The sequence below is a fragment of the Mobula birostris genome, chromosome 25 (assembly GCF_030028105.1).
Source record: "Mobula birostris isolate sMobBir1 chromosome 25, sMobBir1.hap1, whole genome shotgun sequence".
Lineage (NCBI taxonomy): Eukaryota > Metazoa > Chordata > Chondrichthyes > Myliobatiformes > Myliobatidae > Mobula > Mobula birostris.
Genome location: NC_092394.1, coordinates 46,726,392 through 46,865,241, shown reverse-complemented (window position 1 = coordinate 46,865,241; position 138,850 = coordinate 46,726,392). Strand labels below are relative to the sequence as shown.

The window sequence follows — 138,850 nt, the reverse complement described above, 5'->3', positions numbered from 1 at the left end:
GGGGTGTCAGAGGTACAGAGGTGTTTTACACAGAGAGTGGTAGGCAATGGAATGCACTGTCAGATGGACTGGGAGAGGCAGATACATTAGGGATGTTTAACAGACTGTTACATACCTCAAGGAGATCTGTGATTATTTTTTGTGAGAATGATGTAATGGTCTTTTGGAGGTCACCTGATGTAATTTTCCCGCCGATGTGAGGTCATGTGATGACATGTGTACCACGGGTATATAAGGGAAGACCTCAGATGACGCAGTTAGTTTTTAGTTTTCCAGCTAGACCGTTGATGTGTCTCCATTTCTGTTGCGTATTTGTTTTTATGACGCAATTTCATTTTTAAAATGGAGCATTGCATTCTGTTGCAAGGTACAATAGTGCTAGACTGCAAATTTTTGCTTGATGTGTTGATGTACCTTATTCCAGCAGTAGTACGGGAGAGTGAAGACTTTATCGAAGTACAGGACCCGAAGGATTGAGAGGAGTCAGTATCGTGCAGCAGTTTAACAAAGGATCGACCTTATTGAGTCTTCGTTGAAGGAGTAGTGATCTGCATTGAAATAACTCTTGCCAAAAGAGCAAAGAGTTCATGCAAGGTGCTCTCTAGAATTTAAGGTCAGTTGTTTTAAACTGTTTATTTCCTGCATTGTGAATCCTTTGGACAGAACCAGCAGGAAAGTCGTGTCTATGAAGAAATCCTTCTCTAGAGAAGTCTCTCCCAATTGAACGTATAAATCTGTTGGACTTTCGAATTTACCATTTTAAGAACTATGTATGACTTTACCTCTTTAAGAACTGTTTTCGCATTTAACACTTTAGGAACCAGTGCCGAGTGACAATTTGTTGAACGGCTGCATAGCGGTTAACTTCCGGTTAAGGTTATCATTTGGTTTTTTTTTTATTGTTTATCCGTGTTTAGTAAATGTTTGGTTGGTTTTATATAACCTGTCTTGATTGATATTCATTGTTGCTGGTTAAGTAACATAATCTGTAGGGGTTCGTCCGAGATATGTTCTGATTTTGAGTTTTAAGTGCTGGTAATTGCCATTTTGATTTGGAAAAGGGAAATGCCCAAATTTTTTTAGTTTGATTGGTGTGTGAGTGGTATTTGGCAACAATGAATATTGACGAGTTTATGGACACGCCTGACTCGGGGTCTTTAGTGAATGCGAGAAAACCTGAGGTATTGGAGATTGCTAGGAGGTTGGATATTAAAGGAATTATGAAGAGTTCCACCAAGGCTTTCATACAAAGAAAAATCGCTGAGCGTTATATTACTTTGAAAATGTTTGATGATGAGGTGTTAGATAGGTTTCCAATGAGTAACCTGGAAATGCAGTTACATCTTGAACAAATAAAGCAATTAGAAGCTGATTTGGAAAGAAGTCGGTTAGAAGCTGTAAATTAACAGAAGGAATTTGAGGCTAGAGAGGCTAATAAAAAAAGGGAATTTGAAGAAAGAGAGCAAAATAAAATAAGGGAATTTAAAGAAAGCGAAGCTGAAAACCAGAGGAAATTTGAGCTAGAGATGGAGAAATTAAAGTCCGGGAATCAGACTTCTGGTTCTATGAAACAGTTTATTGCTAGTCGTGAGGTTATTTTGGTTCCTCCATTTAATGAGGCTGAAGTGGACAAATATTTCCAGCATTTTGAAACAATTGCTCTGAGTTTAAAGTGGCCGAAAGAGCAATGGCCAGTGATGTTACAAAGAGTAATTAAAGGCAAGGCACAACAAGTTTATACAGTTTTAAATGCTGAGCGAACACTGGATTATGATATTGGTTAAACAGCATATATTAAAGGCATATGAGTTGGTTCCAGAAGTGTATAGAGAAAGGTTCAGAAATTTGAAGAAATCAGTGGAAAAACCTTATGTGGAATTTGCCTATGAGAAATCTGTGTGTTTTGAGAGATGGGTTTCCTCTGAAAATGTGAATGGGGAGTATAACAAATTAAAAGAGTTGATTTTGAAGGAGGAATTTAAAAGAAGCATTCATGTTGAAGTGAGAACATATTTAAACGAACGGGACACTCCTACATCGTAGGAGATTGCTAAATTAGCCGATGAGTATGTTTTAATTCACAAGGATAAATTTTCTCCAGGTAGAATTTTTAAAAGGAAAAATAGTAGAGAGTCAAGGTAAACCAGAAATTAAATCTGAAGTTAGTGAGAAGAGTAAGGGTGAAGGGAGACATGTGAAGAAAAGACATTTTGGTGTTATTTGTAATTATTGTAAGAAACCTGGACATGTAGTAGCTAATTGCTTTTGATTGAAAGAGAAAGAAGCTGTCCCAGATGCTTGTGTGCAGCATATTGAAAAACCTGTAAAACCACAGGGTTCAGAAAATATTAATGAAGATGTGTCAGAGTCTGACCAAGTTAAAAGGGGATATGAAAATTTTATAACAGAACGATTTGTATCCTTGAAAGAAGGATCTAATTCAGTACCAATAAGAATACTTAGAGATACTGGAGCTTCTCAATCACTAATGTTAGACAGTGTGCTAAAGTTTAGTCAACAGACTGACATTGGTGAGGTAAATTATATAAGAGGAGTTGGGAGTGCCCTTATGCCAGTATATTTACATAGAGTAAATTTAAGGTCAGGATTAGTTACAGGGCTTGTTAAAGTAGGACTACAATCCAGTTTACCTGTGAATGATGTTGCTCTTTTGTTAGGGAATGATTTAGCAGGTGGACAAGTTTTTCCTGAAGTGCATTTGACAATAGATTCAAGTTCTGAGAACCACAGAGCGATTCTAACACAGATTCTTCCTGTGTTGTAACAAGAGCTATGGCTAAAAAAGACTGATGTAAAGGATGAGATTGTTACCCATGACAGTTCAAATCAAGATTCGTATTTTGAGGATGTATCAGAAACTTTCTTACCGACTTTATTTGATCAGGATTTTGGTGGTAAGTCTGACCAGGAGGATTTGTCTTTATCCCGGAAGGAGATGATAGCAGAACAGGGTAAAGATCCTGAGATAGATAAATTAAAAGAACAAGCTGTTAAGGATCCGGCTTGAACACTGGGTTGAAGGGCCTCTGCTGGTAGCTCTGGATCATGACAGTCTTTAATTTCTGTTTTCTTTCACCAGGCCATGTGGGATTTGGCCCAGCCCCTTTCCTTTTTTTGGACTTCCTCCAATTACCTGCTTGTCTCTTCATTTGCACCTACCTGTTTCTAATTTTCACTCATTACCCTGTACATTTAAACCCTGCCTTGACTAGAATTCTCTGCCAGTTCGTCCCAGTTCTGACCTGTGTTGTTCTAACCTGTCATTGCGATTAGTGCCAACCGATTTTGCCTGATTCCGTGTTTTGGACTTTGCTTGCTCTTGGACCTGATTTTTGCCCGTGCTCTCTGGATTGTCTGCCCTCGCCTGACTGCCTTTCCTGGTAAGACCTTCGCCTGCAATTTTGGATTCGTGCCTGCCTTCTGTTTTTGAAAGACTGTTGCCTTTGTGCTCCCTAATAAATCCTGGTCAATAATATTCATTGGTCTGCACTTGAGTCCCGCCGAAACCCAACAGAACGAACTGGCCAAGATGGACTCAGCAGACCCCAACCAGGTACGTGAGGCCCTCTCCTGATAGGGAGTGTTGTTGAAACGCAGTTCGCCTCTATCAACCAGTTGATGGAAGCCTTCTCCACCATTCTGACCAGCATAGCCTCCCAGCTACAGCAGATTCAGCTGGCGCTGAGCTCTAACCCGCCTTCTCTTGCTGCACCATCAGCCCCACAGACTCCAACCCAACCAGCCCAAGAGCCCCGTTTACCTCCACGTGGACTTTACAATGGTGAACCAAGCACCTGCAGATCCTTCCTGTCTTAATGCTCGCTGATTTTTGAGCTGCAGCCCTCTACCTTCCCCACTGATCGATCCCGTATTGCTTATGTTATCACTGTGCTGTCAGGAAGAGCAAGAGAGTGGGGTACGGCTGTGTGGGACAGCAGAGCCCCTTTTTGCCACAGATTTAAGGACTTTTGTGAGGAGATGAGAAGAGTCTTTGACCGTTCCCAGCAGGGGCGAGAGGCAGCAAGGGAGATGTTGTGAGTTCGTCAGGGTAACCGTTCTGTTTTGGACTACGCCATTCAGTTCCGCACACTAGCCGCCACTACCAACTGGAATTCAGCGGCCCAATCCGACGTGTTCGTCTATGGGCTTAGCGAAGAGGTTAAGGATGAACTAGCCACCTGCAACCTGCCTGCTGGCTTCCAAGAGCTGGTCGATTTGGCCATTAAGATTGACTCTGCATAAAACAGCGTCAGCAGGAGCCTGATGTCTGGGGGTCGCGAAGCACCACCAGGGGACGTCTGACCTCTTCCCAGCTAGAAACCAGATCTCCTTCCCCGAGTCCTCAGTCAACCCCATCCAGCCCAACAGAGCTGAGGCAGATTGATCGTACCTGTCTGTCTCCTTCGGAAAGAAGGAGGAGAATCAGTACCAATGCCTGTCTGTATTGTGGTCAGGCTGGTCACTATGTATCTACCTGTCCCATAAAAGCCAACGCTCGCTTGTAAAGAGGGGACTACGGGCGAGCAGTACTTCCTTCCCCCGGTTCCCTGTCACTTGAACCCTGCTACCTGCTTTTATACTGGCTGAATGGAGGAGATGCACCGTTTCAGTTTTTATCGACTCTGGGGCTGAGGGAATCTTTATCAGTTCCAGTGTTGCAGCCAATCTCGGGATGCCACTCTCCTGTCTGAAGCAACCTCTGGAGGCCAGCGGCTTAACCGGATTGAAACTCGCCATGGTTACCCACTTTACAGCTCCGGTGATTCTCCTAATTTCTGGCAATCACGAGGGGAGCATTGCTTTCCATGTAATGGATTCCTCCAAAGCTAAAGTTGTGTTAGGCCACCCATGGCTAGCTCAGCACGGTCCACACATTGATTGGTCTAATAACAGACTGTTAAACTGGAGTCCTTTCTGCCTAAATCATTGTCTGCGTGTTGCTCATGCTACTCAAAGTCCGGTTCCTCTGCCTACAGAAGAGTTTCCTGATCTGTCCTCTGTACCCCCGGAATATCTGGACTTAAGGCTGGTACTCAGCAAGACTCGGGCCACCACCTTACCCCCACATCGCCCCTATGACTGTGCTATAGATTTCCTTCCAGGAATCTCGCCACCTAGGGCCGTCTGTATTCCCTGTCTCCACCTGAAAGGGAAGTGATGGACGAGTATATCCAGGAGGCCTTGGCTGCAGGAGTTATCCGTCCCCCTTCCTCCCCAGCAGGCACAGGGTTCTTCTTTGTAGCCAAGAAGGACGGGTCCCTGCGTCCTTGCGTGAACTATAGAGGTCTCAATGAGGTCACCGTTAAGAACCGCTATCCCCTTCCTCTTATGTCATCTGCATTTGAATTGCTCCAGGGTGCTTCTATCTTCTCGAAGCTGGACCTCCGCAACGCTTACCATCTGGTCCGCATAAGAGAGGGGGATGAGTGGAAGACCGAGTTCAATACGCCCTCTGGGCACTACGGATATTTGTTAATGCCTTTTGGACTTTCTGATGGTCCTGCTGTGTTCCAGTCCCTGTTGAATGACATCCTCAGAGACATGTTGAATCAATTTGTATTTGTGTACATAGATGACATTCTGATCTTTTCTTGGTCCCTCTCTGAACACATCCAGCACATCCGTCGGGTGCTCCAACGACTCCTGGCGAATCAGTTATTTGTGAAGGTGGAAAAGTGTGAATTTCACCGGAGTTCAACTTCGTTTCTGGGATACGTGGTCAGCGCTGGAGGAATCCAGATGGACCCTCAGAAGATCAAGGCGGTAGAGGAGTGGCCACAACCCGCCTCTCGACGAGATGTCCAACGCTTTCTTGGGTTTGCCAACTTCTACTGCCGATTCATTCGAAATTCCAGCATCCTGGCTGCCCCGCTGACTGCTCTGACCTCCTCCAAGTCAAAGTTCGCCTGGAATCCAGCAGCTGAGAAAGCCTTTTCTGATCTAAGGACTCATTTCACCAGGGCACCTACCCTCCTTCAGCTCGATCCTACAAGGCAGTTTATTGTAGAGACTGACGCCTCCGATGTAGGAGTAGGGGCTCCACTGTCACAGCGTTCAGCAGAGGACGACAAGCTACACCCGTGAGCCTTTTTCCCCACAAGTTCTCACCCGCAGAACGCAACTATGACATCGGCAATCGGGAGTTATTGGCTGTTAAACTTGCTCTTGAGGAATGGCGTCATTTGCTTGAGGGAACGACGACTCCTTTTCTCATCTGGACGGATCACAAGAACCTGGAATATATCCGTTCAGCCAAACGCCTCAACTCCTGCCAGGCTCTGTGGTCCCTGTTTTTTGCCCGTTTTAGATTCAACGTGGCCTACCGTCCTGGCTCTAAGAACAGCAAGTCTGACACACTCTCCAGGCAGTTTCCACCAACCGACGAGGCGCCCGAGGTTACGACCATTCTCCCCGAGCAATGTCTGGTCGCCACAGTACAGTGGGAGATTGAATCTGTGGTCCAGTCTGCCCAGCAGGATGAGTCTGTTCCCAGTGCTTGCCCTGCTAATCTATTGTATGTTCCCCAGTCTGTCCACTCCCAGGTTCTCCAGTGGGGACACACCTCCAGACTGGCATGTCACCCTGGCATCAGACGCACAAAGGCTTTCATCAGTCAAAGATTTCGTTGGTCATCCCCGAGAAAGGATGTTGAGAGCTTCATTTCTGCCTGCCCAGTCTGTGCACAGAACAAGACCTCCAGCCAGCCACCAACTGGTCTCCTGCAACCCCTGCCTGTACCTCGAAGGCCCTGGTCACATATCGCACTGGACTTTGTCACCGGACTCCCTCCGTCCGATGGTAACACTACTGTTCTTACCATAGTGGATCGTTTTTCCAAATCGGTCCACTTAGTTCCCCTTCCCAAGCTGCCCTCTGCCAAGGAGACTTGCAGCATGTTTTTCGTATTCATGGTCTCCCCGTTGAAGTAGTATCTGATAGAGGTTCGCAATTTACCTCCCACATTTGGAGGGCCGTTTACAAACTACTCGGCATCAGTGTTAACCTCTCATCTGGGTTTCATCCACAGAGTAATGGCCAGACCGAGCAGGCTAATCAGCAGATGGAGGTGACGCTCCGTTGTGTGACGTCTCAGGAATCTTCCTCTTGGAGTCAGCAACTTCCCTGGGTCGAGTACGCCATTAATTCTTTGTCTTCTGCTTCATCAGGTTTATCACCATTCCAGTGCTGTCTTGGCTATCAACCCCCCCTTATTCGCATCTCAGGAGGAGGAAGTGGGCGTTCCCTCAGCCAAAGGGTTTGTCTAGAGGAGTTCACGGATCTAGAGACGAGCCCGAAAGGCGCTGCTTCAATCTACAGCCAGAATGAAGCAGCAAGCAGACCGTCACCGCATCAAGGCCCCCCGTTACCGCCAGGGTCAGAAGGTGTGGTTATCTTCGCGTGACATCCCTTTGAAGGTGGACTCCCGCAAGCTAGTGCCACACTACATTGGACCTTTCCCCATCACCAAGGTGATCAGCCCTTCGGCGGTACCTCTAAAACTACCCCCTACCCTTCGCAGAATCCATCCTACATTCCATCTTTCAAGGATTAAGCCCTTTCTCTGTAGCCCTCTCTGTCCCACGCCCCAAGCTTCCTCCCCCTCCCCGTCTCACCGACAGCTCAGAGACCTTCACTGTGCGCTGATTACTGGACGTTCGACGCAGAGGTCGTGGACTGCAATACCTCGTTGATTGGGAGGGCTATGGCCCCGAAGAGAGGTGTTGGGTTCCCGCTGGAGATATCCTAGATCCCTCTCTCATTAAGGACTTTCATAGGAGCCATCCCGTACCAGCAAGAAGGGCGTCTACTGACGCCCGTTTGGGGGGATGTACTGCTAAGGATCCGGCCTGAACACATGGTCGAAGGGCCTCTGCTGGTAGCTCTGAATCATGACAGTCTATAATTTCTGTTTTCTTTCACCTGGCCATGTGGGTTTTGGCCCAGTCCCTTTCCTTTTTTGGACTTCCTCCAATACCTGCTTGTCTCCTCATTTGCACCTACCTGTTCCTAATTTTCACTCATTACCCTGTCCATTTAAACCCTGCCTTGACTAGCATTCTCTGCCAGTTTGTCCCAGTTCTGACCTGTGTCGTTCTAGCCTGTCATTGCGACTTCTGCCAACCGATTTTGCCTGGTTGTGTGTTTTGGATTTTGCCCATTCTTGGACCTGATTTTTCCCTGTGCGCTCTGGTTTGTCTGCCCTCGCCTGACTGCCTTTCCTGGTAAGATCCCTGCCTGCCATTTTGGATTCGTGCCTGCCTTTCGTTTTTGAAAGGCAGTTGCCTTTGTGCTCCCTAATAAATCCTGGTGAATAAGTATTCATTGGTCTGCACTTGAGTCCCACCGAAACCCGACACAAGCTCTTCCAGATCGTGAAATTGAAAAAGTGCCAGTAGGATATTATTTTGAACAGGGAGTAGTAATGAGAAAGTCCTGCTAGTGAGGAATGGGAAGTTAATCTTAAGGTAGTAGTTCCTAAAGTTTATGGAAATGAGATTTTAACTATGGATCATAGTATTCCTTTGTGTGGTCATTTAGGTGTAAAGAAGACTATGAACAAAGTTTCCAAACATTTTTATTGGCCTAGTTTAAGACAAGATGTGGCAACATTTTGTAGAACGTGTCATACCTGTCAAATTGTGGGTAAACCTAATCAGGTTACTCCAGTGGCCCCACTGCAACCAATTCCAGCATTTGGTGAGCCGTTCTCAAAAATCATTGGAGACTGTGTAGGTCCTTCGCCAGAAACTAAAACTGGGCAGCAATATTTATTAACTATTATGTGCACAGCATCTAGGTTTCCAGAGGCATTACCTCTTAGGAATATAACAGCCAAAACTGTGAAAAAGGTTCTTATGAAATTCTTTACTTATTTTGGGTTGCCTAACGAAATACAATCGGATGAAGGTAGTAATTTTATGTCTGGATTGTTTCAGCAGATAGTTTATAAACTGGGAGCAAAACAGATCATTTCATCAGCCTATCATCCAGAATTACAAGGAGCCTTGGAGAGATTTCATTCTACATTAAAAACTATGATTAGGACATATTGTGTGGAAAATGAAAAGGACTGGGATGAAGGTATACATTTACTACTTTTTGCAGTAAGGGAGGCAGTACAGGAATCATTAGGTTTTAGTCCTTTTGAACTTGTGTTTGGGCATAGAGTTCGAGGACCTTTGGCCTTGTTGAAGGAACAGTGGATTAATAAAGTAGTACACACTAATTTGCTGGATTATGTCTTAAAATTTAAAGAAAGATTATGTGAAGCTTGTAGCTTGGCCAAGGAAAATTTAAAGTTAGTTCAAGAGAAGAAGACTTGGTATGATAGGGAAGCTAGGATGAGATTATTTAAGCCTGGACATAAGGTGTTGGTTCTTTTCCCAGTGCAAACGAACCTATTACAAGCTAAATGTCATGGTCCTTATGATTGTAAATCTAAGGCAGGTGATGTAGATTACATGGTAAAATCCCCAGATTGGAGAAAGACAACACAGCTGTGTCATATAAATAGGATAAAACTGTATTATGAGAGAGAAGCTGCTACTATGACTGTTGTTATCAGTAATGAGTCTGATCTTGATAAAAACTTCATGGATGATTCATCTGAAACTCATTTGAAACCCAACATTTTTTCAGCCAGGTTACTAAATTCAAAAATTCTAGAAAATATTGATGAAAAATTAGTTCATTTACAGCCAGAGCAGGGAGTGCAGATGAACCAGTTAATTTTTAAATATAGAGATTTATTTCCAGACGTCCCTAGAAGAACCACCATAGCTACACATGATGTAGATGTTGCAGATGCAAACCCCATAAAACAGCATCCGTATCGAATGAACAGGGAAAAATGTGAACTTGCTGAACAAAAAATTAAGTATATCTTAGAGAATGATATTATTAGACATTCTAATTCAAATTGGAGTTCACCGTGTGTTATGGTGCCTAAGCCAGACAATAGTATTAGGTTTTGTACAGATTACAGGAAGGTAAATGCTGTGACAAAAACTGATACATATCCAATCCCTAGGGTAGATGATTGTGTGGATAAAGTTGGACAAGCCAAATTCCTTACAAAAATTGATTTGTTAAAAGGTTATTGGTGTGTTCCATTGACGGATAGAGTTAGAGAGATTTCAGCATTTGTAACCCCATCTGGGTTATATGAATATAATGTTCTTCCATTTGGGATGAAGAATGCACCAGATACTTTTCAGAGGATGATTAATAGCGTGATTCAGGGATTAAAAGATACAGATGCCTATATTGATGATTTAGTTACAGGAAATACTACGTGGAAAGCACATATTACTGCAGTGGAGAAACTATTTGAGAGACTTCCAAAAGCTAACTTAACTATTAATTTAACTAACAGTGAATTTGGTCATGCCACTGTGACCATTAAGGAAAAGGGTTAAAGAAATTAAACTCCAATTTAGTAATACAGTTTAATTTTACAGGAGTACAATATTTTGATCACTCATATTAAGGATAAAGATAATGTGATCGCTGATTGTCTATCTAGATGTTAAATGTACAATGAAAATTTGTTTTTATGGAGTGGTATTTTAACATTTATAACACTCCTACTGTATATTAGTTTGTAAAGTGCTGAAAGATAAGACTGTATATATTGTGTATGTTGTACATTTTATACCTTTGTGTAAATTGTTAATTGTTAAAATTTTATTCTTTAAGAGACCAAATTTTTTTTTTGGAGGGAGGTGTTACATATCTCAAGGAGATCTGTGATTTTTTTTTTGTGAGAATGATGTAATGGTCTTTTGGAGGTCACCTGATGTAATTTTCCCGCTGATATGAGGTCACGTGATGACGTGTACCACGGGTATATAAGGGAAGGCCTCAGATGACGCAGTTAGTTTTTTAGTTTTTAGTTTTCCAGCTAGAACGTTGATGTGTCTCCATTTCTGTTGCATATGTGTTTTTAAGATGCAGATTCATTTTTAAAAAGGAGTGTTACGTTCTGTTGCAAGGTACAATAGTGCTGAACTGGAAATTTTTGCTAGATGTGTTGATGTACCTTACTCCAGCAGTAGCACGGGAGAGTGAAGACTTTATCGAAGTACAGGGCCCGAAGGATTGAGAGGAGTCGGTATTGTTCGGCTGTTTAACAAAGGATTGACCTTATTGAGTCTTCGTTGAAGGAGTAGTGACCTGCATGGAGGATAACTCTTGCCAAAAGAGCAAAGCGTTCATGCAAGGTGCTCTGTAGAATTTAAGGTCAGTTGTTTTAAACTGTTTATTTCCTGCATCGTGAATCCTTTGGACAGAACCAGCAGGAAAGTGGCGTCTATGAAGAAATCCTTCTCCAGAGAAGTCTCTCCCAATTGAACGTATAAATCTGTTGGACTTTTGAATTTACCATTTTAAGAACTATATATGACTTTACCTCTTTAAGAACTGTTTTCGCATTTAACACTTTAGGAACCAGTGCCGAGTGACAATTTGTTAAACGGCTGCATAGTGGTTAACTTCCGGTTAAGGTTTATGTTTGTTTTTTTTTATTGTTTATCCGTGTTTAATAAATGTTTGGTTGTTTTTATATAACCTGTCACAATTGATATTCATTGTTGCCGGTTACGTAACAGAGACTCTTAGATATATAAAAGGAAATGGAGGGCTATGTGGGAGTGAAGGGTTAGAAATGTCGACACAACATCATGGGCTGAAAGGGCTGTACTGTTCTCTGATCTATCTTTCCAATGGAGTAGAGCTAAATTATGTCATCAGCTCCTGGAGAGCAGTATATCCGCAGAGAGAGGAACCTGCACACAAATGGCATCTCTCTGCTCAATTAAGACAGCAACCTGCTCCCTGGTGACTTAGAGCTTCAGGTTGCTCCAGTGTGGCAGAGGCAAGACCTGTAGCTGGGGCAGGGTAAGACTGAGTGGAGCCTCTGTCTGTCCCTCCACATCAATGTCACTGAGCCAAACGGATGTGCAGGAATGTATAAAGCTATCAAAAGTACCTGCAGTGGACTCAGTCCAATACATCTTGGGCACATTCTTCCTGACATCAGTAATATCTACAGGAGGCGCTGCCTGAGGAAGCTAACTTCCATCATCAAAGATCCCCACCATCTGGGGCATGCCATCTTCTCACAGCTACCATCAGGCAGGAGGTACTGAAGCCTGGATTCCCACACCATCAGGTTCAAAAATGTCTACTTCAACTATTCGGTTCTTGAACCAACAAGCACCACACTATTCATGAAAGTTTGGCCACACTGACCACTTCGATCACTTTGCACTAAAATGGACTTTGTTTCATTTTGTTTTACTTGTGCCTTTTCTTGTAAAATTTTAGTAAACTTAAGTTTAATTTACGTTTTTCTTGTGAATGCAGTGTCTATGATGCTATGTGCCGATGATGCTACTGCAAGTAGGGTTTTCATTGCACCTGTACATACAAATGTACTTGTGCATTTGACAATAAACTTGACTTTGAGATACCATTCGTCCATAGAAGCGGAGTTAGGCCATTCAGTCCATTGAGTCTTATCTGCCATTCAACCTTGGCTGATTTATTATCCCTCTCAACCCCATTCTCCTGAATTCTGCCCATAATCTTTGATGTCCTGATTAATCAAGAAACTATCAGCTTCTGCCTTAAATATAGGATGCATCACAACCTGGTATGGAAGTTGTTCTGTCCAAGACCAGAAGAAGCTGCAGAAGATCATGAACACAGTGCAACACACCACACAAATCAATCTTCCGTCTTTAGACCGTCTTTTTACACCGCAGCTGTCAGAGCAGTGCTGCCAGGGTAATCAAGGACATGACCCACCCAGCCAACACACTTTTCATCCCTCTTCCCTCCGGGGAAGGCTCAGGAGCTTGAAGACTTGTACGGCCAGATTTGGGAACAGCTTCTTTCCAACTCTGATAAGACTGCTGAACGGATCCTGACCCGGATCTGGGCTGTACCCTCCAAATATCCGGACCTGCCTCTCGGTTTTTTTGCACTACCTTACTTTCCCTTTTCTATTTGCTACTTAGGATTTATAATTTAAATTTTTAATATTTACTATCCATTTGTACTCCAGGGAGCACGAAGCACAGAATCAAATATCGCTGTGATGATTGTACGTTCTAGCATCAATTGTTTGGCGACAATAAAGTATACCCAATGACTTGGCCTACATAGCTGTCTGTAGCAATGAATTCCATATGTTCACCATAATCTGTAGAAATAAATTTCTCCTCATCTCTGTTCTAAATGGCTATCCTTTTTTTCTAAGTCTGTGTCCTCTGGTCCAAGACTTTCCCCACAATGGGAAACATCCTCTCCCCATCCACTCTATCTCTTTCAATATTTGATAGGCTTCAATGAGCTCCCCCCTCATTCTGATGAACTCCAGTGAGTACAGGCCCAGAGCCATCAAACACTTCTCATATGTTAACCCTTCCTGAGAGTATTCTTGCATACTTCCTCTGGATCCTCTCCAATATCAGTACATCTTTTCTTAGATAAGTGACCCAAAACTGCTCATAATATGCTACTTGTGGTCTGACCAATGCCTGATAAAGCATCAACATTACACCCTTGCTTAAATATTCGACTCCTCTCGAAATGAATGTTGACATTGCATTTGCCTTCTTTACCACCAGCTCAACCTGCAAGTTAACCTGCACGAGGTCTCCCAAATCTCTTTGCACCCTTGATTTTTGAATTTTCTCTCCATTTAGAAAGTAGTCTATGCCCTTATCTTTCTGCCAAAGTGTATGACTATACACTTTCGCACACAAATAGAGTAGTTTCACAGCGTGTTCTAGGCGATAAACGAAGTACCACTCAGTTTAAAAGTCACTCTGCCTGCTGTGTTAGGGCAGATTACGGAACAATGATTCTTGACGGAAACAAGTTCCCACTTCTTTCTCAAAGTACAAGCAAGCATGCGAGTCAGTTACTTGTAGCTAGGTACGGTTAGTTAGTTGGCAATTTACCAAGAACAGACAGTATTGCTGCCCTGGCAGAAATGGCTTGACCCTGAGGTCGCTAATCGGTAATAATACTTTTAAGTTTTCTTCCACAATTCCCTCCTTGTTGATCTTTTAAATCAACATTCCTCATATGGTATTCCCTCCTCTTCCTAGTAAGAAGGTGTCATGGTCCATTCCGAAGTGTGCATTCCCGTTCATTGTCTAGTCCACGGACTCTGGACTCTGGGTCTTCCGGCTGTCCCTGGTTTCGGTTGGACTTAACCATAAGCACCTGATGCTTGTCTTTAGGCTGGGAATGTAAGTGGCCCTGGGATCGAGTGTGGGGGCTGGTTTGTCTCGTCAGTCTCCCCTTGGAGCAACCCACCAGTGGAAGGCTAGTGTAGTCATCGAGATATGGATTTGGCTGTTCCGTAGCCCACCTTCCACTTCTTGCTCAGTCTCCAGTCTCCACCTTTTTAACTGATTTTCTATATAGGCTACTGGTTTCTCAGTATCCCCCAGCGGATCCCCTTTCAAAGCTTTGGGGTCCACTTTGGGTGGGTAAAGCTTCCTGAGGGCCTGCCATACCCTCTGCCTCACTTGGTCAAAACTGGTCCCGTCAGTCATTGGGCTGAAAGCATTTAGTAGTCCAGCCGTTCCCATCAGCTCTTTTAATTTGGAGGTTCCCATCAACCCTATCAGCGGTGCCTTCAAATTTCCCATAGCCAATAACCGTCCCGTAGTTTCTTCTTCAAAAGCTCTAATCCACTTCCCTGCTTCTTCATGTAAGCTAGGCGGGGTGTTTTTCAGCCCTTCCAGGTCCTGGGAGCCCCAAGGAACATACTGTACTTGTCCTGACCCTTTTACTAACAACGGCATCACTTTTTCCTTCTTTCCCCGTATTCTGATTTTCCTCTTCACCTGACTCCTCATATTTTCTTCTTTCCTCCTCGGTATCCCAGACTTTAAACTTGCCCTCCAGTTCTAGTTCTCCTGATAATACAGGGCACTGTTTAAGAGTTTCCTTCTCATAATAAGGGGAAGGGGTTTCTATATTTCTCAGGTCTGGGTATAGAGTCGGCTCCTTATTCTGTTTCTCCTATGGTTTACCAGACTGCTTTTCTTGTTTCTCAGTGTCTTCTTTATTTGCTACTGATATTCTTCCTTTCTTTCTCAATTTTTCTCCCTCCAGCCTAAAGCGTTTTAACACTTCTATCTCCTGTTTTCTTTTTTCTCTCTTTTCTTGGATTTATCTCTTGGTTTGCGATTTTTAATCGGCTCCTCCATTTCCTCACATAAACTTACATCAAATGTTTCTTCTTTTGGCCACTTCGTGACCAGATTTTTGGTCCTTTTTTCCTATTTTTCTGAAATTTCTGCGATCTTATCTTGACACACCAGGAATAGTTTACTCTATTTCTACTGCTGTTCCTTTCCCTGTCATATTGTTCTTCCCCTTTTCAAGGTATTCTTAACGTCTCACACCTCGGTAATACTATTTTCTGTAACCTATTTCTCTATCTAGCCTTATGGTTTCCTCTCACCCGCGTCTAAATTATCTACTTAAGCTATCCTTATCTTCTATTCTGTTCTGCCCGTGCAGACACCGTTCTCGGCTGGTATCCACAGAACTTTATTTTTGCACCTCGCCTATTCAGACCCTTACACTTCTTAAGGTGGTATTCACGAGGATGTTCTCTTATTTTCTTTCTTTCCCTGCCTGTTCAGATCTTCATCTCATACGAAGCGGTATCCACAGGGACTTACCAACACCATGTGGAATTTTTCTTACTTAACTTCTCGTTACCTTATTCATACTCACCCCCCTCACTGCAGTGTTCTTGATTAATCCTCCGAGCCTCCTTTTAACCTTCAATTCTGCCAGATTCTTTGAATCGGAGAGACCCTTCGGCAGTTGTTTCACACTTCTGAGTCCCTGAGATCTCCCTAAAAACCAACAGAATTCTTAGTCCAAATTGTGGCTAAAAAGCGCTTACCTTTGTTTGGGTGCACCCTGAATTCTGTTAGCTCTGTGGAGGTCCCCCAGGGACCGGGAGGTGCCCTCAATCTGCCGTTTCTCTTCTTCCATGGGTCTCTTCCCGATCCTGCCCGACTACACCAGTTTTGTCGTGGTTTTACAAATGACAAGGAAGCGCTGAAGATTCTTCAAGAAATGTTTCAACTTTAATTTGCAAAGTAAAGCTGAGACAGACATTGGGCTAGCCTTTGAATGTCCACCACTGAATGCCTGCCTATTTTTTCACACAGCATTCTTTATAGCACCCCTTCTGGGTTAACAGTATTAGCATATGCTGTAATTTTCACTCTAGCTAATAAATCAATTACTCTTATCTCTCTTACTTGGCTACATTCGTTTTTCTCGAGGGGTTAAAAGTACACAGGTTTCATTCAATGGTTACATAGTTGAAATACCATAGTAATCCCACGCACTCAGTAACAGACACTTAATGCATAGTAAACACCTGAATAAACACTAGATGCGCAATAAAAGCACACTAAAATAAACACTTAGTAAACAGAGTGCTACAATATTTTCCAATAAGAGAGAGCACATGTTACTGCGGTGGAGAAACTATTTGAGAGACTTTCAAAAGCTAACTTAGCTATTAACTTAGCTAAAAGTGAATTTGGTCATGCCACAGTGTCTTACCTTGGTTATGTTGTGGGTCAAGGAAAATTAGCTCCTGTTCAAGCAAAAGTTCAGGCAATTTTAGAAGTACCCACTCCAACTGATAAGAAAACTCTCAGAAGATTCTTGGGTATGGTAGGGTATTACCGAAAATTTTGTAAGAATGTTGCGAATATTGCTCTTCCATTAACTAATCACTTGAAGAAAAATGAAAGGTTTGTTTGGACAGAGTCTTGTCAGGAAGCATTTGATAAATTGAAAACTATAATATGTAGTCAATCTGTACTCAAATCTCCTGACTTTGAAAAACCATTTTCATTAGCTGTAGATGCTAGTGATGAAGCTGCAGGAGCAGTGTTACTTCAAAGGGATGATGGTGATGAAGTTGATTGTCCGGTAGCTTATTTTTCTAAGAAATTTAATGCTCATCAAAGAAAATTTTCAATAATAGAAAAGGAATTATTATCTCTTGTTTTGGCTTTACAACATTTTGAAGTGTATGTTAGTACTACTCATAAACCACTCACAGTTTATACCAATCATAATCCGTTAGTGTTTTTGAGTAAGGTGAAAAACAAAAATAGAAGATTATTAATTTGGAGTTTAATGTTACAGGAGTATAATATTTTGATCACTCATATTAAAGGTAAAGATAATGTGATCGCTGATTGTCTATCTAGATGTTAAATGTACAATGACATTTTTTTATGGAGTGGTATTTTAACATTTGTAACACTCCTACTGTATATTAGTTTTGTAAAGTGCTGAAAGATAATACTGTGTATATTGTGTATGTTGTAAACTTTATACCTTTGTATTTTTTGTGTAAGTTGTTATTTATAAAGATTTTGTTCCTTAAGAGACGGAAGTTTTTTTTGAAGGGAGATGTTACATACCTCAAGGAGATCTTGTGATTTTCTTATGAGAATGATGTAATGGTCTTTTGAGGTAACCTGATGTAATTTTCCCGCCGTTGTGAGGTCACGTGATGACATGTTCACCACGGGTATAAAAGGGAAGACCCATGGTGACGCAGTTAGTTTTCCAGCTAGAACATTAGTCAGAGTCTCCGTTCCATTGCGTATTTGTTTTTAAAAATGACGCAGTTTCATTTTTAAAACGGAGTGTTACATTCTATCGTAAGGTACAATAGTGCTGAGCTGGCAGTTTACCCATTTCTGCCAGACTTGTTGATGTACGTTTTTAGTAGTCTTGGAGAGTGAAGACTTTATCGAAGTACAGGATCTGAAGGATTAAGAGAAGTTGGTATCGTTTGGCAGTTTAACAAAGAATCGACCTTACTGAGTCTTCATTGAAGAAGTACCGACCTGCATCGTCGATAACTCCTGCCGAAAGAGAAAGGTAGTTCATGCAGGATTTGCTCCCCAGAAGAAAGGTCAGTTGGTTTTAAGCTGTTTATTTCCTTCGTCGTGAATCTTTTGGACAGAACCAGCAGGAAAGTGGCGTCTATGAAGAAATGCTTCTCCAGAGAAGTCTCTCCCAATTGAATGTATAAATCTGTTGGACTTTCTAATTCCCCATTTTAAGAACTGTGTTTGACTTTACTGCTTTAAGAACTGTTTTCACATTTATCGCTTTAAGAACCAGTACTGAGTGACGACTTGTTGAATGACCGCATTGCGGTTAACTTCCCGTTAAGGTTGTTGTTTGTTTTTTTATTGTTTATCCGTGTTTAATAAATGTTTGGTTGTTTTTATATAACCTGACTCAGTTGATATTCATTGCGGCCTGTTACGTAACAATGCGCAACACCCTAAAACACATATCATTACCACTATTATTATTCCGTGGGTAATCCAGCTTCCCCAGCCAGAAAACTATCCCTCTATTATTTCCCACCAATTTGTTCCCGAACCAAATTTCTTAAACTGTTTCCCTATCCTCCTAATCTCCTCAATCTTTCCCCTTATGTGTTGACTAAGGTCAGTGGCATTGGGAATATAAGTACTTCATCATAACTATCCTCTTTTTCCCCCGTCTCCTGTGATGTGTGATTGCACATAGCGCAATGCTACCGTCTCCCCTGACTTTGACTGTGTACGGGCGTAGACGCAGCGAATGCATAGTTGTATGGCATAGTGAGCTACCACCGCTAGGCAGACCAGGGCAATGAGGTCGTAAAAGAGGGGCTGTAGCCAGGAAAGTATCCCTCAATCCCACCCCCAATATGATTATTACCACTACTTCCTTCATATTAGTCCTCTATTGAATATATATTTTGTTAATAATCAGTCACTATGTATATAACATGAAGTGCCGGTTAGAATAGATTTCTTTTCCAGTCTCTCAATAACACTTTGTTCTTGGTCCTCAGTGCCGTTCCTCTGTCTCAGGGAAGATGTCACTTGTTCAGTGTTTTAGTTCATCCTTGCCGTGGTGCAAATTGCACCTGGTGCACTAGGCAGGGGCCTTTCCACCTGGGAGAGAAAGAATCTGTATTCATTGGTCTCACATATATTCTATCTACCGGCCTAAACGGATGCACGTTACCTTCAGTTAAAGGTGCCTGGGCTTGCCGGACCCCCCTCATACAATTTCCCTGCCTCCTGACACAATGCTTGTGCGCATTTCAGTGTCTTCTCATCACTTCATATTTGCGCTACCTTTTCTGAGGTCATGGGAGGCTTAGCTCCTGTTGTCGTAGGCCGCCCCATCAAAATTTCATGAGGGGTATATCCTGTATTTCTATTCTTCTGATTTCGCAGAGTGTACATTACTAAAGGCATTGCCTCTGGCCGTCCGAGGCCATTTTTCTGACAAACTTTTATCAAAGCCGCTTTTATTTCCCCGTTTGCTCTTTCCACCATACCTGAGGACTGAGGCTGGTAGGGGATATGCAATTTCCACTGGAACCCCAAGGCTTTCTTCAGTCCCTGTATTAACTTATTTGTAAAAAATCTGTCGCTATTTATCCCGAGGGGAATTCCAAACCTAGGTATAATTTTTTTCATCAATACGTTCACCACAACTTCTGCATCCTTCCTCCTAGTTGGATAGGCCTCCACCCATCTGAAAAACATGTAGAATGTTACCAATATATACTTAAACCTCCTTTCAACAGGCATATGTACAAAGTCAATTTGCAGACGCGTACTATTGTTGAGTGATGGCATGGTGCATCTCTCCTTTGCCCATGTGAGCCTGGCCATGTGCCAGGCTAGCCGGGGGCAAAAATAAACTATGCGGGCACATTATTCGGCTGTCTGGGTGACGCCATTGCCCGGTATTCTGGTAACATGCAGATTTGCTCCAGGCACATTGCTCTTTCTGTGAGGCAAGATTTGGGGCTTCCTGCAACTGCTGGACGTCAATACACACAGGGAGCTCCTTCCCTCCCGATTCAACCCAGGGGTCTGTAGCACAGGTTGTCGCTGAAGGGCCACCTGCTTTGCTACCATGTCTTCAAACCGATTTCTCTTGGAGACCTCATTCCCGGCTGAGGTTTGTGCCTCGCACTTAATTATTACTAAAGTCTGTGGCAACCTGTATAGCTTCTGAAGGGTTCAGTACGAAGGAGGCGTGTTTGATCGCTTTCCCCGAGGAGGTGATAAATCCTCCATTTTTCCACAATTGTCCAAAGTCATGTGCTATCCCAAATGCATAACGTGAATCGGAATAAACATCGGCAGCTTTTCCTTAGGCCAAAATGCAAGCAAGCTCGGCTAATGGCCCAGAGTTCTGCCGCCTGCACTGATGTTCCTCTTGTCAAGGCGTAAGCTTGTACTCCCTCGTTGGGAGTTACTATAGCATACCCTGCCAGCAACAGATCATCTCTTGGGCGGTGCAAAGAGCCATCTGTGAAAAGAATTAAATCAGGGCTATCAATAGGTTCGCTTCTCAGATTTGGTGGGGGAGTAGTAGTGGCTTCCACTGCGAGCGGACAGTCATGGTCATCCCCATCCTGCTGTGCAGATGGTAACGGAACAGAAGTAGCTGGATTAATAGCCGGAGATCTTTTGTACGTACAGTTGGATCGAGAGAGAAGAATCACCTCGTAACCTGGCCTTCTGGCCGTGGTAAAATGCTGAGTAGCCGCTGAATTCAACAGCAGCATTACGACATGGGATACTGTCACAGTACACGGGTGATCCAATACGATAGGAAAAGATTGTTCTAACATTACATTTAGATCATGGAAGGCTTTCTCCCTTTCGGGTGTCCATTCCACGATGAGGGTCTCCGTTTTCAATGTAACAGACTGCATTACTGCATCCCTCTCCCGGTATTTGGAAATCCACTGTCGACAGTGCCGTACCATGCCCAGGAAAGAAAGAATGTATTTTTTTGTTTGTTTTGGGGACTGGGATCTTCTTTATTGCTTTTATCCGATCCCTTTCCAAACTTCACCAGCCTTTACTGAGCTAGAGTCCAAGGTACTGGACAGTCTCTTGGCAAAACTGACTTTCTCTACGGGCACCCTGTGCCCTCTTCTGTCAGAATTTGTCAGACATTGTGGCCATGTTGCAGAAGCTATCAGGATATTGCCTGCATACTGAATCAGCGTGGAATATTCAGACAGCTGGCATTCGGCCAAATAATTTTTAACTGCTGCAGCATTAACTGCGGAGCTTTCGGTATATCCCTGGGGCAGACGTGTCCACGTATATCGCTCATTCTTATGTATGGAGTTTCTTCTTTGTTATGTTAAATTTAAAATGGCTTCTTTGTTATGTTAATCTTCTAAAATGCTGCGTATGTGGATTAAAATGGCTTCTATGTTACGTTAAATGCTGAGAAAGTCTCTGGCTAGAAATTTGCTTGGGTTAATACAGATCCCAGGGTGCTATTAGCCAGTGGGTGTCCATGTTATTCTTTCTTGGGATGATAATGCTGTCTCATATGACTGGGAACGAGGGGCTTTTGACGGGCAGTCGGACGAGAGACCGGGAGGACGACGGACGTGCGGGAAGGCTCCGGTTGATCGCTCCGGGTGGTCCCGAGCCGCGAGTTGACGGGGTCCGGGTGGTCCCGAAGAAATTCCTGAACTCCAACTTGTGCACGAAGAACTTTGATAAGTCTGGCGCCTTTTCCATTCCCCTTTCCTGTATTGAATATATTAATTTCATAGGCTTAGTAATATCTATAAAGTGTAGTGGTAAAACGTACTGTGTGTGCTGGCTGATGATTGATGTTTGAAACTGATTTTGGTGGCAGTGGTACAGCAACCGACACAACCGGACCTGGACGGGATTTCCCCTAGATATATACGAGCCAATATAGCTGAGCGTTACGCTTACAAGTAAGGCCAATAAATACTGGCTATCCTCGTGCATACGTATGGAGAGAAATGCTGAGCACCGATCGACTACAGTAAAGGTACGAGCTCCCGCAGGTGTAGAAGTAAGCATAATGTTGGTATCCGGCACCAGTGGAGCGATAGGGATGACTCTCTTATTAATGGCTCTTAGGTCCTGCACAGAACAGCACTCATTTCTCCGGCCCGCTTTTGGGATAGGTAATGTAGGGGTGTTACACAGGCGTTGTGTCTTCTCCAGCACCCCTTGCTGCAATGAGTCAATTACTGGAGCGATACCTTCTTCAGCTTCAGTAACCATACATGCATGAGAGAGAGGGTCAGTGTAGCCGTCTCTCCTCCCCCGCCCTTCATGGACGGTAGGCAGTTTGTTTACTGCCCGTTCGCTCTGGAGAACGTGGAGCTCTTAGCTCTCCCCAGCTTCTGCTCAGGCTCTTCGACAGGTTCATGGTGCTGGCCGTGTTCTGCACCGCTTTTTGACTTCACGAAGAGGCAGAAGGCATGCGAGCTACGCCACCCTCCCAATAAGAAGTAATTAAATAGTGCAAAAGAGGAATGGTGACGTAGTGTTCATTAAAAATCTGATGGCTTTGTTGGTTTAGCTTAGGGCTAAAAACCCAGACTGGTCAAAAAACAACTGTTACAGAAACAGCAATGAAGAATCCTGCTGCACTAAGATGGCAGGCCTTCATTGCTGCCCTAAAAGCCAGCGGTGTAACGGCCAGTAAGTAAGGAGGGGAAGGAGGACTAGCTGGAAGATGATAGGTGAAGCCAGGTGCGGGGGAAAGGGAAGGGCCTGGAGAAGAAGGGATCTGATAGGAGAAGGGGAAGAAGAAAGGGCATCGGGGAGGTTGATAAGCCGGTGAGGAGAAGAGGTAAGAGGCTACAGTGTGAACAAAAGAAGAAAGGAGGACGAGATCCTTCCTTCCCCCATCCCCAATTCTCCACTTTCCAAGGGATCCTTCCAACAAACATTTTTACCCCCCCCGCCTCCACTCCGCGATACCCTTGTATGTTCATCCATTCCCACTAATCTCTCTCCTGTCACATATCCCTGCAAGTGGCAGAAATGGGACAGCCATTCATTCACCTCCACTCAGGGCCCCAGACTGTCCTTCCAGATGAGGAAAGACTTCACTTGTTGAGGTCATCTATTGTAATCTAGTGCCCCTGATGCGGCCCCCTCTACATTGCTGAGACCCACCGTGAACTGGGGGACCACTTTTGTCAAGCACCTCCACTCCAGCTGCCCTAAGCAGAAATTTCTGGTGGCCAACCCTTTTAATTCCTATCCTGTTCTGACCATTTTGTGAAGCATCTCCACTCCGTCCGCCATAAGCGGAATTTTCTGAGGCTGACCATTTTAATTCCTATCCACATTCCTGTTCTGATATGTCAGTTCACAGCCTCCTCGTTTGCCACAATGAGGCCACTCTCAGGATGAAGGAGCAACAGTTTATATTCTGACTAAGTAGCCTCCAACTTGATGGCATGAACACCAATGTCTCCTTCAGGAATTTTTTTTCTTCCCACTTTCATCTTCTTCTATTCCCCTCTCTGGCTTCCAACCTCTTCTCTTCACCTGCCCATCACTTCCTTTTTCCCTTTCTCCCACTGTCCACTCTCCTCTCCTATCAGATTCTGTCTTCTCCTGCCCTTTACCTTTCACATCCACTTGGCTTCACCTATCACCTTACCCTCCCCTATCACTTACCCTCCCCCACCTTTTTATTCTGATGTCTTACTCCTTCCTTTCCTGTCCTGAAGAAGAGACTCGGCCCCAAACGTTGACTATTTATTGATTACCATAGATGCTGCCTGTAGCTGAATTCCTCCAGCAATTATTTGTGCGTTGCTCTAGATTTATTCTCCCCTTCAAAGACTGCGTACCAGACCCTGAGCTCACTAAGGAGTGACCCATCACACCCAGTTATGCAGTTGGGCTTCACACTACAGGAAATCATGACACACTCACCCTCCTAAAGCTGACATGCATTTGTAGCTTTGTTCCCAGATTCCCACTCCTGCCTTATTTTAATATTGTTAGAAAGAAATAGAAAGATCATCTATTTTTTAAGTGGTGACAAATTAGCAAACCTTAGCGTTCAAAGGACCCTTTGGCACCCCTGTATACGATCACTAAAAGTTAACATATAATGAAGCAAGTAATTAGAAAGGAACTGATTGTTAACCTGTAGTGACATACTGCTGCAGTTCTACAGAACTTTGCTGGGACCACCTCTGGGGTCCTATGTGTTTTTTGACAGCATAGGAGTTAGACCAGCAGGAAGGATTTAAAAGAAGAAAGCTGTATAGAGCGGGCACTTGAGGAGTGGGTGACGGAGTGGAGGGAGTCCAAGTAGGAGTGCTTTGGTTCAATGGATTGAGGCGAGGTAAGCTATTTGTGAGGAATAGGAAGTATGTTTGTGAAGCCAGTGTTCTGTACTGGGTGTCAGATGTGGGATGTCCGGGAGACTCCCTGCCTCCCGGACGGCCACATCTGCGCCAGGTGCGTCGAGCTGCAGCTCCTTAGGGACCGGATTAGGGAAGTGGAGATGCAGCTCGATGAGCTTCATCTGATCAGGGAAAGTGAGGAGGTGATAGAGAGGAGCTATAGGCAGGTTGTCACACCGGGGACTCAGATCACAGTTAAGTGGGTACAGTCAGGAGAGGGAAGGGCAACAGCAGATACTAGATAGTACCCCTGTGGTTGTCCCCCTTAACAGCAAGTACACCTGCTTGAGTACTGTTGGGGGGTGGGAGACAGCCTACCTGGGGGAAGCAACAGTGGCCGCGCCTCTGGCACAGAGTCTGGCCCTGCGGCTCAGAAGGGTAGGGAAAGGAAGTGGATGGCAGCTGTGATAGGGGACTCTATAGTTAGAGTGTCAGACAAGTGATTCTATGGATGCAAGAAAGAAACATGAGTGGTACATTGCCTCCCAGGTGCCAGGGTCTGGGATGTTTCTGATGGCGTCCACTATTTCCTGAAGTGGGGAGGTGAACAGCCAGAGGTTGTGGTATATATTGGTACCAATGACATAGGCAGGAAAGGGGAAGAGGTCCTGAGAACAGACTACAGGGAGTTAGGAAGGAAGTTGAGAAACAGGACCACAAAGGTAGCCATCTCAGGATTACTGCCTGTACCAGGCAACAGTGAGTATAGGAATACAGTAGAGTGAAGTGAAGGATAAATGCGTGGCTGAGGGATCGGATCAGAGGGCAGGGATTCAGATTTCTGGATCACTGGGACATCTTTTGGGGCAGGCGTGATCTGTAAAAAAAAGGATGGGTTGCACTTGAATCCAAAGGGGACCAATATACTGGCAGGGAGGTTTGCTAAGGCTATTGGATTAGATTATGAAGACACGTAGTCCTCTTTTATTGTCATTTAGTAATGCATGCATTAAGAAATGATACAATATTTCCTCCGGTGTGATATCACAAAACACAGGACAGACCAAGACTGAAAAAACTGACAAAACCACATAATTATAACATACAGTTACAACAGTGCAACAATACCATAACTTGATGTAGAAGTCCATGAGCACAGTAAAGTTCAAAGTCTCTCAAATATCCCACATCTCACGCAGACGGGAGAAGGAAGAAAAACTCTCCCTCTCATACCAACCACAATCCGACTCTGAGTCATCCGAAAAATTCGAGCTCTGATCAGCTCTCCGACACCGAGTACTGAGCGTCATCTCTGTCCGAACGATTCGACCTCCTCAGTCGCCAAAAGCAGGCAAGGGCAGGGATTTTGAGGCCTACCCTCCGAAAGATTCCCGACCACGCAGTAACGACAGCAGCGAACGAGCGTTTCAGAAATTTCTCCAGATGTTCCTCTGTACTTTCACGTCCATTCTCCTTCAAATCAGAATTGTCCATGGCCCCTATTTAACAGATACGATACCATTTTTCACCGGAGGGCTGCGCACGTGCAGGCGCACCACCATTTTCTCCTCCCACTGGGAGCGGGTTACTTACCTCGTGGAGTAACCTAAGTGCGCACGGATTCAAACAGTAAAGGTTTTCAACCAGACCCTGCTCGATTCGGAGTGTTTTTTTGCTCGTCATGTATTAGGGCGACTACAAGCTTACAAAAGGTTCAAAAAACTAAGTAATGATAGAGATCTAGATAATTGTAAGTAGTAGGAAGGAGCTTAGGAATGAAATTAGGAGAGCCAGAATGGGCCATGAGAAGGCCTTGGCGGACAGGATTAAGGAAAACCCCAAGGCATTGTACAAGTATGTGAAGAGCAAGCGGGTAAGACGTGAGAGAATAGAACCAACCAAGTGTGACAGTGGAAAAGTGTGTATGGAACTGGAGGAGATAACAGAAGTATTTAATGAATACCTTGCTTCAGTATTCACTATGGAAAAGGATCTTGGTGATTGTAGGGAGGACTTGCAGCAGACTGAAAAGCTTGAGCATGTAGATATTAAGGAAGAGGATATGCTGGAGCTTTTGGAAAGCATCAAGTTGGATAAGTCACTGTGACCGGACGAGATGTACCATGGGCTGCTGTGGGAAGGGACGGAGGAGATTGCTGATCGTGTGGCAAAGATTTTTGCATCATCAATGGGGACGGGAGAGGTTCCGGAGGATTGGAGGGTTGCAGATGTTGTTCCCTTATTCAAGAAAGGGAGCAGAGATAGCCTAGAAAATTATAGACCAGTGAGTTGCTTTAGTTGTTGGTAAGTTGATGGAGAAGATCCTGAGGGGCAGGATTTATGAATATTTCGAGAGGCATAATATCATTAGTAATAGTCAGCATGGTTTTGTCAAATGCAGGTTGTGCCTTATGAACCTGATTGAATTTTTTGAGGATGTGACTAAACACATTGATGAAGGTAGAGCAGTAAATGTAGCGTATATGGATTTCAGCAAGGCATTTGATAAGGTACCCCATGCAAGGCTTATTGTGCTGTAGGTTTTCTATGTTTCTAGCACAATACAGGCCCTTCGGCCCATAATGCTGTGCCGAAAATGTACTTACTTTAGAAATTGCTTCGGGTTACCCATAGCCCTATATTTTTCTAAGCTCCATGTACCTATCCAGGACTCTCTTAAAAAACCCTATCGTTGCTGCCTCCACCCCAGTCGCCAGCAGCCCATTCCAAGCACTTACCACCCTCTGTGTAAAAATTTGCCTCTGACATCTCCTCTGTGCCTACTTCCAAGCACCATAAAACTGTGCACTCTCGTGTTAGCCATTTCCGCTCTGGAAAAAGGCCACTCACTATCCACACGATATCATCTCATCATCTTATACACCTCTATCAGGTCATCTCTCATCCTCCATGGTTTCAAGGAGAAAAGCCTAAGTTCACTCAACCTATTCTCATAGGGCATGCTTCCCAATCCAGACAACATCCTTATAAATCTCTTCTGCACCCTTTCTATAGTTTCCACATCCTTCCTGTAGTGAGGTGACCAGAAATGAGCTCAGTACTCCAGGGTCTGATCAGTGTCCTATAAAGCTGTAACATTACCTCTCCGATCTCAAACTCAGTCCCACAGCTGATGAAGGCCAAAGCACTGTATGCCTTCTTAACCACAGAGTCAACTTGTGTGGCCTTGATAGGTCCTATTCTCTCTCGTCTTATCCTCTTGCTCCTCACATGCTTATAGAATGCCTTGGGGTTTTCCTTAATCCTGTCCACCAAGGCCTTCTCATGGCCCCTTCTGGCTCTCCTAATTTCATTCTTAAAACTGCTTCCTGCTAGCCTTGTAATTTTCTAGATCTCTATCATTACCTAGTTTTTTGAACCTTTCATAAGCTTCTCTTTCCTTTTGACTAAATTTTCAACAGCCATTGTACACCACGGTTCCTGTACCCTACCATCCTTTCCCTGTCTTAATAGACTGTACCTATACAGAATGCCATGCAAATATCCCCTGAACATTTGCCACATTTCTGCTGTGCATTTCCCTGAGAACATTTGTTCCCAATTTATACCTCCAAGTTCCTGCCTGATAGCTTCATATTTCCCCTTACTGCAATTAAATGTTCCTGTACCTCTCCAATGCTATGGTAAAGGAGATAGCATTATGATCACTATCTCCAAAATGCTCTCCCACTAAGAGACCTGACACCTGACCAGGTTCACTTCCCAATACCAGATCAAGTACAGCCTCTCATAGGCTTATCTACATATTGTGTCAGGAAGCCTTCCTGAACACACCTACCAAACTCTACCCCATCTAAACCACTTGCTCTAGGAAGATGCCAATCAATATTTAGGAAATTGAAATCTCCCACCACGACAACACTTATTATTACACCTTTCCAGAATCTGTCTCGCTGTCTGCTTCTCGATGTCCCTGTTACTATTGGGTGGTCTATAAAAATCACCCAGTAGAGTTATTGACCCCTTCCTGTTTTCAACTTCCACCCAGAGACTCAGTAGACAATCCCTCCATGACTTCCTCCTTTTCTGCAGCCATGACACTATTTCTGATCAACAGTGCCACACCCCCACCTCTTTTGTCTCTCTCCCTGTCCTTTCTGAAACATCTAAAGCCTGGCACTCTAAGTAACCATTCCTATCCTTGAGCCATCCAAGTCTCTGTAATGGCCACAACATCATAGCTCCAAGTACTGATCCAAGCTCTGAGCTCACCCGCTTTGCTCATGATGCTTCTTGTTGTAGGTTTTCTATGGTTCTAAGTAACATCCATTTGCAATAGTGTAAAGATAACTTCACAGGATGTCAAAAAGTTGGTTGCTGAGAAGTTGGATCAGAGAAAATCTATTAGTGCCTATATTTCAAGTGTTAACAGAGCATACAGCTTTGGAAAGGCGTTGCAGTGTCTACACAGTTTCTGATAAAATCCCTATGATATGGTGATATCTCTTACCCTGCAGTGTAGGATAGTTTCAGTGTGCGTTCACCAGAAGTGAGATCAGGGATGCCCACTTATCCTTACCATGCCAGGGGGTGCAGAGGAGGACAGAGATTGTAATGGCAAGACATTTGCAAATGAGTGGTCAGACAGTGTGGAAACTCCCTCACCAAATGCAGGGTTTAAAGGGGACGGAGGGGGAATCCATTGCCTCTGCTCACAGGAGGATGAGCAAGGCAAGGAGACTGAGAACCGTCTCTAAAGCTGATGCAGATCTCTCTGCTAGGACAGGGATACCCTACCTTTGATTAGTTCTGGTGACAGCTACTGGGTAGGCACAGATGGAGGCACATACATGATGCCAATGTCGGGGACAGGATGGTGAGAAATCAGAAGCACTGAGGTCGAAAGCCTCAGGAAAAGCCAAACCAGAAGTGATTGTGATTGAGGTCTTGATATCCAATATTGTAAAAAATAGAACATGGTTGTTAAGAATTACTCATTTCTGTTTTATGTTAGCAAATGGTATTTAGTGCAGGTAATTGAATATATTGGAGAAATATAATGTGAGACCAAATGTGTTTGAAACCAATTTGTAAAATAATCCTGGAGAAATAATAGTGAATAATTTGATATTAAGTACAGCTAAATGAAGGGTTTGGTAGACTATATTATTTCATTAATGTGAACAGCTCATGTTACGTAACCGGCAACAATGAATATCAATCAAGTCAGGTTATATAAAAACAACCAAACATTTATTAAACACAGATAAACAATAAAAAACAAACGAAAACCTTAACCAGAAGTTAACCGCTATGCGGCCGTTCAAAAAACCGTCACTCAATACTGGTTCTTAAAGCGATAAATGCGAAAACAGTTCTTAAAGTGGTAAAGTCAAACACAGTTCTTAAAATGGTAAATTCGAAGTCCAACAGATTTATACATTCAATTGGGAGAGACTTCTCTAGAGAAGGATTTCTTCATAGATGCGACTTTCCTGCTGGTTCTGTCCAAAGGATTCACGATGAAGGAAATAAGCGGCTTAAAACAACTGACCTGAATTTCTAGAGAGCAAATCCTACATGAACTACCTTGCTGTTTTGGCAGGAGTTATCTTCGATGCAGGTCGCTACTTCTTCAACGAAGACGCAATAAGGTCAATCCTTTATTAAACTGCTGAACATTACCGACTTCTCTTAGTCCTTCAGGTCCTGTACTTCGATAAAGTCTTCATTCTCCAATACTACTGAAAAGGTACATCAACAAATTTGGCAGAAATTGCCAGTCCAGCACTATTGTACCTTGCAGTAGAACATAACACTCCATTGTAAAAATGAAACTGTGTCATAAAACAAATAGGCAACAGAACGGAGACACTGACGAACGTTCTAACAGGAAAAACTAACTGCGTCACCAGAGGTCTTCCCTTTTATACCTGTGGTGAACATGTCGTCACGTGACCTCACATCGGCAGGAAAATTACATCAGGTGACCTCCAAAAGACCATTACATCATTCTCACAAGAAAGTCACAAGATCTCCTTGAGGTATGTAACACTAATTATATATATGTTTATTCTTTTCTTATTCCTGGCGCATATCCCAAGATAGAGTGAAGTGCTCGGTCGGTCATGGGCTGAACACGGGCAACTGGGACAAGCAGGGAGGGTGCTGTGGTCAGCCTGCACCATTTGGGCCAAGGAGCCCGTTTCCGTGCCGTGTTACTCAGTGTCAGTGAAAAGCTCAAAGTAAATAGTTCATGGAGCTTTACTGAAGTTGTATCTAACTCATAGCGCGGTGTCGCCATGTTCTGAAGCTCTTTGTCTCTCTTTGTACTTCAACATTTCTCTGTGTGCACCAAATACAATCTTAATGTGGACAAATTTGATATCTAACTTAAAAGATCTTTTGTTAAAATAGGAATGCTTTGTCTGTGTATGCACTACTATTCAGTTGGTTGGTGGAGGGGAGAGGGATGGGGGAGAGAGGGGTAGAGGGGGAATGATGATGACTGTTGCGGGGCGGCTGGGTTAAACAGTCAAAATGTAAATGGTAATCAGTTGTATTGAATGTAATTTGTTAGTGTTGCAATAAAAAATTAGTAAAAAAAATATTTCTCTGTGCGCCACTTCAGACTGCACAACAATCTTCATGTCATTCTGCTGTTTTGCGTTCAACGTCGTTATTTACTGTTTATTCATTATTTATTATTACCATGTACTTGCTTCTCACACGAGCAAAGATTTTTACTGCAGCCTGCTGTATAAAGTCAGTAAACTAATCTGAATGGCTGTGCCTGAATCGAAAGAGTTCAAAACATTTCGATTGTTGTTTCCTCCTGTCTCACCTCATCCCCACGACCTGTCCCCCGGTTTCAAAAAGCGAAAGACTTAGTCAACTGATATAGAAACATAGAAAATCTACAGCACAATACAGGCCCTTCGGCTCACAAATTTGTGCTGAACTTGTCCCTACCTTAGAGATTACTAGGGTTACCCATAGCCCTCTATTTTTCTAAGCTCCATGTACCTATCCAAAAGATCTTAAAAGACCCTATCGTATCCACCTCCACCACTGTTGCCGGCAGCTCATTCCATGCACTCACCACTCTCTGCATAAAAATCTTACCCCTGACATCTCCTCTGTACATACTCCCAAGCACCTTAAACCTGTGCCCTCTTGTGGCAGCCATTTCAGCCCTAGGAAAACGCTTCTGACTATCCACACGATCAAAGCCTCTCATCATCTTATACACCTTTATCAGGTCACCTCTCATCCTCCATTGCCCCAACGAGAAAAGCCCAAGTTCACTCAACCTGTTTTCATAAGGCATGCTTCCCAATCCAGGCAACATCCTTGTAAATCCCCTCTGCACCCCTTCTATGGTTTCCATATCCTTCCTGTAGTGAGGCGTCTAGAACTGAGCAAGGTCTGACCAGGATCCTATATAGCTGCAACATTACCTCTTGACTTCTAAACTCAATTCCATGATCGATGAAGGCCAATACACTGCATGCCTTGTTAACCACAGCGTCAACCTGTGCAGCTGCTTTGAGTATCCTATGGACTCGGGCCCCAAGATCCCTCTGATCCTCCACACTGCCAAGAGTCTTACCATTAATACTATATTCTGCCATCATATTTGACCTACCAAAATGAACCACTTCACACTTATCTGGGTTGAACTCCATCTGCCACTCCTCAGCCCAGTTTTGCATCCTATCAATATCCCTCTGTAACCTCTGACAGCCCTCCACACTATCTACAACACCCCCAACCTTTGTGTCATCAGCAAACTCACTAACCCATCCCTCCACTTCCTCATCCAGGTTATTTATAAAAAATCACGAAGAATAAGGGTCCCAGAACAGATCCATGAGGCATACTACTGGTCACCAACCTCCATGCAGAATATGACCCGTCTACAACCACTCTTTGCCTTCTGTGGGCAAGCCAGTTCTGGATCCATAAACCAATATCCCCTTGGATCCCATGCCTCCTTACTTTCTCAATAAGCCTTGCATGGGGTACCTTATCAAATGCCTTGCTGAAATCCATATACACTGCATCTACTGCTCTTCCTTCATCAATGTGTTCAGTCATATCCTCAAAAAATTCAATCAGGCTGGTAAGGCACAACCTGCCCTTGACAAAGCCATGCTGACTATTCCTAATCATATTATACCTCTCCAAATGTTCATAAATCCTGCCTCTCAGATCTTCTCCCATCAATTTATCAACCACTGAAGTAAGACGCACTGGTCTATAATTTCCTGGGCTGTCTCTACTCCTTTTGTTGAATAAGGGAACAACACCCGCAACCCTCCAGTCCTCCGGAACCTCTCCCATCCCCATTGATGATGCAAAGATCATTGCCAGAGGCTCAGCAATCTCCTCCCTCACCTCCCACAGTAGCCTGGGGTACATCTCATCCAGTCCCGGCAACTTATCTAACTTGATGATTTCCAAAAGTTCCAGCACATCCTCTTTCTTAATATCTACATGCTCATGCTTTTCAGTCCACTGCAAATCATCCCTACAATCAAAAAGATCCTTTTCCATGGTGAATACTGAAGTAAAGTATTCATTAAGTACCTCTGCTATTTCCTCCGGTTCCATACACACTTTCCCACTGTCACACTTGATAGGTCTTATTCTTTCACATCTTACCTTCTCGCTCTTCACATACTTGTAGAATGTCTTGGGTTTTCTTTAATCCTGCCCGCCAAGGCCTTCTCATGGCCCCTACTGGCTCTCCTAATTTACTTCTTAAGCTCCTTCCTATTAGCCTTATAATCTTCTAGATCTCTAACATTACCTAGCTCTCTGAACCTTTTTTAAGCTTTTCTTTTCTTCTTGACGAGATTTATTACAGACTTTGTACACCACAGTTCCTGTACCCTACCACAACTTCCCTGTCTCATTGGAACTTACCTATGCAGAACTCCACACAAATATCCCCTGAACATTTGCCACATTTCTTCCGTACCTTTCCCTGAGAACATCTGTTCCCAATTTAAGCTTCCAAGTTCTGCTAGATAGGCTCATAATTCCCCTTACTCCAATCAAACACTTTTCTAACTTGTCTGTTCCTACCTCTCTCTCCAGTGCTATTGTAAAGGATATAGAATTATGATCACTATCTCCAAAATGCTCTCCCACTGTGAGAGCTGACACCTGACCAGGTTCATTTCCCAATACCAGATCAAGTACAGTCTCTTCTCTTGTAGGTTTATCTACGTATTGTGTCAAGAAACCTTCCTGAACACACCTAACAAACTTCACCCCATCTAAACCCCTTGCTCTAGGGGGATGCCGATCGATATTTGGGAAATTAAAATCTCTATCACGTCAACGCTTTACACCTTTCTACGATCTGTTTCCCTATCTGCTCCTCGATATCCCTGTAACTGTTGGATGGTCTATAAAAAACACCTAGTCGAGTTATTGACCCCTTCCTGTTCCTAACCTCCACCCACAGAGACTCCGTATCTCTGTCTCCCATCGCCCCTCGATGGGACCGTCTTGTTGCCGGGAAACAAGCCCAGGGCTCCCACTGATTCAGCGATATTGGTGTGTGGCAATGATTTTATATGTTCATACGAGGAAAATATGTGCTGTGTGTATAATATACAAATGTTACTTAAAATGTTATGATGCTATTGTCTTGTAAGTGACTTATAATTGTCTTATCACTATTTTCCTCGTGTGAATATATGCGCTGTGTGTCTAATATTAAATTCATTAGATACACTCAATTTAATTTCTAAAAGTCACTTATAAGTGACTTATAGTGGACTTATCACCTATATTCCGTTCGTGATTATCACCACCCGCGCCCCCCCCACCCCCTGGTCGGCTGGTCCGCAAGAATATTGTCAATATTAAACCAGTCAGCGGTGCAAAAAAAAAGTTGGGGACCCCTGCTGTAGACAACCCCTGTATGGCGTCCACCTTCTCTGTGTCATACAGTGGGCGTTGAAGGCGGACCCAAATGCAAGACACAGACACTGAAGTACTGGGAACTGGACTGGACGCAGACTAGGAGCTGGGACAGGAACACAGACTTGGGCTAGGACTTTGGCTGGAGAAGCGGGACCAGGACAAGGAACTGGGAACTAGGAGTCTGGGTTTGGACTCCTAGCCAGAGACTGGACAAGGACCCAGAACCTGGGTCTTGACTCGGGCTCGGACCCCAGAACTAGGCAAGGACATAAGATAGCTACAGGACTAGGCGAGGCTCGGGTTCTTCAAGGCTTGGCTACAGGACTAGGTGAGGCTTGGGTTCTTCGACGCTTGGGTATGGACTCCGAGCCAGAGACTGGGCAAGGACCCAGAACCTCGGTCTTAACTCGGGCTCGGACTCCGGAACTAGACGAAGACATGACGTGGCTACAGGACTGGATGAGACTTGGGTTCTTTGAGGCTCGGCTGGGTTAGGCACTTGAGCACGGGGTCAGGACTCCTTCTTAGAGAACAGGGCCAGGACCATTCCCAGGACACAGGGCCGGGCCCCTTCCTTGGACACCGGGCCCGGATGCTTACTAGGATGCAGGGCCAGGATGACTGCTGAGGTAAACCACTGAGGAAACTGTCCAGGATTCACATGGAGAGGGGAAGGAAACAGTCCAGCCTCAGGGTAATGGCAAACAAGGCATGGCTTACCCAACGGAGGCTAGGACAGGAAGGGACAGATCGAACCGCAGGGTAATGGCAAAGACGGCCTGACATACCCCACACAGGCAAGGACAGGAAAGGAGCTCAATCCGGGGTGGCTCTGAGTCTCGGGGCAGCCAGCAACCTTGGCTGGCTACGGAAACAGCTGAATCCATCTCTAGCTCAGAGTGTCAGACAGCCACTCAGCTGGCCCCAGAAACGGCCAAATCCATACCATGATGACTGCTCCGACTAGAGACAACAAGGCTCCATGGAGCGGTGGTCCTCTAACCAGGCCTAGAGATCATGAATGGCTGCTCTAGCCTTCCACCAGAGGGTTGCTCCAAGGGGATACTGACAAGATGAACCAGCAACCACACTCAATCCCAGGCTACTTATATTCCCAGCCCCAAGACGAGCATCAGGTGCCTATGATTAAGCCCAACTAAGACAAAGGACAGCCGGAAGACCCGGAGTCCGGAGTACACGGACCGGACCCTGAACCGGAATGCGGACTTCACAGACCAGACCATGACACTCTGCAGCCGTGACACTATCTCTGATCAACAGGAGGACCAGGAGGAGTTGAATCAGTTCTTTGCTAACATAAAATTGCCTACATTATCTCCACAACAAGCTGAGTCCTTGGATGCCCCAATTACTGAGGATGAGGTCAGACGGACTATTGCGGCTATGAAAATGGGGAAATCTCCAGGTATGCATGGCTTTCCAGTTGAATATTATAAGAAATTTCTGGACATATTGGCTCCTATTCTAACAAAAATCTATTCCGAAGCATTTAATTTGGAATCTTTACCTAATACATTTAGTGAAGCATTAATATTGTTGATCCCAAAAAAAGACAGGGATGCAATATATCCTTCCAATTATAGGCCTATAAGTTTAATTAATGTGGACTGTAAGATACTGACTAAAGTACTGGCTTCGTGATTAGAGAAAGTATTGCCATCTATAATTAATACTGACCAGGTTGACTTCATTAAAGGCAGATGCCCAACTGACAATTTAAGGAGATTATTGCACTTAATATGGCTGAACTCCTCAAGTAGTATCCCAGCTACTGCCATCTCCCTGGATGCCGTAAAGGCCTTTGACAAGGTTGGGTGGGGAAAAATCCACCCAAATAACCACAGCCTTGTCATTCTTTGGATTTGGCTCTATCTTTAAATCATGGATTAGAACTTTGTATAAAAACCCTAAGGCTGCAGTTATTACAAATGGTATCATATCCCCATTTTTCAACATTTCAAGAGGTTCACACCAAGGCTGCCCCCTCTCTACACTGTTATTTATGATTTTTTGGAACTGTTGGCAATCATGATTAGAGCAGATTCAAATATTAGAGGGGTGAAGGGAGGCGGAAAGGAGCATAAGCTGATGCTATATGCTGATGATATTTTACTACTGATTAGTGACCCTCCTAATTCCTTACCCTCACTAATGAAAACAATTCAATTATATTCTGAGATATCTGGTTATAAAATCAACTGCAATAAATCTGAGGCTATGCCAATGTCAAAATTGTGTTATTCAAATTCAGTATCTCAGTTTAATTTCAGATCGGTACCAGTTGAAATGAAGTATCTAGGGGTCAAACTCAGTCAGAATTTGGATGAAATAATCACTTCAAATTATGATCCATTACTGAGAAGGATAAGAAATAATCTGGATAAGTGGGGGGCACTGAGACTGTCACTCTGGGGAAAACTCAATGTAGTTAAGATGGTCATAGCACCTCAGTTTAGCTACCTTTCTATGATGCTTCCTCTAAATAGATCAGATTTGATCTACAAGCAATACAACAAAATTATCAGTGATTTTCTATGGGATACGAAGAAACCCAGAATTAAAATGAGTAAGATGTGTATGTCCAGGGACATGGGTGGGCTCAGTATACCAGAAGTCAGGGCATATAAATTATCCTTTGAAATGACCAAATTAGCTAAACATTGGGACAGGGCTGATGTTGATTTAGATTGGTTAATTATAGAACAGAGTCTGGCTGCACCACATTCACCCCTTAACATCCTCTCACAACATGTGGAAAACAAGACTAATATAAATCCTATATTATTTCACTCAAGGAGTGTGTGGAGTACAATTCATTAAGCTTGTAGAATGTCACATTTAAACCAGTTATACTCCTCGCTCTGGAATAACCCCGAGCTACGCATTGGGAAAAGAATGGTGTACTGGAAAGAATGGAAGATGAAAGGTGTAAATACAATAGGTGATCTCTATGAGAATGGGATTTTTATGTCATATGTGGATTTGCAGAGGAAATATAACTTTGTAGATAAAGGGAAATTTTGGAAATATTTACAAATAAGACATTGCATTAGTAATATATTTGAGAATGGTGACCCCGACATCAAGGGAATGGCGGCGTAAGGAAAAGGTCTCTTGACGAAAAAGAAGGTAAACTGCCCCAAAATCGAATTTAGACAAGTACTTAATATTGCATAACTATATTAATAAAAGGGGCAAGGATGATGTCTAAGAACAAGATTAAAAAGTCCGCTCTGAAGGCTGATAAACACAAAAAGACGCAGCAAGGCGACAGGCCTAGCTCCCCCACGGCAAGCCAGGACGGAGAGAATGACGGGGAATCGGTGACTCTGTCTTTGATTCTCAAAGAGATTCGCGAGTTCCGACAAGATAACAGCAAACAGCTGGAAGATATTAAAGGAGAAATAGTAAAAACTAACTCGCGGATAGATGAAGCTGAAGTGAGGATTGTTGGAATTGAAAAGAAGCTACAAAACGCTGAGGAAATGATAGCAGAAATGCTGAAGCTACAAGACCAGCTCCAATGGAAACTAATAGATCAAGAAAGCCGCTCAAGAAGGGAAAATGTGAGGATTTACGAAGGAACTGAAGGTAAACCCAGGTTGATAATTCCCTTCGTGGAGAAGCTGCTTAGAGAGAACTTTGATATACCGGCCACAAAAGACCTACAGATAGAAAGGGCTCACCGCGTGTGGGCACCACAGCCTCCGGCAGGCGCCCAGCCCAGATCGATTCTGGTCAGATTTCTCAGTTACAGAACGAAGGAAGAGGTGCTTAAACGGGCATGGCAAAAGAAAGGTTTCATGTGGAACAACTGTAAAATCAGTTTAGACCACGACTACGCACCGGGGATTCTTGCCAGGCGGAAGGAATATGCATAAACAAGGAGGGTCTTGAAGGAAAAAAACATCAGATTTCAGACCCTGTATCCAGCTCAGCTGAGAGTCTTTTACGACGAAGGGACAAAAATTTACGCTACGGTGGAGGAGGCAACATTGGACCTGGCGGACCGGGGACTACCTATTAAAGTTGTCACCCAACCGGAGTCGCTACTGGAGAGGGTTCGGCAGAAGTCGTGGCAGTTAGTGGGGCGAGGACGCTCCACACGAACCAGAGTGTCAAACTACAAGGAAAAGCTGCAAATATTCAGACGCGAATGTACAGAGAATACAGACTAATTAAGAGAAATGACTGAAAAGAGCAATTCGGACTTAAAGGTAAAATGAAAGCTGGTATCTGAAAATAAACTAGACGGAATAACTTAAATGATAGCAATATGTTCGAGACATAAATAGGAGAAAATTCTCTATGATTATTCAAACTGCTGAGGGCCCTCTAACACAGGGTGAAGATAGAGGTTATCCCTCTGAACTGAGGTGGGTCGGTGCTCAGGCCTCACTGTGGGAAGTTGGGAAAAATTTTCAAATGTTATACGTTCAAAAATGTCTAGGGTGTGGTTATATGTCTTGGTTTACTGTTGAGAAGGGATTGCTTACTGTTTGGTTAGAAAGGGAGAGTTTTTTTCTACTAGAGAAAAATGCAAACTGAATTGGTAAAAATAATTTCCTATAATGTTAATGGGGTTTTGAATCCAATTAAAAGAAATAAGATTATGTCTAAATTGAAAAAAGAGAGGGCACAAATAGCTTTCCTCCAGGAAACACATATGAGCCAATCTGAACATGGAAAATTAAAAAGAATGGGCTTTAAGCACGTATTTTGTTCATCATATAAATTGAGTCACAAAAGAAGGGTAGCTACTTTAATATCAAGTACTCTTAATTATGTACATATTTCAGAGACTAAAGACAAAGATGGACGGTTTGTAAAAATTACAGGAAGAATAGAAGGTACAGAAATAACACTGCTGAATGTTTATGCTCCTCCAGGTTGTGAATGGTCATTTTATAGACACATTTTTGACCTAATGGTCAGTTCTCAAGGGGTAGTAATTTGTGGAGGGGATTTTAATATTAGATTAAATCCTGTATTAGATTCTTCAAGAATAGTTACTCAGAATAAACCTCTGACTTGGAAAATGAATTTATTGATGGAGGAGTTGGGAATTATAGATGTGTGGAGGGAATTACACCCCACTAGTAAAGATTATACACATTACTCTTTCCCTCATTCAGCCTATTCAAGGATAGACTATTTCTTTATCTTTAATACAGATAGACTCAGGATAAAAAACTGTAATATTGCAACAATTGATCTGTCGGATCATAGCCCAGTCTCTATGTCTCTAATCCTGGAAAGGAAAATGAGGAAAACACTATGGCGGCTAAACTCACATATACTCAATAACCCAAAAGTAATGGGGAGATTAAGGGGAGAAATCAAAGAATATCTAGACCTTAATGACACGGGAGAAACATCACCAGTGATCTTATGGATACATTGAAAACTGTACTGAGAGCGAAAATTATTTCCATTACCACTCACATGAAAAAAATCAATGCACAAAAATTAGCAGACCTTCAAGGAAAATTAAAACAACTTCAAGTTGTAGATAGCAACAAAAGTAATTCAAATCTAAAACAGGAAATTAGGAAATTGCAAAGTGAAATTGACGATATTTATATATTGGAAACTCAAAGAAATTTTCTTTACCTGAGACAAAAGAATTATGAAGTAAGAGGTAAACCAGCTAGATTATTAGCATATAAATTACAAAAACAACAAGCAGATGATACAATTCATAAGATAAAGAATCCAAAGACAAAGCTTGTGGAGAGTACAATAGGGAAAATTCAAGAGAGTTTTGAAACTTATTATCGAGAGCTGTACTCCCAACCCCGGGCCCCCAATGAGCCCTATATAGACAGTTTATTGAATTCTTTAGATCTACCTAAACTAACAGATTTACAAAATGAAAGTTTATTAGAACCAGTAACTGCCAAAGAACTGAACGTGGCCATCTCTAGGTTAAAGGCTGGAAAGTCCCCGGGTTCTGATGGGTTTACCTCAGAGTGGTAGCCCCATTACTACTTAACACCTTTAATTGGATCTTGCAGAGAGGAGAAACTCCACCTTCCTGGAGAGAAGTGATTATTTCAGTTATTCCTAAAGAGGGTAAAGATAAACTAGAATGTGGCAATTATCGGCCAATTAGTATTCTTAATTTAGATTACAAACTATTTACATCTATATTAGCGCGCAGATTGGAAAAGCTTTTACCTGGCCTAATCCATTTAGACCAGACTGGATTTATTCAACAAAGACAAACACAGGACAACATAAGGAGAACTCTACACATATTAGAACAGGTTAATAAGAATGAGACAGAGACAATGGTAGTAGGATTAGATGCTGAGAAAGCTTTTGATTCGGTTAGTTGGGCATTCCTATACAGAGTGTTAGGAAGATTCGGCTTTCAAGAAAAGTTTATTAAAGTAATTCAGGCTCTATATGACAGCCCTACAGCCCGAATTAAGATAAATGGGGACCTCTCTGACTCTTTCATCTTAGAGAGAGGCACTAGACAGGGATGCCCAATTTCTCCTCTCCTTTTTGCTCTATATATTGAACCGCTTGCCCAACTAATAAGACAGAGCGAAATCGTAAAAGGTATCAAGGTGGCAGGGATTGAACAGAAAGTGGCGTTATTCGCAGATGATGTTTCAGTCTATCTGAGTGAACCAGAAGAATCATTTATAGGATTGTTTACACTGTTGGATGACTTTGGGAAAATATCAGGTTATAAAATAAATGTAAAGAAAACGCAGGTTATGTCCCTAAATTATACACCATCCAAAAAATTGCAGGATACGTACGATCTTAAGTGGGAAGCTAAATCATTAAAATATTTAGGAATAACTCTGCCGAAGGATCTTTCAACACTGTCACAGGTAAATTATGGGCCATTAATCTCAGAGATAAAAGCAGATATGCATAGATGGAATCTTATCCCCTTTTTAAGTTTAAATTCAAGGATAAATACTATAAAAATGAATATTCTTCCTCGGTTACTGTATCTTTTCCGTACTTTACCTGTGGAGGTGGATGATAATCAATTCAGGGAATAGGACAAATGGATTTCCCGCTTCATTTGGCAAGGAAAGAAACCTAGAATTCGATATAACACCTTACAGTTAGGGAAGGAAGGAGGAGGTATGGTTCTTCCTTCCCTGAGAAATTATTTTTATGCCTCACAGATAACCTCTCTATTATATTGGTATAATAGGGAATATAAGGCTAGATGGAAGGAAATAGAATTTGGATTAGTTGACAGTTTTCCTCTACAGGCCTCAATAGCTGACAAAGGATTGATGGCCCAATTGGAAAAATTTAAAAACAGTTGGATAAATCTTACATTAAAAATATGGCAGAAGGTGATTAATTCGTGTGGAATTAATAACATGTTAAAACTCTTCAGATGGTGTGCATATGATACCGAATTCCTTCCCAACAGAGGAGATAAAAGATTTAAATTATGGATAAAGAAAGGTCTTACAACCTACCTCTCATTTATAGATAAAAGAGTATTACAAAGTATCCAAATCCTGCAGGACAAACATGGCCTAGAAGACAATGACTTTTTTAGGTACCTTCAAGTACGAAACTATGTTAACCAGAGTTGTAGATATACAGACCTATCAACAGTAGAATTAGAATTTTTCAAGATCCTGAATTCTGCTTGCAGTTCAATACCTAGTAAATCAGTTTCTCAATTGTATAATGCACTCTCCCATGCTAAAAATGTAAACACATTGTATATTAAAGAGAAGTGGGAGAAAGAAGCGGGGTTGGTACTTTCAGAGGAGGCTTGGGGGAAAATATGCAGCTTTCAGTGGTCCTCAACTAATTCTTTGACTTGGAGAGAACATTGTTGGAAAAAATATTATAAGATACTTCAAGACTCCGTATCAGGAAAAATATAGAGATACAAACGTGATGTGTTGGAGAAGGTGCGGCTCCAAAGAGGCAAATCATTTTCATATTTTCTGGGATTGCCCTAAATTAAGTATATATTGGGAAAGTATTCATAGAACATTAGTTAAGGTACTTAGGTCCCAGATACCTCTGAACTTTGAGACGCTCTATTTGGGGCATGTATTGTTTCTTGAACTGAAGGAAGATATAAGGTTGCTGCAGGCCCTCTTAGCGGCAAGTAAGAAATCAATCACTAGAAAGTGGCTAAATCCAATACCACCTACATTATAAGATTGGCACGAAATTACCTTGGAAATATTTAAAATGGAGAAGTTGACTTACTCCCTGAGAATTCAAAAAGAAAAATTTTATCAAATCTGGAATAAATGGATTGAATATATAACCCCAATGTGAGCAGACTTTAGATGACTCTCCTAATGATTTATACTGCTCTTCTCATCAACACAGTAATATTGCTAACGTAAGCACCCCTATTCTAAATGTTTACTGTTTTGGATTTCTTTTGGAAGATAGAGAATTAATACAAGTAAAGGAAAAGATCTGGGAAAGGGATAAAAAATGATAAAATTAAGTAAATAAGTACATAGGGATTGGATAATTATATCTGGGGGCAGGAGCAAGCATGAACAAGTTAGGATATAAACACCTACAATGGTTGTTACATAGGCTTACAAACAACATTCTGGACCAGAAGAAATGGTCCAGAAGAGATTTATGGAAACTATTGTTACTATGTTTCTTAACAACTAATACCATTACTTAGCCTAATAGATTAGAATTACCACTGTACATAATTATCTATTTAAGTGTCTAATTTCCTTTTATATCATCTCAATGTGTACTTAAGAATGTATAAATAATGATAGTTTTATACATATAAAAAATGGTAAAGTTTATAAGTGTGGAAAAAGTACATGATACTTGTGAATTCCTTATCCAAATAAAAATAAAATTTAAAAAAAAAGAGAATGGTGACCCACAAAGTAACTCTCTAACTGAATACTTTACATTACCACGGGAAGTTGATAAAGCATCTATGTTTTATAAAATGTTCAAGCACTCTGTGGGTGAACCATGTAACAATCTCACAGCAGTATGGCAGAAGGATCTTAGAAGCAATATTGAAGACATTGAGTGGACAAATATTTTATCAAATGTGGGTAGACATATTAGGGAAGCGAGAGGGAAATTTATTCGGTATAAGATATGTGACAACAAACCAAATTATCAGGAGATTGATGCCGATAAGAGGACAATGGGGGAACATTCAAAATGCTAATAAGAGAGAGACGAGAGAGATTACCGAAAGGAGACACACTCCGAGTATTGTCAGAGTCCAGTTGCTTTGAACCCGAACTGCTTGAAGTTTGATGGACAGGCGATACCCCAGCAGGGGGATAAAAGGAACAGGTTCACTAAGGCAAGACACACACGACACCACGAGGTAACGAGACCCTGGAAGCGGTGTGCCCCCACAAGTTGGTGGAAGTTTTGGAGGTCTGTTGGTGGGACCAGCCATAGACGCACAGGGTGGAAAGGTGCGGTCGGGCTGGAACCCAGTGCGTGTGTCCGCCCTTGCCTGGGTGCCGGGTTCACCACAGAAAAACGATCGTATCTGGAACGGAGGGGTCACAGTCGGTGACCTCAGAAGACATTACAAAGGGCTCGCCCGAAAGCTACCTGCGAGGAATATCGAAGGTGTGTTTGGAATCCGATTTGCATATTCATTCGTTCTCTCTCTCCCTCCCCAACGGCACAACAGCGATTACTGTAAACTGAACTGAATTGAACTGAACTCTGTGTCACTTGAGACTGATCATTTTACCCCTAGACTGCGATAGAGCTTGATTGATCCTATTATCATAGTTCCGTGTACATGTGTGTTTTATCATTGCTAACCCGTTGCATTTATATCCTTACATTTAGAGTACTGTGTTACTTATTTCTTTAATAAAACTTCCTTAGTTCCAGTAATCCAGACTCCCAACTAAGTGGTCCATTTTGGCAACCCAGTTACAGGGTACGTAACACAAGTGGGGTTCTCGTCCGCGATTTTGAACGCTAAATTTGGGACGGGGTAAATTGATTGGGTTAAAAATTCCCGAAAGAAAGAAAAGGCAAACCGCAGAAATGGAGATTGAGGAATTTCTAAAGGCGCCGACCTTGGAGGCATTGGAGGATGCCAGGAAAGCCGAATTGGCAGCTGTGGCCAAACAGTTGAATCTTGTTAAGGGGAAGTCGACAATGAGGAGAGAGGAGATACACAGAGCTATCATAGAGCATTATGTGCCTAAAGGTGTGTTTCCCCAAGGGGAGCTGGAGGTGATGTCTATTGGAAAACCTGGTGGAGACGCAGTACAGGTGCAGATTGAATAATTGAGACTCGAGCACGAGTTCCGGGTACGGCAGCTAAAACACGAAGAGAAACAGTTAGAACGGCAAGAGAAAGAGAGGCAGTTGGAACGGCAGGAGAGAGAGAGAGAGGCAGTTGGAGCGAGAAGAGAGGCAGTTCGGGAAACAGAGGGAAAGGGAATTTGAGCTGGAGAGGTTAAAGATGATGGCAGAGCAGGGGCCCATGCTCTGGTGTCGGTGAAGGAGGGGTTAAACCCAGTTCCAGTACGGATCTGGAGAGACACGGGAGCTTGTCAGTCATTGATATTAAAGAGTGTGTTAGACTTTAGTTCAGAGACCGAGACTGGGAAAGTCAGGGTCATAAAAGGCATTGGGAAAGGGACTGAGGCAGTGCCTTTGCACCAGATACACTTAAAAAGTGACTTGGTCTCCGGACCAGTCACGATCGGGGTGAGGCCCGAACTACCGATGAAAGACGTGGAGGTCTTACTCGGTAATGACCTCGCCGGCGGAAATGTGTTCTCAGCAGTAAAACTGACAAGTCAGCCTGCCAGCATTGAAGCCCCGCCCATGGACTCACAGGTTTATCCCGTTTGCGTAGTGACTCGGCGTAGGTCCAGAAAGGCTGCCGAAGCTGATATAGAGTTAGCTGAGACGTTTCTACCAGCTTTGTACCAGGGGGAGGTAGAAAGTGAAAATGATCACTTATGAGTAAATGATCAGTTTCAAATGACGCAAAGTTCAGTTCAATTTAGTTCAGTACAGTTCGCAGGAATCGCTGTTGTGCCATTGGGCGGGGAGAAGAGAGAGAGAGAACAAATGTATATGCAAATCGGATTCCAAACAGACCTTCGATATTCCTCGCAGTTAGCTTTCGGGCGAGCCCTTTGTAATGACTTCTGAGGTCACCGACTGTGATCCCTCCGTTCCAGATACGATCGTTTTTCTCCGGTGAACCCAGCACCCAGGCAAGGGCGGACACACACACCAGGTTCCCGCCCGACAGTATCTTTCCACCCTGTGCGTCTATGGCTGGTCCCGCGATCAGACCTGCAAAAACTCCCACCAACTTGTGCGGGGGGGCACACCGCTTCCAGAGTCTCGTTACCTCGTGGTGTTGTGTGTCTCTTGCCTTAGCGAACCTGTCCCCTTTTATCCCCCTGCTGGGGTATCGCCTGTCCATCAAACTTCAAACAGTTCAGAGTTCAAAGCCACCGGTCTCTGACAATACTCGGAACCGTGTCTCCTTTCGGTAATCTCTCTCGTCTCTCTCTTATTAGCACCTTGCATGTTCCCCCATTGTCCTCTTATCGGCATCAATCTTCTGATAACTGGTTCTTTTGTCACAAATAACACTTTCTTAGTTCCAGTAATCCAGACTCCAACTAAGTGGTCCATTTCTGCTTGTTTGGCAACCCAGTTACGGGGTACGTAACAGATAGTACACAGATATTATTGGACACCAACTAGACTGTACAAAATGGGGATTGTTGAAAATGATTTATGCTGGAAATGTAAAAATGAGGTGGGCATACATTTTCACATGATTTGGGAGTGTTCCATGGTTCGTCCATTTTAGTGTAAAGTTCTTGAGCTGTTGGGGAATTGGTCGGGTTCCACACTGCCCTTGTGCCGACGGCTTTGTCTCCTGGGTGATAGGACAATGATACCTAATGTAAACAATGACAAATTTACTATTTTGAAGGTGGGTCTCATCACTGTTGCAAAAATTATATTGCAAAACTGGAAAAAAAAACCCAAATGTCCCACTGAGAAGGAATGGACTGAGGAATTGATTAAGATTGCATCATATGAACAAATGTTGGGAAGAATTAACAGTGAGGGGAAAGTGCAAGAGGCGTGGGATCAACTTTGGTTGTATGTTAATTTAAACTTAAATCAGAACTTCTTTCTGTCTCTAAGTTTTATTTGTTTTCCTGTCATGGGATGGCTGTGTAAATATGCTGTACTGTATCTGCTCTGTGATATGCTGTGCTGCTTTGTAAGATAAGAATAAATAATAATACAAACTTGATTTATAAAAGAAGTGAAAAGCACCCACCTCTTTTGCCTCCCACCCGGCCCCGTCCTTTCTTACTGATATCTTCCATACCTTGGAGAAGATTTAAAACGCAAAGGAATGATTGAAGTAGAACTATTTCTTTCTGTTCAGCCGGGATTGGTTGAGCAATCTTCGTGCCAACATACTGGGATTTGTTTGCGAGCAGAGGTCAATGCTGGCGTCTCATTGCCTTTTACTGACTGCGCGCATTTTACTTACTGCCCGTTCGCTCTGGAGAACATGGAGTTCTCGGCTTTCCCCCTGCTCTTGTTCAAACTCTTCGACAGGTTCACGGTGCTGGCCGTTTTCTGCACCACCTTTTGCCTGGTCTTTGACTTCATGAAGAGGCGGAAGACGTGTGGGAACTACCCTCCCGGGCCCCGGGGGTGGCCTTTCGTCGGGAACATCCTGCAGGTGGATCTGAGCAACCCTCACCTGTCATTAACAAAGGTAAAGGCTGAGAGACAGTGAGACTGTGTGAAGGAAGTGGCCCCCCACATTCAGGGACACTTTTAACTGTTCAGTTTCTCGTCTGCTCTTTAATGGCCTTCACTTCCACGCTGCCGCCCTGTTAGTTGTGCCTCCATTGCACCCTGTTCCCTTTTATCCTTCAGTTTTCCTTTGCTCCCGATTTCCTTTCATACCTATTTTTAGTTCTCTATTTCTTCCTCTGGGGTGGGATGGAGTAAAACGAAGATATAAAAAAAACTATTGATGTTGGATCCCCGAAAAAAAAACAGAACGCTGGAGAGTGTAGTTTTAATCTCCCTACTGTTCTGGAATGGATTTAACATCCACACTTCAGTCCTATTGGATGCATCTCTTGTGTTTTTATAGTTGCCCCTTTTATAGACCGCAAACCACACAAAAACAGGTTATCAGCATCTGCAGTCACCTCCATCATTTTTTATTAGCATCCCACAAACCATAAGATATAGGAGCAGAAGTAGGCCATTCGGCCCATCGAGTCTGCTCTGCCATTCAATCATGGGCTGATCCAATTCTTGCAGTCCTCCCCACTCACCTATCCATCTTTGCCTTAAATGCACCCAATGACTTGGCTTCCGCAGCCCCAGTTAGACCTCCTTTGGCCAGTCTGGTTTGCCTTGCTGTTAATTTTCTAAATGTAAACTTTGTAATTCTGACGCCAGATTCTCACACCTAATTCATTGTAATATTGGTAGAAAAAAATAAAAAGTTGGTCTAATTTTAAATGGTGACAGATTAGATGTTGGTGTCCCCCAGACAAATCACTGAAGGTTAACGTGCATTGGCACAGGTACTTAGAAAGGAAGAGTTTGTTAGCCTGAGATAGTTGCTGAGGAATTGGATCAGAGAAGGTAAATAAGTAGTGCAGAAAGATGGGGGGAAAGTGAGTTCGTGTTCATGGTTCACTGTCCCTTCAGAAATTTGATGGAAGAGGGGACAGAAGCTGTTCCTGAATCATTGAGTGTGTGTCTTCAGGCTCCTGTACATCTTTACTGATGGTAGCAATGAGAACAGGGCATGTCCTGGGTGATGGGGGACCCTAATAATGGATGCCACCTTTTTAAAGAATCACGACATCTGGGGTCCTATGTGTACTTCGACAATATCCACCTGTAATAGTCTGGTGACGTGATGGGACTTCTAACTGGCAACTGAAACTACCAGGGAGGTTGCCGTGGCCAACCTGGACCAGTTGGACTGAAGGGCCCATTTCAGTGCAGTGTTACTCAATGACGGTGAAAAGCTGTTGTTTGCCTGCCATCCAGACAAATCATTGCATACAGTGAGGTAGCCAAGAGGAAAAGAATACAAAATGTAGTAGTAGATACAGAGAGAAGTGCAGTGAGGGTAGAGAAATAAAGTTCAAAGGCCATGATCAGGAAGGCTGTGAGGTCAAGGTTCAGCTTCATCGTACAGGAGGTCCATTTAAGTGTCTCATAGCAGTGGGAGGGATTCCTTCCTTGAGCTTGCTGACACATGCTCTCAATCTTTTGTGCCTTCTGTACCATGGACTTGGGGGTGAGGTGAAAAGAGAATAACCTCACCCTGTTAGGAGCAGTCTTTGTTTGAAAATGGTTGATGGTTTCTATAAATTTATTTTGAATTGTAAAAAGGTGCAGGGTAGTACATACAAATGTAAATACTGTATGTATTTGCAAAAAGAAGTTTTAAAAATCAATTCTGAAATGTGGTCATCACTGGCATGGACAGCATTTATTCCCCATTCCAAATTGCCCTTGAGCAGGTGGTGATGTGCTCCTTTCTTGAACGGCAGTAGTCCTTCAGGTGAAGATGCACCACAGTGTTATTGGTTTGGAGTTCCAAGATTTAGGCCCAGAGGCAATGAATGGAACGCAGGATATTTCCAGTTGGGATGGTGTGTGAATTAGAGGGGAACTGTAGGTGGTGGTGCCCCCATGTACCACTCTTCCTTGGTGGCAGATTTGAGAGATGTTGATGGAAGAGTTGGTGTGAGTAACTGCGGTGCATCTTGTAGATTGTCTTAGAGTACAGCCACTGTGCAACAGTGGTGGAGGGAATGAGTATGTTGGCTGGTGGTTGGGGCACCAGTCAAAGGAACTGATTTGTCCTGAATGGTATCAGGACTCCTGGGATTTATTGGAGCTCCAATAACCCAGGCACATGGGGAGTATTCCAACACATGTGCTTTGTGGACATTGGAAAACCTTTAGGAATCCAAGAGGTGAGTGACTCACTCCAGGAGACTTGGCCTCTGACCTGCCCACATAGTTAGCTAGTAAACTCCAGGCTATTGAAGCGGGCAACTGCTGATACTATTGAATGCCATGGGTAGCGGTCATCACTTGACATTTAATGGAGCAGGTGTCACTTACAATCAGACTCCTTGATGCCAGAATTGGTCAAACGCTGCTGTGATGTCATTAAGCTCACCGCTTGAATTCAGGTGTTTGGTTGATGTTCCAAGTAAGGCTGTTTTGGAGTCTGGAAATGAGTGGTCTCAGTGAAACCCAAACTCAGCACCGGTGAGTAGGTTATTGGTGAAGAGGTGCCATGTGATGGCTGTTGCACCCTGATGCTTTTGCAATCCAAAGTTTCTTCAGAAGTTAAAAATGAGGCATTAAATCTGTTTTATTCTGATCGTTTCATTAAGTGTTAAAAGAGCAAAGAATAGAAAAGAAGAAGCATGACATGATACAAAGGAAAGAGAGACTAAATGTGGTGTGGTCTTCTCAAATTAGAGATAACAAAAAAGTCACTGATAACAATTCACAAATGAGGTACCCAGAATCAAGTGAGAGTATTCTTCAGGAGGGTGAATGCACGAAAGGCATCTGGCCCAGATAGGGTGCCTGGCCAAGTACTGAAAACTTGTGCTTTTTGTTACGTACCCCGTAACTGGGTTGCCAAACCAGCAGAAATGGATCATTCAGTTGGAGTCTGGATTACTAGAACTAAGAAAGTTTTATTAAAGAGACAAGCAACACAGTAAGCGAAAGGATAATAAATGCAACAGTTCAGCAATGATAAACACACATGTGCACAGAATTAGGATAACAGGATCAATCAAGCTCTATCGTTGTCTAGGGGTAAATGACCAATTTCAAAGTGACACACAAAGTCCAGTTCAATTTAGTTCAGTTCGCAGTAATCGTTGCCATGGCAATGGACAATGTGGGGGGAGGGAGAGAGAGAGAACGAGAACAACTGATCATTCAACACGGCTTCCACTCACAGACCTGCGATATTGCTCACAAGCAGCTTTCGGGCAAGTCCTTTGTGATGTCACCTGGGGTCACCGACTGTGACCCCTCCTTCAGATGCGGTCGATCCTCTGCAGTGAACCCGGTACCCAAGCAAGGGCGGACACACACCGGGTTCCCGCTGATCGTACCTTTCCACCCTGTGCGTTTAAGGCTGATCCCCCGATCAGCCATCCAAGAGCTTCCCACCGACTTGTGAGAGGCGCACCGCTTCCAGGGTCTTGTTACCTCAGGGTGTCGTGTGTGTGCTGCCTTAGCGAACCTGTCCCTTTTTATTCCCCTGCTGGGGTATCGCCTGTCCATCACTTCAAACAGTTCAGGGTTCAAAGGGGGAGCTGCTCTAGACAGCTCTCTCTCCCGTCCCTTCATTACACATCTCCAGATCGCCTGTCCATCACTTCAAACAGTTCAGGATTCAAAGGGGGAGCCGCTCTTGACAATACCCAGACTGATGGCGCCTTCATTAACACCTCTAAATGCTGCTTCATTGTGTGCCTTATCTCTCCCTCCCCTGAGGACAGGTGGCAGACCAACTGCTGATGCCACTGATGCTAGCCCAGGCCAGCAAACATCTTAATTTATGTGTATTCTCGTCACATTTTCAACTGTCTGGCGTATTCACAGATATCTCTGTTACGTACCCCGTAACTGGGTTGCCAAACCAGCAGAAATGGACCACTTAGTTGGAGTCTGGATTACTGGAACTAAGGAAGTTTTATTAAAGAAATAAACAACACAGTACTCTAATTGTAAGGATATAAACGCAACAGGTTAGCAATGGTAAAACACACATGTACACAGAACTAGGATAATAGGATCAATCAAGCTCTATCGCAGTCTAGGGGTAAAATGATCAGTCTCAAGTGACACAGAGTTCAGTTCAGTTTAGTTCAGTTCGCAGTAATCGCTGTTGTGCTGTTGGGGAGGGAGAGAGAGCAAATGCTGATATTCAAATCGGATTCAACAGACCTTTGATATTCCTTGCAGTTAGCTTTCGGGTGAGCCCTTTGTAATGTTTTCTGAGGTCACCGACTGTGACCCCTCCATTCCAGATACAATCGTTCTTCTGCAGTGAACCCGGCATCCAGGCAAGGGTGGACACACACACCAGGTTCCCGCCGATCGTACCTTCTCACCCTGTGCGTCTATGGTTGGTCCCGCGATGAGACCTCCAAAAACTCTCACCAACTTGTGGGGGCACACCGCTTTTCCAGGGCCTCGTTATCTCGTGGTGTCGTGGTGTGTCGTTTGCCTTAGCAAACCTGTTCCTTTTATCCCCCTGCTGGGGTATCGCCTGTCCATTAAACTTCAAACAGTTCAGATTCAAAGCAACCAGTCTAAACAATACTCGGAACTATGTTTCTTTTCGTTAATCTCGGTCGTCTCTCTCTTATTAGCATTTTGAATGTTTCCCCATTTGTCTCTCTCTTACCTCGTTTATCAGCACCAGTCTTCTGATAACTTGGTCACACCCCTACACTTCAAAGGATTTTTACCGGGGTAAAAATTATAGGCATGAATACATTATTAGATACACACTAATATACAGGTTCATCAGCTATTTGGCTAATACAGAGAACTTTGATTTGTCAACACCTTGACAGACAGTCAGCAATCACATTTTCTGTTCCTTTTATATGTGTTATTTTAATAATCCTCTAAGACCAGGTTCCAACTTAGCAAACTTCATAGTGGCCAAAAACACTAATGAGTTGTGATCAGTGTAACTTGTCAGTGGTTTTCGTCCCGGACACAGATAACAAGGGTTGTCCCACACCAACTTAGCATTCTTTGGCAAGGGCTTAGTAAGAGGGTGGGTAATATCCGCAAAGTTTTTTTTTTGCAAAACTTCCGATAGTACCCCACCATCTCCAAGAACCTTCTCAGGGCTCTCTTGTCTGTTGGGGTTGGGATGTCAGAGATAGCCCGCACCTTAACTTTCATCGGTGCCAGCTGCCCCTGTCTTACCACAAATCCCAGATAAGTGATTTTCGCATGGCCGAATTCACTTTTTTCGAGGTTCACTGTCAGGCTGGCTTTAAACAGCCGTTTAAACAGTGCCACAATGTGCTTCTCCCACGTGTCACTCCAGACCACTACATCGCCAATATACGCTTCTGCGTTCTTTAACCCTTTTGTCACTGAATTAATCATCCTATAGGGGTGTTGCTCACTAGGCTGACCTGATGTGACAACAATCCCATGTCCCGGCTCTTTGCATCTTCTCGGGACATTTGGACATACGTGTGAGTGCCGTTTAATTAGCTCTCTTAGCGGGTCGCTTTGTTCGGGGATTAAGTGAGAGAACTCATCAGCAAAGTTGGTCAACACAATCGAGTTCTCCCATCTGGTCAGCACCACACTTATCTTTTCAAAACGGGTCCTCCCCTTATCAGGTGACACCCCAGCCTCATTAATTTTCATGATATCACCAGCTAGATCTGTTTTCTGATCGTGGTGAGCTTTTAACATGTTAATAGACTCCAACTGTGTTAACACACATCTACAATAGTCAATAACATCTTTCCTCCTGTGTGGCCAGTAGAACTCTTTCATGATTCCGCTGACTGTTTTCCTCCCCCAAAATGTCCACCGAGGGGTATCTTGCGGGCCAGGTTAAGAATCTCATCCCCATAAATTTTTGGCACCACCCCCCATTCCTCATCTGCAGGCATGGTACTTGGTCTCCATTTCTTCCCTAGTACTCTCTCCTCACACAATAGCCCACAGGCTTCCTTTTTAATTCTGCTTCAGAGAGAGCTGTCTCCGCCGAAACCATCAGCTCCACGTTTCGCTCCTGTGCCTGTACAAATTCCTTCCTGGCTAATGCTAAGTCTGCCTCAGCTCCCTCACTTCCTCCTGTTCCACTACGCTCCTTCTTTCACTTTCTAACCCCTTCTGATACAAGTCTGGTAAAAACGTCTCAGCTAGTTCTATATTTACTTTGGCAGCCTTTCTAGACATACGCCGAGTCACTGCTAAACGGGATAAACCTGTGAGTCCATGGGCAGGGCCTCAATGCTGGCAGGCTGGCTTGTCAATCTTACTGCTGAGAACACATTTCCGCCGGCGAGGTCATTACCAAGTAAGACCTCCACGTCTTTCATCGGTAGTTCAGGCCTCACCCCAATTGTGACCGGTCCAGAGACCAAGTCGCTTTTTAGGTGTATCTGGTGCAAAGGTACTGCTTCAGTCCCTTTTCCAATGCCTTTTATGACCCTGACCTCCCCAGTCTGGGTCTCTGAACTAAAGTCTAACACACTCTTTAATATCAATGACTGACAAGCTCCAGTGTCTCTCCAGATCCGTACTGGAACTGGGTTTAACCCCTCCTTCACCGACACCAATCCGGCCAAGATAAACCTCTCGCGCCCTTCCTGAACTTTATCAGACCTCTTCTCTCCTAGTGGTTTGCTTACCAGCTCAATACAACCAGTCGGAACCGCCGTTTTTCCTTTCCCTGTCTCCTTCTTTGGGGCAAAGCACCTGGACGCCAAGTGTCCAACTTTCCCACAATTATGACATACGACCCCAGGAGACTTCCTACCAACCTGCTCCCGGTCTATCTTATCCTTCTCACTAGTCCCCGGCTTACTTTCTGACTTTTCTGGTGGACTCTCCCCGCTGTCCTGACTACCCTTCTGGTAACCTTTACTCGGGGTAAACTTCGTTTTATGTGTCAACGCGTACTCATCCGCTAACTTAGCAGTTGCGGCTAAAGTGTCTGCCTCCTTCTCATCTAGGTAGGGTCTCATACCTTCAGGGACACAACCTTTAAACTGCTCAATCAGGATTAGCTGTAGCAGTCTGTCATAATCCCCATTGACCCCTTTCAAGGCACACCAACGCTCACAATATGTCTGCATCTCACGGGCAATCTCTAAATACGTGCGGTCCCACTGCTTCCTCGCATTCCGGAATCTCTGCCGGTATGCCTCCGGGACCAACTCATAAATCCTGAGGATGGCCTCTTTCACCACCTCATACCTCTGGGCATCTTCTGCGGACAAAGCCGAGTAAGCTTGTTGGGCTTTTCCTTTAAGTACACTCTGAAGCAAAACAGCCCACTTATCCCTCGGCCAGTCCTGACTTACAGCAACTTTTTCAAAATGGAGAAAGTACAGATCAACATCGGGCTCGTCAAATGGGGGAACCAGCCTAACCTCCTGGGTCGCCCTGAACCCTCCACCTTGGTTCGGCATGGGCCCCTGCGCTGCCATCATCTTTAACCTCTCCAGCTCAAATTCCCTTTCCCTCTGTTTCCCGAACTGCCTCTCTTCTCGCTCCAACTGTTTGTCCCTCTCTTGCTCCAACTGCCTCTCTCTCTCTCTCTCTCTCTCTCTCTCTCTCTCTCTCTCTCTCTCCTGCCGTTCTAACTGCTTCTCTCTCTCTTGCCGTTCTGTTTCTCTTCGTGTTCTAGCTGCCTTACCCGGAACTCGTGCTCGAGTCTCAATTTTTCCATCTGCACCTGTACTGCGTCTCCACCAGGTTTTCCCATAGATATCACCTCCAGCTCCCCTTCGGGAAACACACCTTTTGACACATAATGCTCTATGATATCTCTGTGCATCTCCTCTCTCCTCATGGTCAACTTCCCCTTAAAAAGATTCAACCGTTTGGCCACAGCTGCCAATTCTACTTTCCTGGCATCCTCTAATCCCTCTAAGGTTGGCGCCTTTAGAAATTCCTCAATCTCCATTTCTGCTGTTTGCCTTTTCTTTATTTCGGGAATTTTAACCCAATCAATTTACCCCGTCCCAAATTTAGCGTTCAAAATTGCGGACGAGGACCCCACTTATGTTACGTACCCCGTAACTGGCTTGCCAAACCTGCAGAAATGGACCACTTAGTTGGAGTCTGGATTACTGGAACTAAGAAAGTTTTATTAAAGAAATAAGCAACACAGTACTCTAATCGTAAGGATATAAATGCAACAGGTTAGCAATGGTAAAACACACATGTACACAGAACTAGGATAATAGTCAAGCTCTATCGCAGTCTGGGGTAAAATGATCAGTCTCAAGTGACACAGAGTTCAGTTCAGTTTAGTTCAGTTCGCAGTAATCGCTGTTGTGCCATTGGGGAGAGAGAGAGAGAGCGAATGCTGATATTCAAATCGGATTGAACAGACCTTTGATATTCCTCGCAGTTAGCTTTCGGCGCGAGCCCTTTTTAATGTCTTCTGAGGTCACCAACTGTTACCCCTCCGTTCCGGATACAATCGTTCTTCTGCCGTGAACCCAGCACCCAGGCAAGGGCGGACACACACACCAGGTTCCTGCCGATCGTACCTTCTCACCCTGTGCGTCTATGGTTGGTCCTGTGATCAGACCTCCAAAAACTCCACCAACTTGTGGGGGCACATGGCTTTTCCAGGGTCTCGTCATCTCATGGTGTCGTGGTGTGTCGCTTGCCTTAGCGAACCTGTTCCTTTTATCCCCCTGCCTGTCCATCAAACTTCAAACAGTTCAGGTTCAAAGCAACCAGTCTAAACAATACTCGGAACGGTGTCTCTTTTCGTTAATCTCTCTCGTCTCTCTCTCTTATTAGCATCTTGAATGTTTCCCCCATTTGTCTCTCTCTTATCTCTCTTATCGGCATCAATCTTCTGATAACTTGGTCACATCTCTAACCTGTCAGTTCGGCAGTCCAGCAGTCTGCTTCATCCTGGCTTCAATTATACTGGTGCCCAAGAAGAACGCAGTAACCTGCCTCAAAAACTGCAGTCCAGTAGCACTTCTGTCCACTGTGGTGAAGTGCTCTGACAGGTTGGTGATGAAGCACATCAACTCCTGACTGAAGAGCGACTGGTTCCACTCCAGTTACCCAAATCACAACAAGTCCACAGCAGATGCCATTTCATTTGCTCTTCATTCAACCCTGGAACATCCGGACAGTGAAGATGCATACATCAGGGTGCTCTTCATTGACTACAGCGCTGCGTTCAACACTATCATCCCCTCAGAACTAATCAATAAGCTCCAAGTGCTAGGCCTCATTACCTCCTTGTGCAACTGGATCCTCGATTTCCTCTCTTGTAAGCCTCTGTCATTTGAGATTGGCAACAACATCTCCACAATCACCATCGGCATTGGTGCACCACAAGGCTGTGTGCTTAGACCCCTTCTCCATTTTCCTTATACTTACAACTGTGAGGTTAAGTTTGCTGACAACACCACTGTTGTGGGCCAAGGTGGTGATGAATCAGCATATAGGAGGGAAGTTGAAAATCTGGTTGAATGGTGCCACAACAATAACCTCTCACTCAATGTCAGCAAAACCAAAGAGCTGATTATTGACCTCAGGAGGAGAAATCCGGAGACCCATGAGCCGGTCTTCAATAAGAGATCAGAAGTGGAGAGGGTCAGTAACTTTAAACTCCTCAGCAATATTATTTCAGAGGATCTGCCCTGAGTCCAACACATAGCGACCATTATAAAGAAGGCACGGCAGTGCCTTTACATTCTTAGAATTTTGCACAGATTTGGCATGTCATCTAAGACTTTTACGAACTTTTATAGATTGGCATTAAAGAGTATACTGACTGGTTGCTTCATGGCCTGGCATTGGAACCCCAATCTCTTTGAACAGAAAACCTACAAAATGTAGTGGATGCAGCCCAGTCCATCACAGTTAAAGCAACATCCATCCTCAAGGACCTCCACCACCCAGGCCATACTCTCTTCTCTCTGCTGCCATCAGGAAAGAGGCACAGCAGCCTCAAGTCTCACACCGCCAGGTTCAAGCACAGTTGTTACCCCTCAAGCATAAGGCTTTTGAACCAGAGGGGATAACTTCACTCACCCCAACACAGAACAGATTCCACAATCTATGGAGTCACTTTTGGAGAACTCTACATCTCGTATTCGTGATATTTATTGCTTATTTATTATTATTATTTTCTTTTTTGTATTTGCATATTTTGTCGCCTTTTGCAAATTGGTTGTTTGTTGTCTGTGATTTTCTCCGAGTTCAGATGCTGACGCTGCCTCAGGGGATTGCCCTGTGTAGGGGCCATTTCCCAAAGAGGAGAATCACTGTTCCTTTGAAGACCTTGCTGGTTTTTCTGATACTACTTCAGCTTTTTTTCAAGATTTGTGCAATGCACTTCGATTTGTTGTTACTTGTTATGGTGTCTTTTTACATGCTCTGTTAATGCAAGGACTTACTCTTTAAACTTAATATTTTTGCTTGTTCTGTTAACTTACATAATTAGTTTCCTGGCTTAGCACATGCATGTTTAAAGGCACATGTTTGATTTTGCAACTCAGCGTGTTCACGTTTCTTTAACCGCGATAAAACTGCCATCTCCATTCAGTTTAATCTCTTTCCCTCAGCCGTTCTCTGGAGCTTACCACGTTCCTTTTCAATATTGTCTAGCAGCCAAATTTCATCCTGATTCCTACATTAATCTTGTCAAAGTTAAATACTTTGTTCATGTAAGCACTTAAACACTCACTCATCTGTTCACACCTTAGAAATGAAGGTTCACTCTCCCTTTTTCTATAATAGCTTTCACTACTTTAACCATTCTCTTAATATTGTCATGCAGAACATTTAATTTGTGTTTGTGTTTACTGTCAGATTGGACAATCTGATGATAATTTCATTGCTACACCAGCAGTTTGTAACAATTTTAATTTTATTGATACTCTGCTGGCCTGTAACAGTTGTTGTTACACAGGACACATTAATTTGTACTTGCTTTTATTGTCAATGACCCGGCTGGTGGCGTAGTGGCATCAGTGCCGGACTTCAGGACGAAAGGTCCCGAGTTGGAATCCAGCCGGCTCCCCTGCAAGCTTTCCTTGATGATCTCTTTGGAAACTCATCCGGCAGAATGCAATGCTGTAACTTGCTTTGTACGCGGTTCCCCACTACATCAGAGAGGCGTGGAGGGAAATTGTCCACTAACCGGAGAAACTCTGGATGTGACGTACCTTTCCTTTCCTTTTTATTGTCAAATTGGATGATCTGATGATAATTTCATTGCCACATCACCAGTTTGTAACATTTTTAATTTTATTGATACTCGGCTGGCCTGTAACAATTGTTGTTCCACAGAACACATTAATTTGTGCTTGTTTTTTTATTACCAAATTGCAATCAAAATTTAATTTATTTGCATTTAGCTTTATAAGAATAGAGCAACATAAACTGTAATGGAGTTTGCCTTCAGTATTAAACTTCCTTTAGATGGTGTATTGAGGCAAGAATTAGTCGAATTCTCTGAACAATAGGAAAATAAGAAGCACGGTCTTACCGCTTATTAAATGTGTGCGCTAAAACTTAAACTTTCACCCGGGATTCTTCCATGTTCTTAAATATTCGCATCCACCCTGCTGACTATGCCAAGCTGTTGAATCCAAAGGCTATTCGGAAGCTAAGAATGAGCCATAAAACTTGTTGCTTATGATCATTTTATGAAGTTTTACAAGAGGAAAGAACAGAAAGGGAAATGTACGGCAAGGGACGAAAGAGAGCGATTAAACAGTAATGTGATTTTCTTACACCAGACTAGAACTAACAGAAATTCCATTAATAACAATCAACCAATAAGATAGCTAGATTCAGGCAATATGATGTCTGCCACTGAAACCAAGAAGTTTCCAGAAAAATATTGAGGCAACTGTAGCTCACTGAGTAATTACATGTATTCAGGTAATTATATACAATACAAACAATCATAATAAAGTTAAACAATAAAACTAACAATTCTACGCTTCAATCCACCATGGCCTTGTTAATGGCTTTGTCCACTATCTAAAGGACATCTTTGGATGCTGACCTGTGGGACTGCAGATTCTCTTGTCCATCTTTCCAGTACAGTTTGTTCCTCAGAACCAGCATTTCACAACACTAAACAAGCAAGTGGTGACGCAGGGTCTACCTGAAATCTAGCAATTCCTTTCTTCCCACAGGTGCAGCTCAACCCATCAAGTTATCCAGGTTCTTAGTTGCAATTGACATACAAAGGGTTAATTTCCCTTGAGCGTTAGAGGCTGAGAAGAGAGCTGATAGAAGTTTATAAAATTGAGAGGCATAGGTAAGGTAGTCAGTCAGAATTTTTCTCCCAGGGTAGACATGTCAAATATTAAAGGGCATAAACTTAACCTGAGAGGAGGAAAGTTTAAAGGAGATGTGCAGGCAGTGTTTTTTACACAGAGTGGAAAGTGCATGGGTTGAACTATCAGTGGTAGAGGTGGGAGCAAAGATGATGTTGGTGTTTACTGGGCTGTCAGACAGATGAATATGTAGGGAATGGGGTGGGGGTCGAATAGGGATCATGACAGAGGAGATTTAGTTTCATTGTTTGGCATGGCCAGTGTGGGCTGGAGAGTCTGTTCCTGGGCTGTACTGTTCTCTGTTGACTACTGTGGCACTGTTTTGTATCTGTCCATCCTGGTAATGTTCAGTCAGGTTCGTGGGTCTGGCAAGTGAGACAAAGCACTCACTGCAAATTGGCATATTAATTATTTATTTACAAACTGTAAAAATTCGACCAAACATTCGTATTCATCAAGTTACAGGCATACAAATCGGAATATTCAACAAACGCATGTACGTTCCACAAACATACTTAGTTAAAAGTACACACAGAGCCCACCTGTACTCACTAGAGTCCCGAAGGATGAGGGGTGACCTCACTGAAACCTATCAAATGGTTAAAGGCCTTGATAGAGTGGGTGTGGAGAAGATGTTTCCTAAGGTGTGAGAGTCTAAGATCAGAGGACACAGCCTCAGAATAGAAGGGCATTCTTTATCAACAGATTTGAGGAGGAATTTTTTTTTAGCCAGAGAGTGGTGAATCTATGGAATTCTTTGCCACAGGCAGCTGTGTAGGCCAAGCCTTTAAGTATATTTAAGGCAGAAGTTGATAGATTCTTGACTGGTCAGGGCAAAAAGGGATATGGAGAGAAGGCAGAGAGGCAAATTGGATAGCCATGATGAAATGGTGAAGGCCCATTATCTTATGATATCCTATATCTTATGGCCTTCCCAATGGTCATGTACCCAGGGTATTTGAAACTGAACACCAGGCAGTTATCCAATGGGAAAAATAGCTGCAGCTTCTAAACTAACCAATCACAATGGAAGCAACTTTTGACAATCAGAATAAGGCACAACCCCAAAAGGCACCCCACCCCTCTAAAGTTGCGAAAGCGATTATCTAAATTTCAGACTAGTATGACTCATGAACTCCCAACTAAGATATACATAAAACACAAGGGTACAATACCCAGTATTATAAACCCAATGGTCACTTCCTAGTATACTACAGTAGTCCACCAGCCTCCCTGTGCCCCAAAAAGCCACCAGCCCCACCCTGGAATGTAATAGCCAATAAGCCGGTCCCTCACTTAATTTTATACACTGACTCTGAGATATGGTCAGCCAGGTGAGTGATGTTACCCAACCTGTAAGGGATGTAGGTGCAGCTTCTTAACCAATGATAGTACAAGAGCCACCTTCCTTTGTGAGTAGGTAATCCAAGGCATCTGTTCCTGGGACAGTCTGACCGTACCGTGCTGAGAAAGGCTATCATTTGAAACATCCTTCCTTTGTAAAAGCCTTCTTACCGACCAACGTGGGCAAAGTGCTCATCCTGGGCACTGGGGTGGCATACATACAGCACCACCTATCAACTGCACCATGCTGTGGGAACCATAGGTAGGCTTTGGAACTCCGTACCTTGTAAGTGCATTCAGCTTCCAGCAAGTGCTCAGCTTCACAACACAATATGCAATAGACACAACCATCCCAGGATACTGTTCCTGCTCACACTTGCCATCCACCTTGCACCTTGTACCTGTACTCAACATAGTCACTGGCTATTTAGAAAACAAAAAGATGATAAGACTACAAGAACTGCTCCCCAAATGCTTAGTTCCCTCTAACATGTGGGCACCTCATATCTGGAATAAAGTTGCTCAAATTCAACTCAAATTTCATATGACCATTATGAAAAGTGAGTCATCCCTAAAACCAATTACAAAAAGACATGGGGAAACAAGCAACAAAGTAACAGATTAAGACACAGTAAACACGTAACAGATTAGAACACCAAACACAAAGCCCAGGTTGTACTCCTTTTAAAACTTTGTATGGAACTGCAAAATCTTAAACAGTTAATATCTCACCGAGAAACAGCACTTATCAGAGAACTAATAAGGAAAAAGCAACTGAGCGGGAACCAGCACATTCACAGAGTCTATTAAAGGCAAAGTCCACATACACACATGGAAACTGACGCATGTGCCCACATCTCTCATTTCTCCACATTCAAATTATTCACATTCTATTTACAGGGAAGGTGGATGCAGGATACCCTCCCTACAACAATGAGGCATGAATGTGCTAATCACCCCCTGATTTCCACTGCTTGTGAACGGATATCCTTTGCAGGGAACCCTGAATGGAATGCAAAGAATCTGGCAGAGGACAAAAGTATCCCTTAACTGTAGAAGACTTGAAGAATGACCCTTTCACCTCAACAATCTCTCTTTTTTGTGTTTCCATACAGAACTTCCTCCATGTTGCATAGGGGGTGGGAGTAGGAGCTCCATTTTCCTGCACCTCTGGAACCTCAGCTTTAAGCAGCTCTACAAACATTACAGGACATGCAGGATCCCCTACTCCCCATCTGACTTCCGTACCTGCCTACAGGCACCCACATCTACATACTCTAAACCATGTAATAACAGAATTGCTGTACGTATAGGATGACCGGCAGCTGGTGCTATTAAAGACAGCACTACCCCTTTTATTGGGAAAACTGCCTCTGTAACCATGTGTCTCACCATTCCAGAAGTTAATTCAATATCTTCTGTCGGGCTACCACTATCACAGTATATTTCTGTGATAACAGCCCACTGGCCTAGAACGTTAGCACCCTCCTCTGCTGTGCTCCACTCCGCTAGGGGTTTTGAGTTCCTTTCAGTAAGAGCGGGATACCAAAGTTTAACTGCTGGTGTTACCCAAATCCATGGTGATGCATTAGCCTCAGGGGAAGCAAGCAGTGTTCTCAGGGCATTATTGATCTCCTTAGGGAGATGATAGACTCCCTAAGGCACCTGTCTCTCTATTAGATAGGCTCATTATGGTACCCCCTCCATCCCATAACCTCAATAACCATGCAGCCAAAGGCTCCTTAGCCTTTTGTACCTATCCCCTAAACTTGCTAATTCTCGGAGGCCTGTTGTGTCAAAAGTGCCCATTGCACCATCCCCCACACATAGCTGAGCCTTCTGCCCCTCCTGAGGGGAAGAAGGTGCAGATTGATACCTCCCTCCATCCCCCTGCCTGGCCCGTACTGTTTTGGACACAAAAGGCAGAAGGTGATCATCTCAAGGATTAAATCAAGGGATCCTCTCTACTCTCTCTCCTTCATTTTCATCATCCAGCCAGATATCCACATCTCCCAGCCCCACAGTAGGATCATTGCCCCGTCTCAACATGGCTCGAGCCTTAGCGGGATCAGGTTCCCAACTGGGCCCTTTGAGCCATCGCTAAACTCTGTACTTTCATTAGCCGACAGGCTATCTGTATATCCATATCCTCTTAACTTTGTAGCCCTACTCTGAGCTGTTAATAGATTCGCTCAGAATAATACAGTGCTGACTGAGATCTTCCAATTCATTCTTAAGAGTCGCTATCGTTTTATACTGATGCCTTACAATTGCTGCAAACAGCCTGAAAGCATCTCTCCAGTTATCTTTTGGGAAAACCTGATGATTTAAGCATAGAAACAATGTGATCTCCCATTTCAACCTGAGTGAAATCTAACTGGTCTGACCAATCTACTGGCATTCCATAACCCATCAGTAAGTTAGTGAGACTTCTAAAACCTGCACTATTACCTGTCCACCCTGGGACTCTACATCACTGAAACAGAGGGTCCTCTGTTTCAAATAACCTCTTCAAGAAATGCATTTCTGCTCAAAAAGCCAGATCCTGCTCGCAGTGCCAAATGTAATGTTCAGTCAGGATCATGGGTCTGGCAAGTGATACAGAAAGCACTCTCTGCAAATAGGTATATTAATCACTTATTTACAAGCAGTAAAAAATCAACCAAATATGCATGTTTCCCATTCAGACACTACAAAGCTGAATATTCAACAAACACGTGTACATTCAACAACATTTTTAGCTAAAATTGCATGCAGAGCATAAGTTCCCAATGGTTATGTAGTCTTAAGCAAAGGAAGAAGAGAGCAAACCCCTTCGCTATTGTATACTCAGGATATTTGAAACTGGACACCAGGGACCTATGTAATGGGAAAAGCTTCTGCAGCTTCTAAACTAAACAATCACAATGGAAGCAACTTTTTGACAATCAGAAAAAAATCATGACCCCACAGGACAATCCAGGGGTGGATATCTGAATGTAGCAGTGGGAAAACAATGGTGAGAGGAATCTCCTGTTGCATTCAATGTTACAGGGGCCAGAGAGACAAGCTCCCTGGGGCCCAGCACCAACAGCCACAGGGATGCAGAATAAACAGGTGCTGGGTCTGACAGAGAGCTGAGTGATAGAGCTGCCTCTATTCGATGCTGCAGTAACGTCCTGGTGCTTTCTCTTTCAGCTGTGGAAGAAGTACGGCGATGTGGTGAGTTTAGAGTTTGGATGGACAAACCTGGTGGTGCTGAGTGGTTTCAAGACCCTGAAAGAGGCTCTGGTGAAGAAATCGGAAGATTTTGCAGACCGGCCATCCTTTCCGATTTATGAGAAGGTATTTCAGCAGAACAGGGAAGGTGAGTGTCAACTGGGCACCAGAGACTGTCCTGGGCACCAATGGGAGGGATTGAGAATCATTAGACATCAGGTTTCTGTGAATGATCATTGCACTGTGAACCACACAACCAGACTGGGGAGGAGGGTGAGACGTCATCACGTCCAAAGAAATTAGGTCAAAAGTATTCAGAAATACTAGAGACCAGTTCTCCCAAGATCTCTGTAACTGCATCTTAATGACAGACAAAAGGAGTCTCACTGGGTTGTTTTGATGATTTAATGTTCTGCATTGTATTGAACTGGCTCCTAAAACACTCTTTTATCTTTTATTTCTTTCTATATTCTATTCCTCAGCATGTTATGCATGTAGGATGACTTCAGCTGTTGTAAATTAGTTCCTTATCACCACAAGGTGTTTAGAATCTGTTCATGGTGACAAATTGAGAATTCTTCTTCATCAACCCAGAACTTTTTACATCAGCAGGTTGCTTACACTTGTGCACATTCCTCTTGCTGATGAATAAACTCTTCTTGGGCTTCCAGTCAGGTACAGGTATGGATTATACCCGACATTTCGATGACAACCTCTGCCGTCTTCTTTGTGCATGATGCTTGAGTAAGTCTCGACCGATGGTATTTAGACCCCTGTAGTCCATCCCTGCTGATTGGTTAGTCATCATCCAATCAAGTTTCCGCTCTCCCTCCTTTGTTTACAATCGAATTCCAGTTCTTACACCAATCTGATTACTATTTTATATCAGGAGAGTCTCCCTGCGGAAGTAAGATGATTATGCACGACGTTCCTATAGAATGGCTACAAGGTAAAGAAATTCAATTGGGCTCTACAAAGGGCTGATAGAAAAACCAGGAATCATAACAATGAGGGGTAACCCGTCTTTCTTCCCTATTTTTCCATGGTTTCTAGGAGGATCACCAGGATCCTGAAGAAATATTAAGTTAATAGCAGCCACAAACCCACTAGGAAGCTCATGTCACAGCTTATGCAGGTCAAAGATGATCTGAGACTCAAGTCAGCTGCTATTTACAGCAGGGGTCCCCAACCTGTGGAACGGTTTAATATTGACAATATTCTTGCGGACCGGCCGACCCCGGGAGGGGGCGCATGGTGAGGCTGCCAACGGACAAGAGTAGCAGTCAAATACATTGTGTTTACCCAGGGAAAGACTACAATGACCATGAAGCCTTGCACGGGCAACAATGCACATGCGTGACCTGCGCATGCATGTACCTGCCAATTTTTTTTCTGCAAATCATTTTTGGCCATTCTGTATGGGGGGGGGGGGGTGTTAATCACGACCGGAATATAGGTGATAAGTGGCTAATACACTCGATTTTGTTTCTAAAAGGGTTTATCTAACGAATTTAATATTAAACACACAACACATATTTTCCTCGCATGAATATAGTGATAAGTCAATTATGAGGGGAGGACAGGGGAGCTTGAAGTAAGTGTTGAATGAACTTCCAGTAGAAGTAACAGAAACAGACATTATCATTTAAAGAAAAATTGGATAGGTATATGGACAGGAAAGGAATGGAGGGTTATGGTCTGAGTGCAGGCCGGTGGGACTAGGTGAGAGTAGAGTTCGGCGCGGACTAGAAGGGCCGAGATGGCCTGTTTCTGTGCTGTAATTGTTATATGGTTATATAAGTAAGTCAATAGCATCATAACATTTTAAGTAACGTTTGGATATTAAACACACAGCACCTAGTTTCCCTGTATGAACATATAAAATCATTGCAACACACCAATATCGCTGAATCAGTGGGAACCCGGGGCTTGTTTTCCTGCAACAAGACGGTCCTATCGAGGGGTGATGGGAGACACTGATATACAAAGGGAGTTCCTTATGTCCGGTCTATTCCATGATTTAGTTTTCGTTGCATTCATTGCAGAAAAGCCTGCTTCGCAGCGATATGATGTTAGAAATGGAAGCGACGTTTTCAGTGCTTTCGTGGCTATCTCAGGAGTTTCAGCCTTGACTTTGATTCAGAATGCCGGCAGAGATGTTGTGTCAAACATACTTTTCAGCCCACCGTCATTTGCAAGCTTGAGGAGTTGATCTTCCCACGCTGACATGGATGATGCATGCGTAATGACATCGCGTGCGTTCAAGCTCAACAGGGCATGACAGGGAAGGAGGAAAGGTGCAGCTGACTCATATCACCAAATCATATAGTTTCCTCGCGGCCCAGTAGCACATGCTTTGCGGCCCGGTACCAATCCGCGGCCCAGTGGTTGAGGACCGCTGATTTACAGGATTCCCTGTGAATGTGGGGCAGTGTATATCAGCTAGACGGGATGCACGGTGGAAACCTGCATCAGGGAGCACAGGAGGTGTACCTATTTGGATTACCTGGAGAAATTGGCAGTAGCAGAACACTGCATTCACAATGGCCATAGGATTGACTTCAATGGCACAAAACTACTGTGACACGCCAATGGCTTTTGGGACCAGCTGGTAAAGGAAGCCATTGAACTAAAACTGGAGGGAAAGAATTTTAACAAAGATGAAGGTCTGAATTAAGAACTAGAAATCAATTGTAAACAAGGTAGGAGAGCAGAAATCTGATTGGATGAGGATCAACCAATCAGAAAGGATGGACGAGGGGGGTATAAATACCTTCAGCCTAGACACACCCAGGCATCATCCCCGAAGAAGAAGGCAGAGTTTGTCACTGAAATGTCAGTTATAATTGATACCTATACCCAGTTGGAAGCTAGAGAAGAGTTTGTTTGTCATAAGTGCCAGGAAAGAACTCAATCTTTGTTCATTCCTATCCCTATGCCACTGACAGTTCGTACTCCTTACATTCTGTGCTGACTGAGGTGAAATTATGTGATTCCTGAGTGATTCAGCCTTGTTAATGATAAATCAGTTATTGAAACACTGGGATGCTGGACTCACCTGATTTTGGTCTTTCTACCAGTTCACAATATTCATGAATATTTCTGAATGAGCATTGTAGAAAATAAAGCTGAATGGAAACAACAAACAATCTGATGGAGCAACGTAACAGATCAAGCAGCATCTCAGGAAGTGGAGGTGGAGGAATTGTCAATGTTTTGGTTTAAAACTCTACGATCAGGGCCCACGACATCGACTATTCCTTCTGCCCCCCCCCCCCGCCTTACAGATGCTGCTCAAGATGCTGAGTTTCTGCAGCAGATTGTGTGTTGCTCCAGATTCCAGCATTCCAGTGTAAGGTGAATGTAACACTGTGTGGGTTTTCTGTTGTCCATTTTGTTCTCTGCTGCTGGCATTTCAGTTAATGTTGTCTGTTTCACAATCACACTCCAAAGTCAAAAATCATGGAGTCAAATGGCACAGAAACAGGCCCTTCAGCCCATCATGACCATGCTGATCATCAAATACCCATCTATACCAATCCCATTTACTAGCATCTGACCTATTGCCTCCCATGCTTTGGTGAATCAAGTGTTCAGGTAGATAATTCTTAAATGTCTTGGGAACTTATTTCCACCACTCTATCAGGCAGGGCGTTTCGGGTTCCAAACATCATCTGTCTGAGAAGCTTTTCCTCAGATCCCATCTAAACTTCCTACCCCTTCACTATAAACTTTAAACTCCTGTCCTCTAGTTTTTGACTTCTCTACCATGGGGAAATGTTTCTTACCATCTGCTGTCTTAGCCCCTGATAATTCCCACTGTTCCTGCAGGTATCGTCTTTGCAAACTATGGGAACTGGTGGAGAGAACAGAGAAGATTCTCACTTTCCACACTGAGAAACTTTGGGCTTGGGAAGAAGTCGCTGGAGTTGCAAATTGTGGAGGAAGCAGAATTTTTGAGTAAAGAATTTGAAGAGGAGAAAGGTAACAAAGCAACTTTCTAAAGAACCAAGCGATGCCTTGACTGCTGTGGAAATGTAAACTATTTATTTATTCCAACACTGAAATCCACGAAGAATTTGGAAGGTTTGTCAATCTGGTAGGAAGAATGGAGAAAACCAAAGTAGAATAAAATATGTGGGAAAACAGGAAATATCGAAAATGCACAGCAAGTTAAGGAACACATGTAGGAAGAGAAACATTTGATATTTAATCTCTGAGACTCTTCATCAGAGCTGGGGAAGAGAGAAAATATGTTAGTTTTCTGTAGTGCAGAAGGTGAGGGAGGAATAGGTAGAACAGGAACTATCCCTGATAGGGAGAGACCAAATTAGTTAAAGTAACATTGGTTTGGATTTGTGTCCATGTGGGACTGGGGGACATGCCCAGAAAGGCCCAGTATTCAAATACAAATGACTGAGCCCAAATACCAACCGGCAGAAATGGCTATTTCTGGTACAGACAGAAAGAAGGAGTGAGATCGCTGAAGCTGGAGAAAGTGATATTGAAATTAGAAGGCTGCATTATGCTGAAACAGAAAATTAGGTGATATTTCTCACTGTTGAAACCATGCAGCAAGTCCAAGTGGGAATGGAATGGAGAATTAAAGTTCCAGGCAACAGGAAGCTCAGGGTGTCTAAGATTTTCATTGAATAAAGAATCACAATCAGAATCAGACTTATGATTATGAACTTAAATGACATGAAACCTGTTCTTTTGTACCAGCAGTACAGTGAAAAGGCAGAAAGTTACTATAACTTACATAAATAAATAAATAATGTGAAAATGGGATTAACAAGGTAACGTTCAGGGGCTCATCATCTGGAAAATATTAGGAGACACTGCTTTGAGTTGCCAGTGATTTGAGTCTACGTGGGTCTTGCTGGTTCTAATACTCAGTGAATGGAAAAGTTCTATTGTTTGGAATGAGGTTGAAGCAAGGATACAGTTCAGGTCACAAGGAACTAGGAAGCCACAGTCATTTAGCACTTTGGATGAGAATGAGCTGAAAAATAGAAATAATATTTGTGAAAGAACTTCTTTTTACAGGAAGGTGATGACGATGTTAGTGGGAGAAAGTCTATCAACAAGCTGGTCAAGGATGGCAATTTTTAGATGTCTCTTGATCCTGTAATGGATTTATAATGAGCTTGATCTCCTTAAACTAATTATCCACTTCTTATTCTTCAAAGTAAAAGAAAGAAAAAATCCCTCTTGGAAATGTGTAACGTGCACAGTGTGTTCTCATAAATTTGGCTTTTGGGGAGGGTGCTGTTCCAATTTGTCCCATGATGTCATCTTTCTTCAGATGCTTGGGAAGTACCTGAGACGATACAATGAACTGAGGGTGAAAGTGGGAGATTTGAGAAAATGGTCATTAGACAGCAGGGAAGTGAGCTTTGACACAAAGAAGTCAGGTGAGCTTACAGAGACACACAGCGCTTAGTGAAATGGAGATGCGGACAGGGAGGGATAAAATAATTCATGGTCTTACCGAATTTCTCTATCCCAACAGATGGATTCAGTAACCAATCATTAATTTTTCAAAGTCACTCTAATTCCAACTGAACCGTCTAACAGAAGGTTTAGAGATGGTTGAGAGATTGGTGACTTGAACAAACGGCATGTTCAGTTTGGGTTCAATTCATTAGTTCTGGAATGGTTCCAGAGGAATAGAAAATAGCAAATGTCACTTTACTGATTAAGAAGGGTGGGAGGGAAGAGACAGGAAATTAAAGGTCAATGTGCTTGATTCCAGTGGTTGGCAAGATGTTAGAGTCATTATTAAGGATGAGGTCTTGGGGCACTTGCAGGTACACAGTAATATAGACTGAAGGCAGTATGGTTTCCTTCAAGGGTAATCTTGCCTGACAAACATGTTGGAATTCTTTAAGAAAATAACAGGTAAGATAGACAAAGGAGCGTGCATGGTTGTTCACTTGAATTTTCAAAAGGCCTTTGACAAGGGACAGCACATAAGGTTGCTAAACAATATAAGATGGTATTACAGGGGAGGTTACTAGCATAACGTCAACATAGTATGCTCAAAGTGCTGGTGTTGGAATGTGTGCTAACACTTGCAGGCTGCCTCCAGCACATCCTCGGGTGTGCTGGTTGTTACCACAAGTGACTCATTTCACTGTTTGTTTTGTTGTAGACGTGATGTACGGACAGGAATTTTGAAATCATGCCTGACTGGCAGAAGGAAAACAGTGGGAATAACAGGGGCATTTTCTGACCGGCTGCCTGTGGATTAGCGGCATTCCACGGGGGGGCGGGGGTGGTGTTGGGTCCACTATTTTTCACGTTATACGCTTGTGATCTGGATGATAGCGTTGCTGGATTTGTGGCCATGTTCACAGGTGACCCAATGATATGTGGAGAGGCAGCCAGTGTTGAAGCAGGGAGTGTTCAGAAAGACTTGCACAGATGAGGGGAACAGCTAGAAAGTGCAGATGGAGCAATGGAGCAAAGTCTGTGCTCATGCACTTTGGTCGATGGAATGAAGGTGTGGACTATTTTGAAAACGGAGCACGCATTCAGAAATCAGAGGTGCCAAGGGGCTTGTGCGTCCTCGTACAAAGTTCCTTAAAGATTAATTTGCACTTTGGATCAGTGGCAAGGAAGGCAAATGTAATGTTAACACACATTTCAATTGACCAAAATATAAACGCAAGGAATAATGCTGAGGCTTTATAAGACATTGATTAGACCACAGTTGGAGTATTGTGAGCAGTTTTGGGCCCCTTATCTGAGAAAGGATCTGCTAGAATTGGAGAGGGTCCAGAGGAAGTTTATGAGAACGATCCTGGAAATGAAAGGTTTAACAATGAGAACTTTGATAGCTATGGACCTGTACTTGCTGGAATTTAAAAGAATGAGGGGAGAGGGTCTCGTTGAAACCTACCGAGCGTCCTAGTGTAAAGGCTTATATTGTGTGGATTAGTAGAGGATTTTTCCAACAGTTGGAAGTCCAAGTCCAGAGGGTACAATTATAAAAGAGAAGGATGTCCGTTTAGAACAAAGATGAGGAGGAAATTCTGTAGCCAGAACACAGCCGATCTGTGGAATTCATTGCCACAGATGGCTTTGGAGGCCAAGTCATTGGGTATATTTAAAGTGGAGTTTGATTAGTTACTTAATTAGTAAGGGCTTCAAAAGTTATGGGGAGAAGTCAGGAGAGTAGGGTTAAGGGAAAACAAATCAGTCCAGATTGAATGGTGCGGCAGACTCAATGTGTCAACTGGACTAATTCTGCTCCTGTGTCTTATGTTCCAGACATCAGTTACTGAATCTCTTAATACCATTGATATGTTTAACAAACAGTTTTTACTTACATCCCTACACTGGAACACTCACAGTTTGTCATTATTGTTTCAGAACTTGCGTTTGATCCACATTTCAAGATAAACAATGCCATCTCAAATATCATCTGCTCAATTGTCTTTAGATATCGCTTTGATTATCAAGATGAAAAATTCCTTCAATTTCTCCACGTCATTGAAGAAAGTTTCATCTTGGAGGGAGGATTTTGGGGTCAGGTGAGTTGGACTCAAGAGTTTGTAGATTTCAGAGAACTCAGTCAAATGCGAGGTTAGGGCTTGAGCTAGTAGGTGTTCACAATGTCACTTGTGGGAGAGACTCAAAGAAAAGGACGTGACTACAAGACAAGGGGGTGGAAACATCCACTTGAAACATCAGGAGAAAAACAGAGTTAATGATCAGGATTGGAGAAGTGAGAAAAGTGTGTTTTAATTTCAGAGAGAGGAAGGGATGGAGAGGGGACAGGAGAATGTCTACAGTAGGATGGGGACTAAGGTTGTTCTGGCATGAGTGACTCTCAAACCTATTGTAGGGTTTTGCCTTAAACCGTCAACGATTCCTTTACCCCTGCGGTTGCTGAGTTCCTCAAGCAGAATGCTTGTTGCTCCAGATCCTGGCATCTGCAGTCCTTGTATCTCCTGTTTACTTGTGTTGTGTTGTTTGGAGGAAATACCAGGAATATTTCAGACACCATGAAGGTGAAAAGACCAATCTTTTTCTACTATAAGCCTTCTTCATTTCTTAATATGCGATCAATTTAATCTCCACCTGCTTAACACATTGGAAAAATCCTTGGAAATCATTTAAAATGAGATAGAGGGAATGGCTGGATTGACACCTTATAGTTCGCACGTTCAGCCAGTCAAATATTTGATGTATTTTTGGTTCAAGTGTGATGTGGCAAGTGTTCCTGCCAGAGCTATCCAAGAACATCTGTCCAACATCAATAAAACACACTGACCATTTTCAAGCATTCCTCTTGACTCATACACTTTTCCTGCAAAACCCATTCACATGTCTTTTAAGTTTATCGTTGAGACTTTCTGTTACGTTTATATCCCTGGGCTGTAGACATTCTACATAAGAATCATTTAACCAACCCTTTTGTTCCTTCAGCTTTGTGTTTTGCATCAAAACCATTGAGGGGAGCTTTAATTTAATAGGCTTATCAAACTGTACCAAATTTACAACAGATTTTATTCCGAGACCCTTCATCAGGACTGACGAAGGGTCTCGGCCTGAAACGTCGACTGCACCTCTTCCTAGAGATGCTGCCTGGCCTGCTGCGTTCACCAGCAACTTTGATGTGTGTTGCTTGAATTTCCAGCATCTGCAGAATTCCTGTTGTTTACAGATTTTATTGATGCTCCTACATTTCTTACATATGACTTAAGTGAGTTCCAAACCACCTGAAACACCATCAGCCCAAAAGATGCCCCAACTTAACCAAGTCTTACAAGTTTTCATCAGATTCTCAGCTCAGGCTACCAGTCTACCTCAAGTTAACTGAGTAGTTCAAAACTTATCTGATCCCAGGATGAGACTTTCCGTTCCAGGACATCTCAAATGACCTCTTTCTTTAACGATTGTGGTTTCCCTTCTACCGTCATCAATGATGCCCTCACCTGCATCTCCTCCATTTCCCGCACTTTGGCCCTCACTCCATCCTCCCGGCACCACAACAGGGACAGAGATCCCTTTGTCCTCACCTACCAGCCCACCAGCCTCCGGATCCAGCACATTATCCTCCGCAACTTCCGCCACCTTTAACAGGACCCCACCACAAAGCACATCTTTCCCTCTCCACCCCTCTCTGCTTTCCGCAGGGATCAGTCCCTCTGCGACTCCCTTATCCACACGTCCCTCCCCACGGATCTCCCACCCGGCACTTACCCTGTAAGCGTAAGTGCTACACCTATCCCTACACCTCTCTTGCCACCACTCAGGGCCCCAAACAGACTTTCCAGGTGAGGCAACACTTCACTTGTGAGCCTCTTGGGGTCATCTATTGCATCTGGTGCTCCCAGTGCAGCCTCCTCTACATCGGTGAAACCTGACGCAGATTGGGGGACCGCTGCGTCGAGCACCTCCGCTCTGTCCGCCACAAAAGACAGGATCTCCAGTAGCCACCCACTTCAACTCTGCTTCCCATTCCCATTCAGATATGTCCATACATGGCCTCCTCTACTGCCATGATGAGGCTAAACTCAGGTTGGAGGAGCAACACCTCATATACCGTCTAGGTAGTCTCCAGCCCCTTGGTATGAACATAGAATTCTCCAACTTCTGATAATTCCCTCCCCCCTCCCTTCCTCTATCCCTATTTCACTCTGCCCCCTCCCCCAGCTGCCTATCACCTCCCCCATGGTTCCGCTTCCTTCTACTACCCATTGTTTTCCTGCCTATCACCTCCCTACTTCCCCTCCCCCACCCCTTTGTCTTTCAGATTACTGGTTTTTCAACTGAACCCACCAGCCTTCTACTTCCAACCCTCCCCCACCTTCTTTATAGGGCCTCTGCCCCTTCCCTCTTCAGTCCTGCCGAAAGGTTCCGGCCCAAAATATCGACTCATCATTTCCACGGATGCTGCCCGACCTGCTGAGTTCCTCCAGCGTGTTGTGAATGTTGCTTTGATCCCAGCACCTGCAGATTATTTTGTGTTTAGTTCAAAACTTCTTCCATTGCAGCCTTAATTGTCCAAGCTCTTTAACCTTGTTGTCCTCTGCTTTGGATGAGCTGCCTGACTGGACAATGAGGTCCACCTTTCCTCGTATTTTGCTTAGTATTTGTACATCTGTGTCTGGATGTCGCCAGGATGACCTTGGTCCCCACCTGACTGTAGGCATTCCTTCTTTTCTCTCCATCCCTCTCTCTCTTTGTAACTTAAGATACATTTCTCCAGGCCTAAAACATTAATCCTTTATCTCTCTGCCCTGATGTATCTAGTGTTACTGAATATTTCCAGCATTTCCTGCATCAATTTTTTGCTTCAGTTCCCAGTCATTTACATGTTACTGCTTCATGTAGATCTGAATTGTTCGGTTTTTGTCACTTAAATCCACCAGGGGGCGGGGGGGGACTTCCGCCTGCAGCTCAATGGAGTAATACATAAATTTTGCAGCTGCCTTTAATTCCTCCTTTTCCCCAGTCTAAACTTTGAATTGTTTAACTTTCATTTTTTGGATCTTGGAGGGAAATAGTTGTCATTATATCATATCCTTTAAGAAGTGGAAAGCAGCTTTTTGAACCCAGCAATGGAAAGGGAAAACCTTCGAAAAAATCAGAAGATATGCCTGTCTACGCTGAGCGTTTGGAACGTACGTTGATGGGTCTCGACAACAAAATTGACAATAACACTTCTGAGTTGAAGTCGTTCCGACAGAGTTTACAGACTATTGAGGAAAATATTGTTTCCTTGAATACTGAGTTTAAAGAATCGAAACGTCAAATTGTAGATATTTCAACCCATTTGGAACAGGCTCAATGCAAAATTGTCGATTTAGAGGCTAAGTTGCATTGAAATAATATCCGAATTGTGGGTCTTAGGGAAGGCGCTGAGAGTAGGAATTTATTGGACTATTTTGCCAATTTGTTTCAATCTCTGTTTCCGGGTATTCTATCTCAGCCTCCTAATATTGAAAGAGCTCACAAAATTTTCACTTTGTCAGATAAAGCTCGACCAATTTTAGTCAACTTTCTTCGCTTTAAAGTTAAAGACCAAATCATAAAATGTGCAAGGAAACAGAAAGTTTTTAAATTTAATGGTTCCAAGATCCGTATTTACGAAAATTATCCATGGGAAGTTATGGAACAATGGATCAAATTCACACCTGTCATGAAGATAGCATATGCAAAAGGACTTTTTCCATCATTTAGATATCCAGCGAGATTAAAATTATTTCCTAAAGATTCTACACCTCATGTCTTCTTGGATCCCCAAGCGGCATGGGACTTCGTCAATTATATTGTCGAATGGGCTGATGTATGAAGGATATTAGAGTTGCTGAATAATTTTCTGAAAGAAAACAGGCTTTGAAGATTTCTGTATGCTGAAGATATCCTTTGATCGATGGATTATTTAAAGAAGAGGTGAACTTCTTGGTTTGACTAAAGAATGACTTTTTTTGAAGTCTGTTTAGTATATGGAGTGAATTAATACAGTGGACAGATTGTTATCTGGTTTGGTTTTCTGTTTCTATCTTCCTTTTTCTTTATTAATTAAATGATAGTTTGTTTATAGTGTAGCGGTGTGCTACACACAGTGCTAGAATAACCACACGTAGTCGGTGAGTTAGAGTTGCGATGAAAGAGGTTTATTCAAACTTCGTGGCCTGCTTTTAAGCCTTCCCATTCCCACCCTCCCTGGGGCAGGACTGCTGTGGGGAATGCATATTCACAGACCCTTTCCATGCGCGGGATTTTCCCCCTGCTGGTGAAGATAGCCTGGCGCCCTTTTTGGGGCCAGCCCTCTGCCTGCACGCGCTGTTGTGAGCCGGTTCGTGGGTGCCAGAAAGTGGGTCGCCACATAACCCCCCCCCCCACAGAACCAGCGATATCTCCCCCAATGTCCACAGTCTGGATCGGCCTCTGTTGGGAGGTCTGTCCCTGCGCCGCGGTGCCTGAGCCTGGACCGGCTGCGCCAAGTCCACATGGGCCGGTATGAGTCGGTCCACTGTGAAAACCTCCTCTCTTCCCCCATTGTCCAGCACGAACGTGGACCCGTTGTCCCTGATCACCTTAAACAGCCCCTCGTAGGGCCGCTGTAGCGGTGCCCGGTGTCCGCCCCGTCGTACAAAAAGAAACTTACAGTTCTGCAGGTCTTTGGGTACGAAGGTCGGGTTCTGTCCGTGCTGTGAAGTGGGGATGGGGGCCAGGTTACCGAGCCTGACCCGTAGTCTGTCCAGGACTGCTGTGGGTTCTTCCTCTTGCCCCCTTGGGGCTGTTATGAACTGTCCTGGGACTACCAGGGGTGCGCCATACACCAACTCGGCCGATGAGGTGTGCAGATCCTCTTTGGGCACCGTGCGGGTTCCGAGCAGGACCCAGGGAAGTTCATCCACCCAGTTAGGCCCCTCCAGGTGGGCCATGAGAGCCGACTTCAGGTGACGGTGGAAACGCTCCACTAGTCCGTTCGACTGTGGGTGGTAGGCAGTTGTGTGGTTTAGCTGCGATCCTAAAAGGTTGGCCATAGCCGACCGCAGGCTGGAGGTGAACTGGGCGCCCCTGTCGGAGGTAATGTGGGCCGGTACCCCGAAGCGGGCTACCCAGGTTGCGATCAGTGCTTGGGCGCAGGATTCGGAGGTGGTGTCAGTGAGCCGGACGGCCTCTGGCCATCTGCTGAACCGGTCTATCATAGTTAGCAGGTACCGCGCTCCTCGTGACACTGACAGGAGCCCCACGATATCCACATGGATGTGGTCGAACCTCCGGTGGGTGGGTTCGAACTGCTGCGGCGGAGCCGTTTGGCACTGCATGCACGTTTTAGCCCATTCACTGACCTGTTTACGAAGCCATGCCACACGAACCTGTTGGCGACCAGCCGGACGGTTGTCCTGATGGAGGGGTGCGCTAAGTTGTGAATGGACTCGCAAACCCGCCGGTGCCAGGCTGCTGGGACGACGGGGCGGGGTTGGCTGGTAGCTACGTCACATAGTAGGGTCCTCTCACCTGGGCCTACGGGGAGGTCTTGGAGCTGCAAACCGGAGACTGCAGTCCTGTAACTGGGGATCTCAGCGTCTGCCTGCTGTGCCTCTGCCAGCGCTGCATAGTCCACCCCCTGGGACAGGGCCTGTATGGCAGGTCTGGATAGTGCGTCCGCCACGCCGTTGTCCTTTCCAGAGACATACCGGATGTCCGTCATGTACTCGGAGATGTAGGATAGATGTTGCTGCTGGCGGGACGACCAGGGGTCGCACACCTTCCTGAACGCAAAGGTAAGCGGTTTGTGGTCTGTGAACGCAGTGAAGGGCCTGCCTTCTAAGAAGTACCTGAAATGCCGGATTGCCAGGTATAGTGCCAATAGCTCCCGGTCGAAAGCACTGTACTTGAGATCAGGTGGTCGTAGGTGTTTGCTGAAGAACGCCAGGGGTTGCTAGCGACCCTCGATGAGTTGTTCCAGCACTCCATCGACTGCTGTGTTGGATGCGTCCATCATGAGGGCAGTAGGAACGTCCGTTCTGGGGTTCACTAGCATCGCGGCGTTTGCCAAGGCTTCTTTGGTTTTAACGAAAGCGGTTACGGCCTCCTCGTCCCAGCTAATGTCCTTGCCCTTACCCAACATTAGAGTGAACAGGGGGCACATGGTTCGGGCTGCTGAGGGGAGGAAACGGTGGTAGAAATTCACCATACCCATGAATTCCTGCAGGCCTTTGATTGTGTTGGGTCGGGGAAAGTTGTGGACCGTGTCTACCTTGGCGGGCAGCGGGGTTGCCCCGTCTTTAGTAATCCTGTGGCCCAGGAAGTCGATGGTGTCGAGTCCGAACTGGCATTTGGCTGGGTTGATTGTAAGGCCAAATTCGCTCAGGCTGGAGTAGAGCTGGCGGAGGTGGGACAGATGCTCCTGCCGACTACTGCTGGCTATGAGGATATCGTCCAAATAGATGAATGCGAAGTCCAGGTCGCATCCCACCGCGTCCATTAGCCGCTGGAAAGTCTGTGCGGCATTCTTTAGACCAAACGGCATTCAGAGGAATTCGAAAAGTCCGAACGGGGTGATAAGTGCTGTTTTGGGGATGTCGTCCGGATGTACTGGGATTTGATGGTATCCCCGGACGAGGTCAACCTTGGAAAAGATCCTTGCGCCGTGTAGGTTTGCTGCGAAGTCTTGAATGTGCGGCACAGGGTAGCGGTCTGGAGTTGTAGCCTCGTGCAGTCTGCGGTAGTCACCGCATGGTCTCTGGCCCCCCCCCCCGTTGCCTTGGGCACCATGTGAAGTGGGGAGGCCCATGGGCTGGCGGACCGTCGTATGATCCCCAATTCCTCCATCTTCTTAAACTCCTCCTTCACCAGTTGGAGCTTGTCCGGGGGAAGCCTTCGAGCACGGGCGTGGAGGGATGGTCCCTGGGTCAGGATGTGGTGCTGTACTCCGTGTCTGGGCATGGCTGCCGTGATCTGTGGTGTCAGTACTGATGGGAAATCCGCCAGGACCCTAGTGAATTCGTCGTCGGACGGCGTGATAGAGTCCAGGTGTGGGGCTGGCAACTGTGCTTCAGCCAGGGAGAACGTTTGAAAAGTCTTGGTGTGGACTAATCGCTTCCCTTGCAGGTCGACCAGCAGGCTGTGGGCTCGTAGAAAATCTGCCCCCAGCAGTGGTTGGACCATGGCAGCCAGTGTAAAGTCCCACGTGAACCGGCTGGAGCTGAAATGTAGCCGCACCGTGTGGGTGCCGTAGGTTCGTATTGTGCTTCCATTTGCGGCCCTCAGGGTGGGTCCCGGTTCTCTATTGCGGGTATCATAACTCGTTGGAGGTAAGACGCTGATCTCCGCTCTGGTGTCGACCAAAAAGCGGCGTCCCGACTGCTTGTCCCAGACGTACAGGAGGCTGTCCTGATGGCCAGCCGCCGTAGCCATCAGCAGCGGCTGGCCCTGGTGTTTCCCAGGAATTTGCAGGGTGGTCTGCAGCGGCAGGTCTCTGTGCCCCACCACTGGTGGTAGAAGCACCATTGTTTGTTGGGCTCCTCACTCCCGTCGCCGGGTTTTGTAGGCTTTGCTGCCGGGCCTGGTCTGGTCTGTCGTTGGGCACGCGGCTTGGTGATCTGTGCGACGGATGCCCCTCTCTTTCCCGGCATTCCACAACACATCTGCTCAGGCCGCCACCTCCCGGGGGTTGCTGAAATCTGCGTCGGACAGCAGCAGGCATATGTCCTCGGGCAGTTGCTCTAGGAATGCCTGATCAAACATGAGGCAAGGTTTGTGTCCTTCAGCCAGGGCCAGCATCTCGTTCATTAATGCTGATGGCGGCCTGTCTCCCAAACCATCCAGGTGCATTAAGCGGCGTGCTCGTTCGCGCCGTGAGAGTCCGAAAGTCCTTATGAGCAGGGCTTTGAATGCTGTGTATTTGCCGTCCTCCGGGGGCGACTGTATAAACTCCTCAACTTGTGCAGCTGTCTCCTGGTCGAGTGAGCTCAGCACGTAGTAGTAGCGAGTGTACTCCGAGGTTATCTGCCGAATGTGGAATTGTGCTTCTGCTTGTTCCAACCATAAGCGGGGTTGCAGCGTCCAGAAGCTTGGCAGTTTTAACGAAACTGCATGAACAGATGCGGCGTCGGTCATCGCTGGTCCAAATATCGTTTGGGCCATCAGAGTCATCAATTGTAGCGGTGTGCTACACACAGCTCTAGAATAACCACACGTAGTCAGTGAGTTAGAGTTGCGATGAAAGAGGTTTATTCAAACTTCACGGCCTGCTTTTAAGCCTTCCCGTTCCCGCCCTCCCTGGGCGGGATTGCTGTGGGGAATGCATATTCCCAGACCCTTTCCGCACGCGGGATTTTCCCCCTGCTGGTGAAGATGGCCTGGCACCCTTTTGGGGGCCGGCCCTCTGCCTGCGCGCGCTGTTGTGAGCCGGTTCGTGGGTGCCAGAAAGTGGGTCGCCACAATAGTTTATATAGACTTTTTCTGTCACAAGGGGTGCTGGAAACAGACCCAAATGCAAGACACAGACACTGAAGTACAAGGAACAGGACTTGATTAGATTAGGGACGTGACAGGATTCAGGCAAGGAGCAGGGACAAGAATGCAGACTTGGGCTAGGGAAAGCGGGACAGGACTAGGAACCATGGGCTAGGAGACAAGGCTCGGACTCCAAGCCCAAGACTGGACAAGGACCCAGAACCTGGGTCTTGCCTCAGGCTCGGACCCTGGAAGCAGGCAAGAACATGACATGTCTTCAGGACAGGACGTGGCAGGGGTCTAGAAGCCTGAGCTTGGAGACAGGCTGGGGTCTTTGCTCTTGAGGCTGGGGTCTTGGGTCTTGAGCTTGGCTGCGGGATCGTCGAGGCTTGGGTTCTTGGATCTGGAACTTGGCTGCGGGATCGTCGAGGCTTGGGTTCTTGGATCTTGAGCTTGGCTGCGGGATCGTCGAGGCTTGGGTTCTTGGATCTGGAGCTTGGCTGCGGGATCGTCGAGGCTTGGGTTTTTGGAGCTTGGCTGCAGGATCGTCGAGGCTTGGGTTCTTGGAGCTCAGAGACAGACTGGGAACCAAACATCAACACAGAGCCGGGACTTATACTTCGACAAGCCGGGACTCATCTTTAACACAACACTAACATGAGACAGAACAGAATATAGACAGAGCCGGGACTTATCCTAAGGCAAGCCAGGACTCAACTTCTCCACACCAAGGTGGGACAGGTCCACCTGTTGGGTAACAGCAGGACAGCCAGGCTTACCCAACAGAGGCACAGACAAGACAAGACATGTCCCCTCGCAGGGCAAGGGCCAGACAGCCTGACTTACCCCTCAGAGGTGAGGACAGGACAAGACAAGACATGACCCCCCACGGGACAACAGCAAAACAGCCTGACTTACCCCACTGAGGCAAGGACAAGACAAGACAAACACCAACGAACAATCAACAGTTCCATCTCTGCTCTGGGGTAGCTCCAAGTCTCAGTTCAGCCAGCAACCTCAGCTGGCTACAGAAACAGCCAGATCCCTACCTAGCTCAGAGTGGCTGGCAGCCACTCAGCTGGCCGGGGAAACAGCCGAATCCATGCCACAAAGACTACTCCTACAAGTGGCAACAAGGCTCCATGAAGCAGTGGTCCTCCAACCAGGCCTAGAGAACACAAATGATTTCACTAGCCTTCCATCAGCAGGTTGCTCCAAGGGGGACTGACAAAACAAACCATCAGTCCACACTCAGTCCCAAGGCTACTTATATTGCAAGCCCAAAGATGGGAATCTGGTGCCTATGATTAACTCAAACAAGGGTCAGCTGGAAGACCCGGAGTCCTGAGTTCACGGACCGGACCATGAACCAGAATGGGGACTTCACGGACCAGACCATGACATTTTCTTATATTATGGAGTGCTTAGTAATAGATAATTAGCTTCAGTTCTTTTGTTAAATAAGGTAGTAAGCTGAAGAATAATGGCGCTGCTTTTCTCTTATTAGAGATTATATTGTTTGGGCTTAATAGCATTGCTTTGACATCTTTGGAGACTGTTTTTGCATTCCCTAGTTTATTTTCAATTATTAAGTGTAATCATTTTTTTTCTCTGCTGGGCTTTCTTATCTTAAGGTTAAGTATTTTCTTTGTAAGGAGAAGGGGAGGAATTGAGAGTAAAAACCTTTAAATTACTATTTAAATTGAGCGGCACGCAGAGTTCTGTCTTTTTGCTTTTCTTCTTGGGGATGCGTTCCGGCTTTTTTTTCTCCTTTGCTGGATTTCTATCTTTGGGGATGGTGGGAGGTTTGGGGGTATTTTTGCATTTTGGGGTTTATCGTTGGATTTTATTTTTTTTTCACACATTTCCTGTATTTTTCCCCATTATGGAGTTCCGGAGCATGCGTGTTTTCTATTTGGTTATACTCATCACCGCCATCTTTGATTAGCCCGCGATGGTATGCATGTATTGTCGTGTTTAAGAACAATACTCAATGGTACTTAAACAGATAAAAGTTATTAGTTGGAAGGTACGTGGCTGGAATCACCCTATTAAGCAAAGGAAGACTTTTAAAATTATTGATCGATTCCAGCCCGATATAATTTTTGTTCAAGAAACGCCTATCAAAACGGGCGATCAAAATAGAGTTTTCAAAACGTGGAAGGGCCTTCAATATCATGCTACTTGTTTAAATAAAACAAAGGGAGTATCTATTTTTATTAAATCTAATATTTATTCAAGAAGACATCATCTCAGATAATAATGGTAGATTTTTAATTATTAAAGGAACAATTTGTAATAGTAAAATTGTCCTGGTTAATCTAAACAGTCCAAATGTAGAAGATCCTTCTTTTTTCAAAAACGTATTTGGTTTAATACCAGACTTAAATGAATATATGCTGCTGATGGGAGGTAATTTCAACTGATGTTTAAATGCTTTGATTGACAAGAGTTCAACCAATCAGCAGCTTCCGAGTTGTTCAGCAACACTTATTAATTCCTTTTTAATTGATTATGGTTTGATAGAAATCTGGAGAAATTTACATCCTAAAGATAGAGATTATTCTTTTTATTCACATGTTCATAAAAATATTTGAGAATTGATTACTTTATAGCTGATTTCTGATTTTTGTCCAAAGTCCAGAAATGTGAATATGACGCTATTACTGTTTTGGATCATGCAGCTTTAAGCTTAACTTTTGAGTTAAATGATGTTAGTAATGCAAACTTGCCTTGGCGCTTTCTGGAAAATTTATTACAAAGTAAGGACTTTGTCAAATTTATAGAGATTCAGATAAAAGATTTCTTTCTTTTTAATAATACGGGAGATGTCTCGAAATTGATTACATGGGATACACTTAAAGCATATTTTCGAGGTCAGATGATCTCCTATTTGACTAAGCTCAAGAAACAGACAAAAATAGAGTTAGATAGAACTTCAAAACAAATTAAAGACCTGGATAACACTTATGCAGTTTCTCCTAATGTTGATGTATTTAAACAAAGGCTTGAACTTCAATCACAATATAATTTGCTATTAACTTATCCTATTGAAAAAAATTTGCCTAAATTAAAAAGTCAATTTTATGTGTTTGGAGATAAAAGTAACAAGCTATTAGCATCTCAACTTAAGGCAGTTAGAGCTAAAAGACAAATTTTAAAGATTCGTAAGGGAGATGGTAGTTTAGTTTGTAATTACGAAGATATTAATAAAATTTTTCAAGACTATTACAATGAACTCTATAAATGCCAGTTTCCAGCTGACCCTTCTAATATGTATGCCTTTTTACAAAAGATTGATTTTCCTAAAACATCTGTTGAAGATCAGCAAATTCTTGATGCTCCTTTTACTGAAAGAGAAATTCAGAAAGCTATTCTTTTAATGCAATCTGGTAAAGATCCTGGACTGGATGGTTTTTCTGTAGGATTTTATAAAAAAAATTGAAGATTTGCTTACTCCTTATATGTTGGAAATGCTTGAAGATTCTTTTCTGTTAGGAGAGTTACCTTCCACATTTTATGAAGCTTCTATTTCTTTAATACGCTTCTTATTCTTAAGAAAGATAAAGACCCTACTGATTGTGATTCATATAGGCCTATTTCACTATTAAATGTGGATGCTAAAATTCTTTCAAAATTAATGGCTAATTGGTTGGAGAATATACTAGCTAAAATTATTTCTCAGGATCAAACAGGTTTTATAAAAGGCCGTTATTCTTTTTCTAATACTCGGAGACTGTTAAATGTTATATACTCATCCCTCTCTAAGACTCCCCAATGTGTTTTCTCTCTAGATGTTGAAAAGGCATTTGATAGAGTTGAATGGAAACTTAGCTTTGGTACTAATTTTAATAAGTGGATTAGATTGATATATAAAAGCCCATTTGCCACTGTTATTACTAATAACTGCAGATCCTCCTTTTTTCGACTTTCGCGGGGTATGAGACAAGGATGTCCGTTAAGCCCTTTGTTATTTAATTTGATGTTGGAACCTTTGGCTATTGCACTTCGTGAAGCTAAAGATATTAAAGGAATATCCATAAATGGGACTATTCATAAGATTTCCCTTTATGCAGATGATCTCTTGGTTTATGTTTCGAATCCTGAAGAGTCTATTCCTAGTTTATTGAAATTATTAAATGAATTTGGATTGTTTTCAGGATATAAATTAAACCTGCATAAAAGTGAATTATTTCCTTTAAATGATTCTGCTTCTATATATGATGATATTCCTTTTAAAGTTACGGATTCTTTTAAATATTTAGGTATTATCATCACTAAAAATTATGGAGACCTTTATAGAGCTAATTTAGTTCCCTTAGTGGATTTTATGAAGCAATTATTTTCTAGATGGAACCCACTTACACTTTCGTTAGCTGGTCGAATGCTTGCAGTTAAAATGATGATTTTACCAAATTTTTTATATGTATTTCAAACTATTCCTATTTTTCTAACTAAGAAGTTTTTCGATCAGGTTGACTATTATTTCATCTTTTGTTTGGAATAATAAAAGACCATAAATTGGAAAATGTCATTTACAAAAATTAAAAAAGGATGGAGGTCTTACTTTGCCTAATTTAAGTATGTATTATTGGACGGTTAATATATGTTATGCGTGTTCTTGGTTATATTGGACCGATAAAAAGGAACGACCATCATGGGTTGATCTGGAATTGAAAATTGTGAAACAATTTTATTTAACTTCATTATTAGGAGCTCCTTTACCTGTACAATTAGCCAAAATTTCTATTCTAAATATAAATCCTATGATTAAGCAGTCATTATGAATCTGGTACCAGTTTCATAAGTTTTTTAATCTTAAAAAATTTAACCTTTTTAGTTTAATTTATCGAAACTATTTATTTAAACCTTCACTTAGTGATCCTACCTTTTCTCTTTGGAGGAATAAAGGAATTTGTAACTAAATATTCTCTCTCATATTCACATTTTTTGCAATATCTTCAGGTCAGACATTTCTTACAAGAATACTTAAGTAATTTTCCATATATACAAGATTCTGACCTGTTAGACATTATTTTAAAAATGAACCCTTTAATGAAAGGTTTCATTGCAAAACTTTATAATTTACTATTACAACAGGATAACTATCCTTTACTTAAGATTAAGCAAGATTGGGAAAGAGAGCTTAACATGACCTTGATAACAGAGGATTGGTTGCGAATTTTGAAGTTGGTCAACTGTTCTTCGATTTGTGCCAGTTATTCTCTAATTCAGTTTTAAATTCTACATCGTTATTATTTGACAAAGGAGAGATTGTCTAAAATATGTCCTAATGTAAATAGTCAGTGTGATAGATGTAAAATTGAGATAGCTACATTGACACATATGTTTTGGTCGTGTTCTGTATTGAAACAGTTTTGGAAATCTATTTTTTCTACAATTTCTAAAGCTTTAAAAATCAATTTACAACCTAATAAATTGACATTTTTGTTTGGTATAATTCTTCAATATATTCACGGTATTTCTATATCAGACCAACACGTAATTGCATTTGTCACATTATTGGCTAGAAGGGCTATTTTATTGAAATGGAAAGATGCCTCTGCCCCCACTTTGATACAATGGTTCTCTCAGGTGATATTATGTCTTAGTTTGGAAAAAATTAGAAGTCGAACTTTTGATCCGAGATTTAACTTTGAGAAAAAGTGGGGTTCTTTTGCCCGTTATTATTATTTGATTTGAGTTAATTAGGACAGTCCTTTTCTGATTCTTGGGTAAATGGATTTGATTGGCGGATTGATGTCTTTTTCTTCTTATGGAAGCTTGTATGGCGTATAGCTCCGGGTTTGTGCTCCAAATGGGTTTTCCCCCCATTTTTTTTTGTTATTAGGGATTTTTTTGTTTTAGTTAGTAGGAGTTCTTTTTTCCAAAAAAAAGCTTTAAGATTTTGTTTTTTTTATTATTGATATACTGTTTAGTTTGGTTGATAGTTTACCTCTTATTTTACATATGGATATGTTGTCTTGATTACCTTGATGTGTTTTTCTTTGTTGTTGATTTTCAATACTAATTAATAAAAAAGATTTAAAAATGAAAATGAAATCCACAAGGCTCTGGTTTGTCCTGTGCTTCACAAATTGGGAGCTGCCTGTGGATGTGATACAAGCCCCCTCAGCTCATGGTTTGGATGGCCTGGAGGAGCTGTTAGTACCCCAGGCTTATCAGTATTTTCAATAGCTTACTCACCTCAAAGACAGAAGAGAAAAGCAAATCTGAAAATCTGAAATAAAGCCAGAAAAAGCTAGAAATACACAGCAGACTGGACAGTGGAAAGGGCAACCAAGATGAGATTTCATCAAAAAGAGAATGTTTGAGCTTTCCTGAGCCCAACTGTCTTACCACAGAATCTGAGAGTAACAGTAATGTTTTCAATCTTTTCCAACTAATAACCAAAGGAAATGGAAAATGAAGGCAGTGAAATTCCAACCCATATACCAAGCTCTTTGCTCCTCTCCTGAACTTCTCATTGCTCTCTCTAATATCCAACTCAAGTAAAATTATTCTTCATATTGTAAGCTTAGCATTGTTTAAATGAGCTTAAATTCTCACACTCATCAGTGATGGAGAAAAGAAAAACATAGATTTGAGGGAATGCAGAGATCTACAGATTGTATGAGTACTGCTGGCAACTACAGAGAGGGGTTTCAACATGGACAATTTATCAGTGCAACATTCAGAATGCGGGTGTTCAGCAGTGTGACTGAAACCACAGTCAACACGATTAGTTTCCTTAACTGCAAAATTAATCATGATTAGTTCTTTTAGTTGCTCAACAGCCCCACAAAATGCCCGTTATTTGGTGATTTGTTTCATGGATACAACTCTGTGTGATTATCTCCTGTGATTCCCTGCATTGCATCAATGATGACAATTCACAGGTAACACATGGACTGTCTCTGCAAGGGCCAGAGAAAATGCACATTCTGTATGTGGGTGTATCTGTGATGGGTATAGTAAATTAATTTCTACATTCTGTATTTTCAGAAAATTCACATATAGGTTGGGAAGTAATATTTCAATCCCTGTCTCTATTGCAGATGTTGAATGCATTTCCCTTTCTTTGTCATCTCCCGGGCCCACAGCGTAAAATATTCGAAAATCAAAAGAAAGGAATTCGCTTTTTACAAGAAATCGTTACAGCACATAAAGAATCGTGGGATCCAAACACACCCAGGGACTTCATTGATGTTTTCCTAGCAGAGCAGAAAAAGGTATGTAATGGAAAAGTGACATATTTCAAAGAGACTCTCTTTCTGTCTCCACAGATGCCGCCCGACCTGATGAGTGTTTCCAACATTTTCTGCTTTTTTCTATTACAGGTTTACAGCATGTGCAGTTTTATTTTGATTTTCTTTGTAAGCTTCAAAGTTCTGTAACACTGAGTGCCTGTTGACAAACTAAAGTTATGCATGGGTTGGAATAAAACCATAAGATATTGGAGCAGAATTAGGTCATTAGGCCCATTGATTCTGCTCCACCATTTCATCATGGCTGATCCAATTTTCCTCTTCACCCCAGTCTCCTGCCTTCTCCCTGTATCCCTTCATGCTCTGACCAATGAAGAATCTTCCATTCTCTGCCTTAAGTATACATAAAGGCTTGGACTCCACAGCCTCTAGCACAGAATTTTACAGATTCACCACTCCCTGGCTAAAGAAATTCCTTCTCATCTCTGCTCTAAAAGAACATCCCTCTATTCTGAAGCTGTGTCCTCTGGTCTTAGACTCTCCCACTGGAGGAAACACCTTCTCCACATACACTCTATCAAGGCCTTTCAACATTTGATAGGTTTTAATGAGGTCACCCCTCATCCTTCTGAATTCCAGTGAATACAGGCCCTGAGCCACCGAACGCTCTTAATATGACAAGCCACTCATTCATTTTCGTGACCCTCCTTCGAACCCTCTCCAGCTTTAGATTACATTATGAAGACACGTAGTCCTCTTTTATTGTCATTTAGTAATGCATGCATTAAGAAATGATACAATATTTCCTCTAGTGTGATAGCACAAAACACAGGACAGACCAAGACTGGAAAAAATGACAAAACCACATAATTATAACATATAGTTAAAACAGTGCACAATACCATAACTTGATGAAGAAGTCCATGAGCACAGTAAAAGTTCAAAGTCTCTCAAATCTCCCACATCTCACGCAGACGGGAGAAGGAAGAAAAACTCTCCCTGCCATGCCGACCACAGTCCGACTCTGAGTCATCGGAAAACTTCGAGCTCTGATCAGCTCTCCGACACTGAGTACTGAGCACCATCTCTGTCCGAACGATTTGACCTCAACCTCGGTTGCCAACAGCAGGCAAAGCCCAGGATTTTGAGGTCTACCCTCCGAAAGATTCCCAACCACGCAGTAACAACAGCGGCGAATGTGCGTTTCAGAAACTTCTCCAGATGTTCCTCTTGTGCTTTCACATCCATTCTCCATCAAATCAGAATTGTCCACGGCCCCTATTTAACAGATACGATATCATTTTTTACCGGAGTGCTGTGCATGTGCAGGCGCGCTGCTCTCTCTCCTCCCGCCTCTTCTTTCACATTCTTTCTAAGATAAGGGTATCCAAAACTACTCACATACTCCATGTGAGACCTCACCATGCTTTATGAAGTCTCAACATTACATCCTTGCTTTTATATTCTAGCCTTCTTAAAATGAATGCTAATATTTCATTTGCCTTTCTCAACACAGACTCAACTTGGAAAGTAACCTAAAGGGAATTCTGCACAAGGACTCCCAAGTCCCTTTGCACCTCAGTTTTTTGTATTTTCTCTCCATTTAGAAAATAGTCAACCCTTTCATTTCTTTCTACCAAGTGCATGACCATACGCTTTCTGACATTGTATTCCATCTGCCATTTCTTTGCCCATTCTTGAAGTGCTCTGTAGCCTCTCTAGTTCCTCAAAACTACCTGACCCTGCATTTATCATCATCGTATGCAAACTTTGCAACAAAGCCATCATGTGCCTCCAAATGCCTTGAGACCTCATCATTAATAATCAACTCCAGCGTCTTTCCAACCACTGAGGTCAGACTAACTGGCCTGTAGTTTCCTTTCTTCTACCTCTCCCTCTTCTTGAAGAATGGAGTGACATTTGCAATTTTCAGGTCTTCCAGAGCCATTCCAGAATCTAGTGTTTCTTGAAAGATCATTACTAATGCCTCCATGATCTCTTCAGCCACCTCTTTCAGATCTCTGGAGTGTACACCATCTGGTCCAGGAGACTTTTTTACCTTCAGACGTTTCAGTTCCCAAGAACCTTCTCTCTAGCTATGGTGACTTCATGACCTCTGACGCCTGGAACTTCCACCATACTGCTTATGCCTTCCACCATGAAAACTGATGTAAAGTACTTCTTCAGTTTGTGTGCCATTTCGTTGTCCCCCATTAATACCTCTCCAGCATCGTTTTCCAGGGGTCTGATATCCACTCTCGCCTCTCTTTTGCAGTTCATCTATCTGAAGAAACGTCAGCTATCTTCTTTAATATTATTGGCTGCCTTACTTTCATATTCCATCTTTGCCTTCTTAATGACTCCTTTAATTGGCATCTATTGGTTTTTAAGTGCTTTCCTGTCCTCTAACTTCCCACTAGTCTTTGCTCTATTATATGTCCTCTTTTGGCTTTTATGTTGGCTTTGACTTACGTTGTTAGCCACGGTTGTGTCACCTTTCCAATAAAATACTTCTTCCTTTTAGTGATGTATATATCCTGTGCCTTCTAAATTGCTTTGAGAACTTTCAGCCATTGCTGCTCTGCTGTCATCCCTGCCAGTGTTCTTTTCCATCAATTCTGACCACCTCCTCTCTCATGCCTCAGTAATTACCTTTACTCCACTGTAATACTGATGCATCTGACTTTAGCTTCTCTTTTTCAAATTTCAGAGTGAGTTTGTTCATATTATGATCACTTGCCCCTCACAGTTATTTTACCTTAAGCTCTCTAATCAATTTGGGTTCATTGCACAACACCCAATCCAAAATAGCTGATCCTTTCATGGGCTCAACCACGAGTTGCTCTAAAAAGCCATCTCATAGGCACACTAGAAATTCCTCCTTCTGTAATCCAGCACCAACCTGATTTTCCCATTCTACCTGCATATTGAAGTCCCCCATGACAATTGTAACATAGCTCTTTTGGCATGCATTTTCTAACTCCCGTTGTAATTTATAGGCCCCATCCTTACCACTGCTTCGGGGTCTGTATACAATCATTTTCACCCTTTCAATTTTGTCCACCTTTTATGTTGCAACTCATCCTGTTGACTACAATGTTGGTCTATCAACAACCTCTCCTCACTACACATTGCCTCTGTAAGCCAGCTACCTCATTGTCAGCTCTATGATCCACCTTTCCTATGATACTACTTGCATTGATGTGTACACAGTTCTGGACACTAGTTGCACCGTGCTCAACCTTTTGATTCCTAACTTTGTCTGAAGTCTTACCAATATCTGCCTCCGCAGCCCCTCCACTAACTGTTCTAGCATTCTGGATCCCATTGCCCTGCAAGACTAGTTTAAACTCTACTACTACTAGCATTAACAAACCTTCCTGCTAGGATATTAGTCTCCCTCCAGTTCAGGCCCCAATTTACCTAGAAGAGTGCCCAATGATCCAAAAATCTTATGCATTCCCTCCTACACCAACTCCTTAGACACATAGTAATCTGTATAATTCTCCTAGTTCTGGCCTCAATAACATGTGACCTGGGCAGCAACCCTGGAGGTCCTGCCCTTTAACTTGGCACATAACTCCTTGAACTCCCTGTACAGAACCTCATCACTCATCCTACCCATGTCATTGGTACCTACGTGGACCACGACTTCCAGCTGTTCACCCTCCCACTTAAGAATTCTGAGGATTCAATCTGAGATATCCAGAACACTGGCACCCGGGAGGCAACATACCATCCGGGAATCTCTTTCTCGGCCACAGAGCCTCCTGTCCATTACCCTAATGAGTCCCCTATTACCACAGCATACCTCCCCTCTCCCCCACTCCCTTCTGAGTCACAGAAGCAGACTCAGTGCCAGAGACTCAACGATTGCAATTGTCCTCTGCAAGGTCATCTGTGATCAGATGGTGATCAGCATTGGGTATCTTGCTTGATTTTGTTCCAAGCCGAAATTCTGCACAAATTTCTAATACTGGCTGACAAATACTGTCTGGACATGATTAGAAATTGAATCTGAGTTGTCTCTGGTCCCTGATGACTATGACAGTAATGTACCGAGTCACCGGGGGAGTGACCAACCAAGCCAAGTCAAGGTCCTTTTTTTGAGTTTATTGTCATCTGAGAATCAATGTATCAGAATCGGGTTATTATCAATGAAATATGTCATGGAATTTGTCATTCTGCAGCAGCAGAAGAGTGCAATACATAAAATAAATTCCAATAAGAAATATAACTCTTAAAAATAAGTAGTGTAAAAGGAGAGAAAAAATTGTGAGAGTGTGTAAGGATTCATGGGCCATTTATATATCTGATGCTGAGAGTGAAGAAGCTGTTCCGAAAATGGTGAGTGTGTGACTTTAGACTCTTGTACATTGTCTTTGATGGTAATAATGAGAAGATATCTTCTGGGTGGTGAGTTGCCCATTGTGACGAGAATACACATAGATTAAGATGTTAGCTGGTCCTGTGCTGGCACCAGTGGGATCAGCAGTTGGTCTGCCACCTGTTTTCAGGAGAGAGAGAGATAAGGAAAACAATCGAGCAGCATTTGGAGATGTTAATGAAGGGAAGGAGAGCTGTCAAGATCAGCTCCCCCTTTGAACCCTGAACTGTTTGAAGTGATGGACAGGCGATACCCCAGCAGGGGGATAAAAAGGGACAGGTTCACTAAGGCAAGACACACACGACACCCGAGGTAACGAGACTCTGGAAGCGGCGCGTCTCTCACAAGTCGGTGGGAAGTTTTGGGAGGCCGGTTGCGGGACTAGGCCATAGACGCACAGGGTGGAAAGGCACGATCGGCAGGAACCTGGTGTGTGTCCACCCTTGCCTGGGTGCCAGGTTCACCGCAGGGAAACGATCGTATCTGGAAACGGAGGGGGTCACAGTCGGTGACCTCAGATGACATCACAAAGGACTCGCCCGAAAGCCAACTGCGAAGGTCTGTGTGTGGAAGCCGTTTTGAATATTCATTCGTTTTGCTCTCTCTCTCCTTCCTCCACACTGTCCATCTCCCACGGCAGCGATTACTGTGAACTGAACTGAACTAAATTGAACTGAACTTTGCGTCACTTTGAAACTGGTCATTTACCCCTAGACAACGATGGAGCTTGATTGATCCTGTTATCTTAATTCCGTGTACATGTATGTTTATCGTTGCTGAACTGTTGCATTCATTATCCTTTTGATTAGAGTACTGTGTTGCTTGTTTCTTTAATAAAACTTTCTTAGTTCTAGTAATCCAGACTCCAACTGAGTGATCCATTTCTGCTGGTTTGGCAACCCAGTTACGGGGTACGTAACACCATAATGATGCAAGCCGCCTTTTTGAGGCATTGGATTTTGAAGATGACCTCGATGATGGGGAGGCTACTGGCCATGATCGAGCTGGCTGAGCTTGCAACTTTCTACAAGCTTTTTTCCCAATCCTGTGCAGTGGCCCCTTCATACCAGACGGTAATGCTACCAGTTAGGAGGCTCACCACAGTACATCTGTAGAAATTTGCTAGTCTTTGGTGACATATCAAATCTCCTCAAGGAAATATAGATGCTGACATGCCTTCATTGTAATTGTGTCAGTATGTTGGGCCCAGCATAGATCATCAGAGATGTTAACACACAGGAATATGAAATTGCTCACCCTTTCCGCTGCTAGCCTTTCGATGAAGACTAGTGTGTGTTCCATCAACTTCCACATCCTGAAGTCCACAGTCAATTTCTTGGTGTTACTGATGTTGAGTGTGAGGTTGTTGTTGCATCCCCACCGAGCCGGATAACCTGTCTTGCTCCTATAGCCCTCCTCATCACCATCTCAGATTCTGCCAACAGCAGTTGTGTCATCAGTAAATTTATAGATGGCATTTTACTGGGCCTAGCCGTGGATTCATGAATGTGGACAGAGTAGAGTTGTAGGCGAAGCATGCATCCTTGATGTAGGCTATTGTTAATTGTCAGTGAAGAGGAGGTGTTATTTCAATCTGTGTTGATTGTGGTCTCCCAATGAGGAAGACAAGGATACACTTGCAGAGGGAGATACAGAGGCCCAGTTTTTAGAGCATTAAACCATAAAACATAGGAGGAGAATTAGACCATTTGGCCCATTGAGTCTGCTCAGACATTTAATAATGGCTGTTTTATTTTCACTCTTAACCCCATTCTCCTGCCATCTTCCCATAATCTTTTATGTCATCACAAATTATGAACCTATCAACCTCTGCTTTTAATATACCCAATGACTTGGCTTCCACAGCTATCTGTTGCAATGAATTCCACAGATTCATCATCATCTGGCTAAAGAAGTTCCTCTCGATGTCTGTTCTGGAGAGATATCCTTCTGTTCTGAGGCTTTGGCCACTGGTCTTAGACTTTCTCACAATACGTCCAACAATCAGCTCCTTGGTCTTGCTGACATTGAGTAAGAGGTTGTTGTTTTGGCATCTCTCAGCCGGGTTTTCAATCTCCTCCTATATGCTGATTTGTCACCATTGATTCAGCCTATGACAGTGGTGTCATCAGCAAACATGAATATGGCATTGGGTCAGTGCTTAGTCACACTGTCGTAAGTGTAAAGCAAGCAGAACAGGGGGCTATGAACACAGCCTGTGCTGATGGATTCTGGGGCAGACGTTGATGCTAATCGAAACTGACTTAGGTCTGTCAGTGAGGAAATCAAAAAACCAATTGAATAGGGAGGTATTGAGGCCAAAATCTTGAAGATTATTCATTAGTTTTGAGGAAGTTATGGTATTGAATATTGAGCTGATATCGATAAAGAGCATCCAGATGTTTGCATCTTTGCCGTCCATATGTTCCAGGTTTGAGTGAAGAGAAAATGAGATGGTATCTGCTGTGGATCTGTTGTGCTCGTAGGCAAATTGGAGCGGATTCAGGTCACTTCTCAGTCACGAGTTCATATGTTTCATCACCAACCACTCAAATGCTTCACAACAGTGGATGGAATTGCTATTTGACAGTAGTTAATTGAGGCAGATTACCATGTTCTTCTTAGGCATCTGTATAGTTGAAGCCTGCTTGTAACAGACACTACTTGTGGGCACCTCGGACTGCCGAAGCCAAAAGTTAAAGATCTCAGTGAACACTCCAGACAATTGACCAGCACGGGTCTTTGGTACATGGCCCAGGTACACCATATGGGTCAGATTCTTTCCGTGGGTTCACCATCCTGAAGGATACTCCCACATCAGCCTCAGGGACTTTCATCACACTATCATTGGGGGCCGTGGGAGTTCATGATCGTTCCTCCATGTCTTACAGGTCAAAGCGAGCGCAGAAGGCATTGAGCTCATCTGGAAGTGAAGTCCTGTTTTTGCTTATGGAGCTCGATTTTACCTTACATGGATGATCCCATTTTATCCCTGCCACAACTGTCGAGTATCCTTCGTTGATTCATATTTGTCCGGAATTGTTGTTTCAACCATGAGATGGCTTTCCAGAGATCTTTCCTGGACCTCTTGTTGTTTTCTTGGTCACCAGACTTAAATGCCTCTGATCTAGCCAATCTATACAAGCTGATTTAAAGAACGTGTATCGTTGGTTGTTAAGCTCTCAACTGTGATCTTTTTCAGCCATGACTCAGTGATGCTCTCAAGATGAAGCTTATTGATTAATACTGAGGGGATGATGGGATTGAATGCTGAGCTGTAATGAATAAACTGCAACCTGATGTAGGTATTTATGTTGTCCAGATGGTCCAAGGCCAAGTGGAGAGCTGGTGAGATTACATCCACTGTAGTCCCATTGTGGCAGTAGGCAGATTGCAGCAGGTCCAGATCAGATCTTCGCTTCGGCAGAGTTAATTCTAGCCATGATCAATCTCGACTCTCAAAGAACTTCATCACATTAGATATGTGTGCAACTGGGCGATAGTCGTTGAGACAGTTCACCCTGCTCTTGGGTACTGGGATGATTGATGTCCTTTTAAAGCAGGTGGGAACCTCCGACTGCAGCACTGAGAGATGGAAGATGTGCTTGAACAGTCTTGCCAGTTGTTTGGCTCAGATTTTCAGAGCTTTACCAGGTACCATCAGGGCCTCATGCCTTGCTAGGGTTCAGCCTCTTGAGAGAAGTTCTGATATTGTCCCCTGAGACAGTTATCACAGGGTTGGCCATTGTTGCAGGGATTCGCACAGTTAGAGCTTTATTCTCCATTTCAAAGCATGCATAAAATGTGTTTAGTTCATCTGGGAGTGAAGCTTCACAGCCATTTATGATGTTAGGTTTCCCATTGGCCTACAAAGCCAGCCAGAGCTGATGTGCAACTGATTCCGTGCAGAATTGCTTTTTTGCTCTCAAGATAGGCTCTGTAGGTTGTACTTGGACTTCCTGTAGATTTCCGGATCACTGTTCCTGAATGACACAGAACTAGCCCTCAGCAGACAGCAATTTTCATGGTTCATGCAGGGCTTTTGGTTTCAGGATGTCCAGTATGTTCTCAAAGCACACTAATCCTCAGTAGTTATACGAGTATGTATTTACACATACGCATACACACATTCCCAACACACACACATACAAACATTAACAGGCATACAGCCATTTTCTTTATAGTCTCAGGTCCTGATGATGTCGGTGACAACTGTGCCAAATTTATTCCTATTTGAAGATGAATCCTGAATATGGTCCCATCCACAGATTCAAGCCTGTCCTGCCTTGACCGTATCTCCACGGTCTTCACCACTGGTGCAGTGGAGCTCAGTCTCTGCTTGTACACCAGGAGTAGAAGTGTAGCTAAAGTGCTACAAGGACTTGCCAAAATACGGGTGTGGGATGGCATATTGAGTGTTCTTTGTGCTGGTGTAACGGTGGTAATGTGTGTTGGCTCCTCTGTTTCTGTTTTTGATATGTTGGTGGTAGTTGGTCAGAGACTTCTCCAAGCTGGCCTGCTTGAAGACCCCGCTATGATCAGGAAGGCATCAGGGGGTGCTGTGTTGTGACTTCATCACAGTGCTCAGCTCCTTCGGTATCAGCTTTGCATTGGTCAGGGGCAGAATGTACACTGTAACCAGAATGACAACAGAAAGCTCCCTTGTCAGATAAAACGGATGACACTTGTACGCAAGATATTCCAGATTGACTGAGCAGGACTGAAACACAACTGCTATCTCTGTGCACCACAATGATGGAGCAAACACTTATCTCTGCCTTTACCTGATGGCGCTCTCCGGTCCATATGGTGGAAGGTGAAGCCTTGAACTGTAGTCCTTTGTCCGAAGTGCTAGGGTGAGCCATGTTTCTGTGAAGCAGAGTATGTAGCAGTCCCTGACTGCCCTCTGGTACTGCAATCTTGCTCTGTGGTCTTCCATTTTATTCTCCAGAGACATACACTTGGTAGGAAAGTGGGGCCTCAGTGCCCTGCATTTCAGTTTTGCCTGCAGTCCAGCGTGTTGTTCACATTTTCTTATAGGAAATCTGCACTCACTACCAAAAGGGTTTGCTGATTTTGAGGATCAATGCAATTTTTAAGAATCTTAAAACAATATTCCTTACTGAAGTACCTATGACTGTGCCTGTGGATTTGAGTTGCTGTAGACCTAAATGGGAATATTTGATGATTCCTTCATAGTGCACGCAAAGAGCTGCCACTCTCCCGCGCCATCTCAACTGAATAGTCAAGTATATGAATACGCAGCTGAATTGAAAATGTACTTGCAGCAGCCCCACAGACACATTGCATCAGATACACAACAATCAGAAATATAAATTAAACATTAATTATGCACAATGTTTGCGAGAAAGAACACAACTACAACAAAAGAAACATTGTAGTATAAAGAGGTTAAAACAGTTGTCCTGTTGTTATACTGAGGTATCGATTAGGGTTGTGGAGGTTTGTTCAGGATCTCAATGGCTGAAGGGAAGTAGCTGTTGCTGAACCTGGTAATATTGGGGCTCAAGGCTTCCGTACCTCCTGCCTGATTGACTTCTTCACCTAGAGCCACAGGTTAAACTCTGAAAATTCCCAGAGAAAGGCAATGCAACAGCTGAGACAATAAAGAACTGGTTGCGCAGGTATGTGGGAGATCTTCCTTCTCTTTGCAGCAGACGCTAGGACTTGCTGACTGCTGTGGCATTAGATGTAATTGCAAAGAGAAGGACTCCATTGACTCCAGTTGGTGGGAAACCACTTGCACTCTGGATATTTCCTTCAGGATATATTACACTTGCTGACAATTTCAATGTGATTTTATTTCTGCATTTAGCAAAAGGATAATCCGGGGACAAGTTTCGAGGAATCGAATCTGATCGGTACAGCCTTTGACATTTTTGCTGCTGGTACGGAGACGACCTCGACCACCCTACGCTGGGGTTTGCTCTTCATGATGCTCCATCCAGACATACAGTGTAAGTGACACCGGGGCTTCTGTGCCTGAGTCAACTCTCCAATCAGATGAGGCCACAGATCACAGAGTCAAATCTCCGATCCCAGTCTCGACCTGGTTGTCACAAGCAGACTGCCTTCTATTGTAGTTGCAAAGTCACACAGCATGGCAACAGGCCCTTCGGCCCACTGACCCCATGCTAACTGTCGACCACCCATTTACAAGAGTGCTACACTAATCTCATTTCACTCTCCCCACATTCCTATCAACTTCCCCCTCAGATTCTAAACTCATCCACACACAGGAGTTTATTTACAGTGTCCAATTTACCCACCAACCTGTCTGTGTTTGGGATGCGGGAGGAAACCGGCGCACCCAGGGAAACCCATACAGGCACAGAAGAACGTGCAAACTCCACACAGACAGCACCCGAGATCAGGGTTAAACCCAGGTCTCACGACTGAAAATGGTGTGTGAAAAACCAAAAATGTGAACTGTACAACTTTCTGTAAATCCCGATTGCACTGGCTGTGTAACAGTGTGAATGGAGATGTAAGGACCAGTGTCCCCAAAGCACACAAAGGGGATGGCTGCCCACATATCCTGAAATATTGCTGGGGTTTGGGGTCTGACCAGTTTCTGGGTCAGCATTCCTTAGAGTGAGGGTGTTGACAGCGGAACACAGGCCAATGCTGGAAACATTCCTGAAGCTTGGCACGTTGATGTACTTGGTGATAGAAAGTTCAGACACTCACTCACACTGTGTTGTTGGAGAGATTATCTGTAAAAATTATGCAATCTAAGTTGTATGTTTATTACAGAACTGAAGGATGATTCCATAAATGCCTGCACAATACTCCTTCACCATTGCTTCCTCAGGGAAAGGGCACTGACCCCAGAGGATTATACACATGTTGTAGGTGCACTTAGTAATGGGACATTTGTGCCAATACCCTCAGTGATATTTAAATGCACTTTCATGATATTTAAATGCACTTTCATGTGGCTTTCATGCAGTCAGTTCTAAGATCGGGGTTACACAGATCTCTCTTTCTAAGATGTTTGCAAGCTTCAAACTCCCAGTTTGACACATTGGAAACATTGGACACACATTGATCAATATATCCATATATTGATATCCCATCTGTTTTTGGATTCAAGCCCCATTCCAAAGATTGTGGATATAATTCTGGTTGGCTGTGGGACAGCTGTGCGGTCATTTGGACGAGTTATCAGACTGAAACCTTTCTCTCTTTTCTTTCAAAAAAGATTGGGATTTATCCCTCAATTCACTGTATTGTTTATGAGAGCTTTTGATTTGCACTTTGTAATACAGTCTACATTTCAAAATTTTTTTTTCTGGTTGTAAAGATGTCCTACAAATTGACACTCAACATGCTAGAAATACTCAGCAGTTCAGGCTGCACCAATGGAGAAAGAAAGAGAACTTACTTCCTGTTTTGTTCCTGCAGCTCAGGTTCACGAGGAGATTGACAGAGTGATTGGGAAGGATGGAAGGCCAAGATTGGAAGACCGGGAGGAAATGCCATTCACGAACGCTGTTATCCATGAAATACAACGCTTAGGGAATATTGTTCCAGTCTCACTGCCCCATCAAACGTACAGAGATACCACGGTCATGGGTTACACCATCCCTAAGGTACAATCTGGAATTAATCTTGGGTATGAGGCCATCTCCTCTATGTAAGAAACAGGATTAGAAGTAAACCTTGTGACCTCCTGGGTCTTCTCTGTCAGTCAGCATGATCAGGGCTGCTCTCATCTTGTTATCAGTTACACTCTGTAGCCTGTTTCCCTCAACATTGACTTGCCTGCAGACGGAAAATGGCTCCATCTTGGTTTAGGATACTTTCAGCAACTCTAGCATCGAGACAACTCTGTAAGATAAGAAAGTTCTCATCATTTCTGTCTTAAGAAGGTGATTCTTCCTCAAGGGAGGATCATCCTTTTGTCATCTACAACACTAAGCCACATGAGAAATGTGTTCCAAAGTGATCATCTCTTGTTCTTCTTAACTTCAATGACTCGGTCCAATGTGTCAATCATTCTTTATAACAAGTTCTTCAACTTAGAAAGTATCATGATGAACATTCGCTGAACCACTTCCAATAAACTATATCCATTCTGTAAAAGGAGACAACAATTATTTACAGCACCTCATGTGTGGTCTTGTCAATGATTGTACCAGCTATTATGCTCCACCCCTCCTTGTGTAATGAGGGCCAATGTATCATTTGCCTTCTGAACCACCTGCTGTACCTGTATGACAAATCTGTACATTAAGTACAAAGACAGTTTATTTTTTGCTGAACATAACAAAACTTCCAATTTCCAGATACATTTACATTTCTTCCCCTCACAGATATCAGCTATCAAAACAGTTCCATCAAAGTATAGACATCATCACCACATCCTATACAAAAGCCCTTATTAGTATAGCAGACAGGTTTACATCTACATATTGTAGAAAAGGTTGCCATGTTTTATGAAAACTATTTGTTTTTGAGTATATCATACATGTTAAAAAGTCCAAAGGAATATATTCCATGATTAATTTACGCCAACTAGAAAGTCCAGGGGCCTTATGGGATATCCAACAAAGTAAAATGTTCTTCCTCGCACAAAAAGTCAGGATGTTAAGAAGTTTTTCCTGATGTGCATTAATAATATGACTGCTGGGGAACCTAAGAGAAAAGATACTGGGTCCAGTTCAAGCTCCATCTTCAGAATCTTTTCCATTTCACCCAAAATATCCCTCCAGTATGCCCAAAGTTAGGGACAAGTCCAAAAACAATGGGTGAGAGTTCAAATATTTCCTTTACATTTAGGACACTTTGGAGAAACCCCCGCCTTAAATTTCGAGAGATGATTTAATATCCCGGACTACAGTACTCTGTTGTCATTCAGTACTTACTGTCCCTTGAAAAAGTATTCAGTTCCCAACCCTTTGTTCACATAAATGAGTATTACAACCAGTGATTTTGATCAATTTAACTGAGAATTTTTAATTGTGAATCACGTGCTCTTTTTTTGACAGTAGAGTCACATGTACCGCTTAGTGTTGAGGCCAAAAACTTCCACTTTAGTCTCATCTGACCACAATACCTTCTTCCACATCTTTACATTATCTTCTAATTGACGCATTGCAAAGTCTTTATGGGCAAAGGTATGCTTCTTTAGCAGTATGTGTGGTCTATATCTAACACTGTGAATCAGCCAGTTAACACACTCCTTACTGGAAAGTATGGCGGAGGTAGCATCATGTTATGGGGATACTTCTCAGCAGCAGGGACTGGAAATCTGGTCAAGAGTGATGGGATGATGAATGATGTTAAATACAGAGAGATCCTGGATAAAAATCTGCTCGCCTCTGCTAAAAAGTTTAAACTGGGGGAGGGAAGTTAGTCTTTCAGCAGGACAGTGACCCAAAGCTCACTGCCAGAGCAAACATGGAGTGGCTTCAAGTGAAGAAAATTGATGTCTTTAAACGGCCTAGTCAGAGTCTCAATCAAACATCTCTGGCAAGACCTCAAGATTGCTGTCCACCGCCACTCTCCAAATAACCCGGCATCACTTGAGCAATTTTGCAAAGGAGGAATGGGCAAATATTGCTCCATTGCATTGTGGAAAGCTGATAGGGACTTGTCTGGAAAGCCTGCTGGCTGTAATAGCTGTGAGAGGCCATTCAACAAAGTACTGAGTAAAAGGGGATAAATACTTTTCAACTGCTAACTGTTTGAATTTTGAATTTTTAGTTTTTCATACTTCACAATTTTCCCCATTTTTTTGGGGGGGGGAGCTGTGCTGTGGAAAAGAGGAACATGAGATTCACAAATAAAAAATCTCAGTTAAATTGATTAAAATCCCTGGTTGTAAAAATAATTTCTGTGAACAAATGTTTGGGGGTTGAATACTTTTCCAAAGGACTGTATATTCTTCCTGCCAAAGCTTCTGCTGTAACTTTCATTTTGCCACATCAGCAACACAGACAAAATGTTGGGAGAGCTCAGCAAGTCAGGCAGTGCTGATCAAGGGCACCAGCTTGAAACATTGACTGTTTATTTTCTTCCATAAACGCCTCCTTGCCTGCTGACTTCTCCGAGCATTTTGTGTGTGTTCCTCAAGGTTTCTAGGATCTATGGAATTTTTTGTGCAGAATTTCTGATGCATTTTAATTATCAGGAGAAGCGCTGAGTTTTTGATGTTATCTTCGGTAATCCATCGGGATAGGGTGACTCGTCTCCAGTCCAGTTTTGAAGAGCAGAAGATGCTTGTGTGTAAATGCTTTAAGGCTGGGGTTACTAGCATGTACAGGCTGAACAAAGAGAGGTCCTGGGCCAATGGCAAGAGGTCCATTTGACTGGAGATAAGCCATCATTGTGCACAGTCAATGGTGGGAGCATCTGCACATTCTTCTGGTCTAATAAGCCAAGGACACACAGGACCCAGACATCTATGGTGGATCAATGAGCTCCAATATTGCATGGTGTGGCTTCAACACCATTAGACCACAATGGGGGAGGGGGAGAAACGGAGTCATATATCTAGACTGTTGATTATGTTCCATACAATAGCTCTAGTACCATACAATTGTCCTAGTGTCCAAGTCTACTAAGCAAGTGGTGCTGCTGGAGCTGACAGTCCCATGGGAAGTTAGCTTGGAGGAGGTCTTTGAAAGGAAGCTCTCCAAGTACGCAGGACTGGTCAGCAACTGTCAGCAGGCTGGATGGAGAGCGAGGTGTCTCCCAGTGAAGGTTGGTTGTAGGGGATTCGTAGCCCGTTCTTCAGTTAGAGCCTTCAGCATTCTGGGCATCGAGGGAGAGAGGAAGAGGAGAGCCATCCGCAGTACCACCGATGCGGCAGAGAGGGCCTCAAGATGGCTGTGGCTCAAAAGAGGGGAGCCATGGAGTCATAAGTAGCTAGCCATCTGGACACAAGCTGGGGTCCGATCAGTCCCGGCTGGGTCACCTGGAGGAGGTTGTATGATGTTGAAAGACCCAAAACACCCGATGATTCCAGAAACATCACTGAAGATGTGTCCAGAAGCATCAATAGATGTATGTACACAGCACACTCAGATGACATCTCCTTATTGCTATGACTAACGTACTCTTGAATAATGTGTCTTCTTTAGGGAACGCTGATTATTCCAAACCTTACCTCAGCCTTGTTTGACAACGACTTGTGGTCGACTCCATATCAGTTCAATCCGGGACACTTCCTCAACACAGAGGGCAAGTTTGTGAAGCCAGAAGCCTTCATCCCATTCTCTGCAGGTAATGTGGGATTCAGGGATTGTTCAACTTGCCAAAAGGTTGTCCAGTCCCCATCCATTTTTAGATGGAGGAGGTGAGATAGGGAATGTGTTCGTTTCCCGTCACATCTTGTCTGGGCTCTCTGTCAGGTCTCAAGCTCCTGGGACAAGAAGATACATAGTTTGGATTTATTTACATGTAATGCCCTGGGAACGATTTTTACTGCTTTGCTGTGAAGTATTTTTATTCTAGCAGATTTCTGTGAAAGCAGTGTGTCCTGCTGGTAACAGTGTTCTGGCTTCGGCTAAAGATAAGGAGCCATGTTGTCCAACTCAGGAAAGTGGTGTCAGCCAGTCAGAGTTGTCTTGGTACATGCTGTAACTTTCTGCCCAGTGAAACATGCAAGGGTGCAGGATGGGAGCAAATTTCTGAAGGAAAGTGGTCCAGTTTGGGGTCTTTTTGGTGGGAGCTGCGAAGCGGGGCAGAAGGGAAGATGCATCAGAATGCCGTTCGAAGGGAAGTCCCATTGTAAGAAGAACTTTGTGCAGATCAGTATTTCCAAGGAGGAAGCCAGTTCGTTTGATATAGTCTTCGAGGGAAGGCTGGATGGTGGCTGCTCTCTTTCACACAGTACATGGGTTCAGCGTGAGAGTATAGCGATACACACAACCAGTTCAGAAATGAGCTCCAACGTTTATGTGCACATTATAACTGCAATGGGCCTTTTTATATTTCTTTTCTCTTCCTTTTAACCATTTGATAAAGTTGAAAATTGATAAATATACTTTATTAATAATTTTATGTTGGTGTACGATATGTCATTCCTTGGTGACAGATAATTGCATATGAGCAGTTTTTAATTCAACAGTCACGATAATCTATGTTCCTTAGTCAGAATGTCCCAACTTTCCCATTTGCTTGAACCCCAAATCACACCAGCCCTCGACGTATATTGTTTATGAAGGTTACCTTCTCACTACTGATTCACGTGGCCGTTAGCAAAGTTAGCTAACGAGCCAAGTTTGTACACGAGCCCCGGTCGGAGGGTTGTATACATAAGCTGGGGAGACCCAAGTAGGGAAACAGGGGAGGCACAAGAGAATGCAGATGCTGGAATCTGGAGCAACACACAGTTGCTGTCTGCACTCCTTGCTGTCTCGGTAAAGAACTGTAGTTAATCAAAGATCTCACCCATTCTGGACATTCCGGCTTCTCCTCTCCACCCATTGGGCAGAGGGTACAAAAGCCTGTTAGCAGGTAGCAGCAGGTTTAAAGACAGTTTCTTTCCCAGCGTTATAAGACAATTGAATAATAATTGGACTCTTGACCTCACAATCTACGTCATTATGGTTTTCAAACTTGTTGTCTCCCTGCACTGCGCTTTCTCTGTAACTGTAACACTATTATTGTTTTTCCTTGTCCTATGTCAATGCACTGATGTGATTAAATGATCTGTATGGATGGCATGCAAAACAAAGATTTTCACTATGCCTCCATACGTGTGACATTAATAAACCGATTTTATTTACCAGAAAGCTGGGAGAACTCAGCGGCTCAGGCAGCATCTATGGAGGGGAATGTACCGTCAACATTTCAGTTTGAGAAAACTCTGGAAGTAGTGTGTGTGGATGGGAGGTGTGTAGTGGTGGTTGGTTATGAAAACCATTTAGAAAAGAGGGGGTGTTTTTAAGTTTTTGGTGGTGTACTGGGGAGTCCATGGGGCTTCTGCTCCTGCATCATTACCTTATGTTGAATTTAAGACTAAACAAAATATCTGTGTAAGAATCTGCTTACCCCCTTTCCCAGTTCTGACGTAGCATCATAGACCTGAGAAGTTCACTGCGGCAGCCTGACTTGCTCAGTGTTTCCAACATTTTAAGTTTTTATTTTAGATTTTTTGATTTCTCAGGATTTTGTTGTAATGACCATTCACTCTGTATTTTGGGAACATGTAAAAGAAAGTCATACTTAGTTTGCAAAAGGATAGATGGCTTTATTATTTCTCCTTTCAATGTTGCCACTGCATTGGAAATTCTGACAGCTTCCTGTTCACAAAATCCATGGTTTCAGAATCACCACAGTGGTACAACAGTAGCAGAAGCAGATGTGGGAATTGATTGCTTAACTAGAGCTTGCCTGTCACTGTTCTGGGACACTGACCTCTCTTGCCCCTTGCCCCTACAGGTCATCGTGTGTGTTTGGGGGAGCAGCTGGCAAAGACAGAGCTCTTCATCTTCTTCACGTACATGCTCCAAAGATTTACGTTCTTTCTCCCAGAAAATGAGCCAAAGCCAAACTACAGGGATACTCAATTCAGAATTACCCTCAGTCCAGCCCCCTATCGGCTCTGTGTTAAAGTCAGATAGGATGTGTGTTGGACTTTTCCCAGTAATTTCCCTGCCTGGGTTTTGTCCATATTCCATGGCATACTGTAATTTGAAATGGTTTAATTTACAAATTTACAGGAACAAATATGAAGACGTAATTTGAAAATACAAGACAGTAAAAAGCTGTGGAAAACTAATGTAAGGAACATGTCAGTATTTGACACCCAACCTTCCTGCCACTGGAAATGAGATTACAGCCAGAAAGTCTCTGCAAGGACAAGGGAACCAAAGGCAACATGTCTTCCAGCCCCTCACCCCGGCATTGATCCCCAGTTCACCCACATGGCTCTGTTTTTCAGGCTCTGTCCCTCACCTGCTGACTCTTCGTCTCTTGATCTGGGTGCTCCATCTGAGCCCTGATGCAGAGTCTCAGCCCAAACCAATACACCAGAGGCTGCGGGTGCTGGAATCTGAATCACTTTCACTCCTCCTCAGTCCGCCACTCACCTCGGACTCCTATTTCACTGCTCCCCGTCTTTCCTTTATATGATCTGTCTCCCCTCCCCGCTCAGTTCTCATGGAGGGATTTAACCCATAACAATGACAACTCCTTCTCCCCCACCGTGGCTATTTAACCCACTGAGCTTCTGTAGCAGACTGTTTGTTCTTCTGGGCCCAAAACAGCAATGTCGACATTTGCCTCCTCCCTTATCTCCCGTCAGGGCCCCAAACAGTCTTTCCCAGTGAGGCAACTCTTCGCCTAGGTATCTGTTGGGGTCTTTGATTGTATTGGTGCTTCCAATGCGGCCTCCTCTACATTGATGAAACCCAACGTAAATTGGGGGACTGCTTCGTCGAGCTCCTCCATTCCATTGGCCTAAAGTGGAATTTCCCAGTGGCCAAACATTTCAATTCCTATCCCCATTCCTGTTCTGACATGTTCATCCTTGGCCTCCTCCATGATGAGGCCACTCTCACAGTGGAGGAGCAACACCTCATACGCTGTTTATCTAGCCTCCAACTTGATGGAACGATCATCAACTTCTCCTTCCGGTAATTTTTTCTTCCCTCTTTTCCCATTCCCCACTTCAGCCTCTTACCTCTTCTCCTCACCTGCCTATCACCTCCCCCTGGTGTATCTCCTTCTTCCCCCTGGTCCTCTCTCCTCTCCTATCAGATTTCTTCTTCTCCAGCCCTTTACTGTTCTCACCCACCTGGCTTCAGCTATCACTTTCTAGCTAGTACTTCTCCCCCACCCACCACCCCCCACCATTTTATTCAGTGTCTTCACCCTCCTTTTCCAGTCCTGAAGAAGGGTCTCGGCCTGAAACATTCACTGTTAGTTTATTTCCATAGATGCTGCCTGAACCGCTGAGATCTTCCAACAGTTGTTTGTGTTGCTCTGGTTTTCCAGCATCTGCAGAATCTCTTGTGTTTAGCATCGACATTAATATCATGTGTCTGAATCAGAAAATAATGTATGTTCTTAAATCATTGGAAAACTATATTGCATTTTGCAAATTATAAACATAATCATTCTCTCTTGTATTTTGGTGATTACAAACATCATCTCCTTCTGTTGCCCAGTAGGATCAAAGGTCCATCACATCTGACTAAACACATCCGGCTCCCATCTGAACTCGGCTTACTCTTCACTCCCTCTCTCCCCCAAGTTCAGGATTGGACTTGTGACAGAGTCATACAGCATAGAAACAGGCCCTTCAGCCCAACTGGTCCTGCCAGCCAGGATGTCCATCTGAGCTAGTCACATCTGCCAGCATTTGGCTCATAGCCCTCTACACCAGTGATTCCTAGGGTGGGTGATATTGCCACTCCAGGGGTAGTGGGAGTTTATAAGGGAGCAATAAAGATAAAGCAGGTAGTGGGGGATGCTCGGTATCAATGGGGCAGCTGGGAGATAGAAGTTAATTTAAGAAAGGAACTGCTTATTATGAGCAGTTGATTCTAAGTGTCTCAGAGTTGATTATGATGATCGTGTAATCACTCATCTCTTGCTAACCCACCATTTTCTTCGACTTTGCACAAAGCGTGTTATTGTCATTGAAAAGCAATTTGTGTACTTGGCATATCATGAGAAATCTGGACTGAAGAAACTGTGTTATTTCCAGGCCTGGCCCGCGCATTATTGCCATTCACTGCTGTAGTATGGTGTTTGCCAGCACGATTCCCATATTCTAATCACACAGTGGTACAATTCCTTTGATTAGGGCTATGGCATTCAATGGGGTAAAGTGCAGAATCTGTGCATTCGAATGGTCTTGACCGCATTTCTCCAGCCCACGGCCCAACGGAGATATTGCTGCCCCACTTTATGATTCAGGCAGAGAGTCAGGTTTTGCCTGAGTTACGATGACGTCATAATTCTCTCCTTTTCCTAACACTTTACTTTTCCTTATTATTATTATTGATATATTGTTTAGCTTTGTTTATCAGTTATTTGGTAATTTAATTCCTCATTGTACATATTGACATGTTGACTTGATTACCTTAACAAGAGGAATTCTGCAGATGCTGGAAATTCAAGCAACACACATCAAAGTTGCTGGTGAATGCAGCAGGCCAGGCAGCATCTCTAGGAAGAGGTACAGTCGATGTTTCAGGCCGAGACCCTTCGTCAGGACATTTTTCCAACATAATATTCAGTGCAGTTACCCAACTTCTTTCAAAGCAACAAAATAGACTGCAAATTACTGAACATGGGAATCTGAGACACTTTCTGTGTGACGTTCAGTTTGATATTGAGAAGCTGATATCACTGCACCAAGCCCATCCATCTCACAGAAAGGTAAAAAAGCAATGAAGTAGTGAATAATTGGACTACTTGTGTACGCTCTAAAATTGTTGGTGAAAATTGTTTTTACTGTGTTTAAATAAAGAAATAATTTTATCTGTAGTTTAAAATAGATTTGAATTTTTTTTGTAATGACTTGTCACTGCTTTCAGTTTGCAGTTTCTATTTTTTTTTGCTATGCATCATAAATCAAAGTTCTTTATAGTTTTTATGCCATGGCCAGAAAGGGAAACAGGCATGTTGGGGATGTGATCTGGGAGCCAAGGGCAGGATAACCCAAAAAAGCTTTGGGAACACTTCTCTAAACCTTTCCTATCTAATTACCTGTCCATGTGCCGTTTAAATGTTGTTAATGTATCTGCCCCATTCACTTCCATTGGAAGCTCGTTCCATATATGGTCTACCTTCTGACTGAAAGTGTTCTCCCTCAGGTTGCCATTAAATCTCTCTCCTGTCACCTTGCACCTGTTCTGGATGTTGGTTCCCTAACTCATAAAATAAGACATTGTGCATTCACTAGATCTGTGCCCATCATGATTTTTATACACCTCCATTAGGTTTCCCCTCAGTCTCCTACGTTCCAAGGCAGTACATCTGCACCAGATGCACCAAGATGCAGCTCCTCAGAGACCGTGTTAGGGATCTGGAGCTGCAGCTTGATGACCTACTGCTTATCAGGGAAAGTGAAGCGGTGATAGACAGGGGCTACAGGGAGGTAGTCATCCCTAGGCTACAGGGGTCAGAAAACTGGGTCACTGTCAAGAGAGGGAAGGGAAATGCCCGGATAGTGGAGAGCACACCTGTGGCTGTCCCCCTCAGCAACAAATATCTTGCTGTGGATGCTGTTGAGGGGGATGACCTGACAGGGGACATCCACGGTGACTGGGTCTCTGGCACTGAGCCTGGTGCTGTTGTGCAGGAGAGAAGGAGGGAGAAGAGAAATGCGGTAGCCGTAGGGGATTCCATAGTCAGGGGAACGGACAGGAGATTCTGTGAGCCTGACAGAGATGCCCGCATGGTTTGTTGCCTCCCAGGTGCCAGGGTATGGGTTGTCTTGGATCGGGTCCTGAATATTCTAAAGGGGGAGGGTGGGCAGCCAGTTGTCTTGGTACATGTTGGTACTAATGACATAGATAGGACAAAGGAGGAGATCCTGAGGAGAGATTTCCAGAAGGAAGCTGAGAAGCAGGACCTCCAGGGTAGTAATCTCAAGATTGTTACCTGTGCCACGTGCTAGCAAGGGCAAGAATAGTCGGATCAGGCAGATGAATGCCTGGCTGAGAGACTGGTGTAGGGGGCAGGGCTTCAGATTCTTGGATAATTGGGATCTCTTCTGGGGGAAGTATGACCTGTTCAAAAAGGACAGGTTACACCTGAACCCGAAAGGGACCAATATCCTGGCGGGAAAGTTTAATAGAGCTGTTAGGGAGGGTTTAAACTAATTTGGCAGGGGGATGGGAACCGGAATGATAGAGCGGAGGAAGGGGAAAACAGAAATAAATCTAAGATAGTGAGCAGTAAAGATGTCAGGAAAGACAGGCAGGTGATGGGGCAAATTTGTAGTCATTGGGATGAGTTGCAGTGCAATAAAGTTGCAGTGAAATCAAAGCGAAAAGTATCAAATACTAGTCTTAAGGTGTTGTACTTAAATGCACACAGCATAAGGAATAAGGTGGATGATCTTGTCGTACAGCTACAGATTGGCAGGTATGATATTGTGGCCATCACTGAGACGTGGCTAAAGGATGCACGTCTCTGGGAGCTGAATGTCCAAGGATACACGGTGTATCAGAAGGATAGGAAAGTAGGCAGCGGGGGAGGCGTGACTTTATTGGTAAGAAATGATATTAAATCATTAGAAAGAGGTGATATAGGATCGGAAGGTGCAGAATCTTTATGGGTTGAGCTAAGAAATAGCAGGGGTAGAAGGACCCTGATGACAGTTATTTATAGGACTCCAAACAGCTGCAGGGATGTGGATTACAAATTACAACTGGAAATAGAAAAGGCTTGTCAGAAGGGCAGTGTTATGATAATTGTGGGGGATTTTAACATGCGAGTAGATTGGGAAAATCAGGTCAGCACTGGATCTCAAGAGAGAGAATTTGTAGAATGTCTGCGGGATGGCTTTTTAGAACAGCTTGTTGTTGAGCTCACTAGGGGATCGGCTGTACTGGATTGGGTATTGTGTAATGAACTGGAGGTGATTAGAGAGATTGAGGTGAAGGAACCCTTAGGAGCCAGTGATCATAACATGATTGAGTTTACTGTGAAATTAGAAAAAGAGAAGCCGAGATCTGATGTGTCGGTATTTCAGTGGAGTAAAGGAAATTACAGTGGCATGAGAGAGGAACTGGCCAAAGGGACACTGGTGGGAAAGACAGCAGAGCAGCAGTGGCTGGAGTTTATGCGAGAAATGAGGAAGGTGCAAGGTAGGTATATTCCAAAGAAGAAGAAATTTTCGAGTGGAAAAAGGATGCAACTGTGGTTGACAAGAGGAGTCAAAGCCAAAGTTAAAGCAAAAGAGAGGGCATACAAGGAAGCAAAAATTAGTGGAAAGACAGAGGATTGGGAAGTTTTTAAAACCTTACAAAAGGAAACCAAGAAGGTCATTAAGAGAGAAAAGATTAACTATGAAAGGAAGCTAGCAAATAATATCAAAGAGGATACTAAAAGCTTTTTCAAGTATATAAAGAGTAAAAGACAGGTGAGAGTAGATAGGACCGATAGAAAATGATGCTGGAGAAATTGTAATGGGAGATAAGGAGGTGGCAGAGGAACTGAGCAAGTATTTTGCATCAGTCTTCACTGAGGAAGACATCAGCAGTATACCAGACACTCAAGGGTGGCAGGGAAGAGAAGTGTGCACAGTCACAATTACGACAGAGAAAGTACTCAGGAAGCTGAATAGTCTAAAGGTAGATAAATCTCCTGGACCAGATGGAATGCACCCTCATGTTCTGAAGGAAGTAGCTGTGGAGATTGCGGAGGCATTAGCGATGATCTTTCAAAAGTCGATAGATTCTGGCATGGTTTCAGAAGACTGGAAGATTGCAAATGTCAGTCCGCTATTTAAGAAGGGGGCAAGGAAGCAAAAAGGAAATTATAGACCTGTTAGCTTAACATCGGTGGTTGGGAAGTTTTTGGAGTCGATTGTCAAGGATAAGGTTACAGAGTACCTGGAGGCATATGACAAGATAGGCAGAATTCAGCATGGATTCCTTAAAGGAAAATCCTGCCTGACAAACCTATTACAATTTTTTGAGGAAATTACCAGTAGGCTAGACAAGGGAGATGTAGTGGATATTGTATATTTGGATTTTCAGAAGGCCTTTGACAAGGTGCCACACATGAGGCTACTTAACATGATAAGAGCCCATGGAATTACGGGAAAGTTACATACGTGGATAGAGCGTTAGCTGATTGGCAGGAAACAGAGATTGGGAATAAAGGGATCCTATTCTGGTTGGCTGCCGGTTACCAGTGGTGTTCCACAGGGGTCAGTGTTGGGGCCGCTTCTTTTTACATTGTACATCAACGATTTGGATTATGGAATAGATGGCTTTGTGGCTAAGTTTGCTGACGATACGAAGATAGGTGGAGGGGCCAGTAGTGCTGAGGAAACGGAGAGTCTACAGAGAGACTTGGATAGATTGGAAGAATGGGCAGAGAAGTGGCAAATGAAGTACAATGTTGGAAAGTGTATGGTTATGCACTTTGGCAGAAAAAAATAAATGGACAGACAATTATTTAAATAGGGAAAGAATTCAAAGTTCTGAGATGCAATGGGACTTGGGAGTCCTTGTACAGGATACCCTTAAAGTTCACCTCCATGTTGAGTCAGTAGTGAAGAAGGCGAATGCAATGTTGGCATTCATTTCTAGAGGAATAGAGTATAGGAGCAGGGATGTGATGTTGAGGCTCCATAAGGCACTGGTGAGACCTCATTTGGAGTACTATGGGCAGTTTTGGTCTCCTTATTTAAGAAAGGATGTGCTGACATTGGGGAGGGTACAGAGAAGATTCACTAGAATGATTCCGGGAATGAGAGGGTTAACATATGAGGAACGTTTGTCTGCTCTTGGACTGTATTCCTTGGAGTTTAGAAGAATGAGGGGAGACCTCATAGAAACATTTCGAATGTTGAAAGGCATGGACAGAGTGGATGTGGCAAAGTTGTTTCCTATGATGGGAGAGTCTAGTACGAGAGGGCATGACTTAAGGATTGAAGGGCGCCCATTCAGAACAGAAATGCGAAGAAATTTCTTTAGCCAGAGGGAGGTGAATCTATGGAATTTGTTGCCACGGGCGGCAGTGGAGGCCAAGTCATTGGGTATATTTAAGGAAGAGATTGATAGGTATCTGAGTAGCCAGGGCATCAAAGGTTATGGTGAGAAGGCGGGGGAGTGGGACTAAATAGGAGAATGGATCAGCTCATGATAAAATGGTGGAGCAGACTCGATGGGCCGAATGGCCAACTTCTGCTCCTTTGTCTTACAGTCTTATGGTCTTATGGTCTATAGTCCTTGCCTACTCAATCTCTGTCTATAATTCAGTCCCACACATCCTTCTGGATCTTTTCTGAATTGTTTCCAGCACCTTTCCTGTAGCAGGGTGACTAAAACGGAACACGATATTCCAGATGTGGCCTCACCAATGTCTTCTGCAACTGCAACATAACATCCCAGGTTCTATACTCAATGCCTATTTTAACATTGAGACCAGAGGGCGAGACTGGGCACTGAGACCGTCTAAAGACTAAACTGAGGGAAGATATTAAATGTCTTTGTGTCTCTCCCCAGCACCTGAGCTTGATGCTATCTGTGTGGAATTTGCCTGCTCTCTCTCTCTGATTGTGTGGATTTCCCCGCGTGCTCTGAATTCCTCTCACAACCCAAATACCTGTAGTTGGCAGGTGGGTTGGTCACTGTAAGTTACTCTGAATGTGTAAATGAGTGAAAAAAATTGTGGGAATTATTGGCATGTAAGAAAGTATTAATTTACAGATCTCTAACTAGGGATTGCTCTGTGAGCCAGCACTGACTCCATGGGTTGAATGGCCTTTATGTCATTGCGAAGTGAGAAATATTGGAATTTGTTTCAGAAGGAGGTATATTGAGGTGCTGTGTCAATTTTAGTGAAAGACTCGGTCTCTGTCCATTCCCGACGAAATGTACGCCCCATGTGTTATAAACCCCTCCACATCAGGGAGCTCCCCTCATATCATTAAATTCACAAGTCTGACTTACATACATACATTTGTTCCTGCAAATGGCAGAACTAGTTTCCTTTCTCCACTTTCCATAATTGTTCTTTCTTATCAGTCTTGTATGATTTTTTACAATATTGTGGAGATGTGATTATAATAGTAAGTGACTTTCTGTATTTTCTAACTTATTGACAAAATCATTTTATAGATGTATGTAAAAATGGAACCCATTCCATACCCATGAATGGGAAAGATGGATGGCAAAGATCCAATACAAAGACTTTCTGAGAGACGAGCTTCTCCAGGTGTGTCGTCAAAGCTGCAAAACCACATTCAATGCCCTGGGTTCATAAACCATAATCGACCACTAGAAATCAAACACAATCTTTCTTCTTCCCAAGGCTGTGTAATATTTCATTTGTTTTAATTGCTATTTTAACAATGCATTTAATGAGCACTTTTACTTCATTTCCTGGTAAAATAATGAAACACAAAGATTGCTGTGACATTGCATTGCATTCCTCTCTCTGTCATTTCCACACCCTGTTTTGATATAATTGAGAATGCGGTATCCACCACAGCACACCAAGCAAAACTGGGAACAGCACCTGCTTGCTTTAGTCTCTCAGCACAATCTGAATGTGGAATCAATGTGTGAGACGTCATCTGAGTGTTCAATCCTACATCACCAATGGGCCCCTGATGGCCACACTCGCTCATCTTTCCTCCCCTTAACTTAATTCAGAGGAAGACAGAAATACAGGTGTACCTTCATCTTTAAACTAATGCAGAGAAAGACTCAGGGAGATGGAAATACAGGTGTACCTTCATCTTTACTTTAAGCGAGGCGCGTACATATCAGAGTGCACTGATATCCTCACACCACATCACAGTGTTTGTTGTGTGTCTGCAGTGTCCCTTTCACTTTGAATCCACACATTGGTGTCCATAGTTACCCAGAAGAATCCATCACCCAGAACCATTACTTTGAGCTGGCCATCTGCGGGTACAGGGAGGCGCACTGCCTGAGAGGACGTGTGGTAGTGAAATGGGGAGCATCAATATACTGAACCTCTACACCAAGTGATCTCTCCAGGGTGTGCTGGACAATGGTGCCACAATCTTTGGGCACTGCAACTGCCCCGCCATTATTTCAATTTTCAGACCTGGGCTGAGACACTGCTAAATCCAGAATCTGAGGAAACTGGTCCCTGCCTGTTCCCTCCCTGTTCCAATCTCAGCCCTCTGTCTCTCTGTAAAGAACTCAGGCGGTGCATGACATGCAGAAACCCTTACCTCTGTTCTGCTACAAAGAATATGAAGACATATGAGCCACATCAGCCCTAATGAAGAGTCTCAGCCCAAAACATCGACTATTCATTTCCCTCCATAGATACTGAATGCCCTGCTGAGTTCCTTCAGTATTTTGTGTGTGTTGCTCACGATCTCCTGTCATGGTCCGGTCTGTGAGGTCCGCAATCCAGTTCACGGTCCGGTCCGTGGACTCAGGACTCCGGGTCTTCCAGCTGTCCCTTGTTTGAGTTAATCATAGGCACCTGATTCCCATCTTTAAGGCTTGGAATATAAGTAGCCTTGGGATTGTGGGTGGGTGTCTGGTCAGTACTTCTTACTGCAATCTGCTGATGAAATTATTTGTGATCTCTAGGCCTGGTTGGAGGACCACTGCTTCATGGAGCCTTATTGCCACTTGTTGGAGTAGTCTTTGTGGTATGGATTTGGCTGTTTCCTGGGCCAGCTGAGTAGCTGCCAGCCACTCTGAGCTTGGTAGGGATCTGGCTGTTTCTGTAGCCAGCTGAGGTTGCTGGCTGAACTGAGACTTGGAGCTACCCCCAAAGCAGAGATGGAACTGTCTGTTGTTCTTTGGTGTTTGTCTCTTCTTGTCCTTGCCTCTGTGGGATAAGTCAGGCTGTCTTGCTGTTGCCTTGCAGGGGGTCATGTCTTGTTCCCCCCCCTGCCCTTGTGGGGAAAGTCAGGCTGTTTAGCTGTTGTCCTGTGGGGGGGGGGGGTCATGTCTTGTCTTTGCCACTGTTGGGTAAGTTTGGCTGTCCTGCTGTTACCCAACAGGTGGACCTGTCCCACCTTGGTATGGAGAAGTTGAGTCCTGGCTTGTCTTAGGATAAGTCCTGGCTCTATGTCTATGTTCTGTCCTGTCTCATGTTAGTGTTGTGTTAAAGATGAGACTTGGTTTGTTGAAGGGTAAGTCCTGGCTCTGTTGATGTTTAGTTCCCAGTCTCTCTGAGCTCTGAGGTCCCAAGCTGTGATGATCCTGTATTGGAAAACACTAACACTCTGTTTTATAAGTGTTTATTTTAGTGTGCTTTTATTGTGCATCGTGTTTATTCAGGTGTTTACTATGCATTGTCTGTTATTGAGTGTGTAGGGATTCCTATGGTATTTTGCTATGTAACCATTGATTCACTAGTTAGAATGAAACCTGTATACTTTTAACCCCATGAGAAAAGAATGTAGCTAAGTAAGAGAGATAAGAGTAAAACTTACAGGATATACTATTGCAGTTAACCCAGAAGGGGGGCTATAAAAATGCTGTGTGAGAAGCGGGCATACAAAGGCTAGCCCACTGTCTGTCTCAGCTTTGATTTGCAAATTAAGGTTTAAGATTTCTTGGAGAATCTTTGGCATCTCCTTTGTTATTTGTAGAACCACGACAAAACTGGTGTAGTCAGGCAGGATCGGGAAAAGACCTGTGGAAGGAGGAAACAGCAGATTGAGGGCACTTCCTGGTCCCCAGGGGACTTCCACAGAGCTAACAGAATTCAGCATACACCCAAACGAAGGTAAGTGCTTTTTAGTGACAATTTGGACTAAGAATTCTGTTGGTTTTTGGGGAGATCTCGGGGACTCAGAAGTGTGAAACAACTGCCGAAGGGTCTCTCCGATCAAAGAATCTAGTGGAAACCCCTCCCCCTTATTATGAGAAGGAGACTCTTAAACAGTGCCCTGATATATCAGGGGAACTAGAACTGGGGGGAAAGTTTAAAGTCTGGGAGACTGAGGAGGAAAGAAGAAAATATGAGGAGGAGAGAGGCACTGTGGAAGGAGATGTAGGAAGACAAAAAAGTAGAACGGGAAAGTAAGATAATAAGAGAACGTATCAAAGAGTTGCGGGAATTGAGACTGAGGGAAAAGTCAGGAGGAATTCCTGTTACAGGAACACGACACTGAACAGGCGGGAAGAGAAGATGACTTATCAGAAGATCAAGAGTCAAGTAATGAGTACGAGGGTATAAGAGTGTAGATGGGATAGAAGAGATCCTTGAAGGGGAAAAAGAGTGGAAAGGGAGATAAGAGAAGGAGAAAGAGTATAGGAGATTACATTGGGAATTGGGTTTCCCACTGGGTTTCCAACAATTTGAAGAATTCATGAGGACCTGAGTAAATGCTAGCCCGAATCAGAAAGAGGACTCCAAGGAGATGTCAAGAGAAAATAGGAAAACAAGGGAGAGAGCAAACCCCAGAGAGATTTGTGTGGCATCCAGTAAGAATGAGGTCAGAAGGGGATGAGGAGTTGGGTGAGGAGGAAAATCAGAATACTGGGAGAGAAAGAAAGTGATGCAGTTGTTAATAAAAGGGTCGGACAAGTACAGTATGTTCCTTGGGGCTCCCAGGACCTGGAAGGGCTGAATAACACCCTGCCTAGCTTACATGACGGAGCAGGGAAGTGGATTAGAGCCTTTGAAGAAGAAACTACATGGCAGTTATTGGCTATGGGGGATCTGAAGGCACTGCTGATAAGGTTGATGGGAACCTCCAAATTAAAAGAGCTGATGGGAACGGCTGGACTACTAAATGCGTTCAGCCCACTGACTGACGGGACCAGCCTTGGCCAAGTGAGGCAGAGGGTATGGCAGGCCCTCAGGAAGCTTTACCCACCCAAAGTGGACCCCAAAGCTTTGAAAGGGGATCCACTGGGGGACACTGAGAAACCAGCAGCCTATGTAGAGAATCAGTTGAAAAGGTGGAGACTGGGCAAGAAGTGGAAGGCAACTCGTTTATGACCATACTGTTCTGAACCACCGTTTTGGACGCAGTGCCTCTGCAAGTTAAATCTAAACTGGATGAAGTGGTCGGACTGATGTCAATGAACTAACAAGAATTTAGAGACCACGTAGTCCATGCGATTGAGAAATATCGGAACGACAAATGGAAGCTGATTGAGCAGCAGGAAGAGGTGCAAAGAAAGCTAATGCAAATGCAGCTTGAAGAACTCGAAGGAAAAAGAGAAGGGGAAAAAAGATGCTGCCAGTAGTACCGGATTTGAGTGCAACCGTTGAAATGAATGAAACACCACTGTATCGAGGAACCGGTTGCACTGTCAGACAGGGGCCAGAAAACCCCATGCCAATAATAAACACCTTTGGAGGAGCATTCCCATGAATGCCCTATCAGGAACAGTAAATTTAAACAGCAGCCCAGACAGGACTGGAAATCCCAAGCAGGGGGACAGAGGTTATGGACAAAGAGGGCCAGTGAGGAGACAAGGGGAGAGAGAGAGATAGACTGTGCTGGGGGTGTAACCAGCCAGGACACATGAGAAAAGACTATCCACCCAGGTCATGGCCCGTCATGTACTAGTCAGTACCAATGAGAGGGGGAACCGAAGGTTAGCCAAGGATCAGGCCCCACAGGTTCAGGCGGACCTGTGATGCTAGGGGTGCCCAGATAACCCAGGTGGGAAGGGACATTACCCAGTGATAACAAGGGAGGTGGAAATAGTGTTTAATACTATTAAACAGTAATTGCAGTCAGCCCCAGCGTTAGCTTTGCCTGACTATGAGAAGGACTTTCATTTGTATGTATCCAATTGGCAGGAAGGCTATGTTGCAGCGGTTCTAACATGAGACGGGCATAGGAAAAGCAAAACAACAGCATACTATAGTGTGAAATTGGATGAAGTGGCTCAGGGGTACCCACCCTGTTATCAGAGACTAGCAGCATTATACTATGCCTATGAAAAGGCATCATCTGTGACCATGGGCTACCCTGTGATCCTGTACACACACCACAAGGTAACAGAAGTACTGGAAAGAGGTAAATTCGTGTTGACACCAGCCAGAATAGCAGCATGTCAGATGTTACTGACATTTCCAAATATAACTATACAGAGATGTACTACCAGTAATATAGCTGATTATGTCCCCTTGGGTCATGAAGGACAACCCCATGACTGTGTAAGGGGAACAATGTCATTTGCTAAGTTAAGAGCAGATTTACGATCAGAACTGCTAGAAGATGAAGATAAAAAGGTTTTGTTTGTAGATGGCTCCTGTTTAGGGATTATGATGGAAATCATGCAGGTTTCTCAATAGTGCGGCAGGATCAGACAAGCTTTAAGACTATTAGAATGGAAGCTTTCCCCCAACCGTGTTCCGCCCAATTAGCGGAAATCAAAGCCCTGACAACAGCGTGCGAAATGATGGAAGGTGAGAAAGTAGACATTTATACTGACTCGGCATATGAGCATGGAGTGTGTCATTTGTTTGGGGCAGTGTGGAAACAGAGGATTTAAGAAGAGTAATGGAGATCCCATACAGCACTGTCAGCAAATTTTAGATTTAATAACAGCGACGATGAAACCCAAAGCGCTGGCTGTAGTGAAGTGTCAGGCACATAAAAAAGGAAATGATGTAATGACCAAGGGAAATCAATCTGCAGACGAAGCAGCCCGGAAAGCATCTGGATGTATGTCGGCCTTTATTGCGCCCCAGGTAAGCTTGGAGCCGGAACCTATAGTAGAGGGCCTGCAGACAATGTGGAGACGAGGGGGGGGGGGGGGGGCAAGCAGAGCCCAGACAGCCTGTGGAGCATGGTATATTGGTAGCGCCCACCCTGTTGTTGACTATCCTGATTTCAGAAGCGCATGGGATGGGTCATTGTGCAAGGGGGGAAAGTGATAGGGAAAATAAAAGACGGTTTTTGGTTGCCTTATTTACAGGCTTCAGTAGATCATGTGCTGTCGCAGTGCGAGGTATGTGCACAGAATAATGTTCGGAAAGGAATTACAACCCCAATAGGTCATATACCCGTGCCTGAAGGGCCATTTAAACATTTAGTGATTGATTACATAGATATGATAAGGACAGAAAGAAAGAAAAGATGCATGTTAGTAGTAATTGACAGATTCAGTAGATGGGTAGAAGCGGTACCCTCGAAAGATCAAGGGGCAGGAACACTGGTAAAATTCCTGACAAACGAAGTGATCCCAAGATTCGGAATACCTACAGAAGTCAGCTCAGACAATGGTTCGGCGTTTATCCAAAAGGTGGTCAAATTAGTACTGCAAGCACTAAGAATAAAGCAGAGGTTTGGATGCGTGTATCACCCTCAGTCGCAGGGCATGGTGGAAAGAATTAATGGGACTCAAAACCAAACTGAATAAAATTTGTGCGGGTACTAAACTCAACTGGATCGACATGCTGCCGTTAGCGTTAATGAGTTACCGCATGCAAACTAATCGAGTGACGTGTCTAGCACCGCATGAAATGCTAACCGGAAGTCCCATGCCAGTGCCCCAGTGGAGAGGACCATACAAAGGGCCGAGCTTGGAACAATTGGAAGTAGAACAAAAACAATATATGCAGCAACTAACCATGATACGTAAGTCTATCTATTCACAGGAAAAACGGGAAGAGTTGGAGATCGTGCAAAGGGAAGGACCAATCAAGCCAGGAGATCAGGTCTATGTGCGAGCTTTTCGAAGAAAGTGGACGAACCAAGAAGGGAAGGGCCTTTTACGGTAACCGAGGCGTCACCCACCGCAGTTCAAGTAGAGGGACGCTCCACCTGGTACCATCTCAATCACTGCACCAGAGCAGTCCCGCAGGTACAGTCAGGTGTGGAGCCCGAGGTAAGTGGTGAAGAGGAATGGATAGCAGGGGACAGACAAGAAGAACAAGAAGTTGTCACTGTACCACAGGAGTGTGATCAGATGATAAGGGAAGTTTTTGGTTTTGAGAACAGGTCTGATGACCCTAAAGGTGGGGTTGTGGATAGTAGTACTCCTTCAGACAGTGAGGATGACTTGGGAGCAACCAGTCTTGCCCCTTGGGATGATACACCCACAAACCCCTGTACGGACTTGGAAATCATTAATTTGGCCGATATGGCATAGGAATGTCAGGACTCCACAAACTTTAAAAGAAAGGAGTAAGCGGAGAGCAACAGTTACCTCTTTGCAATGGCAACATACACGTACTAGCCAGTGGTACCAATGGGCACAATACATAGCAGGAATGATGGAGAGACAAAATTGTTATCTGTGCTCCAGGGTGAAGCCTGTGCAACACTAACAGTAGCTCCGACACTTACTTGGCATGTGACAATGCGCAGTGTCTCAGAGCTGCTCTGTGTGCAGCGTCAGTGGTGCAGTCCATTATCACCGAGTAATAACATGATTGTTTTACTCTGTCAACACACATCAAAGTTGCTGGTGAACGCAGCAGGTCAGGCAGCATCTGTAGGAAGAGGTGCAGTCGACGTTTCAGGCCGAGACCCTTCATCAGGAACTCACGTCAGGAGACGTTTCAGGTCTTGGCCTGAAACGTCGACTGCACCTCTTCCTACAGATGCTGCCTGGCCTGCTGTGTTCACCAGCAACTTTGATGTGTGTTGCTTGAATTTCCAGCATCTGCAGAATTCCTGTTTTTGTTTTACTCTGTTATGGCTTCCAGTGCCTTGTCTCCAATAAGTGTGATTAATTCATTTTGTATGGTTTTCCCCACGTAGTGGTCAGCAATCTCTTTTTCTCTGCTCGTCTGACATGTTTGCTCATCACTGGGTCGATGAGCCGCTCCACCAGACCTAGAAAGTTCCCATTATTTGGTTCATGTAGGGTGAAATTGTGGCCACGGAAAGCAAGGTTTCGTACCGCAAGGTGACAGACTATGGCAATGAACCTCTTCATGACATCATTCCAGTGTTTTTTTCCAGCATTTGCATTTCTTAGTACGTGCTGTCGTTGGCACTGTGCGTTCTTAAGCGCGTTCCCAGCTCACGCCAGCTATCCATGTTGGCACGGTGCGCATTTGACTTCTCATGATCCTGGAGTGTGAGAGTGAGTCGCTCCCCCACTCTGAAACCTCCGCAAATGAGACTGATTTCGCTTGCCAAATAGCATACAGCAGAAACAGAAGATTGAATCAGATGATTGAGTACACTAACCATGACCTACGAATGGTTTCTCCATTTTTCATCTTCATAAGATATCTGTCCTTGGTAAAACGACGGTGTGATTGGCTCTGTGGAAAGTTAATGTCCTCTAACTGAACTGGACCTCCTAACAATGTCGATCCGTTGGTCACTGGTAATATGCGTTGGCCAACGTGCTGGATCGGTCTCTGTGAATGTTAGTGGGGCTTTCTGTCTGTCTGGTGTGCTGGTGGCGGCATCTCCTTCACCTGTCTCAGTTGTAGGACTGTCATCATGCTGTGGTGCTTGTTCATCAAAGTTTGGTCATCATTATCACCATCTGTTTGAGTAGAATTGTTCTTCTCATTTTCATTGCTCCGATTATCAACATCTCCTGTACCGCTTACACTGTCACTTGGCACTGCAGCCCCATGCTGTGATGATGGTCCAGCAGCAACTGCAGTCGGCGGGCCTTTTACAGATGCTGGACCAAAGAAAGATGTAACTTTTGGGAGACTATTTAGACGTTTTGTTTTGTCTAATATTTTCCGTTTTTCAGCACCGCTAGGATAGGAGCGTTTCATTTCCCCTCATTGAAAAGTAGCCTTCTTTGCTAGGAGCAATGTTTACAAGTGAAGTAAATATTTTAATGTATGTCCTCAGATGTCAGTCAGCGAGCGTCCACTGGTGGTTCGGCTGGCAATAGCAGGAGAATATTGCGGCGTCTGGGAGCTGTGCATTAAATTTTTGCATGTCAGTCAGGGGCCCCTGGGAGGGCAGGGCTCGTTTCAGTTGAAACGTGTGAAACATAACTAAGGCTGCCTATGCATTTGTGCCAAGTGTTCCGACTTCCTCACCGTTGGTAAACTCCCAGGTTTTTCAAAATCATCTGTTTGCAGCATCTGAGAAATTTTTAGGACCAAAAATTAGGGCCACATTCTTGGCTTATACACTGGTATTTATGGTAACTATTTTCTTAGTTACAAAGGTTCGATAGGAGAGGCAGAAGTGGGCGAGCCGCATCCGCCATCTGGTGGCTGTGTACTGAGCTTCATGTACGTGCATGAGAGAGAAGGTCAGTGTAGGTGTCTCCAACAGCCCCTCAGCCGCCCTTCATGGATGGCACGCAGTTTGTTTACTGCCCGTTCGCTCTGGAGAACATGGAGCTCTCAGCTCTCCCCAGCTCCTGCTCAAACCCTTCGACAGGTTCATGGTGCTGGCCGTGTTCTGCACCGCTTTTTAACTTCACGAAGAGGCAGAAGGCGTGTGAGAACTACGCTACGCTCCGGATAAGAAATGAAATAAATAAATAGTGCACAGTGGAATAGTGAGGTAGTGTTCGTGGGTTCATCGACCATTCAGAAATCTAAAGACAGAGGCGAAGCTGTTTCTAAAACAGAGCGTGCATCTTAGTACTTTCTCCCTGACGGTAGAAATGAGAAGCGGGTGTTTCAGATGGCGAGGGTTCCTAATTATGGATGCTGCCTCCTTGAGGCATCGCCTTTTGAAGATGCCCTCAAAGGTAGTGAGGTCTGTCCCTTGGTGGAGTTGACCGATTCTGCAATCTTCGGTAGTTTCTTTCAATCTTGTGCACCAGGGCCTCCATATCAGGTGATGATGAACCAATCAGAATGCTCTCCAGGATGCTGCCGAGAAATTCTCTCGAGTCTTTGCTGGGACAGCAAATCTCCTCAAGCTCCGAACAAAGTATAGCCACTGGTGTGCCTTCTTTGTGATTAATGGGTCCAGGATGGATCATCTGAGATGTTGACTCCCGGGACTCGAACCTGCTCTCCCTTTCCACTGCTGATGCCTCACTGAGGTCTGATGCGTGTTTTCTCTTGCTGACGTTGAACGAAAGATTATTGCTGCGGCACCACCCAAACAGTCAATCTATCTCATCACCTGTATCCTGCCAACAACGCTGTGTCACTGGAAAATTTATAGATGACATTTGTTTTAGGCCTAGCCACACAGTCATGAGTGTAGAGAGAGTAGAGCAGTGGGTTAATCACACACTTGTGTGAATTGTCAGCGAGGAGATGATCTTATTACCAATCTGTACGGACTGTGGACTCCCAATGAGGAAGTTAAGGATCAGTTGCAGTGGGAGGTGGAAGGACCCAGATTTTGAATCTTGTTGATTATTTCTGAGGGGATGCTGATGTTGAATACTGAGCTGTGATTGGTAAACAGCAGCCTGATGAAGGGATTGTTGCAGCCAAGGTAATCCAAGGCCAGTGCCATTGTGTCTGCTGTAGACTTGTAGTGACGGTAGGCAAATTACAGCCCATCCAGGTTCCTGCTCCAGCTTGAGTTAATTCTACCCATGAGCAATCTCTTGAAGCTATTCATCACAGTAGATGTGAATGCAACTGGGCCATAGTCACTGAGACAACTCGTCCTACTCTTCTTGGGCAACTTGATGTTCAATTGAAGCTCAAATTCAAAGTTTAAAAATAAAATTTATTCTCAGAGTGCATATATATCATCACATACAAACTTGAGTTTCTTTTTCCTGCAGCCATACTTAAGAAATCTATAGAACATTAACTCTAAACAAGATCAAGGAATGACATGTTATGCCTGTGGGATCTCTGACTACAGCAGGGAGAGAATGAAGAAGTCTTTGAACATGCCAGCCAATTGATTGGTGCAGATTTTCAGTGCCCTACCAGGTACATTATTGAGGCCTGATCCCTCTAGAGGATGTTCTGATGTTGGTCACAAATACAAATATCACAGGACTGCCAGATGCTGTGTGGATTTACATTGGAGTAGCTTTATTCTAAACCCAAGAGATTCTGCAGATGCTCCAAATCCACAGCAACACACACAAAATGCTGGAGGAACTCAGCAGGTCAAAGTAGCATCTATGGAAATGAATAAACAGTCGACATTTCAGGCTAAGACCATTCTTCAGGACTGGAAAGGAAGGGGGAAGATGCCTGAATAAAAAGGTGGGAAGGAGGACTAGTTAGAAGGTGACAGATGAAGCCAGGTGGGTGGGAAAGGTAAATGGCTGGAGAATTAGGAAATTGACAGTGGTCCATAAGAGAAAGGGAAGAAGGAGGGGTACCAGTGGGAGATGATAGGCAGATAGGCTAGCTAGTCGTCCTTTCCCTTCCCCCACCTTTTTATTCTGATGTCTTCCCCCTTCCATTTTTTGTTGTGAAGAAGGGACTCAGCCTGAGCTGCCTAAGGAGTGACCCATCACACCCAGTTATGCCGTTTGGTTTCACACTATAGGAAGTCGTGGCACACACTCCCTCCTAAAGCTGACATGCATTTGTAGTTTTGTTCCCAGGTTCCCACTCCTGCCTCATTATGACATTGTTAGAAAGAAATAGAAAGGTGATCTATTTTTTTAAATTAGTGACAAATTAGCAGACCTTAGGGTTCAAAGAACTCTTTGGTGTCCCTTTACACAATTACTAAATGTTTACATGCAATGAAGCAAGTAATTAGAAAGGAAAAGATTGTTAGCCTCTGGTGACATATAACTGCAGTTATAGAGCTGTGTTTGGACCACATCTGGGGTCCTATGTGTACTTTGACGACATCCACCTGCAATAGTCTGAAGATGAGGAGACTTCTCCAAGATGGTTACTGAGAAATCAGGTCAGAAAAGATCCATTAGTGCTTATGTTTTTTTGTGGAAGGCACAGGTGGAGGCCTATATGGGATGTCACAGTCAGTAGGGAAGACGGTGTGAAATCAAAGGAGAGAGGAAGGGAACCTTAGGGAAAAGCCAAAGCAGAAGTGATTGTGATTAAGGTCTTGGTATCCAATATTGTAATAAATACAAAACGGTTGTTAAGAGTTACTCACCTATGCTTTATGTCAACAAATGGCATTTAGAATAGGTAATCAAATACATTCGAGAAATATAATGTGAGCCCAAATGTGTTTGAAACCAATTTGTAAAATAATCCACTAGAAATAATAGTGAATAATTTGAGGATATTAAGTACAACTAAATGAAGGGTTTGGTAGAATATATTATTTCAATAATGTGAATAGCTAATTATACATTGGTTTATTCTTTCCCTATTTGTAGTGCATGTACCAAGATACAGTGAAGGGCTCAGATGGTCACAGGCAACTGAAACTACCAGGGAGGTGGGCCTGGACCAATTGGACAAAGGGCCCAATTCAGTGCAGTGTTACTCGATGACAGTGAAAAGCTTTTGTGTGCCTGCCATCCAGACAAATCGTTGCATGCAGTGAGGAAGCCAAGAGGAAAAACAAACCTAGAGTGCAAAATGTAGTGTTACAGATACAGAGAAAGTGCAGTGAGGGTAGAGAAATAAAGTTCAAAGGCCATGACCAGCAAGGCTGTGAGGTCATGGTTCACATTCATCATACAGGGGTCCATTCAAGTGTCTCATAGCAGTGGGAGCGGAGCTGCTATGAGCCTGCTGATGCATGCTCTCAATCTTCTGTATCTTCTATACCATGGACTTGGAGGTGTGGTGAAGAGAGAATAACTGTGTTAGGAGCAGTCTTTGTTTGAAAATGGTTGAAAATTCAAAAGGTGGTGCAGGGTAGTGCATAGAAATGTAAATATATATTTGAGAAACAAAAAAATTTACAAATCATTTCAGAAATTTGGACGTCTCTACCATGGGCAGCATTTATTCCCATTCCCAATTGTCCTTGAGCAGTGGTGAAGCGCTGCTTCCGTGAACTACGGCAGTCCTTCTAGTGAAGATGCTCCCCAGTGTTGTTGACCCGGATTTAGATTTAGATCCAGAAACAATGAATGAAAAGCGGTACTTTTCCAGTTGGGATGGTGTGTGAATTAGAGGGGAACCTGTAGGTGGTGACAGCACATCCATTTCTCTTCCTTGATGGTAGAAGTGGCAGATTTAGGAGATGTTGATGGAATAGTTAAGGTGAGTAGCTGCTGTGCATCGTGAAGATTGTACAATCAGTGGCCAATTTATCAGTTGCCCCCTGTTTCTAATAAAGTGGCCATGAGTGTACGTCCCAGGTCTTCTGTTGCTGTAGCCAACCCACTCCAAGATTCAGCTGCTTGTGTAGTCAGAGATACTCTTCTGCACACCACTGTTGTAAGACATGCTTATTTGAGTTAATGTTGCCTTCCTGTCAAATTGAACTAGTTCTGGCCATCTCCTCTGACCTATCTCATTAACAAGGTATTTTTGCTTCTTGAATTTTTTGGGTGTCTCTTATGGATTTTGTGACACTGATCATTAAGATGGCCATGAAATTTCCCTGTCCTGCACTTTTTTTATACAAATATTGCCTACATTTGTTATTTCAATTAATAATTCAAGTCAGAATAACTGATATCAAGATGAAGGAAGATGGTTTTGTTGGTCTACAAATCAAACAGATCATCAATGACAGGCAATTTGAAGAACTTTTCATGGGAGCAGAGCAAATCATATGGAAGGCATTCAAGGATGCTGTTGAAAATTTTCTTGGCAACTACAGAGCATCAAGCTATGGGCAGCTGATTGACAGCATGCTTCAAGTACACAAAACCATGAAATCTAACATGTCATTGATGATTCATTTTCTCCATTGCCATATAGACTTCCCTGCAAATCTTGGCACTGTCGGTGATGAATGTGGTGAAAGTATTCACGAGGACATTGTGGTCATGGATAAACAGCAACAGGGCAACTGGAATTCATCAATGCTGGCTGATTGTTGTTGGACGCATAAGCAAGAAGCCTCAAACACTGAGTACAAATGAAAATCATCAACAAAACTTTTTTTAGCTTAGTTGAACTGTAGCAAAACATCAGCACCATTATGCAATTAAATGCATTATCTTTAATAAAAGTTAATTTCTTGTTTCTCCAAATTCTTGTGATACAAGTAGTCTGAAATTATATTTTGTAATCAGCTTCAAGCTTTCAAAAGATCCTTTACTCAGTGTTATAAGAGCTGTAATCATCCAGGCATTTAGAGTGTATTCCATCACATTTGTGCACAGTAGAAGACTTGACCTCTGACCTCCACGTCATTAACTGAACCTGATAGCAAAGCAGGCAACTGGTGCTGTCATCGAATGCCGCTGGCAGTTTATCAATGCCAAGAGCAGCCTTCCTCTGTTGCAAGACGTGGCTGGGGACGAACCCAAGTGCAGGACACAGATGCTGAGGCAGAGCCTTTAGGCGTAGCACTCCGCGAACGGGGAGCCAATATCCAGGGGACGCTGCGAAGCTTAGAACTAGCAGGTCTCAGGAATAGGAAACAAGGTTTACTCTCACAAGAGTCGACCAACGAACTGGCGGCTTCTTGCTGTGGTCTCAGGGTCGTTATCCTGCCGTTTGATGGGAAGCAGGTGCGTGTAGTTAGTGGAACTTGGGAATGATTTGAATCTAAATGAGGTGATCGAGGCCCAAATCTTGAGGCAAATGGCAAGGTGGGGGATTGCCAGAAGGGACTATGACAGTACCCCCCCCACACACACACACTCAATGGCAGCCTCCAAGCGATCCTTCCGGACTGTCCGGATAGCCCGGTGAAAATGCTGGATGAGGGAAGGGTCTAGGATGAAGGAGCGGGGGACCCAGGAACGCTCTTCTGGACCGTACCCTTCCCAGTCCACCAGATATTGGAGACCCCTGCCCCGACGGCGCACATCTAGTAGTCATCGGACAGTGTATGCCGGATGATTATCGATGATACGGGCAGGTGGGGGGAGTCTCGGCAGGGGGACACAGAGGGCTGATTGAACCTGGCTTTAACTGAGACACATCAAAGGTTGGGTGGATGCGCATGGCTCTAGGCACCTTCAGGCGGACCACTGTGGGATTGATTACCCTTTCAACCTTGAATGGTCCCAGGAAGCGAGGGGCGAGTTTTCTATGTTCGTTCTTGAGCGGGATGTCCTTGGAGGCCAGTCACACCATCTGCCCAAGTTGGTACTCCGGCGCCGGGATGCGGTGTCAGTCGGCTGTCTTAATTCGATTTGTTGATTTGAGTAGGGCTGTGCGCGTCTCCTCCCAACTCTTGAGGCACCGATTAATATGGTCCTGAACCGACGGTACTGCAGTCTCTTCTTGCGCGGGAAACAGCGGGGGTTGGCACCCAAGGGAGCACTCGAACGGAGAGCTCCCAATGGCAGAGCTCACCAGAGAGGTGGTCGCTCCAGGTCGATGGGTTGTTTGCCGTTAGGCAACGAAGCGTCGCCTCCAGGTGTTGGTTTGCCCGTTCGTCTGGGGGTGGAAGCCGGATGACAGGCTGACCGATGCGCCCAAGGCGTGGCAGAAGGCCTTCCATACTTGCGAGACAAACTGGGGACCTCGATCGGAGACGATGTCCGCGAGGGAGGAGGTTTAGGGACGACCACAAAGTGCATCGCCTTAGAGAATCGGTCTACCACAGTGAGGACTGTGGTGTTTCCACGAGAAGGGGGTGGACCGGTGACGAAGTCTAAGGCGATGTGTGACGAGGGGCGACCAGGGACAGGTACAGGACGAAGTAGCCCCGCAGGTGGTCGATGCCTTTCCCCGGGCACAGATGGAACAAGCTGAGACATAAGAACGGGTGTCCCCCTCCATGGACGGCCACCAAAAGTGCTTCCTCAGGAGAGCCAGGGTCCGATCACTCCCGGGGTGGCAGGCGAACCGGGATGTGTGCCCCCATTGGAGAACCTGGGACCTGACGGAGGCGGGCACGCACAGGCGATCACTGGGTCCATTGCCCGGGTCGGGGTCGTCCCGCTGGGCTTCTTTTACTTTAGCCTCGATCGCCCAAGTGAGGGTGGCAACCACGCAGGAGGGTGGAGGATAGTCTCGGGACTGGAGTTGTCATCCTTGGAGTTATGCTGGCGGGACAGCGCGTCCGGCTTCCCGTTCTTGGATCCTGGACGGTACGTGGGGGTAAACCTGAACCGGCCAAAGAATAATGCCCAACGGGCCTGGCGAGAATTCAGGCGTTTGGCGATCTGGATATATTCAAGGTTCTTATGGTCTGTCCAGACGATGAACGGGTGTTCCGCCCCCTCCAACTAGCGTCTCCATTCTTCCAACGCCAGTCTGACCGCCAGTAGCTCCCGGTTCCCCACGTCGTAATTTCGTTCAGCGGGAGAGAGTTGGCGAGAGAAGGCGGCACAGGGATGTAGTTTCTGATCTGGGCCCGAAAGTTGGGCCAGTACCGCTCCCACCCCGGAGTCGGAGGCGTCAACCTCCACAATGAATTGACAGGAGGGGTCCTGTTGAATCAGAACGGGAGCAGACGTGAAGCGCCTCTTTAGTTCCGCGAATGCCGAGTCCGCCTCGGAGTTCCAAAGGAAAGGTGTGGCAGGTGAGGTAAGTCGGGTCAGAGGAGCCGCCACCTGACTGTAGTTTCTGATGGACCGGCGATAGAAGTTCACAAACCCCAGGAACTGTTGGAGTTGCTTGTGGTCCGTGGGTTTGGGCCACTCCGTTACCGCCCAGATCTCCTCGGGATCAGCTCTCACCTGTCCGCTCTCGATGATATAACCTAGGAAGCTGAGCGAGGGGACGTGGAATTCGCACTTACCCGCCTTTACGAATAACTTATTCTCCCCCAGTCTCTGCAGGACTTGACGGACATGAAGAACGTGTTGCTGGGGACTGCTGGAAAAGATTAGGATGTCATCCAGATAGACAAACACATAGCGGTTAATAAAGTCTCTCAGTACATCGTTAATCAAGGCTTGAAAGACTGCAGGGGCATTGGTGAGGCCAAAAGGCATGACCAAGTACTCGAAGTGGCCTAAAGGGGTATTGAATGCCGTCTCCCACTCGTCCCCCTCCCTTATTCGGACCAGATGGTGGGCGCTTGGTAAGTCCAGCTTCCAGAAGGTGGTGGCTCCGTGAAGTGGTTCGGACGCAGAAATTATCAGAGGCAGTGGGTACTTGTTCTTTATGGTTATATGATTTAGGCCTCGGTAGTCGATTTAGGGACGTAGGGAACCATCCTTCTTCCCCACGAAGAAGAACCCTGCGCCCACCGGGGAGGATGAGGGTCGGATGATGCCCGCCGCGACAGATTCACTGATGTAACCCTCCATTGCTTCCCTCTCTGGCCGGGACAAGTTATACAGGCGGCTGGTGGGCAGAGCAGCTCCGGGGAGAAGGTCGATAGCACAATCGTATGGTCGGTGTGGAGGCAGGGAAAGGGCGCGTTGCTTACTAAGCACGTGTCCCAGGTCGTGGTACTCCGCTGGAACCCTGGACAAGTCGGAGGTTCAACTGCAGGTGAGGCCGAGGTGGTTTTCATGGGGGAAAGGACCGACTGCAGACAGGTGGCGTGACAAAAAGGACTCCAGCTGGCTATCCTCCCGGTGGACCAATCAATGCAAGGGCTGTGGCGGCTCAACCATGGGTACCCAAGAACTAATGGGGCTTGAGGGGAGGAGATCAAGTTAAATTGTACCTGTTCCCGATCGTTCCCCGAGAGAATCAAAGACAGTGGTGGGGTACAGTGAGTGATTCGGGCCAGAAGTCTTCCGTCCAGTGCCCGGGCTTCCAGAGGGATAGTCAACAGCTCTCGAGGAATTCCGGCCTGGGTTGCTATATCTTCATCCAACAGATTCCCCTCAGCACCGGAGTCTATCAAGGCAGACAAGGACAGGGACTGTTGGTTGTAGCTTACAGTGGCTTGGACTTGCCTCCGGCATTGGGGGACAGAAGGGAATGTGGGCTGGCTCACCAGGGTCCCCCTTATTACTGCTGAGCCCTCCCTTTTGGCCGAAGGGGACAGGTGTCACGAAGATGGCCAGACTGACCGCAATAGAAACAATCTCCTGCTCTTCATCTCCAGAGCAGCTCGGAGGGAGAAAGACGGCTCCGTCCCAGCTGCATTGGTTCCTCTCCCGGGGTAGTGGAAACGGCCGGGCCGGATGCCATTCTAGGAGTGGGAGGAGGAGAGGGGTTAGGGCTAGGAGTAGATGTTAAAGCATGCCGTGGGGTGGCCAAAGGACGACCGGTTCTCTCCCTCTGTCGTTCTCGGAGTCGGTTGTCCAGCCTGGTGGCGAGGGAGATCACTGAATCCATGCTGTTAGTGTCATCCCTAGCTGCCAACTCGTCCTTTACCTTGTCGCAGAGGCCTTGCCGGAATACCTCCTGGAGTACTTCATCATTCCAGCCCGAGTCGGCCGCTAGCGTCCGGAACCCCACGGAGTATTCTGCAACACTACATAAGCCTTGACGGAGGGTGAGTAGCCGCTTAGCGGCATCTTTACCGCAGACGGGATGGTCAAAAATCTTCCTTATTTCTGCGATGAAGGTGGGGAAGGAAGAGCAGGTCTCTGGCTGACTATCCCAAATCGTGGTGTCCAACGCTAAGGCATTTCCTCATAATAACCCCATAATGTAAGCTATTTTAGATCTGTTCGTGGCGTACATGGATGCCTGCTACTCGAACACCAGGGAGCATTGCAGCAGAAAAGCCCGGCACTTCCTCAGATCTCCGGCGTAGGGTTCTGGTTCAGGGACGTGTGACTCTCTCAGCGCGTGTTGTTGACGCCTCGGGCGTCGCCACCACTGACTGTCTGGGCTGGTCAGACGGAGTTCCCGGAGTCGACGGGGTAAGATGGGTGGATACTCGGTCGACCTGTTCACTGACCTTTTTTACGTCTACTGACAGGCAACGGAGGTTTTCCATGACTTCCTGGAGCAGCTGGTCGTGCAAGCCCAATAGGGAGCCTTAGCTGGTGAGGGCTTGTTGCAGAGGATTCATGTCCGCTGGGTTCATGTTGGCCAGTTCGTTCTGTTGCAAGGATGTGGCTGGGGACGAACCCATGTGCAGGACACAGATACTGAGGCAGAGTCGTTAGGCATAGTACCTCCGCGAACGGGGAGCTAATATCCAGGGGACGCTGCGAAGTTTAGGACTAACAGGTCTCAGGAATAGGAAACAAGATTTACTCTCACAAGAGTCGACCAACGAACTGGCGGCTTCTTGCTGTGGTCTCAGGGTCTTTATCCTGCCGTTTGATGGGAAGTAGGTGCGTGTAGTTACTTGTACTTGGGAATGATTAGAATCTAAATGAGCTGATCGAGGCCCAAATCTTGAGGTTAATGGCAATGTGAGGGATTGCCAGAAGGGACCATGACAATGACGTGGCTGCAGGACTGGACATGGCTCGGGTTCTTCGAGGCTTGGCTACAGGACTAGGCGAGACTCGGGTCCATGTATGGTTGGTTCGTTCTGTCATACGGTGGGTGTTGACACTCTGCAACCGTGACAGTATCTCACATCAACAGGAGGACCAGGTGGAGCTGAATCAGTTGTTTTGCTAACATAAAATTGCCTACATTATCCCCACAACAAGCTGAGTCCTTGGATGCCCCAATTACTGAGGATGGGGTCAGATGGGCTATTGCGGCTATGAAAATGGGGAAATCTCCAGGTATGTATGGCTTCCCAGTTGAATATTATAAAAATTTCTGGACATATTGGCTTCTATTCTAACAAAAATCTATTCAGAAGCATTTAATTTGGAATTTTTACCTAATACATTTAATGAAGCATTAATATCATTGATTCCTTGTGCCTATGGCTTTGTCTCCTGGGTGATAGAAAATTATACCTAATGAAAACAATAACAAATTTACTATTTTAAAGGTGGGTCTCATCACTGTTGCAAAAATTATATTGCAAAACTGGAAAAAAACCCAAATGTCCCACTGAGAAGGAATGGACTGAGGAATTGATTAAGATTCCATTATATGAACAAATGTTGGGAAGAATTAACAGTGAGGGGAAAGTGCAAAAGGCGTGGGATCAATTTTGGTTGTATGTTAATTTAAACTTAAATCAGAACTTCTTTCTGTCTCTAAGTTTTATTTGTTTTCCTGTCATGGGATGGCTGTGCAAATATGCTGTACTGTATTTGCTCTGTGATATGCTGTGCTGCTTTGTAAAATAAGAATAAATAATAATAAAATTTTGATTTATAAAAGAAGTGCCACGCACCCACCTCTTTTGCCTCCCCCCTCCCCCTCCCTGTCCTTTCTTATCTTCAATACACTCCGGGACACCTTTAACCATTCAGTTCCTCATCTGCTCTTTAATGGCCTTCACTTCCACGCTGCCGCCCTGTTAGTTGTGCCTCCATTGCACCCTGTTCCCTTTTATCCTCCAGTTTTCCTTTGCTCCTGATTTCCTTTCATACTTGTTTTTAGTTCTCTATTTCTTCCTCTGGGATGGGGTGGAGTAAAGCAAAGATGTAAAAAACTATTGATGTTGAATATCCAAAAAAAAACAGAAAGCTGGAGAGTGTAGTTTTAATCTCTCTACTGTTCTGGAATGGCTTTAACATCCACACTTCAGTCCTATTGGATGTATCTCCTGCATTTTTATAGTTGCCCCTTTTATAGACAGCAAAACACACAAAAACAGGTCATCAGCATCTGCAGTCACCTCCATCATTTTTTATTAGCATCCCATAAACCATAAGATATAGGAGCAGAAGTAGGCCATTCGGCCCATCGAGTCTGCAATGCCATTCAATCATGGGCTGATCCAATTCTTGCAGTCCTCCCCACTCACCTATCCATCTTTGCCTTAAATGCACCCAATGACTTGGCCTCCGCAGCCCCAGTTAGACCTCCTTTGGCCAGTCTGGTTTGCCTTGCTGTTAATTTTCTAAATGTAAACTTTGTAATTCTGACGCCAGATTCTCACACCTAATTCATTGTAATATTGGTAGAAAAAAATAAAAAGTTGGTCTAATTTTAAATGGTGACAGATTAGATGTTGGTGTCCCCCTGACAAATCACTGAAGGTTAATATGCATTGGCAAAAGTACTTAGGAAGAGTTTGTTAGCCTGAGATAGTTGCTGAGGAATTGGATCAGAGAAGGTAAATAAATAGTGCAGAAAGATGGGAGGAAAGTGAGTTCGTGTTCATGGTTCACTGTCCCTTCAGAAATTTGATGGAAGAGGGGACAGAAGCTGTTCCTGAATCATTAAGTGTGTGTCTTCAGGCTCCTGTACATCTTTACTGATGGTAGCAATGAGAACGGGGCATGTCCTGGGTGGTGGGGGTCCCTAATGATGGATGCCATCTTTTTAAGGAATCACGACATCTGGGGTCCTGTGTGTACTTCGACAATATCCACCTGTAATAGTCTGGTGACGTGATGGGACTTCTAATTGGCAACTGAAACTACCAGGGAGGTTGCTGTGGTCTTATTAGTTACTTAAAACTAATACTACATATCATGAAAAACCTTCACCTGATTTTACCTGCTACTCACCTGTGCTTCTGCCCCTTCTTGCTGAAAAATCTCGACCAAAGCCTCAGTTCTTCACTTTAACACTGCCCACACCAACAATGGCCACTCTGCTTAAACCTCACTTCTTTTAATTGGCTCACTCCCAACAAAACTTTGTTGCTTTTAATGGCTCTCACTTAGCACAGATTTTGCGCTCTCTCTCTCTCTCTCTCTCTCTCTCTCTCTCTCTCTCGCTACAAGGTACAGCAGACTCCCAACGAGACATTGTTTCTAATGGCTCCCACTCAGCCCAGTTCCTCCTCCTACACCCCTAGACCTTTGTTACTCAGTTTTCTTCCCTCCTCCATCCACTGAACATGCACGTCACTCACACACACTCCTCCCACTATTCCCATCTGTCCACCTCCCTTATTTGGTCCCATGCTGCACCTTCCTCTCCTAACAGGTGCACCATTGGCAGCGCTCTCTCATACCCACCTATCAGCCTCTGTTGCTATCTCCACTCTTCCCTCCCCTCAACTGCTGTACCCTCTGCTCAGACACAATTGCATTGCTAAGGATCCAAGCTATCACATTGACAGTTTCACCAGAAACATGGCAGTGGTTGGGCTTAACGACATCAATGATGAGACGGCCGACTAAGAGGAGGAGGAAGAGCTCGAGGCCTGGAGCCAGGTGAATTCCTCTTCCTCAATGTGAACAAGACAAAGCAGATGGTTATCGACTTTAGCAAAACTGACACCACTCACACCTTCCTTCACTTCGGTGGCACAGCAGTAGAAACTGTGAGCAGTTTCAAACTCCATGGGGTGCACATCTCACACAACCTCTCCTAGTCCTCGAACATATCCTCCATACCCAAGAAAGGTCACCAACGCCCCTACTTTCTGAGGAGGCTGAAGAGAGCTGGATTATGCACATCAATACTCATGACCTTCTTATAGTTCAGAGCATCCTAATATCAATGTTCACAGACTGTTCCACTCTCATTGGGGAAGGAACTACAGAGTAGCCATGCTAGGACCACCAAACTCAAACCAAGTTACTTCCTCCGAAAGATTTGGCTGGTCAATGCCTCCATCCAATTGTCCACTCCACCACGAACTCCACCACCACTACTTTATTGTTTCCTGTCAGAGACTCTTTATGTACAGATACTCCCGTACCTCGCTTCACTTTATGTGTGTACATATAATCAGTTTATTTATATAAGCTAATCTTATGTTTTTATATTTATTGTGGTTTTCTTATTATGTTCTTTACGCTTATTGTGTATTTATATTCTGCATCAGGTCTGAAAAAACAATCATTTTGTTCTCCTTTACACTTGCATACTGAAGAATGACAATAAACAACCCTGAATTTTAATCCTTAAATCTCCGTCTGCAGATCACTCCTTTTCACCTGGATTAACCTATCACTTGCCAGCTCTTACTTCGCCATCCTTACAGACCTTTACATTGGAGATCAGAATCAGGTTTAATATCACTATCATACGTCATGAAATTTGTTGGCAGCAGTACAATGCAATACAGAATAATAAAAAGTTGAAGGATATAAGTAGTGCAAAAAAGAAAGTAGTGAGGTAGTGTTCATGGGTCTAATACCCACTCAGAAATCCGATGCAGAGGGGAAATGTTGTTCATGAATTGTTGAGTGTGTGCGTTCACGCTCCTGAACCTCTTCCCTGATGGTAGCAATGAGAAGAGGACATGTCCAGGGTGATGAGGGTAATTAATTATGGATGCCACCTTTCTGAGGCATCTCTCCTTGAAGATGCCCTAGATGCTGGGGAGGCAAGTGCCCATGATGGACCTTGCTGAGTTTACAACGTTCTGCAGCTCACTCTGATCCTGTGCAAAGCCCCCCATAATACTAGACAGTAACACAGCCAGTTAGAATGCTCTCCATTGTACAGCTGTAGAAATTTCCAAGTGTATTTGGTGACATACCAAATCTCCTCAAACTCCTAAGGAAACATAACTGCTGTTGTGCTTTCTTTGTAATTGCATCAGTATGTTGGGTCCAGGATAGATCCTCAGAGATGTTGACACCTAGGAACCTGAAATTGCTCACACTCTCCACTTCTGATCCCACTAAGACGACTGGTGTCTCTTCCCTCATCTTACCCTTTCTGAAATCCACTGTCAATTCTTTGGTCTTCCGGACACTCAGTGCAAGGTGTTTGCTGCAACACCACGGAACGAGTTGACATATCACACTGCTGTATGCCTTCTCGTCATCATCTGAAATTCTGCCAACAATAATTGTGTCAGGAGCAAATTTATAGATGGCATTTCAGCTGTGCCTAGCCACATGATCGTGGGTACAGACAGAGTGGAGCCGTGGGCTGAGCACACACCCCTGAGGTGTGCCAGTGTTGATTATTAGTGAGGTAGAGAGGTTATTTCTGATCCGCACAGAGTGTGGTCTTCTGCTGAGGAAGTCCAGGATCCAGTTGCAGATGGAGGTACAGAGGTCCAGGTTTTGGAGCTTTTTGATCAGACTTGTAGGAAAGATTGGATTAAACACTATAGTCAATAAGCTGCGGCTTGACATAAGTAAGAGAAAATCAGCAGGTTTTGGAAACCTAAGCAACACACACAAAATGGTGGAGGAAGTCAGCAGGCCAGGCAGCACCTATGGGAAAAAATACAGTTAACGTTTTGGGCCGAGACCTGACATAAGTATTAGTATTGTTCAGGTGATCCAAGGCCACGTGAAGAGCCAATGAGATCACATCTGTAGACCCATTGTGCCAATAGGCGAATTGCAGTGGGTCCAAACCTTTGCTCAGACAGGTATTGTTTCCAGCAATAACCAACTTCTCAAAGCACTTCATCACCGTGGATGTGAGTGCTACTTCACAATAACCATGAAGGCAGGTCACCCTGCTCATCCTGGGCACCGGTCTGATTGTTGCTCTTTTGACGCAGGTGGGAACTTCTGAATGCAGCAATGAGAGACTGAAAATGTCTTTGAACACACCCACCAGCTGGTTGGCTCAGGTTTTCAGAGCCCTGCCGTGTACCCCAGCGGGGCCTATCACCTTGCGAGGGATTACCCTCTTGAAAGACGTTCTAATGTCGGCCTCTGAGACAGACATCACAAGGTCACCTTGTACTGCAGGGATCCACGTAGCTGTAGTTTTATTCTCCCTTTCAACGCGAGCATAAAAAGCGTCGAGCTCATCTGGGAGTGAGCATCACGCCCATTCATGATGTTAGATTTCACTTTGTCGGAAGTAATGGGGTGCAAACCTTGCCAGAGTTGAATGAGGACTCTAACCTCATTTGAAATTGTTGTTTTGCTCTTGAGATTGTTCTTTTGCCCAGACTTTAATGCCACAGATGAGCCCTCATCAGACTACAGATCTGGTTCATCCACAGCTTTTGATTCAAGTATGTATAGTATGTTTTTGTAGGCACACACTCATCCACACAGGTTTTAATAAAGTCAGTGATAACTGTGGCATACTCATTCAGACTTGACGATGAATCCCTGAATTCAGTCCAGTCCACCGACTCAAAGCCGTCCTATAAGCCCTCCTGGGCCTCCCTTGTCCGTTCCTTCTTGGTCCTCATTACTGGTGCTGCAGTCTTCAGTCTCTGCCTATACTCAGGGAGTTAGCTAGCTTATCAGACTTTCCAGAGTGTGGATGTGGGAAGGCACGGTAAGCACTCTGGATGGTTGTATAACTGTGGTCCAGTGTATTGGCTCCTCTGGTTCGGCAAGTGATACGTTGGTAATACTGTAATTATTTAAAGACTTTTTCAAGCTGGCGTGGCTACAATCTCTCCAGAATGGCATCAGGATGCGCTGTTTCATGCCTGTGGATTACATTGCTCATGTCCAGAGTCGGCTTGACACTGCCAGAGGTGGGATGTCTGCCTGTGAGAGCTGAAAACTCCCAAGGCAGATAAAATGAATGACACTAGATCACGGGTTGTTCCAGGTCAGGCGAGCAGAACTGGGACAGCACCTCCACATTCGTATGCCACAAGGAGTTCATCGTAAAGCATACTCCGCCTCCTCGGCCTTTGAAAGACTCAACAGTCCTAATCTTGGTGGTGTATTGTGAAGCCAGCAAGCTGTATCACTGCGACCGGGACGGTGGGTGATATCCAAGAATCTGAGAAACAAATAAAAAACACACCTGTTCCTAATGATCCTCTGGTACAGTCATCTACGATAATCGATTTTATTTACCAGAGACAATACGCTTGCCAGCAAGATAGTTGGCATTGCTAGCCAGAACCCGAGGTACCCAATCAGGAGCCCTAAGACACATTGCTTAATGGTATTGGTCCAAGGCATGACCAAGATGTTGAGAACATCCTTAAACATCCTCTTTTCCACTGTCTGAAAGGGAAGCACACCTGTGACCGTCTGAGATCTGTATCAAAATCAGAATCACATTTATTATCACTGGCATGTGACGTGAAATGTGTTAACTTAGCAGCAGCAGTTCAATGCAATACATAATATAGAAGAAAAAAAAAGTACAATAACCATGTTACGTA

The 138,850-nt window shown here is 44.2% G+C and overlaps 1 protein-coding gene across 1 annotated transcript; it reads left to right on the top strand.

Moving 5' to 3' along the window:
- The first annotated feature begins 46,637 nt into the window (after positions 1–46,637).
- LOC140187555 (cytochrome P450 2D3-like) lies at positions 46,638–107,837 on the top strand. Its single transcript, XM_072242955.1, is given in 10 exon segments — positions 46,638–46,734; positions 46,737–46,970; positions 63,838–64,006; positions 67,690–67,842; positions 71,239–71,399; positions 86,850–87,023; positions 97,223–97,364; positions 98,815–99,002; positions 102,498–102,639; positions 104,803–107,837. Coding segments are annotated over 10 exon segments (1,587 nt in total). The 5' UTR covers positions 46,638–46,692; the 3' UTR covers positions 104,985–107,837.
- The last annotated feature ends 31,013 nt before the right edge of the window (positions 107,838–138,850 follow it).